The 144,179-nt window shown below is 41.5% G+C and overlaps 4 protein-coding genes across 11 annotated transcripts in view; all 4 read left to right on the forward strand.

The window, feature by feature from the left end:
* Positions 1-17,564, forward strand: part of kiaa0753 (KIAA0753 ortholog) — a 27,625-nt gene extending 10,061 nt beyond the window's left edge. The window contains exons 7-19 of one of the 2 annotated variants that reach the window (XM_061782317.1): positions 433-654; positions 723-876; positions 3,219-3,340; positions 3,417-3,550; positions 4,260-4,412; positions 5,458-5,547; positions 5,667-5,754; positions 7,427-7,498; positions 7,598-7,720; positions 7,796-7,871; positions 8,788-8,908; positions 13,961-14,182; positions 17,269-17,564. In XM_061782317.1, coding sequence (XP_061638301.1) covers positions 433-654; positions 723-876; positions 3,219-3,340; positions 3,417-3,550; positions 4,260-4,412; positions 5,458-5,547; positions 5,667-5,754; positions 7,427-7,498; positions 7,598-7,720; positions 7,796-7,871; positions 8,788-8,908; positions 13,961-14,182; positions 17,269-17,428 — 1,737 coding nt within the window. In that variant the 3' untranslated portion in view covers positions 17,429-17,564. The remainder of the gene's footprint in view (positions 1-432; positions 655-722; positions 877-3,218; positions 3,341-3,416; positions 3,551-4,259; positions 4,413-5,457; positions 5,548-5,666; positions 5,755-7,426; positions 7,499-7,597; positions 7,721-7,795; positions 7,872-8,787; positions 8,909-13,960; positions 14,183-17,268) is intronic. The other variant, XM_061782318.1, reaches the window with a different exon arrangement.
* Positions 17,565-26,235: 8,671 nt separating this feature from the next.
* On the forward strand, positions 26,236-115,737 carry pitpnm3 (PITPNM family member 3). Of its 4 annotated transcripts, none has more exons than XM_061782767.1 (20): positions 26,236-26,716; positions 36,263-36,358; positions 51,622-51,729; positions 62,424-62,494; positions 62,608-62,831; positions 74,022-74,211; positions 76,408-76,542; positions 77,696-77,883; positions 84,821-84,984; positions 85,962-86,132; positions 96,779-96,946; positions 97,032-97,180; positions 104,519-104,635; positions 107,614-107,730; positions 107,806-107,954; positions 108,676-108,825; positions 108,903-109,086; positions 109,182-109,310; positions 110,612-110,982; positions 111,844-115,737. In XM_061782767.1, the coding sequence occupies exons 1-19, from the start codon at positions 26,692-26,694 to the stop codon at positions 110,924-110,926; spliced, it is 2,850 nt and encodes a 949-aa protein (XP_061638751.1). In that variant the 5' UTR covers positions 26,236-26,691; the 3' UTR covers positions 110,927-110,982; positions 111,844-115,737. The 4 variants fall into 4 exon arrangements, with proteins under 4 accessions (XP_061638751.1, XP_061638752.1, XP_061638753.1 ...); XM_061782768.1 differs by having other exon boundaries at positions 51,625-51,729; XM_061782769.1 differs by lacking the exon at positions 36,263-36,358 and having other exon boundaries at positions 26,237-26,716.
* Positions 115,738-122,905: 7,168 nt separating this feature from the next.
* On the forward strand, positions 122,906-136,418 carry LOC133482650 (multidrug and toxin extrusion protein 1-like). Of its 2 annotated transcripts, none has more exons than XM_061783011.1 (16): positions 122,906-123,747; positions 125,446-125,514; positions 125,696-125,844; positions 125,920-125,962; positions 126,868-126,912; positions 129,306-129,403; positions 129,500-129,597; positions 129,843-129,956; positions 130,255-130,322; positions 130,412-130,520; positions 130,598-130,673; positions 134,540-134,609; positions 134,702-134,834; positions 134,912-135,006; positions 135,093-135,191; positions 135,653-136,418. In XM_061783011.1, the coding sequence occupies exons 1-16, from the start codon at positions 123,691-123,693 to the stop codon at positions 135,926-135,928; spliced, it is 1,599 nt and encodes a 532-aa protein (XP_061638995.1). In that variant the 5' UTR covers positions 122,906-123,690; the 3' UTR covers positions 135,929-136,418. The 2 variants fall into 2 exon arrangements, with proteins under 2 accessions (XP_061638995.1, XP_061638996.1); XM_061783012.1 differs by having other exon boundaries at positions 123,722-123,747; positions 125,682-125,844.
* A 1,323-nt stretch (positions 136,419-137,741) lies between these two features.
* The window catches only part of LOC133482305 (multidrug and toxin extrusion protein 1-like), a 23,828-nt gene continuing 17,390 nt past the window's right edge, over positions 137,742-144,179 (forward strand). For 2 of the 3 annotated variants that reach the window (XR_009789751.1, XR_009789752.1), the window contains exons 1-6: positions 137,742-138,500; positions 139,681-139,782; positions 141,313-141,381; positions 141,469-141,617; positions 141,725-141,767; positions 141,845-141,889. Coding sequence is in view for 1 of the 3 variants with exons in the window: in XM_061782314.1 (XP_061638298.1) it covers positions 138,399-138,500; positions 139,681-139,782; positions 141,313-141,381; positions 141,469-141,617; positions 141,725-141,767; positions 141,845-141,889 (510 nt within the window). In the remaining 2 variants the exon portion in view is untranslated. The remainder of the gene's footprint in view (positions 138,501-139,680; positions 139,783-141,312; positions 141,382-141,468; positions 141,618-141,724; positions 141,768-141,844; positions 141,890-144,179) is intronic. The other variant, XM_061782314.1, reaches the window with a different exon arrangement.

The raw sequence follows: 144,179 nt of genomic DNA on the forward strand, positions 1-144,179 counted from the left end.
CGAACCTGCAGTTGCGTTTCGTGAATAGGTGTTAGTTTTGTGTCTAAATGTGATTGCATGAATGAGCCGGCATAGCGATTTGACAGGTGAAATAGAATATCAGTGACGTCATCGATTAATCGATCGTTCAGCGCCTATTATATGATAATATTGAGTAATTTTTTTATTTGTTTTATTATTTATAAATTGCTATATTCTTGTTTTTATGGAGTGTTTATTGCAAACATGCAGTGCAACCCCCCCAAAGAAATACACATTTTCTGTTATGTTATTTTAGAATTTCAGTTTGACGGCTTGTTTGTTGTTGATGGTGGATTTAATGTTAGGGTTACTGTCCCATTAGTGTCTCGGCATATCATTTTTGAACAAAAGTATTGATAAAAAGATGATTCCCAAGAGTTACGGATTGGCTTTCTGTTCTTAATTCCATAGTCCACAGCCATCCAGCGTCTTGGAGGTGTCCATCGTGGCATGCTGAAGACCTTGCAGGTGGTCACCCACCAGCTGGCCGATCAGTATAACAGCAAGCTCCCGTCGTATTGTGGAGAACTGAGCCGGCTCATTTGCCAGCTCTCTCTGTGCTCAGCCAGGTTACAGGTGGAGCCAGGCTCGCCTTTGCCCGAGACAGCTGCAGACATCCTGAGCAAGTTAGAGGTGAGGGGAAAGATGGACTTATGAAATGATGGTGTCACATAATACCTGATGTTTGTCTCTCCCCTTAGATTTTGGACTATGCCATCAGCAAACACAAGACACTGCAAGCCATGCAAGACCGAGCTTGTCATCAGCAAAGGAAGCAGTCCACGAGAGCACCTAAGGGAAGCGGCGGGGCTCGCAGACTCCCTAAAGGCACCAATCCACTGAGAAGTAGCCATGGTGAGAACTTAAAGAATATATGCACATGCAGCTGTGTGCCAAAATTAAATAAATATAAGGGCTAATTTAATTCAATAAATTAAATCTAATATAAAATAATTAATAAAACACTAAAATCATTATTATTGTTAATTATTAAATGTACTATGTAACAATTATATTCAGCATTAATCCTTTGTCATGACCTAATTTCAAATTCTTTCATTGCATTTTTATTCATTTAATAGCATTTTAAATTGTGCAATATAATTTGTATTTGTTTTATCACGTAGTTTATTTAATGCCCATTTACTTATTTTAATAATGTTATGGCATTTATTTATGTTGGATTTATCTTACCCAACATTATAAAAAATAGACACAAAAGGAATGAAGACACTGGTTTCTTTTTCTCATGAGGAGAGCGTATGGGAGATTGTTCAGATCACAGCCTCTCAACACGCTCTAAACAATCCCCCCCCCCTCGCTCCTGCATTTATTTGAAATAGGAGGGATTTACAAATCATAATGTTCTAAGCAATAAGAAAATATTTGATAATAAGAGGGTTTTTCCCAGACATAGTATTCTAAACAATAAGACACGACACAAAATATTGGACCAACACCTGTCACGACCCGACCACATCCGATCACGTCCTTGGTCCAGGCGCCCTTCCATCGGATGATGCTGAGTCTTCTTTTTGAAGGCGAGACATCTAAAATCGTCCATTATACTAATGCAAGCTAAGCAAATAAATGATAACTTCTACAATTTATTTAACAATTTACTAACATTTTTAGTTATTTTATGATTAAATGGCATTTTTATTTATTTAATGGCGTTTTAAAATATTTAATGTAGTTTTTAATAACTTAATGGATTGAAATTTCTTTACTGACATCTGTATTATTTAAAGACCCAGAGTCATTTTTGTGTTTTTTTTTCTAAGTACATTAAATATGTTTTAAGGTAAGTGCTGAAAACATGCAAAATCTTAGAACAATTTAGTACTGAATTGCTGAGATATTGCATTAAAAACATTTTAAGCTTCTCAGTTGACAGGATTTTTTGGATGGGGCTAACTAAAATGAGGCCAAATGACACAACCAGGCCTCTCGCATGAGTCACCCCTCCCCCACTATTTAAGTACCAAGCACCTTCATTCCATGCAGTGGCTATTTGGTGCAACTGCTACATCCTTATTAATATTGAATAACTTGGCCTATTTCTACCACTACAGTGTGCAGTTGGCCATCAAGCTATGCTTACAACCTGAAAAAAAACATCTTCCCTGAAGTGTGTTGTGTTCCTTGGGCTACTGCGTCTCTGCCTTATACACCCACGCACGGCGATCGGAGCAAGGCCGTGGCGACCCGACCGTTCCGCCGTCCTACGCCATTGGCTAGTTAGTTAGCCGCCCGCAGTCCACTACACTGCTGTTAAGGTCCGTCCAACTCACCACAGCCGCGTCCCGTGTGGGCCCTCACAACGGAGACATTTCAGGGAAAGAATAACTGTTTGTTATGTCTGCTAGCTCGTGAGCTATTGATCTAACTGGCAGTGCAGCGAGCTCGCCAGTACGTTGTCTGCTTGTCCAATAAGTCGCCGCCTCACTTGGTTTTGTGTCGTGTGTGTTCACATAACAGCGACACATCAGAGTATGTTAACTGCGTAATAGACAGAGCGACCGTCGGTTTGTGGCTGCGTGAGCCACACAGAGCCACAGACGTGTTTTTGATTAACAGCTGAAGGTTCCTCGGAGCGCATTCAATGGACATTCTCACACAGTCCTGCAGCGAGAGGGCGGGCTGTATTTTTCATGACTTGGGAGCCTCATTTTATAAACTTGGCAATTTTATTTGTAATTTAAAAAAAAATTTATTTTTATTTTTTATAATTCATTCAAATTTGGCAGACTTGTTGACAACACTCTTGTCTGTGGTGTGTCAAAATTGGTCACATGGCTGGGGCTTTAATAGCGTTTTTAAATGTAATTGAATTTATGACTACTTTTGGTGACATTTTTGTTTGGTGGAGTGCTGTAAGATTTGTCTAGGGAAATGTGTACCTTGCCTCAGTAAAGGTTGGGAAACACTGCTTTAGATCCTCACGGAGCTGAAGTCTCACATAATTTGCTGACTTGTTGAATGGTTTGACTTTTGAGGCCACATTTCCCAGAATATTTTGGTCGAACTTCAAATTGTACTACTTTTGAAAAATTATTTATTTATTATTATTTTTTTTTAAGTTTCAACTTTTGCTATCCCCAGCAGTTCTTTAAAAGGTCCTCCTGCTGTTACTTAATTTAGGTCCCCAAATTTATGTAGGCACCCCGTTGATTGTTAACCCTTTATGTTGGCAGCTCGGAGGATGGCGATGCAGAAGCGGCAAGGACCAGACAGGCTGGGTAACCTGCAGAGGGTGCCACAGCAGCACAAGAGAAACTCCCCTGGCAAAAAAGAGCACCAGGCTACAAATGTGAAGGTATTTGTTGGAATTGTAAACACTACAATTATCCCACGCTGACACGCTGGGTATGAAATGGTTTATGTGCTGGTAGGGCAATCTTGGAGAGCAGGATGCACATTTCAAGGAGCCCACAGTGTCCTCTCGCCTCAGAGTCAATCAGCTTCCTCACAGGGAGTCGACGGTGCCGTGGATACCGGCGTCGTCACACTCTCTTTCTCCGCCACGGTGAGCCCCTTTTCTTCTCTTATGTGACAATTATGGAGTCTGTGTAGTGTTGAAGTTATACTTACGCTCTCAGGGGGTTATTGAAGTGATCTATAGGGCAGCTTTTCCTTTTTGTCTATATTCAGCATATGCACATTATTGTATTTTTTGGGGAGAACTATGTAGGAGGGTGCAAAAATATCTTTTAGTTAACGTGGGTGTTCAAAATAGACCCCACCAGTACATAATTTCTCCCTGTCAAGTGAGGAACAGAAATAATTGTAATGAAATATTGTAGTGGACCTTTGATTACATTTAGGTCAATTAGTAGAATTAATGACGAATCTGTACTTTTAAAATATTTTTTATTAATTTGGGCTCTAGCATGTGGTGCAAATGCCAAATAGATCTCCAGAAAAGCCTCAAGAAGCCATGCATTAAAACACACAGGAAGTCTGCAGTTTTAGTTTGAAGCGGATGTTTTAGGGTCATGTTGGCCATTTTCAGAGGTCCTTTAGAAATGAACTCCTACTAGGGATTTTGTACAAATGCTACCAAATTTGAACCACAGTACTAGACAGATGAACTATGCTTAAATGCGAAGAATTGTGGTTTGTAGTGGCGATTTTCGGGTTATTTTATATGAGCTGATGTAATGGTCTTGTTTTGACAGCATTTTGGCTCAGTTGCTTCAAGATGGGATTAATAAACATTGCTGTGGTCTCCACAGCTCTTGTCACAAGACGACATCAGAGCCCAGGTGCCTCTCATCTCCCGCCAAGCCGTCCTCATCCTTGAGCCCTCCAAAAGTGTCCGTGGGATTCAGCAACGACGCCCACCTAAACTCTGAAAAGATGCGACAAGCTCAGAATGAGGCATTAAGGTAACGTCAATCTTAGTCATCTCTTTCATGCTTAACGGAAACTGAAACAGTATGTCTGTATTGACTATATACACAGGTTTGAGTCGGGTTTTTAAAGCAGAAGTCGGGGCAAAAGAGAACAAATCTGGAATAAACGCGCCTCATTTGTATTCGCCGAGGTATTTCCAACCCATGTCAGATTTGTCTTACTGAGAAGTCCCAAGCATCGCTCTCAAATCAAAGTTATTTTTCTAGCCTCCACTATAAATTAATCTCACCATTCTCCCAGTTCTAAATCGAGGTCATTTGTTTTTGTGGGGGATTAATTCGCAGCCGGCTTTTCTGCTCCACATATGTTTATTTAATCAAAACCTCATTACCACAATTGAGCCTCCCAAAGAATAGTTAGTCTATGAAAATCTGTGCAGTGTTTTAAATTATATTTCAACAGTCAACTATAAAGAGAAGCTAACCAATATATGTATATCAAAGTAAAATACAGTAAAACAACTCACACCCGACAGACAGAAAGGGAAAGTTTTTTTAGAGCTGTAAAAATGTGCTATTTATTGGCATGCATCTCTGGTCATCCTACATGCAAATTATGTTGGCATCTTCTTCGTCAAATTAATTGGTGTTGGTTGTATTGAGCAACCAAAGGCTTTCCTGTGTGAGTGCTATATCGTGTTCTGTGGTTATCGTCACACTTTCTGATGACATTACAAAACATTTGTAGAAAGGAAAATGTAAAAACAAACTGTAAAAACATAAATAAAGTAAAACTATTCAGCTGTTTTATGATGAAAATAATGAAGTAAAAATGTGCTCTCGGAATTTTCACACTTGTCATTAGCCATTATGCTACATGCTACTTGGTCAAATGTGTGTAATTGATATTTAATAGCGCTAATAAAATTTCCCACATTTTAATGAGCAGCCAGATCCTTTCCAATGTTAGTTTCATTTCCTGTTCTGTGGATCCATGGTCACACTTTTCCTGATGCAGTCACTGATACCCTGAATGGGATTTGTCAATATTATTAATGTGAAATATTATTCACCGTAGAGGCGCCTGGTTGGACAAGACGACCGCGCAGCGACTAGAAGACCTTAACCAGCTGACTCGAGAGGAGGCTGAACACGTTCAACGACTGAGGTACGGTTGAAGGCAGCGGGAGGATGCATGGAGATCCGTCCTAATTGCGTCCTTGGTGCGAGAAAGCATTCGTTCGCAACCGGATACAAATGAAACTAATGAGCTGTTTTGGTCGACAGGGCCGAGGTTGTCTCGCCGACTCAATGGGCTGAGAGAGCTGAGCAGCAGGCCCGAGACAAAATCCGTCCGCTTCTTGATGAGGCCAAGGTTGGGACAGTTCCCAGGTGTCTTAATAACACATCTGGGGCATGTGTTCATCACAACAGCCCAAGGATTATGGATTGTAGCTATATTTTTACAGTATATTTCATGCACTGGTGAAATTTAGGAGTGGATCTGTCATGTATTGAGCCAGCCATCATCACGCCACACATACTGCTGGGCCAATGGCAAGCCCGCCTTTCGTTAGATTGACCACGAGTGGGCTGGGTTGTTGCTGCCGGCATGTGCCCGTGTTCGCAGAGCTAATTATGGAAAACAAGCAAGCGTCCAAGACAACGAAAGCATTTTTGTAGAACATGGACACATTGGCAAGCAGTTTCCCCAGCCTAGGTCATGTCATGGGCAGTGAAACTTCGTTTGAGTGGTTATTATGTAAATTAGCCCCATTGGTTTATTGGTAAATTTATTTTGAAAATGCGTAAAATAAAAGTACAATACTTTGAAAGAATAATACAATACAGTAAAAAAAAATAACCTAGAGTATCAGCAAATACAAAAAAACCCAATGTAGTTTAAAAAAAAAAAAAAAAAAAAGAAATAATCAACACAAACAGGAAATAGGTTGCCTACTTCCACATATCTGACCATTCACATGCAGCCGTGGCCCAATAGTTAAGATCATCACCTGCCACCATGGGGGACCTAGGTTCAAGACCCCGACTGGACCATCCGCCAACCTCCCCCAGACTTACAGCTGTGGTGTCTTTGAGCAAGAAACTGATACCCCGAAATGCTCCCCGGGCGCTTCAGCTGCCCCCTGCTCCAGTGTGTTCCACTAACGTGTACGTGTTCACTGTGATGGGTTAAATGCAGAGAACAAATTTCGTGTGCATGCATGCATGTTCATGACAATAAAAGGTGATTCTTCTTCTTCTTCAAAAAGGAATAGGAGGAAGTATCAACTTAACTGTTGAAGAACAGTTTCAGAAGCAAGAAGAGTTACTTGGTTCTTTAATTTCACACTTGATAGGGGGACAGGCACTCCAAAGAACTGTTTTGTAATCAACCTATCAAAAGTAATTTTTTAATGATATATCCCCTTTTATTCGTATAATACACAAAGCGAGCATATCTATATTCAAGAGGTGGTGGCAGCAACATCGATCTTGATTTAACGGCTGACTTGTCTGCTTTTATGCGTGAATAAATTGGCTGTGTGATTGAAGAGCAGGAGTTGCACTAATGTTCTCCTGCAGCAACAAAAAAAAAAACACGACACAAAATATTTGAATCGCGCGTAATACCGTCGCTATTTTTCAACCAAATCAAATGCATGTAAAGCAAAAAGTATGCATGGGGTTCACGGCAGATGCTCTATTTTATTAACAAACAAACTAACATTCCAATAACCAAACTTTTTCCTTGCAAGTCAAAAACGTGCCCGTAAACTGCAGCTGAACCTCAAAGGCAGTCGGATGGAAAACGACAAAAAACATGGCTGACGACTGAATTTGACAGCAGTATGTGTCGGATTTGGTCTGACATCCTCTCCCCTTTCTGCCTACAGCTCCTCAGGGGGCATATTAGCCAGTATCTGCGGCTTGCTGTGACTCATTCTGATTCATAATTTAGTGGTACGGCATCTCTAGGTGCCTTTTTGGGGCTTTAGTGACAACGTTTCAAGTGCCGTTTATCTTCATTTGTGTGTTTACCTCAGCATCTCGGCGAGTCCTGGAGCAGGAGCATCTTGTCGCTGAGGAATAAGCTGTCGGGGCAGGCTGCAATGAGGGTGAACTCCAAAGACTATTCTTAGCTGGACAATTAAACAAGCCTGTGACACACTTAAATTCAATTCCCTTAAGGTGCCCTAATGATTTACGTTCCTTAGGTTCCTGAGAGAGCTGAACAGGCGGGCGAGGCCCTTCCGGAAGACCTCTTGGAGGAGGCAGCGCAGCGAGTTCTGCAAGCCCCCACCCTGGAGGGAATGCTAGAGCGCATGGAGGAGATACAGGTGACAATCGCTGTGGAAACGCTGCAATGCTTGTGGCGGAGAGTTTCAGCATGTTACCGAGTGTGTTCCGAGCAGAGGGACCAGGAGCAAGTGAGGAGACGGGTTGCCTCGATCGCATACTCAGACGGTCTTCAGTGGGATCAGTTAGCAGGTACTCTTCATCTCATCACACACAAGCATATTAATGCTCCATTAACTGCAAGCTGAGGCAATTAGCGTTAGCTCAACCTGGACTATTTGGGCTGCGGTTAGGACCACTTGACACCTAAAGTCAAGTTGGCTAGTTTGATTTGCTCTGATGCGTGCTCAAGATCGGTACACTTCCCCTCCTCCGGGAAGTGTGCCATGGGCCGACACGGTTTGGCAATGGAGCCATGTCATACAATTACTGTAATATATTTGTTCCTTGCCAGTTATCAGAATCAGAATCATCTTTATTCATGATAACTGCCACTGTGCACAATATAAATAAACAAAATGACGAGAAATAATCCACAGAGTGAAGTTCACATCAGTCACGCACAAGCACATGTGCATGTGTAACATACATGTCATGTGATTAATGCGTCTCACCAGTTTTCATGAGAACCACCAGTTGCACCATAGAAATAAACAGAATGACTAGGAATAATCCAGTCAAAAAAAGTGATTGATATTTGAACTTTGGCAACAATACAATGTACTTGTCATTTGATTAATGAAATGGATTCTTCTGTCAGTTAACCATGATAACCACCACCTTTCACATTAGAAATAAACATAACCACTTGAAATAACTACAGTCAAAAAGGTCCATGGCAAGGTCGGTCACCTGGACAGGTGGAATGTATGTGTAATGTGATCACTCCTCTCACCAGTTATTGAAGATAATCGCCACTTGGCACAATATACTGTAAATAAACAAAGTACCTCAAAAGTCATCCATGGAGTTTGGCCTAGTGTGAGTACACCCTTAATTTTCCTCACATCTCCTCTAGGTGGCGCTCATGCCATGGTGGTAATTCAATCCAATTCATTCCTCATTCTCACCTCCTCCATCACCTCCGCCCTCTCTATGTGCTTCCCAGACTCTCGGGTCCAGGTTCCGGGCTCGGGGCCAAGCTCTCCACAGCCCATTAGACTGACCAGGCCGGTCCTGAGGCAGGCTCCGGCTGCTGATATTGTTCTGGAGGAACCTGTTGAGACCGGGTGGGTTTTTTCTGACCTTATCCTTTTCTATATTCTGCAGCCATTTGTATTTTCTTTACATTTATTTCGACCATGCAGCAATTTTAGAATCCAAGAAGATTTATGTGCTGAGTACAGAAAGCACAAATACAACAATAAGCTCTCTAGGGTACAGTACAGTAATGTAGATTTACCTTGGGGGACAGACATGGACTTGTGTGCAAATGACCACAGGAGGTCTCTGGCTATTTTCCATAAGTAGGCCTCTAGACTTAATGAAATGTGTTTATTTTATTTTATTATTAATTTTTTTCTGCAGCGCTCTGTTTTGTTCCTGGTGAAGTGTCACTGTAAGTGGTCTCCTATGAGGAGGCCTCGTTTCTTCCGTAGAGAGGAAAAAAAAATTGCTTTGCGCATACCTTCCCTGTCGCCTCAAAAGAAAAATCCTTGACTGCCTTGGGCTTTTCCGAGAGAGAGAGAGAGAGAGAGAGATAAAGAGAGAGAGAAAGAGAGAGAGAAAGAGAGAGAGAGAGATCTTTGTTATCACCATCGCTCTGACTAACAAGGAATCTTTACAGTAGTTAAATACTATATAGTCCTGGTATCAATGGAATACTACTACAGTACAACTACAGTGGTAGGAAAAAGTATGTGAACCCTTTGGAATTTCTTACACTACTGCATTTACTGCAAAAATAGTCATACAATGTAGTTTGATCTTCATCTAATTTACAAGAATAAACTGAATCTGTTTAAACTAATACACAATTACGTTTTCATATTTTTATTGAGCATGACGTAATAGTTTTGTAGAGGAATGGTTCACAATGCACTAGAAAATGTATCAGATTTCAAGTGTTAGAAGCGTACAAAATAAACCCAAAAAGTAAAAAACAAAAGATTTTTCTGGCCACAGAATGCATAAATACATACATAATATATATTGGCTTATTATAAGGAATGTTTAAAATGCAGCTACAAAGTATTTGATATTTAACGTTCCCTTCTATGTACCACCACTTGTCAGTACACTCCTAAGTGCTCCTACATTAACATTAGCAGTAACACCAACCCATTCAGAGGTCTGACAAGGACTGACTGAAATAGATGACACTTGTTTTGACTAGAGAACAGGAGCAGACGTTCTCTCAAGTCATGTGAAGTGCATCAAGTGACTTCGCGCTTACCAAGTGAAGTGCGTGCCAGGCTCCCTTGAAGGCAAATAAGTTGAACACGGGGAATCATTAGGAGTGCGATGGATGGACAAAGTGTTCAGTTGTTGACTTTTGGAGGTTCCAAGTTGCTTTAAAGGGGACATATTTTGCCAAACCAACTTTTTGTAGTATTTGGGATATAATATTGTCTCTGTAGTGCCCCAGTAAACATGTGAAATATGAATTAAAAATTGTACATGCATTCCTGCGTTATAGACGTTTTTCTGCCGAGAGGCCTGTAATCAGGTCATTCGAATTTCTCACCACCTTCCCTTTCCACTCCCGAGCTAGCGCTGTCAACATAACACATGTGCTATCACAATTGGGTCTTCTCCACAGAGGCAACCAATCAGAGGAAAGGCGGCGGTCTTACCCAAATATGGACAAAGCGGATACAAAACTGGGTCAAACAGAAGTAGCTGTCAGAGGGGCCTTTCCTGGACACTCGTATGACAAAACCAATGTGTTTTTTTTTTTTAAATTATATTGAGACTTTTATTCTACGTCCATGTTAGAGAGTCACTCTATGCAGGTCCAAATAGCAAAAATACGTAATAATTTAAGATTAGCACATTAGTGGTCAAATATAAACTGGATTAGACGTTTGGCAAACAGTGGACACCAGCATCTTTGTGGTCTGTGGGCGAATTCACCTATTTGCGTATTTTTTTCGACAAATGTTTTGCCAAATTTTGTATTTTATTTTATTTTTATGAGGGTAACAAACCCCGAAAACACTTATTGAAAAAGTATTGGCCCCCTTCTCAAATTCTCTTATTTTGATATAATTTCCCCACTTTGTTTAAGGTCATCAAACAAATATAAATATCAGACAAATATAATGCAAGTGAACTTAAAATGCGGTTTTTAAATGATGATGTCATTTATTAAAGAAAAAAAAACTAAACTATTCAGTTACCTGGCCCTGTGTGGAAAAAGTAATGGCCCCCAAACCTAGTAACTGGCTGGGTCACCCTCAGCACCAACAACTGAAATCAAGCATTTTCTATAACTGGCAATGAGTCTTTCACATCTCTGTGGAGATATTTTGGCCGACTTTTCTTTGCAGAATTGTTTGAATTCATCACAAATTTCGAGTTTTTGAGCATGAACGGCCTTTTTAAGGTTATGCCACTGCATTTCAATTGGATTCAAGTCTAGACTTTGACTAAACCACTCCAAAACCTTCATTATTATTATTATTTATTATTATTATTTTTTTTAAGCCATTCAGTAGTTGACTTGCTGGTGTGTTTTGGATTGTTATTGTGCTGCAGAACCCGAGTGCGCTTCAGCTTGAGGTCACAAACCGATGGCTGAACATTCTCCTTCAAGTTAGGTTTTATGAATATGTCCAATTAAAGAAGAATATAAATTTTTTGTTGCATTATAAATGGACATAAGATCCAGTGAACTGAACAACCAACCAAAGTTTTTATCAACCGACAAACCAACCAACCGACCGACCGACCAACACCCTTTCAACTGAACTACCAACCGAACAACCAACAAATGTTGGTACAAACCAAACAACCAACCAACAAACGGTATCAACCAACCAAAGTTTGTACAAACTAAAAAAATAAACTTTTTTTTATTTTTTTTTTTACTAACCACCTGAAAATCCAACCAAACATTCAAACCAACTGAACATTCAAAACACCTGAACAATGAGAAATGAGATGATACATCTCAAGGGGCTATCCTTGAAGTAAATGAATAAAAAAACAAAAAACAGACCACCAACAAAACCAGTAGCCAATGTTCGTACCAACCAGGCAACCAAAGTTTGAATCAACCAACATCCGAGCAAACAACTAACCAACGAACCAATGTCTGTACCAACCAACCAACCAACCAACTAACTAACATATCCATCTCTACTCAATTTCTAGAGCACTTTAACGACAGCCACAACTATAACAAAGTGCTGTATAAACAACATAACCACTCAACGTTCGTACCCATCAACCAACCAATATTCATCCCCACCAACCAACCTTCATATCTATCAACCAAACAACCCACCCACCAACCAACTAACCAACCAATTTGAACAGGCAACGTGATCTTTAGACAGGGTGTAACAGGTTGTTTGTCTGAGGTAATTTTTGTGCACCCTGTTCCGACTCACTGTGTTTATGATCACAAGGTGGCACATTGTTTAGTGTGTCAGCTGCTGCCGTATTAGTCAGATGACTTTGTATACTGCGTTCCATGTGTCTAGTTTGTCCAATCTGTCCTTTTTCTCGCGTGCAGTATGCTACAAAGACGACTCCACATGGCCGCTGATACAATCGTGAGAGATTTCATGTGCAAATAAGATTAATCTATCCATGGTGAAGAGTCCAGACACGGATGCCGGTCAGGCCGCCTTCTTGGCTGACCCTATGCGTCTTCCATTAAAATCGATAGAAAGATGAAATACCCACTCAGTAATATTCCAAACCTTTCATGTGTTTTTTCTTCCTTTTTTATAATTCCGTCACCTCCCTTGTTTGAGGGGCTCCAGTTCCAGACAATGTGCTCTCTACTTCCTCACGATCACTTTAGGACATCATTGATTGCCATCCATTAAAGTGTTTGTCAGTGTCAAGACTGCCAGCGAGTGCCAAGCTGAAACGATCACACCTTATTTTTTTAACATCCACATTGATTTTTTTTTTCTACTCTTCAAAGCTCAACAGGCCTTCGTGAGCTATCCTGTCTCAAAGCTATCTTTGTCTTCATGCTGGCTGAGTCTTCTTCTTTCTTTGACATACTGGAGTCAACTTTGAGACTTCTCTCTGGTGGAACTACACCCCCTCTGTAATGAATGTCTATCATTGAAAATATCGTCCAAAACTTGCTGAAATAGTTTTTGTATTACTGGAAAGACACCAGTCTTTCTAGTCTATTCTAGGATAGTGGTTCTCAACTTCTGTCACCCTGGGACCTGCATTTTCCTATTGTTGCTTAAGGAAAGTGAAGATTTTTTTATTTTATTTTTTAGAAATAGCCTCTGTCAAAACATCTACCGTATATTATATTTTGAAACTCGGTTTCAAATGAGTTTGACTGCCAAAAGCATACTGCTAGCCATGATGTGGGAACATGGTACACCTCTGTACTCTACCCCAAAAAATCTGAATATGAATTGACTGATCAGTCTCTGCAGTTTTGGCGACGTCTCCACCAGTGAGATGGGTATAACTACTAACGGGCCTAATATATTAGCTTGCATACTGCATACTGTGAATCTACGCCATGCACTCCCTGCAGGCTCCCACTCTTTCTTAAGTGAAAATACAACCAGCAAAAGTCCCCTGCCATTTTGTGGGTGGAAAATGTATGTGATGTCACCGTTGAAGAATGTTCCGGTATGTTTTGAGCCACAAGTCAGTTTTTTGAGAGTACAAGTGGTACTCAAGAAAGGCGTGTGTGTGGGAACTGCCGCAACACTAAATATAGCTCAGAGAGCACAAGAAGCAGGCGGATCCTTTCGAATACGGGAGGATTAGAAAGCGCTCAGCTATGCCCAGCTGAGCCCTCAGGAAACCATCGCTTTCCAAATTTGTCATCGTGACCTGAGACCTTATATTAGTCAAATAAAACATTGCTAATTTTTGTATTAATTTGAATTCAATTAATTACTAATAATTCAATTTAGATGAGCATGAATTATTATTCTATTAAAAAATTAGATTTTTACATTTTTATAAATATATATATTTTTGATATACCTTAGCTAAAAATGACCTGGCCCATCTGTTAGTTTTCAAAATCTAAAGTGGCACTTAAACATAAAAGCTTACCCATCCCTGGTCTAAACATTCAAGGTGATGACACACAAGCGTCTTCTTGTTTCCTCTCACTAAAGAGTCCTCTCCGAGAGCAGCCTGATGGAGGAGGCATCTCGTGAAGTCGGCCCGCCAATATTTCCTGGTCCCAAGGAGAGTGGTGCGGCGAGGATGGTCCTAAGCGTGTCGGGCGGCATGCTGAGAAGCATTCGACACTACCGGGAAGACTACGAGGCATACTTGCGCCACGCGGCTCATGAGGGCGGCAGCGCTGATGTCAACTTCTGGTCCATTGCAGACAGGTAACAAGACTCCCAATTGCCTTTGTAGCAAGCCTCTGAGTCGAAAGCGTTAGGCATCGGTCAGAGGTAAGTGTTTATTAGAAGGGCAGGCTTTTATGTTTACAAATGCATAGTTAATAATACAGTGAACCCCCCTGATACGTTCCAGACCCACCCGCTATAGGTAAGCATTCACACCAATATAATTTTTTTGTTTGTTTGTTTCACCTCTTCCACTCACTTTTTCATTACATTGTAACTTATTTGAGCACCCAAAAAATGAAACATTTAGAAAAAAGTACTTTTTGTAGTGTCTGTGTTTTATGTGTTGTGTGAGGCAGGCTCTTGCAGGGGGGCGTGTGATGATATATTTATCAGTTCTAAAGCTTCTTGTTTTCGCCACTGACTGTTTTCTGCTGCTTTGTCCGCCTTTGCTGTTTTGTGGTGTGTCTGGTTTGTCGAACAATTGTGACGTTTTTTGCCTTTTGATGACGTGTAGGTCGGATATGCGCACCGTTGCGGGTCCATACTGAACATATCCGATTTATATACACACATGAAAGAGGCCTGGGTCTGATATGAAAAAATCTGAACTGTGCTGTTCACATTGACGTGAAAAAATCAGATGCATGTCACATCGGGCAAAAAAATCTGAATTGACCTGCAGTGTGAACATAGCCATAGAAATCAAATAACGACTCTTGGGTGGAAACCTCATATGTCCAAATGTGGTGAATTTCATACTTTTTCGCAAAAAACGATAAGATTGGGCTGTGCCCTCGCCGTCTGTTATTTTTACCTCATTATTAACTATTTAAAGTCTTGAATATTGCTTGAGAACAAATATGTTTAAGGTCCCCTTTATCACTTTGTTCATTTTATTTTTATAGTCTCTGATGAGAGCTTTGCTCTGAGTGGATCGCTCATCTTCCCCAATTTAAATATGGAAAACAGGTTGGCTCCAAGTGGTCTGTGTCCCGGTGTCTGTGCGTGTCTCTGTATAATCTTGGGTTGGCCAAGCATTTATAGCGACGTCTCGTCCTTCGATGCTACATGCAGACGGGTCGACGTGAGCGCAGAGTTTGACGTGGATGGCTGGCAACATGCTGGCGATGTTTCGTACCATTTTAATAAATGACAGCGTAATAAATTAGCAACTTTTTAGGGTATTAAATTGGATATCAAACATGATTTTGGGGTGGTGATGTGTTGATGTTGGTAGTCAATGGTATATGATAGCAATATATGGTATTATACCAACTTGAATGATGCAGTGTTTGGTAACTTGAGCAAGGTGCAATGATTTGAATTTCTGAAAATGTCTGATTTTGGAGATGTGAGGATTCTGCTCGACATCCACAATATTATGTAAAGGGTACATTAGAGGTATATAGACATCAAATGTGATGTTAATTGTACATTAGAGGTTTATGGACATTTAATAAAAAAAAGTCAGCCCAGGCCAATGAAATGTTTAAAATGTTTATTATTCATTTATTATGGTTTATTCTGTGTTGTCACTGTCCGGTGTTGATGCTTGTGGTAGTACGAACGTGTAATTTGGATATAGAGAGTCCAAAAAATGGGGCAAAAGCATGAAGTCAGAATTAGACACTTGGCCCTGCAGTGTAAATCCAACCTAAGACTCATATTTGCATATTTTCTCTCAGACTTTCCCTCCCCACTCATAGTGAAAATGCTGTGTGCGGTACTTCTAATTAGACGCGCGCTAAACTGCACTGCCAGGTGTATTTGTTGATGACACTGCGTTCTCATACCCAGGGAGGATGCCACAGATTTTTTTTATGGTTCTCTCTCTCTCTCTCTCTCTCTCTCTTAGTCTCTCGCTCTCCTATTTACATACTCAACAGAAACATTTTCAGTTGCTGCAGTGCAGACGAATACTCCCACCCCGACTCCCTTTTTTCTAATACACAAATGCCCTCAGAGATTCTTCATTTTGTTTTATCGTGTGTTTGCGTTGGAGTGCAAACAGACCAGTGAGGCCTTATTACGAGCTCCGCGCTAATGTTTGGAGAGACACATCTGTGTTTAATATGCAGAAGCACTTCAATGTCAGCATATCACATCTGCCCTCTGCTCTTGTACATAAAACACTCGTTTCCATGCTTATTTCTTTGATGCTATGAATATTCACAAACACCCACCTCGGCGTGGGGCCCAGGCAAACAAGGGTGTTGCATAAACTCAGTGAAAGCTCATTTTAGGCGTGCTATTTTACACACATGAAGCTTGAAGGCAAATCCATTGTTGATTTGTCTTTAATAATTATATATTACAATACATACACTTTTATTAGGTCTGGTTTTACAGCAGCAAAGTAATAAATGAAAACTGTAAGCAGTGATGAGCAAGTATAAGCAGTATCTAAAGACCTATGAGTTCTAAATGGTCCATAATTCAGTTGATTTTTATGACAAATGAAAAAAATGAAACTAGCAGTCATTTCCATTAATATCAATCTGTTTTCAAGCAATTGGTAAGTAAGTAATTGCCTTTGGAATGCCCCTTTTTCATTGCAAAAATCGTTCCTTGATGTGATGTCAGTGGCAGTGGCGGTGACTAAATTTACTGCATAGCGTTGTGGAAAAAGAATGTACTATACTATAAAATGGCAGTATTTAGACATATTTTATATATCATCACTGTTGTGCGAAATCTCCCCACCTCCAAAATGACAATTCAGGAAAAACAACAAACCGCATCTTGCTTTAGTTTTCAAACACTGCTTTGTTGAAGTTGGTATTATACCTTATATTGCTATCATATACCGTTGCACTTTCACATGAACACAACAGCTAGCACCCCAAACTTATGTTCAATTGCTAATTTAATATGAAATATGAATATGTATATGAAAATTTCAAATTAGTGTGTCATCGGTTAACAACGTGACGCCACCACACAACAGAACAGAAAAGCCTTTAAAAGCAAACAATTGTCACGTCATCCATCTAAAATCCTTTCAAAGATCTTAGCGATGTTAGTGATACAATCAATCCAACACTGAGTTGATGAAATCCATGTATATTACCTCATGTGGGATGATGTGGTTGTTTGCCATCTTCTCCTTTATTTTGCTGCAGCCTGGCGGAAGAACTACTGTGGGATGCGGCAGCAGACGTTGCGGCTGAGTTCCAGGACGTGATGGAGGAGTGCGCTGAGGCCGTCTTTACCGCTGAGTTCCTGCAGCTGATCCACTCTCCTCGCGTTACCTCCTCTTCCTCATCCTTAGTCAACCAATAGGTGGCACATGGCACATACGATTGTCTTTTTAATTTATTTTGTACAGAGGGAATTGAGTTAATTGGGAGTGTATGTCTGTTTTTTTTTATTTTATTTTTTTTAATAAAGCTCCAGCAAGGAAGATTGCTGCACTGCATTTGATGTGAGAGCTATTTCTCTTCCTGCTCCATCGGTTATGTGAGATTGTATGCCACCGGGAAAATTAGTTTAGATAAGCTTGGAGAGACCATTACTACATTATGGTGGAGGGATTATAAAATTACTGGATCTCTCGCAGTGATTACGCACACTTCCTATTTCCAGCTGGGAATAACAGGAGTGTGTGATTGCGTCGTGACGTCGCTTGTTAAATGACTTTTGTCTCTTTGGTACAAGATGCAGGGTACTTTTATTGTCAATTCTACAAAATGCTTAGCACATACAGAGGATTGAAATTATGGTACACAAGGACCCCTGGTGCTACAAAAAAATATTTGAAAAAGTATAAATAATAACCATCAGTATAAAGAAGTTAAATAAAACTATGGTATATACAGTATAACAAAAGTATAAATTAAATGTGAAAATATCCATTAGGAGATGTGCAACATAGTCAAAGTCTGAGTATCAAGGCACATAAGACATTTACAAATTGGAAGGCAGTATGCACGTGTGCGTGGGGGTTCAGAATTCAGGTGGGCAGAGGACAAGAGAGGTAGAGGGGGTAGAGCGGGCAGAGAGTTCAGCTTCTTGACAGCCTGATGTATAAAACTGTCTTTAAGTCGGCTGGTCCTGGCCCGCAGACTCCGCTGTCTCCTCCCTGATTGCAGCAGACTGAAGAGGCTGTGAGATGGATGGGTGTCATCCCCCGCTATGCGGAGGACTTTGTGGGTGAGGCGGGTGCTGGAAATGTCCTGCAGGGAGGGAAGAGAGGTTCCAATGATCTTCTCTTTGTCCACCTTAGCTATGTTCACACTCGTAGAAACCATGTACTACTGCTACAAAGTGGTGCTGAAGGTTCTACAATGTCTCAACAACCACACAAAACATTGGGAAAGAATTGTGTATATTTAGACGGTCTATCAGAACAATATCTAACGAGCACTCGTTATTTGAATGTGTCCTGAAACAGGGCAAAACATCCAAGACAATTCAGTCTTTGATGATAACTTACTTGCTTCAGAAACATCTAAGATAATTTAGTCTTTGATGAGCCTATAATACACGATATTGCCAAAAGTATTCGCTCATCTGCCTTCACTCACATATGATTTTAACTGATATCCAATTCTAAATGTGCCCTGCGATTGGCTGGTGACCAGTTCAGGGTGTACCCCTCCTCCCGCCCGCCTGTGACACTAGTGAGGTTAAGCGGTTTAGAAAATGGATGGATGGATCCCATTCTAAATCCATATGGTTTAATATTTTGTTGGTCTACCCTCCGCAGCTGTAACAGCTTCAACTGTTGCGGGAAGGCTTTCAACAAGGTTTCGGAGTGAGTTTATGGGATGTTTTGCCCATTCTTCCAGGACCATATTTGTGAGGTCACACAATGATGTTAGAAGAGAAGGCCTGGCTCACTGTTCACTTGAAATCAACCCAAAGGTGTTCTATCGGATTGAAGGCTGGACTATGTGCAGGTCAGTCAAGTTCATCCATAGAACATTCTCTTATCCACGTCTTTATGGACCTTGCTTTGTGCACCGGTGCACAGACATGTTGGAACAGGAAAGCGTGATCCCCATACTGTTTGACTGTCCAAAATCTCTTTGTATGCTGAAGCATTGAGACTTTTTTTCACTCGAGCTAATATTTTGGAGATTTACAACTTTGTGGGAACATCTAAAAAAGCTGCAACAAAATGACATGATCCAAAGAAATTCCAGAACAGTTGAGAAATAAAACACCGGTAATTGACATCGATTAGTTACGAAAGCCATTTGTAAAGCTTTAGGATTCCGGCGAACCATAGGGAGAGCCATTATCCTGACATGGAGAAAATGTGGAACATTGCTGAACCTGCCCAGTAGCGGCTGGCCTACAAAGATTACCCCAAGAGAACAGCAATGACTTATCCAGGAGGCCACAAAGGAACTCAGGGCAACTAAAGAACCGCAGGCCTCCCTTCCCTCAGTTAAGGTCAGTGTTCATGACACAACAATAAGGAAGAGACTGGGCAAAAATGGCATCCATGGCAGAGTTCCAAGGCAAAAACCACTACTGAGCAAAAAGAACATAAAGACTGGTCTTACAGTACTTTGGCAAAAAAAAATCTGAATGATTCCCAAGATTTGGGAGAATATTATTATGGACTGACGAGATGAAAGTTGAGCTTTTTGGAAGGTGTCTGTCTCGTTACATCTGGTGTAAATGTAGCACAGCATTTCAGAAAAAGAATATCATACCAACAGACAAACATGGGGGTGGTAGTGTGATGGTTTTGTGCTGCTTTGCTCCTTCAGGACCTGGACAACTTGTTGTGATTGATGGAACCATGAATTCTGCTCCATGAAACAGAAAATCCTGAAGGAGAATTTTCAGCCATCAATTTGTGACCTCAAGCTGAAGCGCACTTGGGTTCTGCAGCAAGATTACGATCCAAAACACACCAGCAAGGCAACTTCTGAATCGCTGAAAAAAACAAAATGGCTTTGGAGTGGCCTTTTCAAAGTCCAGACTCGAATCTGATTGAAATGGAGTGGCCTTAGTGACCTTAAAAAGGCTGTTCATGCTCGAAAACCTTCAATTTTTGCTGAATTTAAACAATTCTGAAAGGAAGAGTGGGCCAAACTATCTCCACAGAGATGTGAAGGACTCATTGCCAGTTGTAGAAAACGCTTGATTTCAGTTGTTGCTGCTGAGGCTGGCCCAACCGGTTATTGGGTTTAGGGGGGCATTACTTTTTCACACAGGGCCAGGTAACTGAATATTTTTCCTTTCTAAATGAAATCACCATTTACAAAACTGCATTTTAAGTTCACTTGCGTTGTGCATCTGTCTAGTAAACACGATTCAAATTTGGTATCAATTGGATATTTTGTCTAAAGTGCAGTTTGTTCAACTACCACCCTTCTACGTTACAAGGTTGGTCCAATGTGTCATTAACTAGGTGTAGCACTATCATCTCTGCTCTCCCTTAATCTGTGATGATTGTCTGTTACTAGAAATTGTATGTGTGGTCCTTGCGCAATAAAAAAAACAGAAAGGACGGGAGATTCGGCAGGAACAGGAAGTCAAGGAAAGCACTCGAAACATGGCATGAATATGGTAAGTCATGGACAGTAAATTGACAACGCTGTCAAGCTATTTTCACCCAAGTCCCATCTGCTGCACCTGGTGGGGCACTACTCCACTTGCCCTTCATGCCTGGAAGAATGGCCTGGTTTGAGAGGTGAGACAGACCTCAGCAAATCTTTATTTCATTCTCCCTTTATCTCAGCTGAATGGTGAGCGTGACCGTGTGAGACTGTTGAGTGTTGTTGCATGTTTTTCAGTACCCTTACACTATTAGACACTTCATAGGATTTATAAACTTTAATTACAGTACTTTACTGACAACAGTGTACGCAATATGTTTTTTTCACTGTGATTCTGGTAAGGTACACAAGATAACCAACAGCTCTACTAACTTCCAGACGAAGCAGACCAGGTACTGGTTATCTGAACTAACAGCGCAACTGACCGAAACCCACAGTCAGGGTTTTGTGAGGAAAAAAAGTGCAACATACATGTAACGTGAGAGTTAAAAAGGACACACATTCAACGAATTACGCGTAACAAACACACATGTTCAATGTTACATTAATCATGATCGTTCATGAACATTAAGGATTATTGTCTTTATTAAAGCAACAGTTCAACATTCTATGGCGCAATGCATACTGCGAGCAGGCGGCTTCACAGTTCTGCTGCATGCAAAATACAGTAACTCTGTGTGACGTCAGCCAAAATCCCATGATGCAGTGGAAACTGGAGTTAATTACTGTAAAATCACTTTAACAACTTTGACAAATGGTCTAAGGCTAGACCAGTGGTGCGCAAACCTTTTACACCAAGTACTACCTCAAAAGGTCCTGAGCTCTCCAAGTGCCACCATCATGATTTAAACTGAACATTGCAACTTAAATATAGCAAACATTTAAAACGTACAGTACTTAGATAATGGTTCAATTAAGATGTATTTTGCATAAAAGTAAAATAAAACCTAAAAAAGTGTAAAAACGAACTGTTCTAGGTAGTAATTCTTTTGTGTACCACTAGAGGGGACCCACGTTCCACTAGTGGTACTCGTACCACACTGAAAATCACTGGTCTCGGTGGAGTTTATTTTAGTACCAAGCGTGATTTTGTAAAAAGGTCCAATGTACTGCATCCCCTAAAAAAACAACAATATTTCACTATGTGGCTCTATCATTGTAAATTTAGGGATCATGGTTCAGCCTGCCGACACGGTGACTGACTGGTTAGGACATCTGCCTCACAGTTCTGGGGACTGGGCTTCAAATCCCGGCCCCGCCTGTGTGGAGTTTGCATGTTCTCCCCTTGCCTGCGTGGGTTTTCTCCCACATCCCCAAAACATGCATGGTAGGTTAATTGAAAACTCCAAATTGTCCGTAGGTGTGAATGTGAGTTCAAATGGTTGTTTGTTTCTATGTGCCCTGTGATTGGCTGGCGACCGGTTCAGGGTGTACCCCGCCTCCCGCCTGAAGATAGCTGGAAGAGGCTTCGGCGGCCCACGACCCTAGTGAGGAGAAGCGGTAAAGTAAATGGATGGATCGTTCAGCCTGTTGTAAAGCCTACCAGCCTTAATTTAAATATGATGAATTGTCTGTAAAATTGCCTATTTTATGGTGAGTCATCAAACTTTGCGGCCATGCTCCCCCCACAAATAATGATTTAACTCATATCCTTCGCTATGTAGCGTGGTCGAAATGTCTGACATACACTACGTGCTTCAAATTTAGGAGCAAATGGAGAAAAACTCAAGGACGTTTGCATTTGAAGGACCCCTAGACATGGTCAAAAGGACCCTAAAATGTCTGCTTCTAACCAAAATGCTAAATTTCTGTCTTTTCGTGCAAGGCTTTTTGAGACTTTTTTATGTCTACGTGTGTCAGACACAACGACCAAAGTTCAAGTTTCTAAGTGCAACTGGCTTTGGGGGATGAATAATTTTAAAAAAATTACAAAGTGACTTACATGAGTCATTAAACTTTGCTGCCATACTCTGTCCACATGCAACGACCAAAACTTAAATCCTTTGCAGTTTTGTGTTACTCATCTGTCTAGTATAGATGGTTAAAATTTGTTTCTTAATTAGACAACTTGGCTGCAAGGAGTTTGTCTTTGGACGACCCCTGGAAATGCCCAGAATGATCCCTAAAATGGCTGCTTCAAACTAAAATGGCTGACATCCTGCATAGTTTGGGCATGGCTTTTTGAGACTTTTCAATGTCTACAGTACTCATGATAGACACACCTACCAGATTGCGTGCCACTAAGCGAAACATGCTTCGACGGGCTGAACTTTCAAGAATGCACGAGCAATTATACAAGTGTCATGTTATCAAACTTTGCTACCATGCTCCACTCACACGCAATGACAAAAACTCAAATGCTTCGCAATTTAGCGTTTTCTATCTATCTCGTATAGGTGGGTCAACTTTGGTAATAATTGGACAAATCGTCTAAGAAGGCCACCCCACTGGCCACCCAACTCGACCGTCATTCACATCGATCCTAGCGTCAGTTATATTAAACGGCAGAAATGTTTTGTTTGGTGGCAGAAAAACTCGATCAAACACCCCCCCACCCGGTGACGATTGATTACGACCACCACACCACCCATCGACGAATGCCTTCGGCTACCCCACCAAAAAGATTCTGGAGGTGCCCCTGTTTAAAGGACACCTGAAAATGCTCTTCGTGTGTTTTCCCAGCCCTGGGTTGTAAATATGGTTGTCTGTAATAGAATACTTCTTTTGTCACACATTTTCCTTCATGACTTCTCCATCCTGGTGTGCTGGTGAGGCGAGACTGGTTATAAAAAAAAAAAAAAGGTGACATAAGCGCACTGTGGGGTATGGTGGTGGTGGTATTGAGGTGAGGGACTCTTATTTTACTGCCCATGTGGGTGAAATGTGGCAGCGCCATAAAGCATCTTGTCAGATGAGAGCAGATATAAAATAACACCAAACATGCTGGTGTTATTTTAAGACCTTCCTACTTACTGATCACTACAGTAGACTGCTAGTCAAGAACTGTTTTCTTCTATATGCATCAGTCACTACAGTTGACCGCTATTCTAAAGCTCTTCTACATGCATCAGTCACTACAGTAAAAAGATATTCAAAAGCTCCTTTCTTTTATATGCATCAGTCACTATAGTAGACAGCTGTGAGTCTTAATGCCAAAGTTGTGCATCAGTCACTACAATGGATGGTTATTCAAAAACATTTTTCTTCTATGTGCATCAATCACTACAGTGGACAGCTATGAGACTTGATATCAAGGTTAGGCATCAGTCACTACAGTACACAGTTATTCAAAAACGTTTCTTCTATATGCATGAGTCTTGATTCAAAAGTTATGCATCAGTCACTACAGTGGACAGCTATTTAGAGCTGTGTTTTTCTGTATGAATGAGTCTTAATGTCAACGTGCAGGAGTCACTACAGTGGAGATGGCTATTCAAAAGCTACTTTTTTCTGTATGCATAAATCTTGGTATGAAAGTTAGGCATCAGTCCCTGGCGCTGCATTGGACAGCTACTGTATGCGAAACCTATTTTCTTCTAGATGCATGTCTTGATACCAAAGTTGCTCATCAGTCACTACATTGAACACGTTCCTCTGTTCAGGTTCCTCCAGCTCAGGTGCATCTGATTTCCACTGATCATCTTTGAGATGCTTCTAAAACTTGAATGGAGTCCACCTGTGGTAAATTCAGTTGATTGAACATCATTTGGAATGGAACACACCTGTCTACATAAGATCTCATAGTTGGCAGTGCATATCAGAGCAGAAACCAAGCAATGAAGTCTAAGGAATTGTCTGCAGACCTCAGAGACCGGCTTGTGTCAAGGCACAAATCTGGGGAAGGATACAAAAGAATTTCAGGAGCATTGAAGTTCCTGAAAAGCACTGTGTTCTCGAGTATTCTGAAATGGAAGAAGTTTGGAACCATCGGGGACCCTTCCTAGATCTGGCCGTCCGACCAAGCTGAGTAACCGGGGAAGAAGGGCCTTGGTCAGAGAGGTGAACAAGAACCCTTTGGTCACTAAGGCGGAGCTCCAGTGTTCCCTTGCGGAGATAGGAGAATTATCCAGAAGGTGAACCATTGCTAATGCACTCCACCAATCAGGCCTTTATGGTAGAGTGGGCAGACGGAAGCCACTTTTCACTAAAAGGCGCATGGCAGCCCGCTTGGAGTTTGCCAAAAGGCAACTTAAGGATTCTCAGACCTGCAGAAATAAAATTCTCTGGTCTGATGACACCAAAATAGAACTTTTTGGCCTGAATTGCAAGTGTCATACCTGGAGAAGAAGAAGCACTGCTCATCACCTGGCTAACACCATACCTACTGTGAAACATGGTGGAGGGAGCATCATGCTGTGTTTTTTTTTTTTTTTCTTCTGGAACTGCAGGAACTGGGCGACTTGTCCGCATAGAGAGTAAGATGTCAGCTGCCAAATATAGAGAAATTCTTCAAGAGAACTTGCTCCAGAGTGCTCTGGAACTCGGACTAGGGTGTCGATTCACCTACCAACACGTCAATGACTCAAAGCTCACGGCCAAGATAACAAAGGAGTGACCACAGAAGCAGCCTGTGAATGTCCTTGAGTGGCCCAGCCAGAGGCCGGACGTGAATTATATCGAAAATCTCCGGAAAGACCTAAAAACGGCTGTGCACCGACGGTGCCCATCCAACCTGACTGACCATGAGAGGATCTGCAGAGAAGAATGGGGGGAAAAAAATGCCCCAAAACAGTGCCAAGCTCATAGAGACATACCCAAGAAGACTTGAGGCTGTGATTCCTGCCAAAGGTGCTTCAGCAAAATATTAAGCCAAGGGTGTGAATACTTATCTACCTATTATGTTTTAAATGTTTACATTGTCAATAAATTTGCACAATTGTCTGAAAATAAGTTTTTACTTTGTCATTATGGGATATTTTGTGTAGATTTTCTTTGGAAAAAGAAAACTATACTCAAATCAGCTTTAAAATAAGTCTGTAACAGCAAAATGTGGAAAAGGTGAAGAGGTGTTAATACTTTCTGGTGGCACTGTGTATTGTAGAAGATTTTTAATAATAATAATCCATTATAGTAACTTTGACAAGGCTCATTCATATAGGAGAAAATAACCAATCCACTATAGTGAGTGATGTGCAACTTGAATGACATCAAGACTTACAGCTGTCCACTGTAGTGACTCGTGCATGCATATAGAAGAATACAGCTATTGAATAGCTGTCCACTGTAGTTACTAATGTCCAACTTTAACAGCATGTATATAACTGTACAATGTAGTGATGTGCAACGTTGCCATCAAGACTATATGAAAGAAAACTGCATTTCGAAAAGCCGTCCACTGTGGTGACTGATGCACAACATTGAAGGACGAAAACAGCTGAATAACAAACATATTTTGACATATCAGTACTGTTCAGTGGGTTGCGACACACGCACAATCGCACGCCCTAATGATCTCTGATGTAGATCAACGCACGTGAGACTGCACTTGATTGACGTTAATTGGCAACACGCTTTGCTGCTTTCAGGGACCTTTGAGACAAAACGGTCATTTATGGATGGCTGTTTGGGGTGGTGGTGACCGCCGAGGGGACGGATGCCCTTCAGTCGCTTCTGACGTGCGCACCGCTGGAGGCAGTGGCGCTGCAGACCGGTGGTACTCTGCTCCTCTTCTCTGGATTAACTAGCGAGGGGGGAAAAAGGAGGAGGAGGGAGGAAGAGCTGCTGGGTGGCCATGTGAGCAAAGTCTGCACAGAGACAACAAACCCTCCCCAAAGTATGCGCGGCGGCTACGGTGTTGCTGGTGCGGGCGGGGGCTGGTGGACGTCCGCTTGACACAGGTGGACGCGTAGCGAGGAGCGCGGCAGCTGATCGCCGCGAGAGGAGGCGCACCAGGCGACTGCGGTGCCAAGCTCACGTCGGCGTGCTCCCAGAGCGTTTTGGATGCGCTGCTCATCCCGCTTACCTCTTCATCATTTTGGTGATCAACTAGTCGATTGAGGAAGAGGAGCTCTCTGTGCAGAGGACAGCATGTCTAAGGAGGCGAGAGGAAGAGGTAAGCGAACATCTGCATGCATGCCCGCCCTGTGTGGTGTTAACAGGTACCTCCGTGTGCCTCCATCTGCTGGAATGTGAACACCTCGCTGTTTGTTTCTATTGGATCCTTCTCAGATGTGAGAGAAGGTTAGGTTAAAAGGTCAAACAAGGAGAAGGGGCCAAGAAAATACAGTATATGCATTTTTTTCCTTTTGATGTGGTTATGAGTGTTATGCCTTTAAGGTCAGTGCTTCAAGCCAGGGTTATGGTTTTGAAGCAGCGTTAGTATTTTAAATCAGGGTTTCAAGGCAAGGTTAGGGTTTCAAATTAGGCTTTCAAGACATGATTATGATGTCAAGCCCGGGTTAGGGTTTCCAATTAGGGTTCAAGAGAGTGTTAGGTTTTGAAGACAAGGTTCCATCCATCCATCCATCCATTTTCTGTACCGCTTTTGTCCTCACTAGGGTCGCGGGCGTGCTGGAGCCTATCCCAGCTATCTTCGGGCGAGAGGCTGGGTACACCCTGAACTGGTCGCCAGCCAATCGCAGGGCACATATAAACAAACAACCATTCACACCTAAGGGCAATTTAGAGTTTCCAATCAACCTACCATGCATGTTTTTGGGATGTGGGAGGAAACCGGAGTGCCCGGAAAAAACCCACGCAGGCACGGGGAGAACATGCAAACTCCACACAGGCAGGGCTGGGACTTGAACCCCGGTCCTCAGAGCTGTGAGGCAGATGTGCTAACCAGTCGGCCAAGACAAGGTTAGGGTTTCAAATTAAGATGTGTTTATGGTGTAAACCCTGGGTTAGAGTCTCCAATTTGGGGTTAAATTTCAGTTTGAAGGCAAAGTTAGGGTTTGAAATTAAGTTTTCAAGGCAAGGTTAGGCTTTGAAATTAGGGTTTGATGGCAAGGTTAGGGTTTCTATTAAAGTCTGAAGGCAAGGCTAGGGTTTCAAATTAGACTTTCAAGATGTGAGTCAAATCTGAGTTTGGGTTTGAAGGCAACGTTGGGGCTTCAAGACAGAGCTAGGGTTTCAAATCAGGCTTTGAAGAAAATGTTGGGGCTTTAAAACAAGGTTAGGGTATCAAATTAGTGTTATTAATTCCTAATCACTGGGCTGCAGAAAATTATCCAATTTCTCTTAATTGGGCCAAAAAATATGATCTTTGACAAAAGTGTCTTTGTTCACCTATGGCAGCGATGTAAAGTGACAGGCGGAACAATTAAATGTTCTTCCATTAGATGGCAGAAACCTGTGTATTCACCAATTTCAATTTATTCAACAGTATAATTAATCACTTTGTGTTCAATTCCTCACTGTGACATTGATCAAATCTATTTAATCTAACCGGGCCCAGCTTTCACAGTAAATTCATTATTTATTAGTAAAGTAGGACCAATTCATCATTATTTGAATATACTGATTGTACTTTTTGTGTCATTTTTGTTTTGGTTTGCCGTGAGCTTTAGCTCATTAAAATGATATGCCTTCTCTCAATAATGGTTGGGAAACACTGCTTGCTGGTATTCTTCTCGTGATGCTCATTGTTGTCACTGCACCAAACATATAGTTGATTGGTGCTTCAGTGTCATGGGGCAAGGCTATATCCTTCCAGCCTGTTCGACTTACCTTTTCCCCCCTGCCTGACATTTGCGCTCCTTTTCCACGAGGTGAGCGCGGAGGAAGGAATCTTCCACGGGGGGTCCGTATAATACCTCCACCTTATTACTCACTGCTGGGATAGGCAGCCTTAGCACGCACACACATTTTCTTCATTAGTATTTCCAAACATTTCATTGGGCCAAAGCTAGGTTTTACACGATCAGGATTTTTGGTGCCGATCAGCGAGTTAAAAAAAAAATATATATAACCGCTCACCGAGCCGATCACATGATGGAGCAATGTGTCTATTTAAATAACACGGGGAGAACATGCAAACTCCACACAGGGGAGGCCGGATTTGAACCCGGGCCCTCAGAACTGTGAGGCAGATGCAAAGCACGTATTTTACACTAGTAAATTACCATTGCACACCACCAAGCAAAAAAGTCACACAAAGTATAAATACCACTGAAATAATGATGATTTCGTCTCCATTTACTCACAAATTAACTTAGTGTGAAATCTGGGCCAGTAAAACACAGTTATTATTCTGTTGTATGAATGGAACTGGTGTATACACAGGTTAAATGTACCTTCTTCCATTTATTTTATTTAATTGTTTCGCCTGTCGTTATGTCACTGCCATAAATAAATAGATAGATGCTCAAAGATACATTATTTGTAGTCAATAAATAATAATTTTCTCAAAAATACCTGTTAGTGTGGGCTGGCTAATATTAGCATAATTTTAGCTTGAAGGGGACACAAGCTTGACTTTTTGTTGACTACAGCATGCTGAAAATGAAAAAAAAAAAAAAACAAGCTTGCGTGGTCTGGTTAATGTTAGCAGAATTTTGCAGCAAAGAACTGCAAGCTTGACTTTGTGTTAACCAATACACATGTTAGCATGGTATGGCTAATCCTAGCCTAAGGTTCGCATAAAAGAACTCCAAGCCTGCCTTTTTGTTGATTAACATATTTACATGAACTCTTCTAGAAGAGTAGCATAATGTTAGCATCAAAGAACTGCAAGCCTGACTTTTTGTTGACCAAATTAGAAGCTTGTTGACTTTAACACACAGACAGTATAAAAATGACCTGTTAGCGTGAACAGGCTAATGTTATCATTAATGAACTAACGGTTTGCTTATTCTTTCCCTTTCTTTGATAATGTGCCCCAAATTGTCTCACTGCGTGAACAGAAATGACCTGTTTTAATGAGCCAAATTTTAAAAGATAATTATATCATGCCAGTGCAACTTTATGTAAAACGAAATGATGAGAATGAAGATGATGGTGTAATGGCAACCAGCTCATTATTAGGAATTACAGTCTTACCAAGTCATGCTCAAGAACATTTGTGCACGTTCTCTGTATAAACCTTCCAATTTGTCGACTGCCTGAAATCATTTGGAGTGGGGGTTTACACACACTTAAAAACTCACAAAATTATGCACTTTTATTTTTGTTGCCTGAAACATACAGAAAGTGCAGAAAATACCTTTTAGCACAGGCTGGCTAATGTTAGCATTGAAGAACCACAAACTTACCTGTTGCCTTTGGCTGGTTCTACAGTATAGAGCTAAAAGCTGTCTGTAAAACACAAGCTTTACTTTTTGTTAACTAAAAAATGCAGGATGTAAATACTGAATACCTGTTAGCCTGGGCTGCTAAATGTTAGCATCACCGATCTGCAATTTTGACTTTTTGTTGAATAAAACATGCCAAAAGTGCAACAAATACTGTATATACCTGTAAGCAGGGGCTCATATGTTAGCGTCAAGGAACAACAAGTTTGACATTTTGTTGACTAATACATGCAGCAAGTACTCAAAAATTATACTACAGAGCAGACGTTTTGTTGACATGCGTTAAATGAAAAACTTTTTGTTGACTAAAAAAATGCTAAAAGTGCAAGAATACGTTAGCCGACCACAAGCGTGATGCGTTGTTGATGTAAATGAACAAAGGATCGTGAGGATAGTGTGAAAGAAACACACACCTGTGAGCATGGGCTGCCTAATATTAGCATCAGATTACTTGAAGGTTGACTTTTTGTCGACAAAAGTGAGTAGAGTGCAAAAATACATGTAAACTTGACTTTTTGTTGAGTAAAACATGCTTTGGGTGGGTTTGTCATTATGTGAAGACAAAGTAGACATTCATATCCTTTTTAGTGACCAATGAGCACTACGTAGCTTTTCCTAAGGCTACATTTCCCTTGTTTAGTCATTATGTCTGCCAACAACAAACAATTTTACTTTTTCTTTCTAATTAGCTCACAGTCATCTCTGTCATCTGTGCAGCTCACTTCCACTTAATAGTGTGACTTATAGCCCCCCTGAGCCGTTTATATTCCTCGTATTAAATGAAAGGCCATCAGTCTGGAACTTTTCCTTTTTATTTGCCTCCCAATTGAATAAATGGGCATGGACTTGTTGTTCTGTTATGCGGCTGGCTAAAAATAGCAACACCTATACACCTCCGTCTGTGTTCTGAATGTTAACGCACCACTTCCACAAGACACTGCTTATTATTAGTTGTATATGCAGGTATGCTGCATCGTATGGTATGGTATTGTCCTATTTAACAGGCAGTCGCCATTTAGCTAACGCATTCTGCCTGTGTTCTTTCATGCATTGTATTTGAGCGCACAAAACGGCCTTAATAGAAATGTAATGGATGTTTGCCATGGTGGCGACGGCAGGGAAGCGGCTCACTGCCGCTGTCTGTTTTATTGATGGTTGGATGATGAGTGGGCGGATGAGTGATGGTATGGATGGATTAAGATGGATGGATTGGTGTATTTGTGGTGGGAAGGATTGATGAGTCAGTGGGTGAACAGATGGATTTAGATGGGTTGACGGATAGATGCATGATGAAGTGATGAATGGGTGTCAGTTGATAGATAGATTGGTTGGATGGATGGTTAAATGGATTGATGAATCCACTGGTGAATGGGTGGATGGATGTATTTGAATTGGTGGATGGTGTGATGGACGGGTGGGTCCGTGGATACAGTAGAGGCATTGGTTGGATGGACGAGTAGATTTATGATTGGATCCAATGAATTGGCTGGTGATTGGGTGGATGGATGGGTGGACATGTAGATGGTGGGATGGGTGGATATGTGGTTTGATGGATGGATTGATGGTGGGTCAGTGGCTAGATGAATTGGTTGGTTGAATAGATGGATGAAGATTTGGATGGCGGGCTGATTGATGGATGGGTAGGTTGGGAGAAAGCTCGACGCCAGGACGATGTAGGGATAGGTTGGTGGGATGGATCCGTTGAATGGGTGGATGGATGGTTAGCTGGATTCATGAATGAGCGGGTCAGTAGGTGAATGGTGAGGTAAAAAAAGCTCTGAGGCTTTGCGGTGAGAGGCTTTTAACCACCTTCCTGCTGACTGATGGGAAGCCACTCTGCCAGTCTCAGGTGGAGAACAAAGTAGTGGAAACATTGTTTTCCATTCCCCATTAATTGGATCAGAGAGCTCAGGATTCTTTTTTTCCTCATTGTTGTTACAATTCCGAATAAGCAGCCTCATGTGGCAAGATGATGATGATTATTATATTTCACCCCTTCTGCTCAGCTGCTTAGTCACGCAGTACGAGTGGTCTTTATACCTTAATGGGAGTCATAGATAGACAGTATATGGTTTAAGAGGGGATGGTCAGAGAGAAAAGAGAGAACAAAATGACCAAAGACTGAAACTGCAACAGGTCCTCCTATTTGGACTTAATTGGGGGACGAGGAAATAAAGAAGGAGAAACAGAGTAAAAAGAAGTAACAAAAGACACCCGTTGGGGAACGTAAGAATCAACATGGAGAAAATAGCAAAAAGCAACAATAGCAACAACAACAGCAATTAAGGGACAAGGTGATGAATAATGAGAAGAGAGAAGGGAGCTGCTCCAACATAAAAAGCTATACAGAGCCCCCATTTCGCATGACCGAGCAGGACAGGGTTTAAAAAGAAAAGGACAGAAGAGAGCAAAGGGCAACAACAAGAATACCTGTTGGAACCTGGTTCGGGAATTTTGGAATGGACAAGGTTGAAAAAGAGCAAAAAGCAACAACACCACCTGTTGGAACTTGGTTGGGGATCTTTAAATAAACAAGGAGAGATGAGAAAGCAAAAAGCAACAACAATAACAACAACAGGTTTGGGGAGCTTGGGGATAAACAAGGACAAAGAGAGTGGAAAATGCAAAAAATAACACTGGTTGGAACCTGGCTGGGGAATCTGTGGAGAAACAAGGGGAAAAAAACAAGGAGAAATGAAAGAGCAACAACAAGAATATAAATGGTAGTAAAATAGCTATTAAAAGTGGGAAAGGACAAGGAGAGAGCCAAAAACAACACCACCCCCTGGGGATGAGTGAGGAGAAATGAGACTGCAAAAACCAGACAAAAAGACAACAACAAAATCTGTTAGAACCTGTTTGTGGAACCTGGAGCTAAACAAGGAGGGAAGATAGCGCGACAACCACAATAACAACTGTTGTAATCTGGTTGAGAAATTGGGGATTAGCAAGGGCAAAAAGAAAAGCAGAAAGTAACAAAAAAACACACGTTAGAACCTGGTTGGCCATCCTTTGACATATAAGGAGAGAAAAGAGAACAAAAAGCAAGAACAATAAGACCTGCTGGAACATGGCTGTGAGATCTAGGGGATAAACAAGGAGAAAAGAGAGCAAAAAGGAACAACAGCAGCAACAAGTAAAGCTGTGACCTTCACAGTGTTGCTTTTAGTGTAGTGTCTGAGTGCAACACAACTAACACAGTTGTTTGTGCGAATTGGCTGGATGAGCACGTAGCACGAGGATGTCCATCACTGCAGTAGTGAGGACGGATGGTGTCCAGTGGAACTGGGTTACAGTGTGTCAGTGTGTGATTGTGTTAGAGCGTGTGTGATTGTGTGATAATGTACACCACTCATTTGACATTTTTGGAGGGCAGATTAATGCAGTGTCCGCCTCTCATCGACTGCAGCAATTGATTGCGCCGCAATGAGTTTTGATTGAATTGTAGGGCGAGATATTAATAGCAAGTTCTGGCCACTCACCAGTGTGGGTATCATCGTCATCCAGTCAGCGCCGTCCATCCTCAGCGCATCTTTAACAAAGGTCGGTTGGATTTCTACGTTCGCCTCGTTGACTTGAACGCGCCTGCGTTTTGTTTGGAGGCCTCCGGTCTTTTCAAGTTAAAAAGGATCTCCTTTAGGAATAAAATGGAAACATTCCCACATGTAATCATGCTGACTCATGGTCCAGCCCAGAAATGACTATTCTGGAATTCACTGTTTTCAAAGAAAACAAGTTCTCTTAAGGTCACACTTGAATTTTGTTTGTAATATCACTGTGGGAAAAATATTTTGGGGAATAAAGTTGTGATGTTATGAGAAACAAAATTAGAATTTTAAGAAAAAGTTGGAATAATACAAGGAAAAAAACCACCATTTTACATGGATAACGTAACACTATTTCACGGAAAATGTTGGAATTTTAACATTAAAAAACTTTACATTTTTAATAATACCAGAAAAAGTTGACGTGAAAGAAATTAACAGCGCCTCGGGCTGGGCTATCGGACGCCTCCTTCCGCAGAGATCATCGTCTCAGTGGAGAGCTGAGGCTATTTGCAACCCTGAGCCATGAATCCGCCCAAGAACCAACTACAACTGCGCATATGTGCAGAAATTAGGCACAATCAGTCAAAATTGGGCACGGTGGGGACTGGTTAGAGCGTCAGCCTCACAGTTCTGAGGACCTGGGTTCAATCCCTGGCCCCGCCTGTGTGGCGTTTGCATGTTCTCCCCGTGCCTGCGTGGGTTTTCTCCGGGCACTCCGGTTTCCTCCCACATCCCAAAAACATGCATTAATTGGAGACTCTAAATTGCCCGTAGGCATGACTGTGGGTGCAAACGGTTGTTTGTTTCTATGTGCCCTGCGATTGGCTGGCAACCAGTTCAGGGTGTACGCCGCCTCCTGCCCGATGACAGCTGGGATAGGCGCCAGCACGACTGCGACCCTAGTGAGGAGAAAGCGGCTCAGAAAATGGATGGATGGAAGTCAAAATTGTCTCAGCCATAAGCACAGGTTAAAAATCGTGAAATATTTACGGTAGAATTCTTTTAAAAGTAAATGCGCCGTGGCAGCAGTCGTAGCTCTTGTCAGAATAAAGTAAGTAGTATGATATTGTAAGATTGGTTCTGATTCGGATCTGAAAATTCAGATTTGTTGATCACGTTTTTAAGGCCCACTCGAATCCCAGTTCGAGTCACCACCGATTTGTGCACAGCCATAATATTTCCATAATGCATTACATTACATCATAGCATATGATGAGTAAAAGTTGGACAAAAGGCTCAAATCAGGTAGAGCGATCAGCGTGCAGTATCCCTCACTAACTTTTTAAAACGATGATCTTGCAATGAATGAGGTGACTTTTCGTGTTCCAGTCATTTGAAAGCCGAATGAATTCTAGGCGTCTATTGAAGTGTTTTCATGTATCCAGCACATGGACATGCTGCAGGCAATCAATAAAATAACACCCACTGTGTGTTATTTTTGTGCCATTGTGACCATAACCATAACAAATGATGTCACGTGTTGCTCAGCATTTGTTTCTGTCGAGCTTTTCTATCCGTAAGTATACACACATGGATGGTAATAAAAAAAAAACATCACGAAAGCTAGTGCTGAATATTGATTTGATTTCATCCATTTCCATCCCAAACACTGTTTATTGATCTCACTTGTTCACCTTCTTCACAGACATCCCATTCTGATATTATTTTAAGCAAGCACTTAGCCAGTTTTTTGAAGAATTGTTCACTTTATGCACTATTTGCTACCACTATTTAATGCTCGTAACGTACATTTTTGCCAGCATTTCAAAACAAAAAATTGTCCAAGGTACAGTTCATACATCAAATAACTTATAAGTCAGGTGCTGTAACTCGTAAGTCGAGGTACCTCTGTATTTGGGATATTGGAAATGTTTAGCCTGACTTTGTACTTATTTAGCTAATCCATACACAATGTAATGTAGGATTTCCTCAATTTAGTTTTTTTCTCTTCAATCGTCTCTTTTTGAACTGCATTTTATTCTTTTTTTTTTTAGCATTTGAACAATAAAAATAATACTTGCAGTTGTTTTGCTGTGCATGTAGTTATGTATGTAATATCCTCAATTTCTAATTTAATTTATTTCTAATGTTGTCTTTTATAGTATTTTATTGATTTAAAAAAATATATCCAATTATTATTTTCATGTATTTGAAAATAGTACTTAGAATTGATGAGCTTAGTTTTGTACTTATTTTGTCGTTAATGCTATCGGTTATGTATATATTTCTTTCTTATTTAATTTATTATTTTTATTTATGAAATTATTTTTAATGCATTTATTTTAATAACACTTAAGAGAACTGATGTTGTTTTATTGTACTTTTTTTGCTGTATTCGCTAATTTATGTAATATCTGTAAATCTAATTTTTAAAAAATCTTTTAAATGAATAACATTTGAAAACAAGAATTTAAGTTAATTAATAATCATATACAGAATGGAAATACTGTATTTAGGTGTATGATTTGATAGCTGATAGCTGAAGCTGATACCTGAGAGTTAAAAAAAAAAAAAAAAAAAAAAAGTGAATTGCTACAAAAATGATCACCGATTGTATACTGGCTGCACATATTTCACAATTAATATTTTTTCAATTAATTTTGGAGAAAGTCTTAGGATTGTCTGACCTGCAAGTGCTGGAAAGCGTATCTTGCAAGACCTCAGTTCAGTGAGCTTCAAAGTGTAAACTGTGGATGTAGTTTTGATTTTTCTTTGGCTTTTTGCATATGATGCATATTCCAGTTAAGAGAACTCACAATCAAGGCAAACTAACACAGCGTGTTTGTGTGCCCCCCCAACCCCCCGCCCCCCACAAAGGTTCGTCACGCAAGCACAGCGCCACCCACTGGTGTCTGCAGAACATTGCGCAAGAATCTGTGGACACCTCTGATGAGGAGTTTTTCGATGCGCGAGGTTGGTGTTTTGCTCATATAATATACTGTATATTACTATGCTTATAAAAACAACAAATAATGCATAGCAGGAAGCAATCAAGCAGGAAGAATGTATTTTTTCTTGGGAAAAAAATTGGGGGAGGTGAAATTTATCTGGTAGCCTAAGGAAGTTTTGTCATCGTATGTGTATTTTATTTTATTTATTAGCTGGATAGGCTCCAGCATGCCCGCGACCCTAGTGAGGAGAAGCGGCTCAGAAAATGGATGGATGGATGCTTTTAACATAATGCAGCCCTATGGGGGGCACAAGCCAATGCAAATTGTAGGCCGGTCCCAAGCCCGGATAAATGCAGAGCGTTGCGTCAGGAAGGGCATCCGTCTTAAAACTTTGCCAAACAAATATGAGCATTCATCCAAAGAATTCTATAATGGATCGATCGTGGCCCGGGTTAACAACATCCGCCACCGGCGATGTCAACCTGTAGTGCGCCGGTGGAAATTCAGCTACTGTGGGTCGAATTCGAAGAAGAAGAGGTGGAAAGGGGGTTCTTCGGCAGAAAGAGAACAGGAAAGCACAGAGCCTAAAACTGAATGTGGGGACTTTGAATGTTGGGACTATGACAGGAAAATCTCGGGAGTCGGTTGACATGATGATTAGGAGAAAGGTTGATATATTGTGTGTCCAGGAAACCAGGTGGAAAGGCAGTAAGGCTAGAAGTTTAGGGGCAGGGTTTAAATTATTTTACCATGGTGTAGATGGGAAGAGAAATGGAGTCGGGGTTATTTTAAAAGAAGAGTTGGCTAAGAATGTCTTGGAGGTGAAAAGAGTATCAGATCGAGTGATGAGGCTGAAACTTGAAATTGAGGGTGTTATGTGTAATGTGATTAGTGGCTATGCCCCACAGGTAGGATGTGACCTAGAGGTGAAAGAGAAATCCTGGAAGGAGCTAGACGAAGTAGTTCTGAGCATCCCAGACAGAGAGAGAGTCGTGATTGGTGCAGATTGTAATGGACATGTTGGTGAAGGAAATAGGGGTGATGAAGAAGTGATGGGTAAGTACGGCATCCAGGAAAGGAACTCGGAGGGACAGATGGTGGTAGACTTTGCAACTGGCTTTGCAACTTTTATTGATAAAAGTAAAAAAACATTTAATTTTACTGTGTTTTCTTATAAATACATTTTGAAAATGTAATGTAAATTTACAGGTGGTAAATGGTAGTATTATAATCATGATGCTAATAATAATAGGAACGTTTCTGGGATTTAAAATGAATTCAGACACAATAATAATAATAATAATAATTAATTATTAATAGTAATAGTAATTTAATCTACTACTACTACTAATAATAATTTCTGAGGTTAAGGCAATAGCAAAAAAATATTAAACCTTTTTTAAGACGTGTGTCTGCAACACCTGGAGTACATGCCAATTTTTTAAATGTAAGAATAGAAATGTGTTTCCCTTGTGAATAAAAAATAAAAATCCATTATACATGAAATATGTTGGCAGTAAAAGTAATTTTGACTAATGCAACACAGACTAAGACTTTTTCTCATATAGTACTTATCAGAAAAAAACACTTGGAACTTTAGTCTTGTGATTACCTTTTTATCCTTGGAAAAAGACCATCGGATGGATCTATCCATTTTCTGTACCACTTGTCCTCACTAGGGTCGCGGGCATGCTGGCGCCTATGTCAGCTGACTCTTGGCGAGAGGCAAGGTACACCCTGAAATGGTCGCCAGCCAATTGCAGGGCACATATAGACAAACAATCATTCACGCTCACATTCACACCTATGTATCTTTTCTAGTTGACGCAGAATATAAATGTACTGAATATACATGGAGACAGAGAGGAGTTTTTTATTACCATCCATGTGTGTATACTTACGGATGGAAAAGCTCGACAGAAACAAATGCTGAGCAACACGCGACATCATTTGTTATGATTATGGTCACAATGGCACAAAAATAACACACAGTGGGTGTTATTTTATTGATTGCCTACAGCATGTCCATGTGCTGGATACATGAAAACACTTCAATAGACGCCTAGAATTCATTCGGCTTTCAAATGACTGGAACACGAAAAGTCACCTCATTCATTGCAAGATCATCGTTTTAAAAAGTTAGTGAGGTATACTGCACGCTGATCGCTCTACCTGATTTGAGCCTTTTGTCCAACTTTTACTCATCATATGCTATGATGTAATGTAATGCATTATGGAAATATTATGGCTGTGCACAAATCGGTGGTGACTCGAACTGGGATTCGAGCGGGCCTTAAAAACGTGATCAACAAATCTGAATTTTCAGATTTCCCTAGAGCCAACTTCCGTAGCCGGGGATCGGATCGCCAAGGTCCCCGCCTTCGGCCACCGCCCAGCTCACACTGCACCCGACCCCTATGGCCCCTCCCATAGGTGGTGAGCCCATGGGAAGGGGGACCCACGTTACCCTTTCGGGCTGTGCCCAGCCGGACCCCATGGGTGCAGGCCCGGCCACCAGGCGCTCGCCTTCGAGGCCCACCACCAGGCCTGGCTCCAGTGGGGGGCTCCGGTGACCCGCGTCCGGGCAAGGGAAAACGAAGTCCATTGTTTGTCGTCATCATTAGGGGTCTTTGAGCCATGCTTTGTCTGGTCCCTCACCTAGGACCTGTTTGTCATGAGTGACCCTGCCAGGGGCATAAAGCCCCAGACAACTTAGCTCCTAGGATCACTGGGACACACAAACCCCTCCACCACGACAAGGTGACGGCTCAAGGAGGGGAGAATTATGACGTGGTCCTTGGAAAAATGTACATAATAATGCAAAGAGAATGAAATAAATAAACAAACCTGCTCTTATAGCACAAACGTGAGCCTGAAACTGTGACCAGTAGTTGACGTTGTCGCGGGTTCTCCTCTTGTTCGCCTGAGTAGTTTTCCCCTCCTCGGACTCTGCTATCGTTGTTAGAGGCTAGCGAGCTAAGCTAAGCTAACCAAAGCTTCAAAGTGCACGGTGAGTTGCCACATGTCGCACAGACGCATCCTTAATGAGAATTTCTTGTTAGCCTCTTTCTCTTCTGTTATCCACCAGACAGACCGATGTTTTAAACATCAATAAAAGTCCTTAAACAGAAACACACACGCACACATACTGGTGTGTCTCATCCAACCTCTAGGGGCACTACCCAAAAGAGTGACTAGATGTGGGGCCTATATTAGGACATGAGGAAGAGAAATTATGATGATGATGATGATGATGATGATGAAGAAGAATAAAAAAGGAGTGTTGTGGTAACTGCTGTGTGCTAACTGAAAAATCAAGCTAAGTAAAAGGAATTACAAGTTTTTCTTGGAAATAAAAGCATACATATACACCTCCATATGAAGCCTGTCATGCTTAAATCCAAGCCATTATTACCTAGTTTCGATACAATTGATTGATTACCTTTTAAAATGAATTAAATCGATATATTTACATCCGGAAGGCTAACTGGCAGAGCACACATTGGTCCAGTTGGATCGTAGGAATAGAAATTGATAGATCGATATGATGAATGAAACGTTACACCACTACTGCAAAGGGAAAGTGGCCACGGGGGATCAAATTAATGTATTTTAAAGAAATTGCCAATATGACTCTAAAATGGCTGCTTAAAACCAAACTGTCAGACGTACTGTGTGTTGTTGGGCATGGTTTCTTGGTACTTTTGTTGGTTTACTCATGATGATAGACATTCCTTTCAAATGTCATGTTGCTAGGTCAAACTGGCTTCAGGAGTAAATTTAATTCGTTTTTAAAGGACACCAGGAAATTGCCCACACTTGAAATGAATACTTAAAACCAAAATTGCTGACTTACTGTCTTTTCTGGCATGGGCATGGTCCAACCCCAATTCCAATGAACTTGTGGGACGTTGTGTTAAACATAAATAAAAACAGAATACAATGATTTGCAAATCATGTTCAACCTATATTTAATTGAATACACTACAAAGACAAGATATTTAATGTTTCAACTGATAAACTTGATTTTATGGCACGTTCCAAAAAAGCTGGGACAAGTGGCAAAAAAGACTTAGAAAGTTGAGGAATGCTCATCAAAAACCTGTTTGGAACATCGCACAGGTGAACAGGCTCATTGGGAACAGGTGCGTGCCATGATAGGGTATATAAGGAGCTTCCCTGAATTGCTCAGTCATTCACAAGCAAAGATGGGGCAAGGTTCACCTCTTTGTGAACGGGTGCGTGAGAAAATAGTTGAACAGTTCAAAGTCAATGTTCCCCGACGTACAATTGCAAGGAATTTCATCATCTACGTTCCATAATATCATCAAAAGGTTCAGATAATCTGGAGAAATCACTGCATGTAAGCGTCAAGGCCGAAAACAAACATTGAATGCCCGTGACCTTCGTTCCCTCAGGCGGCACTGCATCAAGAACCAACATCAATGTGTAAAGGATATCCCCACATGGGCTCAGGAACACTTCAGAAAACCAATGCCAGTAAATACAGTTCGGCGCTACATCCGTAAGTGCAACTTGAAACTCTACTATGCAAGGCAAAAGCCATTTATCACCAACACCCAGAAACGCCGCCAGCTTCTCTCATCCCGAGTTCATCTAAGATGGACTGATGCAAAGTGGAAAAGTGTTCTGTGATCCGACGAGTCCACATTTCAAATTGTTTTTAGAAATTGTGGACGTCGTGTCCTCCGTCCGGGCCAAAGAGGAAAAGAACCATCCGGACAGTTATGAACGCAAAGTTCAAAAGCCAGCATCTGTGATGGTATGGGGCTGTGTTAGTGTCAATGGCATGGGTAACTTACACATCTGTGAAGGCACCATTAATGCTGAAAGGTACATACAGGTTTTGGAGAAACATATGTTGCCATCCAAGCAACGTCTTTTTCATGGACGCCCCTGCTTATTTCAGCAAGACAATGCCAAACCACATTCTGCACGTGTTCCAACAGTGTGGCTTCGTAGTAAAAGAGTGCGGGTACTAGACTGGCCTGCCTGCAGTCCAGACCTGTCTCCCATTGAAAATGTGTGGCGCATTATGAAGCGTAAAATACGACAACGGAGACCCCGGACAGTTGAACAGCTGAAGTTTTACATCAAGCAAGAATGGGAAATAATTCCTCCTACAAAGCTTCAACAATTAGTGTCCTCAGTTCCCAAACGTTTATTGAATGTTGTTAAAAGAAAAGGTGATGTAACACAGTGGCAAACATGACCCTGTCCCAGCTTTTTTGGAACGTCTTGCAGCCATAAAATTCTAAGTTAATGATTATATGCTAAAAACAATAACGTTTATCAATTTAAACATTAAATATCTTGTCTTTGTAGTGTATTCAATTAAATATAAATCGAACATGATTTGCAAATCATTGTATTCTCTTTTTATTTATGTTTAACACAATGTCCCAACTTCATTGAAATTTGGGTTGTACATTTAACACTGCACAATGTTAACACCACATTGTACATTTACTTTTCTGCGGCAAATACATACTCCCATACAACCATAATTTCTGTGCAACGGATTTCCTTTCATCCTCTGTCAATTCGTCTCATTATGCAAATGGCTGCCATCAAATTCGGATTAACAACGCAGAAAATTTGTCAAGCGCTCGCGCTGCGAGACAATGCGGCGATTGAATCGGCAGCCTCGGGGGCCCTGCGGCAGCAGCCTGTCAAGATCAAATATTAGCACAACTCAGCAGTATAAATATGTAAGAACAAACTGGCTGTTGAGTTCCGCACTAATGAAACACCTTTCAACTGATTCTATAATGTGCAGAAACAGGCGCAATAGACTACACTGCCAAATCCATCGGAGCACACCACAGGAATGAGATGACACCTCGTTGTGTTAGGACAACTACTGAAAATTGTGTCTCACTGAGCAGCTGATGAAGATAAGATGCTGCTGGTAGCTGTGTGAAGCTGTGAAAGAGGAATACAATACACAGCAGAGCCAGACAAATGAATGCATGTAACCAATCTGAAATTGCTTCGTGTCTTCGTCATTATTATACGAAGGCCAAATAAATCACCTACGCACCTACTACTTTTTGGTAGATTCAGCACCCGAAGCCAGTTTCACATAGCAACAGGAACTTTGGTAGACATGTCTATCATCAGTAGACCCAAAAATAAAAGTCTCAAAATGCCATGCTTGAAAATATTCAGGAGGTTTGCCGCTTTGGTTTGAAGCGGCCATTTGACTGTCTCTCTTGCCATTTCCAGGGGTCGTCCGAGAGATTGTGTTTGATCGCTACCAAATTTGAACCACATCTAGTAATCAAGTGACTCGCCATGAAACATAACTACTCATGATTCAGTTCACTTTTTGTTTTTAAACTCTTAACAACTTAGCTTCACAAGGTTATATCTTGACTAAACGTCGTGTGTGTAATGGAGGTCCTGCCCAAAAGAGATTCCTCAGTGCTCCGTACTGGCAGATGATACCCCAATTTCTTTCAAACTCCTTATACTCTCATCATGTCCTGTGTTGGGCACATCTCCCAACTTTAAATTTGGACTCAAGTGGCAAAGCAAATTTGGTCGTTTGAAGGCCACATGGTTCAGTTATAACAAGTATTTCTTTAATATTCAGCTTTTACTGAACATGATAAAGCACAAAGGGATGGAAGATGGCATAATTTTGTGTTTTCATGTCCTTTCTATTACATCTTTCATCTTGTTCTTGTGTGTGATTACAGCATCCGAGCTAGAAATCAGTCACTGGTGTTGTCTGTGTGTTTCCTTGCATGTAACACTTAATACTGATAGTGAAGGTTAGCCGAAAGTCTTTTCCTCCAGGCGTTTGCCAACAACACGTTAGTACAGCGTGTACCTTCTTCAATATAAATACTGAAAGAGAGCTTGAGGGACAGTCATCAAAAAAATAATTGTTCCAGGCCTTGGAGAAATAGTGTTTGTCAAGAGACTTTTGATCACATCCAAGCTGTTGTCACTCTTCTTTTGCTTCACTCCTCTAAGGACGTCACATTGTAAGACATTCTTGGCTCACACTTGTCTATTCTACTTTATGATAAGGTTCTAAAGCTGTGAAAACATTTGGATGATCTATCTATTGTGACCTTATTTCTGAGCTGCAGCAAACTTCAACTCCTGCAGGATTTATCTACAGCTGATGGTGTCATTGTTTGTTCTTTAGGGAAGAGGGGTTTTGAATGAAAGGAGGATTTTCCTGATTTGACTGAATTGAGAAAAGTGACACATCAAGTTTGATCAAGATATGACCTTGAAGAGGCGTGTTTCCTTTCCCTGGTGAAGGCCCAAAGGGCTTCACAATTCAGTTGTGCATCAGGTTCCAATCCACTTTGGTGAATTCCTTAGTAGGCTTTCTTTATAACACGAGCCCTGGAATTAGCCCAAAACAGCTACGTATTTCAAACCAAAATGTCCGACTTCATCTGCGTTTCCAGAAAATGGTTTTTGACGTGTTTGTGCCCCCTTTTATAATGGACGTGTCCGTCGGTGGAACTGGTGTTGGGGGGCCAATTCTTTGAGTCAAGCTCTGACCTTGTAGAGCTGAGTAATTGGAAATATATGTTTTATGATGAGTCATCAAACTTCTGCTATGCTGTACCCACATGTAATGATGAAAACTATACACAGTATTTTCAAAATTTAGCATTGTTCATTTGTCTAATACAGTACATGTGATTTAAATTTGGTATAAATCTGACAAAATCTCAGGTTCTTCTTTATGGACCCCTGGAAGTGGATAAAATGGCAGATTTGTGTATTTTAATGTGTAGCTTGAGATTTTTTCTGTGAATCTAGTCATGATAGACATGCCTATCAAATTCTATGTTGCAATGTTGAACTGGCTTTGGGGGCGGAATTTTCAGATAATATGGGAGGCACTATCAAAAGTCATTCAACTTTGCTGTCACGCTCAGCTCACATACTGATTAAAACTAAACGTTTTTACAATGTAGCATCATCCATCTATCTAGTATAAGTGGTTTAAATTGGGTCGCAATGCAACAAAATTTCTAGCGCAGGGGTCGGCAACCTTAAATACTCAAATACACAGTCTCCCCCCCCAAAAAAAAAAAAAAAAAAAAACGGCAGCCACAAAACCAATTTGACATTTAAAGTGATAACACTGCATATATTGTTGTTGTAGTTGTTTTTTTACTTGTATGTATAAAATACTGTAGTGTGTTGCATTTGCTGGAGAGAACACAGCATTTTATTTTTGCATTTAAAAAAAAAAAAAAAAAACCTGAAACATTTCTTTTTGAGTCCTTCTCATATTCAGGAAATTTAAGCAACATTTAAATTATGCGCCTGTGGCGAATCAAAAATGCAAACCAAAAATGTCACTTGCTTTGGTGTTCCGTCATAATTTTATCGCATGTGTAGTGTGCAGTCAGCTGTCAACTTGAATTCAAAATGATCATTTCACTTAACAATGTAAGATAATAAACAATTAAAATATACATTTTACCTGATTAATGTGATTTTGGTCCTGACCCTCCGTGTACAACAATTGTAAGCTCTCATCTGTGAGGTGTGTTTTTAATATCATTCATGTAGCATTAAACGCATTACCTACTGGGGGTCGAATAGTTTAATAAATCTTGACGATTGGTGTTGCATATCGGCAGTTGTGACGTATATTTGGAGCAACACAAAAAGTTTTATTTTAATGTAATGTGAATTACATTTGAAAAATGAATGAAGTAATTTAAATGTAAATGAAATATTCATTTATTTTCCAGTCACAGAGAGCCACAGCAGGATGAAAGAGCTTTGAAGGATCCCTGGAAATGGCAAAAATCATAATAGAATTTGGCGGCACGGTGGCCGACTGGTTAGGGCGTCTGCCTCACAGTTCTGAGGTCCGGGGTTCAATCCTTGGCCTCGCCTGTGTGGAGTTTGCATGTTCTCCCCGTGCCTGCTTGGGTTTTCTCCGAAACTAAAGAGTTTCACAATTTAGCATCATCCATCAGCCTGTTATACAACATTACAACTTGGTTGCAATCGAACAACATTTCCAAGGCAAGTTCGCCTTTGAAAGACCCCTGGAAATAGCCAAAATGATAATAACATTTCCGCTTTGAACCAAAATGGCGGCCTTTCCGTGTCTTTTCAGGCACAGCTTATGGAGACTTTTTTTGTGAGTCTACTCATGAGAGCTGTAAAAAAAAAATTATTTACAGTATGTAGAGTGTGTTGTGCTTTGTGGAAATATGGTTATAATGTAAAGGTAATTAACAGCTCCAAAGTGCACGACTCAACCGGAGAATCATTGAGGCAACCAAGGCCTTTATTTTTGAGGACACGCGCTAGCTGCTGTTGTGCTGGGAGCCCAGCAAAGCCATTGGAATACTTTTTTATGGCCCCTATAAGCATCACAGAGAGACCCAAAGCACCGCTTTATCTGCTGCGGCGGCAGCATAATGACAGTTAGTCTACATCATGGCTACCACGCCTCCGTCAGTTACATCATTGAAACGTTACATCATTGAAATGACCCTCCCCAGGGGCTCACTAAAGACAATGTAGACAGACGCAAGTGTACTGTGAAATAACACTACAATGAAGAGAGACTGTGTTAGGCCAGCATTGGATGCTATAATGACAATGTACAATGTATTGATTGCTCAGTCTCTTAATTAAGAACAATACGATGAACCCCTGCATATTCGTGGTTCAGTAATTTGCCTATTTGTGGATTTTTCGCCATCTTGTAGTAACGTGGTGTTGTATTAGGTTCAATTCATTGATGGTATTTTTTCATCTCGCTTGAGATGTCCTATTGTTGACAGTCCGTGAATGCAACTCGTGCGATGGAAACGTCAAAGTGAAAGCAAAAATTTGTGCTAACATGTAAATGGGCTAGTATGCGAGCTAATACTATTGATGAGCCTCATGTGAAGATGGTTTATTTGTGTTGAATACTGTATGTAACATGGGTTTATGATTGTGTACATTCTAGATGCATGGTGTTGATGCTTGCCTGATTATTCTTTGTGTTGTTACAGACCACCGAAAAAGAATGATCCTACAACTTCTTTGTTACAATCCACTCTGTTTTAAGTGCTTAGTTGCCACTTTGTGGCGTTTATAGGTAATTACACCCCACTTACCCACGGATTTTCGCTATTTGTGGCAGGGCTCGGTCCTGATCCTCCACGAATAGCGGAGGTTCACTGTACACTACACTGGTAGGCTCACAGTTATATTTGTCTTGAATGAGTTCAAATGTACAGTTAAGCCCAAAGTGAAACATACCCTGGCCAAATGTTGTGTTACAGTACATTTTCATTTGTTGAATTTTTTTTTTTTTTTTTTTTTTTTTTAAGCTGGAAATGACACAAAGACATTGACAGAGTTGAGAAAGAGATATTAATGATATTGAAAATGACTAAAATGTATTTATACCTCTGATCTAAGCTTATAATTTTCAGGATTTTTTTTCCAAATTCATTTGATTAATGTGATTTGGTAATAATGCTTTTGATCTAGGTGTAGCAGCCTGTGGTTCATTGTCTATCGTTCCTTCCAGCTCATCTGATTGTGCGTCATCGGGTGTCGAATGAGGCTAAAACAAAAGCCGTCACATAATTACAACTCATGCCCTTTGAAGAAATCAAGGATCCAGGACTTTTTCCTGGTCGTTTAACAATCGTGCCATGGCTCCTGCCTCATGTCCACTCACAATGAGCTGACAGCTTGAAGGATGACCCGAAAATGTTTCCCCCCCCCATCCCTGGAGGCAGTATGCTACTAGCGTGCAGGCCAGTCTCTCACCTTCCTCGCTCCTTACTGCCACTTCAAAGCACTTTGCCATACTGACTTTCATTCCGAGGCTGTTGTCGGCGTCCCTGGAATAAAAAAAAATTAAAAAACGAGCCCGTAGCACCAGCTTCATTGATCAATGCTAAATTTGTTGGGGTTGTCTTTCATGAGAGGAAGGATGAAAAAGTCTGAAGGGTGTATTCTGGGAAATGAACACGCTTGGTACTCCGCTCACTCCAATGAGATTGTTAATATGGCAGGGCGCATGAAAAAAAGTCTCAAGTATCTGTTCCCCAAAATGAAAAAGAAGTCAGCCCTTTTTGTTAAAAGCAACTTTATTTTATTTTCTGGGGTGCTCCAAGGGGTCCTACAGGTCCCATGTTGTGGCTATTTAGACCTGCATAGAGTGAATCTCTAACGTGGACTTAATATAAAAGTGTCAATTTCATTAACAAAAAAACCCCACCTTGGTTTAGTAATACTTGTGTCCAGAAAAGGCCCCTTGGACCGCTACTTCTATTTGACCCAGATTTGTATCTGCTTTGTCCATATTTGGCTAAGACCGCCCCCTTTGCTGTGATTGTTTCCCTCCGTCTCGAAGACCCAACCGTCATTATTTGTGAGAGTACGTGTTTGTTATGTTGACGGCGCTTTCTTGGGGGCGGAGAGGTAGGCAGAGATCTTCACTAGTGACATATATGAGCTTGAGAAATTTGAATGTGCTGATTTCAGGCCTCTCGCCAAAATAACTCAGGAATGCGTGGATGATTTTAATTCATATTTCACGTTTAATGAGGCACAATAGAACCAATATTACTAGAAAATATTAAAATATGGCACCATTAAACCATCTCCTTGAAGGCATGGCTCAGTGTTGTAGTCATCTCCCAGCCTGAAGGTTGTGAGTTTGATTCTCAGCCCCTGTGTATCAAAATGTCTTTGAGCAAGATATTGAACCCGTTATGTTCCCGATGCTGCATCATCAACAGGTGACTGAGCAGACAGTGTTAAAGTGCTTTGAACGTCGAAAAGCGCTATACAAGTGAAAGCATGGCATTTGAGCCAAATGAGCCCAAGTTGGAATCAGTGATTCTATACAGACGGACGGGTGACATGAAATTAAGAATTTCAGCCTACAGGATGTGGGTGGAGACTTTGACAGGCAACAAGATATTGAAATAACTCAAGAACCTTTAGCGTCATTTCAAACTTGCACAGAGTCGGTGGTTGAGCGCCCCTCGATGTAATTGTCTATCAGGAAAAACTCTCAAGGACCCATGTCATGAAATGAACAGAAAGTTGTCCATTTTGGTTAAAAGAGGCAATTTTTTATTTCGGCTAATTCCAAGAGGTCCAAGTTGAACTAACTTCTCCAAGATAACTTAGTCAAATGAACCCAAATTAGAATTGGGGATACAAGACCAATGGGCTGTGACATCTTTTTTCGGCCACAACGTATGATATAGGTGGAGCCTTTGATGAGTTGCCGTGGAAAACGTCCCAAAATAAAGTCCAATAAACTGAAGAGCTTATCAGATAAAGAAAAATAGCACTGTATTGTATAAAACCCCAATACAGCAATAAAAGAAATAAACTGGTTTTATAAAGTGCAATGACTGTTTATACTGTAGTATTTGTCTTGATGTGTGCCTAATGATTGACGCAGGGATGTAGCACCAGAATCTGGGACCCCAGATTTTTCCACTTTACTCGAGCAGCAGTGTATCTGAAACTTGCTCGTAACTCCAACTTTGGCTTGTAACACAAAGCAGAAAATCGACCAAGCGACGGCTCCTACCTCAAAAAACCCATGTCAGTGCACTCATAAGTCAGGATAGCAATGTACTCATAGCTAAGCTTTATTATTCTTAGTTGAAAACTTGGCTCGCGTTCCGTTTGCTTTCTCTCTCTGCATTTCCACAGCAGCTGTCTCAGCGGAAAACTCCTCAGGTCTGAATTAATTGCGGTCACTGCCAAGTTGTCCATCCATCAGGCCTCCAGAGACTACACAAACAAGTTTATATCGATCAAAGTCTACAGAATGAGCAAAAATAGATAATTTAATCCATCATATCGATCCCAAAGTCTGTTGGCAGCCTGACTGAGTCACCGTCCCTTCCTCAGCAGGAGTGCATATTGCGGGGTGCACTCCAATTTTGCTCCTCCCGAAGATTGAGTGAAGTGCATTCACTTTGCATTCTCCCACTGTCCACAGTGATCTGATCGCCAGTGACAAACGGCGACCATTTGAGCCTCCGCCGCGTGATCCAAACGGGCAGTACGTTGGCGTATGTGGGAGGAAGAGTGAGAGATGAGAGAATCTGTCATTTTTCTGCCCCCTTTCCTCCCCCCACCACCATTGCATGACTCATCCAGAATGAGCCGACACAAACCCTTGACCACTCTAACTGGCTCTGCTCGTCCTTGTGTTGAAAGCCTCACAAGTGTCCAATAGAATCTCGGCTATCATTGACCGTGACAGTCTGACACCTTGGAGCGCAGCTGTTTGTTTTTACCCGCCGCTGCAGGGGTTGCGCGCCATTTAAGCTGCACTGCCAACACAATGGGACTAGCTAAAAACAATTAATATACAGTAGCTTTGACATGGTCAAACATTCTCAGGAGCTGTTAACAAAGAAATAGCCCCTACCACCCACTTCTTTTGATCAATGGAAAATTTGGTGGGCTTGTCTTTTATGACAGGATGCAAGAAAACATCACAAGGACCTGTACTCTAAAATGGACAGGAAATCAGCTGTTTTTGTTTAAAGCGGCAATTTTCAGCCAGATCCTGGGCGTTCTACTTCCACCAACTCCTCATATGTAATCCAGCCAAATAAGGTCAAATTGGTGTAAAAGAAAATAACCTTTATTATCCCACAATGGGGAAGTTTAGGATTGCCTATCATGACAGGATGTGTTAAAAAGTCTCAAGGTCCCATGCTGTGAAATTGAGAGGAAGTCAGCTATTATGTTTACTAATTCCAAGGTGTACTACATTAACCAATTCCTACAAGGCAATTCAGCCAAATGAGCCCAAACTGGAATCAAGGTGCTGATGAGTTACACAAGGTAAACTGGAGCTTTTTTTGCTGGCAGAAGAAGTAGGCCAGGTAACGCTTATCTTGGCTTCACTTAGCATACAGCAGAACTGACTGGGATGTCACTCAACGCACACAACCCACAGTCAGTGTTTCATGAAAACAAATTGCTAAATAATTGTAATGCGGGAGTTAAATAAGTCACACATTCAACGAACTACGGGTAACATAAACGCACACAATCAATGTCGTTCATGCACATTAAGGATGAACGTCTTCGTTATGGCAACAGTTCAACATTTTATGACGCATTGCATGCTGGGAGCACATGGCTTCACAATTCTGCTGCGTGCAAAATACAGCAACGCTGTGTGATGTCAACCAAAATCAGTGGATGCAGTGGAAACTGGAGTTAATTACCGTAAAATCACAGGTATGTGGTGAATAACTGCAGAATTTACAGGAATTATCTAAGTGTAAGTACTTAAAAATAATTTTGCTCTCCTGTGAATCACGGAACTAAAATTTTGTTGCATAAAGACCGTTTCTGTGATGTGCTTCACATCTGTGTTGCACGCGGTCCACCATCTACGGGCAACCGAGGACCATTGGACTAAATTCTCCAGTTTTGATGGGCTACTTTTTTTAAACAGACTTATTATTCTCAACAAAACTGCACAGAGTTGATCCATATCGATATCACAATTTATCATGTCACGATGCTATAACAATACTCACAGGCATATATGCTTCCTACTCTGCGAAAAATAGTAATGTGGTTTACTTGTGTCTTTGTGTTGTTGTTGCTGTTATCTGCATGGATGCATCACACTCCCCCTAAGAGGCCAAGGTGTGCACAGCAGGAACAGCGCACTCAACAAAGTACGCACACAACAGCCACAGGTCGTGTGTTAATCGAGCGTTTAAAAAGTGAGCGTCGTTAAAGGGAATTTGCGTTAATGTGTTGTTAATGCGTCATTTTCAACAGCCCTAATTATAACATGTCAGGCATATCTCCAAAACCTTCAATTTTCAGGAAACAAAAAAAAAAAAGCCACGATTGTTGAGTCATTAGCATTGCATTGTCAAAGAGAGCAAACCCTTTTCAACACTTTATGTTCATCAGTAATAACATAAAACATAAAAAAATCACATACCCACGTGGGAACTGACCAGTCGCATCGATTTGTGAAAAAATAGGAAATTGACCAAATTTAGACATAGGAGGCTTCACCCCGACGCCGCTGATATGCACTCTCACAAACTGAAATGAAAATGAAATTCTTACTTGCACACGCTGAGAAAAAAAAAAGCGACTATTTTGTCATAGTTTCGTTCCCTGCACAAGGTTCAGTTGTCAGAGAAAGTCAGTTTGTTGTCTGATATTTAATGTCCTTATTTTTATGTATGTTTAACGTTGATTTGTGTGTGTGTGTGTGGTTGTGCGTATGCGCCCCAGCAGATGTGATGGAGGGGAAAAGTGCCATGCTGCTGGGCATGAGTCAGTGGAACTCCAACGACCTGGTGGAGCAGATTGAGACACTGGGACACATGGACCCGTCTCATGGTACGCATGCGCACACACACACTGAATATACAGTGGATTTCATCTCGTAACACCTGAACACCAAGAGTGAGGATGGAGCGGTACGCAAAATGGATGGAGTTCTCTTTCTAGTTAATTCCTTGCAAAAAAAGCAGAGATTGTACAGAACAAACACACAATGAAGTAGAGAAGGTGTTCCAAGACTCCAGCTGCGGTTACACTTAAACTTGACATGCAGTAGCCTCCTGATATCAAACATACAATTGTTTGCAGCTACTTGTAACAGAGCGAATGAGAATAACCTTGGACAGTGAGCCACGTGCTGCTTCACCATGTCTAAAGACAAATACATTACCCGATCACATGTAGCAGTCTGCTCTTGTGAATTTCTATTTTCATCTCGTGCGCGCTCTTCTAAGTAATGGTAAACAATTCTAGGTTTGTGACCAAGAGGCAGCTCCACGTTCAGTTGCATTATCAGCAGCCGAGTTAGTCAGAAGACTTGTGGACTGCATTGTGCACGTCTGCTCAGCAACCTCCCTTCTAGAAGGATGTGGCTTATTACCCCAATTGTTTTTTAAATATCTGTTTCAATTAACTCAATTATACTTTTGGCTCCACGTTTTGTGATAGCAGCTGCTGTGTTAATCATAAGCTCTCGTACAATGCATTCCATGCATCTGCTCTGTACAATCTCTCCTCTTTCTGGTATGGAATTAACTAGAAGGACAACTCGTGGTGTTTCCCAGTACAAATAATGTATGTCTGTGTTTATGAGGTGGCTCCATGTATACTGTAAGTGTGAGAGCTGCTGCCGTGTTAATCAGAAGACCTTGTACAGTACACTGCATTCCCTGTATCTGTTCTTAAAAAAAAGAACAAAAATCACTTCTCCTCTTTCTTGCAATGAATAAACTAGAAAGACGACTCACTCTTTGTGTTACCCAGTAAGCAATTGTGTGTTTGTGATTATGTGACTCCATGTTTAGGAAATTTTGACAGCAGCTGCCGTTTTAGTCAGAAGATCTTATATACTGTATTCCTGTGTATCTGCTCTGTACAAGTTATCTCTTACTTGCTAGGAATAAACTAGAAAGACAACATCTTGGGGTTATCCAGGGTTTATTACAGGTATATAGAACATTGCCACAATGAGATATTAAAGATTTACAGATAATAACACTGTTTTCCATCTTTAATGTTGTCACGTATGGGGAGTAGCTGGATCCAAGAGCAGGCGGAGGCAGATGTAAAATGATGAACAGTTTATTGAGGAAAGGAAATGGTGGTGGTCCTAGGTGGATTGGCAGGCGGTGGCTTGGACAGGTGGCAGGCTGTGGTGAGGACAGGCGGCTGGTTTGGCGGCAGGAATGACGTGGATCAGGAACATTGAGAACAAGGAGCTTACGTGAGGTAAACGGGCTGCGGTACCGCTGGAAGTAACTGCAATACTTTGGTGAGGATTTCCTGGAACAGCCAGGCTTATATACCGGTGGTGATGAGGCTGATTGGAGACAGGTGCTGAAAACAGAGAGGGGAGGGGGGAGAGAGATAATGGAACTGCAGGGCAGTATATGACAAATGTGCTTGAATTGATTTAGCTTTTTCTCCGTGGTTTGTTGCTGAAAATGCCAAAATGTCACGACCCCCCCCCCACACACACACCGCTTCATTTAAATACCATAAGCAATGTTCCAAATGTCACTGGCCTCATATCAACAAGCAGCCCGGCGGTGGAAACAAAAACTAGGTAAAAAAACAAAATGAGAATAGGGAGCATACAGTCTGATGCTCTGAGCTGATGTTTTGGTGCATTAAAATAAAAGGATCCTGAGCATCGTGAGCCCAAGATGAACATAGGGGGGTGCTGGGGGAGGGTGGGGGCTGATGATGACATGCAAAATATGCAATCTGTTTGAACCTTACAGCACTCTCTCTCTAGTTCTCATCGTCTGTGGGCTTCAATTGCTGCTGCTAGTGGAATAACACTCATAGCAAGCAGCTATCTGAAAATGATAAAAACTATGGTCTTCTGACAAATACGAATCGCTTCGTGACCACAAACATAACATTGTTTACTGGGAAACACCGCCAGGTGTCTTTTTAGTTCATTCCTTACAAGACTGAGGAGAAATTGCATAGAGTGGATGTTGTGAATGCGCAATTTAAGGTCTTCTGACTGACACAACAGCTGCTGTCACACCGAAACTAAACATGGAGCCGTGTCGTGATCACAAGAGTACAATTGTTTGTAGTCACTTGGGCAATGAACTACATTCCATATTACTGTAATAAATACTGAAAAACCTGGTGAAGCAGCATGTAATTGTCCAGGATTATTCTCGTATGTACTGTTTAAAGTTAAACAATTGTATGTTTGTAATCGCCAGGCAGCTCCATGTTTAATATAAGCGTGACTGCAGTTGCTGTGTAAGTCAGAAGACCTTGCGTACTGCATTTCCTACATATTCTTTGTGCAATTTCTTCTCTATCTTGCACGGAATAAACGAGAAAGACAACTCTTGGTGTAAAATGCTTGCAAGGTATTAATCCTCGACATGACGTCCTAATGAAGAATCCTAACAGGATCCAGTCAACCAAATCTCCGGCGTGATTAGCCATCCTGAGTGCTGCTGACACAAAGGGAAACTTTCATTAGTACTCTCGGTGCTCATAAATCAGCTCAGGGTTTTATGTAGATTTATGCAGATTGTTTTTGATTTTTAATAGAATACTTGAGCTCTCACTGCAGCCACTGTGGGATTTGTTCATTGCTGTGAGGGATGCATTGCTATTCATAATAACCATAATTATATTCATACATAAGCATTTTGTCTCTTTCCATTCATGCCTGTCAAGGGTCGCTTGCAGTAACGTAGCATTGTAAATGTAAATACACTCTGCAGCTCTTATTCTAATCAATGGCGATAACCAGCTTCAGATCAGTTTGCATCTAAGGGAATAGCGCCATCCACCAAGTGCGTTTTGCTTTTTGCTTTTGTTTGGTCATTTATGATTGTATAATTATTATTATTATTATTTTTGTGTATAGCTGCGACTGTTGTGAAAGCGTATTATTATTTTAAAAATCTTTTTTGTGTGTGTACAGCTGCGGCTATGTTGCGCTATGTTGAGTTGAGTGTGATGCCACCACAGAAGGTTGTGCCAGTGATGGTATAAGAGGGCAAAGTCCAAAATTTCAAACAGTATTAGGATTTGAAAATAGAGTTACGGTTTCAAATTAGGATTTAATGCCGAGATAAGGTTTTCAAAAACGGTCTCAAGCCAGGGTGAGGGTTTCAAATAAAGCTTTAATGCCTGGGTTGTGGTCTCAAAGTAGGATTTGAAGCCTAGGTTAGGGTCTCATATTAGGGTTTAGAGTTTGGGTTAGAGTTGTGATTTAGGGTTTCAAACAAGGGTTAGTCTTTCAAACCAAGGTAAGGTTGCAAGCCAGGTTTTGGGTTTTAAATTAGCATTTCAAGCCAAGGTTTAGTCATGGTGCTTGGTTAGAAAAATATAATTAATTGCAGGCTTTGGAATTATTTAATCTCAATCAATCACAGTTTGATCGTCATAAAATTGTGCTTCCAATTATCATGATGGCAAAAGTTTGAGCCTAGACCCTTTCCATTCTTTCCACTGGGAAAATAGTTTCAAAAGACAAAAACCGGTTAGCTGGATTAAGGCCTCTTTGTGAAGCTTCCAAACTGAAAAGTAAGCGGATACTCTCAAAGACTGAACTTCAGTGAGAAACGTTTCAATTAACTAAGACGACTCACTCTTTGTCTTACCCAGTAAGCAATTGTGTGTTTGTGATTATGTCACTCCATGTTTAGGAAATTTTGACAGCAGCTGCTGTTAAGTCAGAAGACTTTATATACTGTATTCCTGTGTATCTGCTCTGTACAAGTTATCTCTTTCTTGCTAGGAATAAACTAGAAAGACAACATCTTGGGGTTATCCAGGGTTTATTACAGGTATATAGAACATTGCCACAACGAGATATTAAAGATTTACAGATAATAACAGTGTTTTCCATCTTTAATGTTGTCACGTATGGGGAGTAGCTGGATCCAAGAGCAGGGTTTCAAGCTTCCAAACTGAAAAGTAAGCGGATACTCTCAAAGACTGAACTTCAGTGAGAAACGTCAGTGGGCTCCCACGGAGATCAAAGAAATCTCTCCTGCAGAGATGCATTTCTCACTCACACACGCACACACACACACCAATAGCAGGTCCACTCACAAAAGCATCAAGGACCTATGAAGTGCTCCACTGTCACACAAGTGCCGGGCTCTTTTGTGCATTTAGTGCACGTATGTGGCCGTGCATGACCGATTATGCAGTGGACTTTTTTTTTGGCTCTGTGGATTATTTCAGGTTATTTATTTCCATTGTGCAAGGTAGAAGTTATCATTAACAACTGTCAAGGAACAATCGTATTAAAGTAATTGCTTGATGTTTGACGCATATGTTGAAATCAAGGATTCTTAAAACTATATATTTTAAAAACACATTAATATGTTCAAACATTTATACGAGAGACAAAAGGATGTGAGACACATCTTCAAACAACAAAAGATTAACAAAGCAGGAGGCCCAGACCATGTGTCCCCATGCTGTCCCCAAAGCCTACATGGACCAGCTCGCTCCAGTCTTCACACAGATCTTCAATAGATCTCTGGAACTGTGTGAAGTACCATCCTGTTTCAAACGCTCCACCATCATTCCAGTTCCCAAGAAATCTACAATCTCGGGTCTAAATGACTACAGGCCTGTCGCCTTGACATCTGTGGTCATGAAGTCCTTTGAACGTCTCGTGCTGGACCCTCTGCAGTTTGCCTACCGAGCGAACAGGTCTGCGGATGATGTAGTCAACATGGGACTGCAGTTCATCAAAGAACACCTCGACAGTGCAGGAGCCTACGAGAGGATCCTGTTCGTGGACTTAAGCTCAGGGTTCAACAACATCATCCCTGAACTCCTTTCCTCCAAGCTTCTCCAACTCAACGTCTCGCCTGCCATCTGCCAGTGGATTTCCAGCTTCCTGACGGGCAGGACACAGCAGGTCAGGCTGGGGGAGATCACCTCATCCACACACAGCATCAGCACTGGGGCACCCCAAGGTTGTGTCCTCTCTCCGCTGCTCTTCTCTCTCGACACGAACGACTGCACCCGGCTGTCAAACTCCTGAAGTTTGCAGACGACACCACAGTCATCGGCCTCATCAAAGACGGTGACGAGTCGGCATATCGACAGGAAACGGAGCGGCTGGAGCTGTGGTGCGGCCGACACAACCTGGAGCTGAACACGCTCAAGAGTGTAGAGATCATCGTGAACTTCAGGAGGCATCCTTCGCCACAGCTGCCCCTCACGCTGTCCAGCTGCCTTGGGTCAACCGTCGAGACCTTCAAGTTCCTGGGAATTACAGTCTCCCAGGACTTGAAGTGGGCGACCAACATCAACTCCGTTCTCAAAAAGGCCCAGCAGAGGATGTACTTCCTTCGGCTTCTGAGAAAGCACGGCCTGCCACGGGAGCTGTTGAGGCAGTTCTACACAGCGGTCATCGAATCAGTCCTGTGTTCTTCTTCCATCACAGTCTGGTTTGGTGCTGCTACAAAAAAGGACAAACTCCGACTGCAACGGACAATCAAAACTGCTGAAAAGATTGTCGGTAACCCCCTACCCACCCTTGAGGACTTGCATGCTGCCAGAACTCAGACAAGAGCGTGCAAAATCCTCTCGGACGCTCCACATCACCACCGTTCACCAGCTCTTCCGGCTCCTTCCCTCAGGTAGGCGCTTCCGAACAATGCAAACTTGAACTAGCATACATTCCAACAGCTTCTTCCTTCTGGCAATCAACTTCTTAAACAGCTAACCTACAATTCCATTGCAAAATGCTGCCAATTTTTTTGTCTTGAGTTTGTTGTCACATTTCTGTCGGGCCAATTATACATTACTCGTGCACTCACTGTAGTAGTCTCACCATGCTGCACTATTTGCATATCTGTTGTTGACCAATACTGGCCACTCATGCCAGAGTAGCATCTGCCCAATTTGCACACTGACTGAGGAGTATCTGCAACATTTGCACTATTGACATTGTCCCAGATTCTCGTGCTACTAGTCACTTTAAACTGCATACATTCCTTGAAGTCTCGGCGCCCTTTGCACAATGGCCATTGCACCGGACTATTGCGAGATGAGTCATTCAAACTGCTCTAAGTGCTAGAGGACTCTGGATCTTTTTGCACAATTGTCCCCCCCAAAAATAAATAAATAAATAAATAAATAAATTGTGCCGGCATGACCAGATAACTAGCAACCCTTTATTTCTCAGTGACTGTTCTTTGTCAATGTCTTTATGTCGCAAAAGTGTCCTCTGTCAATTGACTGTCTGTTGTCGTACTAGAGCGGCTCCAACTACCGGAGACAAATTCCTTGTGTGTTTTTTGGACATACTTGGCAAATAAAGATGATTCTGATTCTGAAAGACTAATAACATGAAAAAGCAAAAAGACCACATGCTCCTGCTTGGACTTTTTATATATCGTTGTTCTATTTAAGTGGTGGTTATGATCAATAACTTGCAAGGAACAACTGCATTACAGAAACAGGACTCGTGCATGAGAATGGACATTTTATTTATTTTTTTACTCTGGATTATTTCTAGTAATTGCATTTATTTGTATTCTGCAAGGTGCCCGTTATCATGAATAATTGGCAAGAGGAGTTATTGCATTAACAGCTCCTAGCTGTCCATATTTAGTCCCATCATCATTTGTGCGTGTGTAATAAGCGCTGACATTAGCGCGGGTCACATCGGGGTACGGTTGCGGGTCGGCGTCGTAACTTTAAGGGGAAATCTACCTGCAATTAACGCCTCTCATTGTCGGAAAGCCTGAAAAGTGCAGCCGGCTCGTCTCAGTCAGCGCCACCTATTAAATCTCCGTCTATTTGTCGCTTCCCTTGAAGCCTTTATGGCTTCCTAACCTCGCCAATTATTCCTTCATCTTCATTTTTTCCAGTTGTCCTCGGCCTGTGTGCTCCATTTATTCACCCACTTTGCCCTTTTCGCACCTCACCTCGATTCCCATTGTCTCCTTCTCTGACGTCTGTCTGCACACATTTGCCACTCCACTAATCTAAACACCTTCACTCAAAGCAGAGCAAAAAGAGATGGAAACTCTCACGGTAAAGCGGGATAATCTTTTTTAGTTTTTGAAGGCGTTGTAGTGGGTTTCAAATTTAGGGTTTATAGTCTGGGTTAGAGGTTGAAGTTAGGATTTAAATTTAGAGTTTGAAGACAAGATTAGGGGTTCTAGTTCTCGCTCTAGGAGCTAGGCTTACATGGAAAAGGATGACCTGCTGTGGCGACCCCTAAAGGGGACAAGCCGAAAGGAACGGAAGAAGTAAGCCTTAAGAGTTTACAGTTCGGGTTTCAAATGAAGGTTTCAAGCCGAGGTTGGTTTTTCAAAGTTTCAAGTTAGGGATACAGCGAAGGTTTGTGGTTCAGATTAGAGTGTCAAATTAAGAATTCAAATGTGTTACGTGAGTCAGGCTCAACGGTGTATCAAATTAGGGTTTCAACATAAGATTTAAAACCTGGGTTAGGGTTTCAAGTTAGGGTTTCAAATTTGGTACATGGCCTGAGTTAAGATTTCAAATTGTGGTTTCAAACCAGGAATAGGTTTCAAAATGACAGTTAGGGCTTCAAATTAAGGTTACAAGTAAAAATTTCAAACCTGGGTTGGTGTTTCAAGTTAGTTATCTTTCAGATGAAGAACAGCGCTCACTTGCTGGCTTGCTGGCTTTCCTCACGTCGCAATCCTCCTGCGGCGCCCCAACCATCTGCTCGGCTCCACATGATTAATGTGACACCGCGTTGTCGGCGCGAGAGACCTGAGGGGAAACGAGAGCAAACGGGAAAGATGCACGCAAGAAACATCACGTTTCAGGAGGCCGTTCTGAACGTGTTTGCCATTTGTACCGAGAGGGCTCCAAACGGGGGGTTCAATAATTCACACCTCTTCAGTCCTTCCATCTCTGATCCCGCATTTAGACCCAAACCATCCAGTTTGTCTCCTTGACTGGCTAAAAAAAGGAGACTAATTTGGGACATTTTCCCATCACTGTGCCTGTTTTGCTGTTGTGTTGTTTTTAGCATTAGCGTTCTTAGCGCACTATAGGCCAGCGGCACTCTCTACAGGTGTTTGGAGCAAGTTAGCAAATTTTATTATCAAGAATGGAGGAGTACTTGTACACTTCCAACTGTCAATTTGACTTAAAAGCAAGGCACGGGACTGATCTGTGTATTTTTATTTTGAAAGAGATTATGGATTACTATCATTCATGCTTACAAATTCTTACAACAGTCCCATGTTTATCTGTTTTATGGATGCTTCCAAAGCATTTGACAGTGTTAAATATTATTAAATATTCCAAAAGTGAATAGATCATTGGGTCTGTCCAGTAATGGTAAGACTTATTGTATATTGGTATAGATTCCAGAGTTTACGAATCAAGTGTTGTTCAACTGTATCCTCACTGTTCACGATGTCCAGTGGAGTAAGACAAGGAGGGATATTGTCACCACTGTTTAATGCTGACTAATTGAGAGACCAACTTTTAATTTGAATACTGGATGTAAAGTTGGAGGCACCGTAATAAATCATTTGCCGTATGTTGACAATCTATTTGTCTTCTCATCAAAGTTCTGGAGGTCCTCGTTGAATGATGTGTTATATATGGTCATGAATATGAGATTCAGGATAATATGCAGGGGACTCTATGTACAGGTACATCCATCCATCCATTCATCCATTTTCTGTACCACTTAACCTCACAAGGGTCGTGGGCGTGCTGGAGCCTATCCCACCTATCTTCGGGCGAGAGGCGGGGTACACCCTGAACTGGTCGCCAGCCAATCGCAGGACACATACAAACAAAGAAACATTCACACCTACGGGCAATTTAGAGTCTTCAATCAACCTCCCATGCATGTTTTTGGGATGTGGGAGGAAACCGGAGTACCTGGAGAAAACCCACACAGCCACGGGGAGAACATGCAAACTCCACACAGGTGGGGCCGGGATTTGAACCCCACTCCCCAGAACTGTGAGGCAGATGTGCTAACCAGTTTTTTCCACCGTGCTGCATGGACAGGTACAGCTCCATAAAATAGAATAGTGTCATAAGCTTAATTTAGTGAAAAAAGTTCAATTATAAATATTACAGAGAGGCACGACACACCCGATTTTTTTTAAAGAAATGTATATATATATATATATATATATATATATATATGTATATATTTGATGACTATACAGTAGTTTGTAGAAACCAAAAACCCCAAATTCTAATCTCTGGAAACTAGAATATTATGTAACAAACAAACAAGAAACAATGACAATTATTTTTAATGTAGAATTTAGGGAGGGATTTGCCCTCTGAAAAGTATTTTCCCAAGTGTTTAATGAATCGCTATAATGTAGGAGTACAGAAATAAATAAACCTTTCTACCATATTCTAATTTATGGAGTTGTACCTGTGTGGTCTGTGATACAGGCCTTGAATTTAGTTGGCATCAGATTGATACCAAATCTTGCAGTATCAAATCAAAAATGTTGCAGCCACCTTTATTGTATTGGTATCTGTATAGGCGATACAGGGCCTGTATTCACTTGGTATTGGATAGATACTAAAATATTGCAATATGGGATCACTTGATTCATCTGCCTTTATGATCAAAAATCGAAACTCGCCGTGTTTGCTTGGTTTACGGATCGATACCACATTTTACAGCATTGGATCAATTTAAAATTACACCCATCTTAATTATTGAAACGTAACCGGTATCCATATCTGTATAGGCAATATTGGCTCTGTACTGACCTATTATTTGATATCGATGCCAAATATTGCAATAAAGGATCAATTTAATCACACACAAGCCTTGCTTATTAAAACGTCTCAGTATCGGTGATACTGTCTCCTTATTGACCTATTATTGGATATCAATACCAAGTGTTGCTGTGTTGGATCAATTTGATCATGCACCATCCTTCATTATCAAAAAGTATCCATATTAGTATGGGTATCTTTATCGGCAGTAGTGGCCTTTTATTGTATCTATATCCAAATCGTGCTGTATCGCACACCACAGTGATTTTGGAATAAATGCTGAAATCCATTAATCACGCTAATGTGGACAGATGGCTGCGTTATTAGTAGCAGCCATTAAACTCGGCTTATTACTCCAAGCATGTAAAGACCTCTCGTCTTGAAATAGTCCTTGTGTGAGACCCGACAATGTTTTGCCTCCCGGGAATGCCGGAACTTTCCGCCTTCCCCCCACGCTCCCTCCTTCTTTCCCTCTCCTTTTTGTACAAGAAAGGAAACCTCCCTCCATCGATTTTCTGTTGCTCTGTGACCAAAAACTAGTGTCACCGAGTAGCAATCTCCCTTGTGTGTGCCATGCTGGGAATAGAGAAAAGAATAAAACCGAATAAACAAGCAATAAGCGAGGAAAAGGAATGAGATCTTCCAGAGCTTGGCCAGTTTCTTATAGGGAAAGAAAATACAGTCAAAAAAATACAGTACGCATATCAGTTGACCACTTGCAGGTGCAATGAAAAGAAAGCAAGATTAGTGCATTCGTGAAATATCGACCACATCGAACCCTCTACTTCTTTTTTTATTTCCCCTTACAGAGGTCCTCTACCAGCTGGGCGATCCACGCTGTGCCCCCCAAAGCAGCATCGAAGGACTGGAGGACGGAGAGGTAGGATGCTTACAACTCTTATATGAAACACGGAACCCCATCAAACAATAACCTTGGTTAACGAGGCACATGCTGATACATCTCATGGAGTGATTGTGTCCCGTCTTTTGTAGAACACTAAATGTCGGACGCACGTGCTGCTGCTTGTGGTACACGGGGGCAACATCTTGGACACAGTGGGGGGCGACCCTAGCGCCAAGGCGGGCGACGTGGCCACCCTGGCCTCCGTGCTGGACAAGGTGACGCGCGCGCACTTCCAGGCTGCCGCCGAGCACGTGATGATCAAGCTGGTGCCGTGCCCGGCTGTGTGCGCCGAAGCCTTCTCGCTGGTGTCCAAGTGAGTGTCTTATTATTCTGACTAGCACTTGTCACTCCACATGAATCCACCTTTTTTTTTTAAATCACTTTAATCACTAAAATAATTCCCTGCTTCTATAATAGAGTGCAGTATTTTTTTTTTAGCAGCACCCCTATTGTTATGTCTGCTTTTTTTTTTTTTTTTAACTGGTGCCTTCTTTTCATCTTTGGCCATTTTTAAGCAGAGGATGTGAATTAATGCTCCCTGGCAGAGGTACAATAGCTCTGTGGATCCAGTGCTAATTGATGTTTGATTTGCATTCATAGTTCATTGGTGGCATTCTTTTCTTAATGGATGTGGATGGCTGGTGTCATCTCGGCCCTCGTCATGAATTATACAGCGTTGTGTCCAATAAAACACTTTTTTTGAATTTATTAATTTTTTTCTAGCACGCAGAGCTCCTTTGTCGAATATATGAGGAGAAATAAAGCCTTTCACGACTTTAGGTGTTTTGTTTTTTTAGGCGTTAACGATGTCGTTTCACATTTGGACCGCGTCGTTTGGTTTTAAGGCTTTGGTTGAATGCTTGCAGAAAAAATGCGTTCGGCGGTGCAGAAGGAACAGAGGAGTCCTTTGGGTGCCGTACCACCGTGTCGGCTTGACGTACGTGTCATGGCCTTCAGTTGTCCACGCGTGAAACATTTAAAACATGGTCCGGTCGGCGTTGAGAAGTAATGAATTATTTTGACGTGATTCCCAGGACTGCTTTGCATGCAGCCAAATTTCATCACTCATGTCTGTTTTCTGATGTTGTTTCAAGCATTGTTTCAAGTCAGGGTTTCAAGTAAGTGTTTCAAGCCAACGTTAAGGTTTGGAAGTAGAGTTTCGAGCCTGTAACAGCGTTCCAAGCAAGGGTTTAAGTTTGGTACAACGGTTAGGGCTTCAAATTGGGGTTTGGGGATAGGATGAGGGTCTTAAATTTTAATTTTCAGGGCTGGATTAGGGTCCTAAATTAGGGTTTTAAAATAGGGGTTCATAAGAAGGTTGAGGTTTCAAAGATGGGTTTGCTTTGAGATTAGGGTTTCAAGCTTTGGTTACCATTCTGAAATAGGGTTTCAAGCAACAGTTAGAGTTTAAAAGTAGGATTTCAAGCCATGATTGGGGTTGCAAACCAGGGTTCAGGTTTCAAAGTAGGGTATCAAGGCCTGGTTTAGGGTTTCAAAGTAGGGTTTTATGTCAAGATTAGACACAAGCATTAGGTTTTGAAAGTAGGGTTTCAACCCATGGTTAGGTTTTAAGACAACTCAACCTCACTCCATTTTATTTATAGAGGACTTCAAAAAACAACTGCAGCCGAAGCAAAATGCTGTGCTAAAAATAAATACAACAAAATGCAACATAAAACACAAAATAATTGAACATAACATAAAGTTAAAAACAAAAACACTAAAACGAGGTTAAGGTTTGAAAGTGTGACACTTTTCCAACCACCAAGTTACAGCTTGCGAACCCGTGCGTTTGCGTGTCTCTGAGAGCCACTGTTCTAAACAGGGTTAGCACTCATTGCAACGAATGACCTTACGGTGTTATAAAAGGAAACGTGTTAGCTGTAACGACAGTGTTTCTCAGGTGGATGCGTTACGTGACACAAACACAAACATTGCAAGAACAGGCGGGAAGCCGTCGCTGGCCAATTTCCACTCGTTGCGGCCAACAACTTGGCCGACAAAAAATAGCATGGAAGTGGCGCAGGCAAAAGGTCTCACACAAACACGTCGCTTTGGACGTGATTTCAAATGTGTTCTGTCGGGCATCCCGGTGGAGACTCTCCCGAGATTGTTCTGTTGTCGGGGACAGCCTGTCGCACTCCTGAGTGGCCCGCGCTTATTATCTTATTGGCCGCGGGAGCTGGTAAAGGTAACCTGTCAAAACAACAACTGTTGCCCATGAAGAAACACACACACTAAGGGAAGGATGAGGGAGAATTTTACAATATGCATTGCAATCATCTTCAAATTAGGGTTACAAGCCAAGATTAGGATGGGAAATTACTCTTTTAAACCTGGATTTGGGTTTCAAATTAGGTTTAGGGTGTTCAAATTGGGGCTGCAAAGGGTCAGGGTTTGAAGATGTTGTTTGGATTTCAAGTTAGGGTTAGGTTTTCAAGATTGGGTTGGCGGTTCAAATTAGTTAAGATTTAAAAATTCCATTACAGGGAAGGGTGAGGTTTGAAGTCACGTTGAGTTCCGGTTTTGGGTTTCAAACGTTTCAAATTCGGGTTATGACCCCATTTTTAGGTTGGAAATTAATGTTATCCAGAATTAGGGTTTCAAATTAGGGTCTAAAATTGGGGCTTCAAATTCATGTTTCAAGTTTTTGGTTTGAAATTAAGAGTTGAATTGAAAGGTTTCAAACCTTGGTTTCAATATCAGAATAGGGTTAGGGTTTACAAATATTGTTTCAAACAAAGGGTAGAGTTTCAAATTAGGATTTTAAACCTGGTTTTGCGTTTCAAACTCGGGGTTTAAGCCTGGTTAGGATTTTAAAATCAGTTTTAAGGGTTCGGGTGTCAAATTAGGGTTCAAACAAGGGTTGAGTTGTCAAATTTAGGTTTTAAGACAGTGTTAGGGTTTCAAGACAAGGTTAGGTCTTAAATTATGGTATCAAGGCAGAGTTTGGTTTTCCAAATTTGGGCCTAAAATGAGGGTTTTAAGTTAATGCTCGGGGTTTCAATTTAGGGTTTCAAATTAGGGGTAGGGTTCCAAAGCAGGATTCTGATTTCAAAGTAAGGATTAAAGCCAGGGTTAGGGTTTCAAAAAGGTTTGGGTTTTGATATTAGGGTTTCAAGACAGAATTGTTTTTTTAAATCAGGGTTTCAAATTAGGGTTTTAATCCATCATTAGGATTTCAAAGTAGGGTTAGGTTTTCAAATCAGGATTAGGATTTTAAAGTCATGTTTAATGCCAGGGTTAGGATTTTAAATTAGCGGTTCAAAGAAAGGTTGGGTTGTCAAATTAGGGTTACTAGCCAGTGTTAGGGTTTTAAATTAGGATTTGAAGACAGAGTTGGGTTTTTACATCGGGACTTCAAATTGGGGAGTCCGAGCAGGATTTGGATTTAAACGAGGTGAAATTAATTAAACCCAAATTAGTGTTTCAAATTCTCAGGCCAGCATACTGTACCTGACGCTGGCGTATGAGCCACATAGCGGGCAGGAAAAAGGATGCACAGTGGAAAATTAGGGATGGGAACGATAAACTGATGCGACCGGATAGCCGTTTGTAAAGGCGAGAGATACAACTGTAATGGTAGTGACAAGTATATCGATAGAAAATCTGCCACGAATCCTTAGATACATCGCTTGTTGGGCTGTGGACCGGATATCGCAAGACGAGGAATCGGTTGCCTGAAGCGCGAGAGGTCTGTGCTCTGTGCTGTGCTCCGCAGGTAACATTATGTTTACAACCAAACACAGCAGTGGTGGATACTAGCGATACTACTTGTTTAACATTTCTCCGTAGCGTCACTTTTTCAACATCAAATAGCTTTTCAGTAGTTAAACTACTTTCGTGGTCGCAGCGATAGCAAAGTAACGTTCCCCCAGGAGTTGTAAACATTGAATGCAACGTCACGTTACGCATCTTATCTCAAGTCCGCCGTCGACACCGGGGCCGGCGGCGAAATGTGCACTACAGATTTTAAACGCGCAGACAATATGGCAACGGTAGGTACATCTCGGCAATTTCTTTGGCCTGTAACTCAGCAAACTAATGCTTCTTCTCGAGTCCTCGCGGTCCACTTACACATTCGTGTTGGTACTGTGTGACTCTAAAAAGAATCTTCCGAGAGGACACACAGCCAGGGCTATCCTGAAGCTGACACAACAATCGCCAGTTGAGCTAAGCTTGTCGTCACGACTTAAAAGTTCAAAAAGTCAGTCAGTACTCAGCAAGCAGCAAAAAAAAAAAAAGCCATGAAAAAAGCGAGACCCCGCATGGCTCTTTAAATGCTGTTTGTGCAGAGTTTATGGAGAGAAAATTGTTGTGGTCTATTTAAATAAGTAATTTGATATTTAAAAAAAAAAAAAAAAAAAATGCCATAAAGCAACAATGCTCAGGGTTATGTAGTCTTTTACATGTTTGAAAATAAGGTTCGACAAATTTTCTTCATTTTATAGAATTGGGTTAAGTCAAGGTTGTTTATGATTAGCACTTGTGCAAATGTTAATTGTCACCAATATTTTTAATTTTTCATTTTCAACAATATCGAATGTAGAATCGTATTGAATCGTTCCACCTGTAAAGATATCGTTTTTGAGTGGAATCACTACCTGTATATCTAGATATGTATCGTATCGGCCTCATGCCATAGATTCCCAACCCTAGTAGAAATTGGTACACGGCCAATTGACGGCAAAAGGTTCCCACATTGATTTCCTTTCACGCCCACCAGACGCCACCTCTGCGCCACCTTGATGTGAAAGAAACACTTGGCCTTTTAAAAAGCTGAGCGGGAGCATGGAGAGAAGCCCTGCAGGATGGATTAAAAGTGAAGAGGAGGAAGAGAAGGCTCGGACTTTCATTATTCTGGCAGGTAGCGAGTAACGACTGCAACTATTTACGGTTTCACGCCGTTAATGAAGAGTCGCCGAGGAGCACATTACCTTGTATTTCTGCATCTTGAGTCCAATTAAGCCAGAAGCTGACAGTCAAAACAGTTTTTTCCCCATGTGTGAGACATTTTATCTTTTAACAGCAGTGAGGGTGTCCTGGTTTATTGGTAGTGTTATCTTCCGCTGTTAATAGAGCCCCTTCATCAGAGCCACTTCATCAGGACTCCTTCGGGCCAGTGACAGCATCGCCAAAGATGAGAATTAAGAGTATAGAATAGAAAATAAGATTGTGATCAAGAAGAGAGAGTTCATCACTGTGCACTGTGTATTGAATTGTTCACAATCTCCTGCCTGCTGTAAAGGTAGCTGCCACCATTTACCGTAGTACAAATTTTTGCTTGCGACTCAAAGCGAATAATCGTCCAAGCGACGGCTAGTTTCTCCAAAAATTCGTAAGTCGGGTCACTTGTGAGTCGAGGTATGTACGTCTGTCGGTATGGTGAAATACTTTCCAAAAAAAGACAGACGATAGAAAAATGTATGTTTGCGCCAGCAGGGGCATGGTAGGAAAAAAAAGCCATTGCGTCATGAGCAGTCAGCTGTACATGAAAGGTAAACAGCGTGCCGATTTGGTTTAAAATATCATTGGTTTTAATACATGTCTAATGCTCAGTGCTTAATAACCACAAATAGTACAAGTCCTTCACTGTGTCCTGTACATGCCGCACTGAAGCTGGTTTCAGCCTTGGTCGTATGCCTGTGCATCCAATAATTTCTGTTAAATGTTTCCGTAAACACGCCAGTTCGAAAGTTACTTATACTTGCTCAGCATCACCCACAGATGCGCAGCTTCCCGCACCTCCCGGCCGATTGACTGTTGAGGATCCATTCGTCTTGTATTGCTACTTTATTGCTTGGAAAGGTAAAGAAGCTTACGGTGGCCTGGAAGTGCAAAACAGTATAACAAATTGTTAAAACACTTTTACATTTCAAAAAACAAATTAACAAAAGCCAAAACACTTTTATATAAGACGAAACAAATTAAAATCGAGACATCCCGGAAAGGGAACGTCCGACATTATTAGGAATCCGGCGCATTTTCCTGGAAGGACGCGCCCTGCTCCAATATTAATGGCTGCTATATCCCGGTAGAACACGCTTTACCGCATGAAAGAGTAATAAGAAAAGATAAGATAATAAGAGTTGCCGAGCTATTGATCACGTGGAAGCCCTGAACAGCGAGCCTGTATAGGCGTTTGATGCTGTATATACAATATATTGTACTTGATCACATTTCTTAAACCATAAACAGATAGATTAAGAGTTAAGGAAGAAGCAAGTTGTTAAAGAGAGAGGAAGCTGAAAGGAAGCCATTCATTTGAACATACATTAGGGTCACAAAGTTCACTTTTTCGTGCACAGGCACATTATACATTATGAATATGGGTTAGTATTGATCTAAAACAACATTTGATGCTTTGCATGCTATTTATATGGCTTGAGCCGAGGCAATGCGGCAGGACAGCTAGCAAACGCGGAAATGTATTTTCACCGTAGGGGAACGCTTCTGTGCATTTTGATTAAATAGAATCTGGGACGTTAAAACGCCGTGCAACGGAGATTAGAATTTTGAATCGGGTCAAAACCAGCGGCTGACCGATCGGCCGCTCAAGGAAACGGTCCCAAACACGCACACCGTTTCGGCAGCGCTGCTCAGTGTGCGCCAGCCTTAACCACCATAATCCTAACCTTAACTCATCCTAAACTGCCTTAACCTTGTTTTGGCAAATCTTTTTCTGACAGAATAAGGAAGGAAGCAATCTTGTCTTTGTGGGTTTTTATTACAAGGAAAAAAGAAAAGTCTTTGCAAAGAGAGGATAAGTCTTACCCCTTACTGAAGTCCAAGCAAACAATCACATCTGTTATACAGAAGTGAGAGAGACAGAGAAGAAAAGGAAAGCAAAACAATTATCTTTGTCCAGCTGCACTCAACTTATCTTTATTGAAAAACAGCTAGTAGTCACAACATAGCTGGGAACAACTAGGACGCCACAGCATGGCCGGAAAACAGCTAGTAGTCACAACATGGAACAATTAAGCATGTGAAGGTTGTATAAACTAATAAGTAATATTTGGTATATATGAAACATAAGTTTTCCAACTCAGCTCCCCCCTTTTGATTATATCACACAATCTACTATTAATTACCGAAAAAAGGAAAATTACTTAACATTATTACATCCTAAGTACCTAAAAGTAAACAGGAAGTAATCAAAACAAATATTGCTAAACACTAAGGGATAAAAAAACATTAAAAGTTAATCAAAATGATATAACAGTATAATATGTATTAACAAAACAACCCTAGTCATCCAAAAATTCACACCTCGGGTTGACGAAAATCCTTCATAAGCAGGTTGTAAGTCAGTCATGCAACAAAGTTAGACTGAGGAACCCTAGTCCTAAACCTAACCATAATAAACTTCTTAGTTTTTTAAAATGATTATATTTGGGATGGACATCTCGTTACATCTGCGTAGCCTACCCTTCCCGTGATGCGGGAGCCAATCATGTTGAAGCGGGGCGGGTCTTGCCGAGAAAGGGCGTGAGTTTTCTTAGAATGTCTGAAATGGGACGTTCCCTTTCTGGGTTTTCTCAATTGCAATTTGTTTCGTCTTTTGTAAAAGTGTTTCTGCTTTCATTAATGTGTTTTCTGAAATGTAAAAGTGTTTCGGTTTTTGCTAATTTGTTTTCTGAAGTGTAAAAATATTTCGTTTTTTATTAATTTGTTTTCTGAAGTGTAAAAGTGTTTCTGCTTTTGTTTATTTGTTCTCTGAAATGTAAATGTGTTTCACAATTTGTTATATTGTTTTGTACTTCCAGGCCACCGTACAAGCTCTTATCACTGCTCACACCATTATTATAACTAGCTGCCATTGTAAACAGCAAACTAAGCAGCAGTAAATTGAGCAACAACGTGTGTGTGTGCGCTAACACGGCATGAACAGATGGTGTGCCAATTGTTACGTCACAGCCGAAAATAGCCGAAGGGGAGACACTACATTCAAAACACAGACGACACATTATGTGTTATGGTTATTGGTTAAACTGCTGTATGATCCCTAAATAATCACCTAAAAATTGCAGTTATTGGTTTGTTAAAGGGGTTCTAGAGGTATTAGTAAAAAAAAAAAAAAAAAGTTAATCTTTGCACTCTGACCTGGTTTAGTGTTTTAAAGCAGAGTTTCAAAATAGGCAGGGTTGATGCTTGAAGTTTGGGTTAGGGTTTCTAATTAGGATTTCAAGATAGGATCTGAGTTCAAAGGATGGTTCTCTTCAGGGTTTGGGTTCAAAAATAAGGTTGAGAGGCATGTTTAGGTTTTCAAATTTAGGTTTCCCAAAAGACTTTCCTTGTGGAAATTCTTGCCGTCTGCTTCACACCATCTTTCGTTATTGTTCTTGAGCACACAGACTGGAGTCACTTCTTGTGTATTCTAATTAAACCATTTCTTGCGATTCACTATTGACGGTGCAACCCTAAGTAAGTCCCCAAAGAAGGCCCAGGTACCGAATACATACAGGTCTACTTTGCATATTTACTTCCAATGATATACACATTGCCTTTAACACAGCATTTCCTCTTAAGTATTCCAGTCTATCACTTGTTCACTTGTAGCATTTATCTACAATCACATCACATTTTCCAAAGTGTATGCATGTTATCTTACAAGTGTGCCTGGGCTCTGCTTGGAAAAAAACAAAACAAAAAAGCAGCACAATCTCTCACAAAGCGGCCCCGAAGAGTGGCAGTCAAACGGCCTTTCCGGAGGCTTCGGATGCAAACTGCTTGCCAGACAGCTGCACATCACACAGTACACGCATGGTGAAACATCCTGGGCCGCTTCACAGATGCGTGTCGTTCGTAACACATTCACTGCCATTGATGGCTTTAGAAGTCAAATATCCATGTTAACTGGGAAGGCTGGCAGGGAATGAGTTAAAAACTGCTCCACTGGGACGCCAGGCAAAATTCTAATACAATTGCGAGTATTAACAAGTGGAAATTAGATTCGACAGAGAGCGACAACTGCTCTTTTCGCCCACATTTATTCGGTTGACGTGCTGTTAATAATTTTTGCAAGTGGATGTGCTCGTTCATGAAAAAAGAAAAGAGGTTGTCTAGCCACATGCAGTTGCACAGTACATCCAAAAGAACACATGACATTATTGTAAATCAGATTGAGGAGACCGTGATCTCATTTGGAAAATCTAGAACCGTGTTTCCCAACCTTATCAGGTGTGCCGTGGTAAATTATCCATTTTCAGTTAATTGGTTTGAAAATTATTATCTACCGTTTGCCTGCAACGTATGGTTAGTGAAACGACTGTCCTGAATACCAATAGGGTCGCTCTCTTGTCGGGCAATTGGTGAGCGTCTGTGACCCTCGTCGGCACGGTGTGTCCCGCACCGTCTGCACTAATCTTCTCTTGTCGGGCAGGCAGGCGAAAGGTGATACCTCAGTCATCCTCATCTATTTAGAGAGAACTTTTCCAGTTTGATGTAGATGTCGGGGATGTTAGGGTTAGTGGGATTCATTCATCCGCCACACTGAAGTCACACGCTTCTTTTTCCTTCTGGAAGCAGTAGGGCGTGTGCATCAGCCAATCACATTTGCAGCAGCGCGTGTCCTGCAGCTAATCATATTGCAGCAGGGTGTGTCCTTCCTAGAACGCGAGTGCGATACCTGATAACGCTCAGCGAACATGTCCACAGCGTTCACGAGCAGCAAGAAAGGCTTGATTTTTCATGATTTTGAAAACTCAATTTTGATACTTGATTTTTAATCACTCAAATTAGGTAGATGTGTTAAAGTTGTAGTTTGTAATTTACTTTAGGGCATTTTATGTTCACTTTATAATTTGGAAACTTTTGCGGCAACTTATTGACTTTTTACATGATCTGTGCTTTTTGGCATTCGACTAGAACAGCAAATTTGAATAATTCTGACTTCAAGGAGAGCATTTGCGCGCAAAAAGTGCGGGTCGGCCAACGGTGCAGTGGCCACGGGCGTCCGGGGGCATAAAATACATCTCTTTGCCCCAGGAAGCACAAAGTTGTGAGTGTGATCCAGAATATTGTGAACGATACTTTTTGAGTTCTTACTTAATTTAACTTATGTAGTTATATTTGTGTTATTGACGTGCCTGTCCCCATATGTATGCACTTTTTAATAACCCGATCCATATAATCTATTGCAAATTATTCAGCGGACGTCCAAGTTACAACTCCCAGACCCTCAGTTTTGAGAACCACTGATTGCTTGAATGTGGTCGTCTCTCGCCCGCTGATGCGTTGCAGCCTCGGCCAGGCTTCGCTGCCACTTCCTGTAATTCCAGCGACAGATGGATGGCGTTGACACTCAGTCGGTGCAAGGGGAGCGTCTCGGGTGATGCCATCTTTTCCCCCGCGTTGTCAATCCAACGCACACACATCCATTGAACTCAATTTAGCTCACATATGCAGGCGTTCACTGTTGCAAGGAGGTTTTATTCTTTGTGACACAACAAAGCTTTACCTTTGAATTAGCACCACAGAGACAGATCTCGATAGAGAGAGACTCAAATAGGAACATTTGGATTACATTAATAACATTTTTGACCAGGATATTTTCATGCTATATATATATATATATATATATATATATACACATACACACACACACACACACACACTGACTTTTAAAAGAATAATATTACCATTCATTCATTCATTATCCGTACCGCTTATCTTCACTAGGGTCTCGTGCTGGAGCCTATCCCAGCTATCTTCGGGCGAGAGGCGGGGTACACCCTGAACTGGTCGCCAGCCAATCGCAGGGCACATATAAACAAACAACTATTTGCACTCACACCCAGGCACGGGGAGAACATGCAAACTCCACCCAGGCGGGGCCGGGATTTGAACCCCGGTCCTCAGAGCTGTCAGGCAGATATGCTAAACAGTTGTCCACGTGTCGCCGAACATTACTATTCATTTGGTCAAATAAAAATAACTTTACTAAATTAAATATTTTTAATATTCATTCCCATGCTCTCTTATTATTGTTTAAATAAAATATTGGCATTATTATTTAATTAATTAGTACTTGAATAATAATAATAATAATAATAATACAAAATTTAAGGATAACACAAATTTTGATCAAATAAAAATATTAAATTTGATTAATAACTAATAGTCTTATTATTTTCAAAATGTAAAAATGTTTTCAAAATACATTAAATTCAATTCATAATTTAATAAGGATAATGTTAACTACAATCATTCGGTCAAAGTTGGGGGAAAAAATCCCGACTAAATTACATTAATAATTGAATAAGGATCATTCAAAATGTCCAAGTTTAGTTAAAAGTTTAAAAAATGACATAAGATAAATAATATTCCCATGCTATATCATGATAACTAAAATTGATAAAAATAAATGAAGTGTCACAAAAATAACTTTAAATATAATTAATATAAACATATAATTAAACAAACAAAATTATTACTTTCCTGTGCGCTCTATAAAAATGTAAGATCTTGAAGATGGTTTGTGCCTCCCTTGCTCCTCCAGTCTGAATCCGTACAGCTACGACGAGAGCTGCGTGTCGAGCAGCGTGGACCACCTGCCGCTGGCCGCCCTGCCGCTGCTCGCTATTGTCTCGCCGCGCTACCAGGACGCCATCGCCACTGTCATCGCCCGCGCCAATAAAGTCTACCGCCACTTCCTGCAGTCCGATGACGGGCAGGGCTTCTCGGGACAGGTGCGTGGAGTCCTTCTGGGCATATGTTATTGCTTTTTCCGCCTTTTTGTTGCAAATATACATGGCCCTGAAGTGCAAAACAATAGCAAATAACTAAACACAAATTCTAATTAAAAAACAACAGCAAATAAGTAAACACAACGGCAAATTAAAAACACAACAGCAAATTTAAAAACACAACAACAAATATCTAATCACAATAGCAAATGACTAAACACAACTGCAAATCAAAAAAACAACAGTAAATAATGAAACACAATGGTATTGGAGCTTGATTGTTGCTTCAGTTGAGTGGTTTTACTAACTTTTACGCTACAATTTCACCCAACCCTGTCTCCAAATTGTTTTGTAAGGGCGCTTGTTTTTTTTGAAAGAGTCATCGAAAGTTTGTTTCGCGGTAGTTGTTCATGAAAAGCCTCTTGCAGGTTTGATGAGTGCAGGGTCAATACAGTCTTGATTAGCCAGTTAGCCAAAACACAGAATCGAGAGCTGCAGGTTAAAAGGAGCTAAGATAATTTCAATAAATGTATAATTACAATCTCACCATTGGCCATTACTCTTGATGAGTTTAACACTTGGTCTCAGTGTTACATACTGTATTTTATGACTGCAAAGTGTTTACCCACAATGATTGGGTTTTGATGAAGAGAGTTGATAATTATTTTGTATTAAATATAAAGAACTTGTCCCCCTTATTAATCAGAGGAGCTCATTTCAAACCGAGTTGGAACCTTGACTTAATGTTTAAAGTCTCTGTTCAAAGTCAATGATACTGTACAGTTCGTTGTTATTTAAATAGTACAGTGGTGCCTTGAGATACGAATATACAGTATAGGACTACATTCTTGTGGGTGCTATTATATTGTCTGCATGTGTAACCTGGTTCACCGTTTGTGTTCAGATATCAGTTGCTTAAAGGATAAAACCACCACCACATAGATGCTAATTGTCAGAGGTGGGACCAAGTCATTGCTTTGCAAGTCTCAAGTCTTTACCCCAAGTCCCTAGTCAAGTCCCAAGTCAATACAGGCAAGTCCCGAGTCAAGTCACAAGTCCTAAACTTTGAGTTTACCCTGGAGAACTCCGAAGTCCGTCGGGCATGGGATGAATGAAGACTTCGAGAGACTTGGCGTTTGGGCTAATTCGATTTATTGAACATGCCAGAACTTACATTGCCAGAACAACGAAAAAGCCCCCGAAAACCCCTGGATCTCAGTTTATCAAGGTTTAATTCTCTGGGCGTGGAATTAGCCCCTCCCTGGGTGCACCCGGAAGATGGCCGTTCCTCATGACCATATTTGGAATCGCACCCGCCTGCTGGTGCCTCACCTTCTAGCTACGCCCACACCCGGTTCCCTCATCTTGTAAGATGCAAAACCATCCTCTTTGCAGACCGGGACGACTGTTGTGAACCCAAGACATGTTACTATCTGGGCGGAGAATGAAAACCCTAATAAACATACAAATGGTTGAAGGAAGTCCTTTGATGTAGAACTTAAAAAAAAAGATGGTTGGCTTGAATACAGATCTCCAAACATTTGGCCCTTGCAAAGGAACTCTGATTGTGGTACTACAGAAATATACTACAAGTTTCGAGTCATTTTAATATATATATATATATATATATATATATATATATATATATATATATATATATATATATATATTTGAATGACGTCGGTAACCCGCGTCTGCTGTCTTATCCAACACGCATTGGGCCAGTTTTACTTAAATTGTATTTTCTATTGTTTATTTATTTTAGTATATGTAATTTGTTAGTTTTAAGTCCATTTGTTTTTTTAATTTAAATTTTATCTAATGTTAATTGTTTCTTTTCAGTTTTTAATTTCCATTTAATCTTATCTGTTGTTAGCTATAATTTCAAGTATTTTTGAATATGGAAATCAGTTTTAATCGTATCTTTAGTTTCTTTAAATATAATTTTTATTTTTTTATTCATTGTTATTATTTTTATCAAAACATTTTTTTAAATTGTATTTAGAGACTACATATATTTTTATGGAATACTTGTTCAACCTTGGAGCGTTAAGCTCATCATAGGCTTCAAAACCGGATTGTTACCTTTATTTTGAAGCAATGAAAGAACATAACTCCAGGGTTATGAGACTGTTAAAATCCTTCTTTAAAAAATGCGGTGGAAACACATTAAGGCGTATGTATGCGTGTTGTATGCAGGTGTGCCTCGTGGGCGACTGCGTGGGCGGCGTGTTATGTTTTGATGCGTTGTGCTTCAGCAACCAGCAAAGACCTGGAAGCCCAAACAACAACAACACTAGCGGCAGCAGGAATAACAGCACTGAAAGTCTCAAGGTGAGTGTAAAGACTACTCAGATCGGCACAGCGCTAACAGTTGGATTGCATTCATATGGAAGGACAGCAACCTGAAAAACTCAAACCTACAAAAAACGCAACGGCAGATCAATAAGGATTCTATGTCATGTCCTATAGACAGATACTATTTCTAATATAAATTGAATAAATGCTAACATTCGGGATGCTTATATATAGTCTAGCAAGATAGCACCCTAAGTGCAAAAAGTGCTAACATGGATTGATACAGATTTTGCATCATGCCCTATGGTCAAGTACTACTTCAAATGCGCTTGCAAATAATTTAATATTTAATAATTTAATGAATAGTAGTAGGTTAATTGAAGACTCTAAATTGCCCGTAGGTGTGAATGTGAGTGCGAATGGTTGTTAGTTTCTATGTGCCCTGCGATTGGCTGGCGACCAGTTCAGGGTGTGCCCCGCCTTTCGCCCGAAGATAGCTGGGATAGGCTCCAGCACTCCCGCGACCCTAGTGAGGATAAGCGGAACGGAAGATGAATGAATAGTATAATTTAATACCCTGTCCTGCAGTTAGTTACTATTGCAAATAAGAACTGATAAGATTTAAACATACTGTACAAACAGCTAGTACGCTAACATATAGCAACATGGCAATCTGAGTCCAAAAAGCGCTGAGGTGGATCTATAAGATTATTAAATCCCGTCCTGTGGTCAGGTACTATTTCTAATAAGAAGTGATACAATTCTAACAGGCTAACATTTTGTATGCTCACAAATGGCAAGAGAGCAACCTAATTACAAAACATGCTTTGGCAGATCGATAAGGATTTGATGTCATGTCCCGTGGTCAGGTGCTATTTCTTATGGTAATTTATAAAATGCTAACAAGGTAACATTTTGCATAATAAACAGAGAAATAGCAACCTGAATACAAAAAAATGTTAAAGCAGATCTCTAAGGATTTTCAATCATGTCCTTTGGTCAGCAACAAATACAAATGACGATTAATTGAATGCTAAACTGCTAGCAGATATTATGCAAACAAAACAAAAACCGCTAAGGAAGATTGTGTAGCTTTAAGATCTTGCTCTGTAGTTGAGTACTAATACAAAATGAGAAATAACAAAATGCTAACATGCTAAAAGTGATTCCGTTCATGTTCCCCTCTCAGGAAATCTCGGGCCTGCTAGGAGAGTCCAGTCCTGGTCTGAGCTCCAGCAAAAGGCTCAGTAAGAGCAACATCGACATCTCGGCCCCCAACGAAGGCCGCTGCCAGGGGGCCCCACCCCTCAGCCGCAAGCAGAGTGACTCGTACGACGGCGACACGTCGTCTACTGGCCAGCACGTCTTCTTCTCCAGGTGATCCTCAACGCACCACTGGATTGTTACTGGAATCCAAGGGGTTAGGGTTAGTGTAATTATGTAACCCTAACCCCTAGTCATAAATCTTATCCCCCCCACCGCTCCAACCTGGAACTCTTAACCCTAACCACATAACCTTCTAACCCCCAACCATGATGTTACGGTTTATACAGTACAACACTAAACCTGATTCTAATCCTAATCCCATAACCTCTAACCCCATGATCACAACCCTAACCCTTAAACGTTAACATAACCATTAGGGTTTAGCCCCAAACACAAACCCTAACCCCTTAACCCAACACAACCCTCACCCTTAACCTCCTAACCCTTAACCCAAACGCCTAACTCCTTAACCTAACAGTAGCCCATAACCTTAACCCTAACATAATCCCCTAAACCCACCATCTAATCCTTCATGCCTAACTATAACCCTAAACTGAAACCCCCAACCTTGAACCAAACCGTAACCCCTGCCCAAAATGAACCTCTCTCCAGTGGACCAGTGCACCAATGACTGTAGTTGTCGCAGAAGAACACGTGGCTGCTTCATCATGCCAGCACGCCGGCCCACAATGCCCTGAGCATCTGACAGTTCCTGGCTTAGAAGAACATTGCCCTGCTGGAGCACCCACTATACTCACCTGACCTGGCTCCCTGTGATTTTCTTTCCCTCTTTACTTATCTCAAGTGGGTCTTCAAGAGGTCCCGTTTTGAAGATGTGGAGGACATCGGGGTGGCCGTGACGACGGAGCTTGACTTTCAAGAGTGCTTGAAGGCATGACAAAGAAAGCTGGGAACGTGCGTTACACTCCAGGGGGATTACTTCGAAGGGAAAAAGTGGTAGTTTGTTGTTTAATCTCGAAATATTATCTTTTATGAGACCAGTCCTGCAACTTTTTCGACACACTTTGTATCTTCCTCTCAGTATTGCAAACGTTTGCTCTGTCACTCTCCATCTCTCCGTGTGTTTGGTATTCACATTCCAACCACCGCGTTCTGCTCTCCTCCGAGTCTATCCGTACCGTCTGGCTTCTGCTTTTCATCAATATTTGCAGCCTGACTGGCTGTATCCCCACACCCCCATCACTCACCCACCCATCTGTCTGCGCTATAAATAGTCGGCTGGTGTCGTACACCCTCGGTCAAGAAACATAATGGCTGCAGATGTCATCCCATTAATTCACACAGAATGTCGCAGCGCTCACCTTTGGCTTGTGATTACGTCGAAAGGAGGGTAACCTCTGCTCTTTTTGTCCCAGTGGACACGACCGGTCGCACATTACTTATTCGTATGGGATGCTTCGCTCTGCCTTTTCCCAATCTTTTTTAAAGGTGGCATACTGTAGATGGAAAAGTGACTACAAGGAACCACTATCACTTTAAAGCAAAAATATTAAGCAGAGCGGCACTGTTGTAGGTTAGCGTTATCTATCTATCCATCCATCCATTTTCTGAGCCGCTTATCCTCACAAGGGTCGCGAGAGTGCCGGAGCCTATCCCAGCTATCTTCGGGCAGAGGCCGGGGTACACCCTGAACCGGTTGCCGGCCAATCGCAGGGCACACATAAACAGACAACCATTCGCACTCACATTCACACCTACGGGCAATTTAGAGTCGTCAATTAACCTCGCGTTATCTAGTTTCGGATAATAGGCACATACGTGAATGCCCATACAATGTGACATGGTAGCGGTCGCTAAAACAGCCACCTTTAGGTAGAAAAATAATTATGAACATAAGTAAATCACATGTTCAAGTCTCAATCAGAATTTATTTGCCAAGTATGTCCAAAAAACACACAAGGAATTTGTCTCCGGTAGTTGGAGCCGCTCTAGTACGACAGCAGACAGTCAATTGACAGAGGACACGTTTGAGACATAAAGACATTGACAACAAACAGTCACTGAGTAATAAAGGGTTGCTAGTTATCTGGTAATGCCGGTACATTTAAGTAGTAACCTTCAAGTTTCAAGCAAGTCCCAAGTGACTTTTACAGCTTAACTCAACTTTCTTTTCTAGAGCATTTTAAACAACAACCACAGATGTCACAAAGTGCTGTGTAGATCAAACACAAAACACAATAAATACAATCATCATCATCCTCATCGTCATTTTAATAAGATTCATAATAGTACTTGGGCAAAAAGCAAGTCGAGTCCCCACTTGGGTTTAGCAAGCGATAATTCAGGTCATACAATTTTGCTCAGTCACAACATACACAAACCCCAATTCGAATGAAGTGGTGATATTATGTAAAATGTAAATAAAAAACGATTACAACAATTCACTAATCCTTTTCAACCTATATTCAATTTATTACACTACAAAGCCAAGATATTTAATATTCAAACTGATGAATTGTATTGTTCTTTGCAAATATTCTCTCATTTTAAATTTGATGGGACAGAGGTAACGAAAGACTGGGAAAGTTGAGGAAAAACACTTGTTTGGAACATTCCACAGGCGAACAGGTTAATTAGAAACAAGTGAGTGTCATGATTGGGTATAAAAGGAGCATCTCTGAAAGGCTAAGTTGTTTCCAAGCAAGGATGGGACGAGGTTCAACACTTTGTGAACAACTATGTCAGCAAATAGTCCAACAATTTAAGAGCAACAATTTAAATTCCTATCAACATATAGTTGATAGGAATTTAGGGATTTCATCATTTACGGTCCATAATATCATCAAAAGATTCTGAGAATCCCGAGAAATCTCTGCACGTAAGCGGCAAGGCTGAAAACCAACATTGAATGCCTGTGACCTTCGATCCCTTAGGCGACACTGCAAAAAAAAAAACGGCATCATTGTGTAAAGCATGTTGCCCCATGAAATCAGAAACATTTCAGAAAACCATTGTCATTTAACGCAGTTTGTCGCTATCTACAAATGCAAGTTAAAATTCTACCATGCAAAGCGAAAGCCATATATCACCAACACCTGGAAACACCACCAGCTTCTTTGGGCCTGAGCTCATCTGAGATGGACTGATGAAAAAGTGGAAAAGTGTGCTGCTGTCTGACGAGTCCACATTTCAAATAGTTTTTGGAAATCATTGACCTTGTGGCTTCCGGGCCAAAGAGGAAAAGGACCATTTGGATTGTTATCAGCGTAAAGGTTTAAAAGCCAGGATCTTTGATGGTATGGGGTTGTGTTAGTGCCCATGGCATGGGTAACTTGCACATCTATGAAGGCACCATCAATGCTGAAAGGTGCGTACAGGTTTTGGAGCAACATATGCTGCCAACCAAGCAACGTCTTTTTCAGGGACATCCCATCTTATTTTAGCAAGACAATGCCAAGCCACATTCCGCATGTGTTACGACAGCGTGGCTTCATAATAAAAGAGTGCAAGTACTAGACTGGTCTGCCAACAGTACAGACCTGTCTCCCATTGAAAATGTCACACATTATGAGGCGCAAAATACGACAACCGAGACTCCGGACTGTTGAGGATTGTAAGTTTTAAATACAAATTCTAAAAGTTAAATGAACAACTACTGATCATTCATTCATTCATTTATCTTCCGTACCGTTGATCCTGAAATCTAATTTAATATATACTGTACTTACTTACTTACTTACTTACATACATACTTACTTTTCCCTGCAAAACAATGATGTCCAACTGTAAGCAGGAAAGACTTGTCAAGTTGTTTCAAACCACAGTCAAGTCGAGTCTGATGAATACCAAGTCAAAGTCAAGTCTTAAGTTTTAGCTTAACTTAGACTTTTGTAACGTTACTTGTGGTCAAATATCTGTGCCTAACTATTGTTCTGCTGTGGTCCTTACCCCTTGTCCGTTCTGTCTGTCCCCTAAAATCCTTTTCTGGCCGGCTGCATTTTCAATAAACATTAGAATAATTAAAAAATGTAAAAATAAGCAGAGGGAGTATTTTAAACTCCTCTGTTGCACAGCAAAACTGTTCCAGCACAAGAGGCATACAGATCCACCGTTCTGCTTGGCCATGTATCTGAACAGGACAGGTTAAATAAATAAATGAATAAATAGTTTTAGCCAAGCAAGACGCAAGTCCTAAAATTGGCGATCATGTGTCTGTAGTCCCCCATGTCTGCCTGTAGGCCAACATACAAATATAAGACATCTATGTATGTAATATGAACCTTACCTACGTGCTAACATACCAAAGAAAAAAGCTATGCATATGCAGTGTGTACAGTAGCGCGTCGGCTCGCTTTCCTAATGCTATGTGGTTGTTTTAAATACGGCAAGTAATTCTCTTTGTTTTATGTGTAGTTTTACATAAAACCTCAACTGGGAGTCACAAATGTTTGCCTTCAAGTCCAATAAAAAGTTAGGCCAAGTGATGGGTCATTTTGAAAAACTCACAAATTGTCACTCGTAAGTCAAAGTAGCACTCTAAGTAGTTTGAACATTACCTACTTGGCAACATACAAAACGAAGCTTCTCCCAGGAATCTCTCTCGGTAGTCATTGGTACTCAAAGCCGTACTCCCGTTGGCACACCCCGCAGTAGAAGGGGACAGTTCGATCAAATCTTAACGGCAAGTGACTTTACCTCTCTCTATTTACATTTTATTTTATTTTTACTTTATGTCATCATACGTGTAGGTTGAAAAAGGAACACGCCTATTTTGATAAAGTAAGATCAAAAGTAAAGTAAAGTACAGGTAAATGTTTTCAAATGTAGGTAGTTTTAGTAAAAAGTTGTCACAAAAACAAATAGTCAAGTAAAGTACAGATATCTGAAAAATCGACTTAATTACGGCAACAAAGTATTTGTACTTAGTTACTTCCTACCACTGCATTTAACAATGCACCTTTAAATCTGGCACCCTCTCTGGAACGCTGCATATTTTGCGTACCATTTTTAACACCGAGTTTTTAATTAGGCACATTGTCACTATGACTGTAATAAAAGGTCTTTATCGGGCATCTCAAACATCAAACTGAACCACTCAAAAGCCTCTCGATGAGAGAGGAAAGAGGAAAGAACGAGAAAACACTTTGCACAGGTGACATCACTTGCAATTAGTGCTCACAGACGTACTGTATGCGCATTACGAAAGAGGCCGTAAAGTCCATTTTCGACGTCCCAGTATTTTTGCTTCACTTAACTTGCACTGTAATATAATGTTTTTACAATTTATTCCATTATGTGTGACAGCCTGATTGCAAAATAGCTCATTCGGAAGTTGAGTCAACTGTGAACTAGGATTGGTTTTTACTGTTGCCATTTGTTTGTGCGTTAGCTTCAGACAGTCATTGACCAAACTTTGTGACGGGGTGTGTTATAGTTCTAACGCTTCCATTTTGAAACAAAAAGAGGCCTGCTATCATCAAACCAAAGGATATACAGATCTGGCGCACTAAACTGGCAATGGATCTGTTTCCCTCACCCCATGACATTAAATACATTTCTATGAGATGACAGGTACGATAAGCCTTCCATCCAAACCCTAACCTTACAACAGAATAAATCATGGCTTTCTGTGATTATATCAGGTTTGTGTTTTATTAAACAGGCCCAGATTTCACACTGAGAAAGTCATTTTTTGTGTAAATAGAGAAGAGATCAGCATTATTTCAGTATTTTTGTTCGGTCGAGTGTCGTGATTACTCTTACAGTATGTAAAATGGGTGTCTTGGCCTAATAGAGTTTGGGAGACACAGCGTTAGGCATGAACACCGTCACACTAGTTGGTTTTGCATCCGCATCTGGAAAATGAAACAAATCCTGGTGCGGTATTGACGTGAAGATGTTAGCAGACAGTTGGCTAATCTTTTATTCCTGCACAAGAGTCACTGTGGAAACAATGGCTTGCAAGAAACTGAACGTCAGCACGGGGTCAACGCGGAAGCTGAGCACAGGCCCTCAAACTGGGATGTGTTGTGTGTAGTGTGTGTGTAGTGCGAATGTGTGTGTGTGCGCGTATGTGTTTAAACTGAGTCATGAAGGTGAGACGCTGACGACTGCCTCAGAATACTAAAACAAGTCACCGGCATGAGGAGTGAGCCCCAGATGGTCATCTTCATAACTCCCGTGTGATCATTAGTCACATTTTTACATGATGATGCATTTATTTACAATACAACTCATTTACATTCAGTCATTGAAGACCTTTAGCTTTTAATAATAAAAAAAGCGGTTAGGGTTTCAAATTACAGTTTTTAATTAGGGGTTTTAAGCCTGGGTTAAAGATTCAAATTAGGATTATGGTATTAAATGAGGGTTTCAAAATAGGGTTAGGGTTTCAAATTTGGGTGCCACGCTTGGCTGCAGGTTTCAAACAAAGGGTCGGGTATCAATTTAGGATTTCAAGATTGGGTTAGGATTCAAAGAAGCAAGGATTAGGGTTTCAAGCCTGGTTTATAGTTTCAAAGAGAATTTAAAGTTTTAAATTATGGTTTCAAGCCTTTATTAAAGTTTCAAACAAAGTTTAAGGTTTCAAATTAGGTTTTCAAGCCTGGTTACAAACAAGGGTTACGGATTCAGGCCAGGGTTTGGGTTTCAAACAGGGTTCGGGTTTTAAATTAGGGTTCCAAGCCTGGGTTAGGCTTTCAAGCTTGAGTTGGGGTTTAGAATTAGGGTTTCAAACAAGCGTAAAGGTTTGAAGGCTGGATTAGGGTATCAAATTATGGATTTAAAACAGTGTTAGGCTTTCAAATGAGGGTTTCAAGCCTGGGTTAGGGTATCAAATATGGGTTTCAAGACATGTTGAGTATCAAATTAAGCTTTGAAGCAGGGGTTAGGGTTTTAAAATAATGTTAGATGCTTGGTTGAGGGTTGTAACAAGGATTATGGTTTCAAAGGGAAAGTGGCCCGTTTTTCATGTAAAAATATGTAAACGTCAGCTGGGATAGATTTCATTTTACCCACGTGCCCTTGAGCTGTAGAAGTGCTATAAAGATGGATGTCCTGATCTTCGCTGTTGTTTGCTTGTGTCCAGTCTGATGAAGGAGAGCGGGGAGGTGCGCGGCAGCAGTAACAGCAGCCCGAGTCTGCTGCTTAATCCTGGACGCTTGGACTTCGATGTGTCAGACTGCTTCCTGCTGGGCTGTCCTTTGGGTCTGGTGCTAGCCATGCGGCGCACCGTGCTGCCCGCTGTCCAGGGTGAGGGAGACCACCACACTCGTACTACATATCACGTACATGCATGAATGAATGGTAATTGAATGAATACTGTATCTGCTTTCAATTGTGTGTATACAGGACACAAGTGTTGGTGTCTGTTTTACTGGTCACGACATTGGAGCTGCATTAAAAGCTCTATATTTACCAAAATCATACATTTTGAATCTAGGTTTAGGATTTCAAATTTGGGTTTCAAGCCATGGTTAGGCTTTTTAGGTTACAAGCCTCAGTTAATGTTTAATGGCAGGGTTACAGTTTCAAATTAGGGTTTCAGGACAGGGTTAGGGGATCAAACAAGGGATAGGGATTAAAATCAGGCTTCAAAGCCAGGTTTGGGGTCTCAAATTAAGGTTTCAAATGACTGTAGTATTTCAAGCCTCTGGGTTAGGGTTGCAAATTAGGGTTTAAAGCGTGTAGGTTCTCAAATTTGCATTTAAAGTCTGGGTTATCGTTTCAAATCAGGGGTTCAATTGTGTGTTGGGTGTTAAACAAGGGATAGAGTTTTAAATGGGGGTTTAAAGCCAGGTTTTGTGTTTCAAATTTTGGTTTCAAGCTTGGGGTAGGGTTTCAAACAAGGTTTAGGGTTCTAAACAAAGTATAGGGTTTCAAACTAGACTTTTAAGTTAGGCTTATGGTTTCACGTTAGGGTTTGTACCTTTGTTGGGGTTTCAAACAAAGATTAGTGTTTGAACATAGGGTTACAAGTTAGGGTTTTAATATTATACAAAGTATATACATACAGTATATTTACGTTCTGCCTTTCCAAAGGTGTAAATACTATAAATATGACTCATTCAATGTTTGTGCTTGTAGGAATGCACTGGATCATGCTGAGAACTATCTCTAATATTAGTATTGCAACAACAACAACAACAACAACAAAAAAGCTCAACATAATGTAGATTGTGTCTCTTAGTGTTCATGACTGTCTTAATGGCCGCTTCACCGTCTCTCAGTGCATCAGCTCCATCCGGCCTGCTCTCAGATCTTCAACCTTTTCTTCCCGTCGGACCCTTCGGCCTCCAGGCTGGAGCCTCTGCTGCAGCCTCTCTTCCATAAGCTGCCCCCCTTCGCTGTGCCACGCTATCAACGCCACCCACTGGGCGACGGACGCTCTTTGGTCATAGGTGAGCCAGGACCAGCCATATGCTGGATTAGTTCTAGTCATTGTGTTTATCTCTGTTTGACATGTACCGTATATGCACAACTGCATGTATCTGAGTGTGCGGCGGACTTTAAAACAAAAATACAAATTTGACACTGTCGATAATTACAAGTTATTTTGTTTATTTCTATTTTGCAAAAGTGGAGTTTATGAATAACTGTCAAGTGGGGTAATTGCGTTCATCATATGAATTGTGTGGGTACTTTTGCCTGTGTGTCACTCTGTAGTATTTGTAGTTGTCGTGTTTATTTCTATTGTGCAAGGTGATGGTTATGATGAATAAGTGGAGTGAACACATTGATCATATGATGCACACATTGCACAATTACACGTATGATTGTGCAATGGACATTGTGTTTGACTTTGTGGATTATTTTTAGGTCTTCTTTCTATTATTGTATTTCTATTTTTTTGCAAGGGAGCAGTTATCATGAATAACTGGTGTGAGGAACCATTGCATTAAACATATGACACGTGCACTTCATATATGCATGTGATCATGCTTGACCGGGTGTGCAGTGGCCTTTTTTTAATGTTTTTTTTTTTTAACTCTGAATTATTAATAATCATTGTTTTTATTCCTATTGTGCTTAATGTGTAACTGGCAAGAGGGGTGGTTTCAAGCCTGGGCTAACAATAATTGCAAGGCATGTGTCTAAGATGGGCCAAACGCGCAATGGACTTTTTCTTTTTGATTGTGTGGATTAGTTCTAGCCTTTATGGTTATTTCTTTGGTGCATCGTGGTGTGTATCGTGAATAGCTGGCAAGAGGAGCAATCACATTAATCATAGGACACATACAATGTGACACACGTGCCCAAACAGCATAATTCCATGTTATGTAATATGTTATATAATTCCATATGCCTGTAAGTGACTGAGTGCGCATTGAACTTTTTTGACTGTAGATTCTTTCTAGTTGTTCTGTTGATTTCTATTGTGGGAGGTGGCAAGGAGTGATCGGATTACAGTAATAGAGTGACATGACCGTGTTACTTGTGTGGATGGGCCTGTGTGTTACCGAGTGTGTCGTGGACTTCTATTTTGACTAAGTGGATTATTTCTATTATTCTGTTCATTTTTATTGCCCATGGTGGCCACGATCCTCCTCTTCCAAGCATGTCAGTGGAGGGGAAGTGTGCCAATATTGAATACACACCAGATTACTCACACTAGCCAGGACTGTGTGCGTCAAGCGTGCCCAAGCACGATTCGAATAACCTGGTGTGACTTCAGCTGAATATTTGCACTGATCTTTTAGCTTTAGCACTCTGACAGAGAGGACTCAAGGCCCTAAATGACGTCATGCCCTCCTCCTCACTTGGATGGCCATACAAAGGATGAAAAGCCGGCAAAGCGACAACAGCTCGGCACTAAAATGTAATGTACGTGATGAACACGTTCAAGTGTAAAATTAATTAAAGGGATTAATTTTACAGCACAGCTCAAAGTAGTTTGACGGGCATCAACGCCCAATAACTTCATCTTGTCCTATTCTTTATCTTCTTTAGCACACAAGCACACACACACACACACACACACACTAATGCGTGCAACTGAATTTAGAAACACGCTGAGCAAATGATTCATTCAAAAATGTTATGAAACGTTGACTTTGTGTTTCCGGGTGGCCACTGGGTAATTTGATGTTCAAATGAAACTTTGCAAAAATGCTTTTGTAGTTTCACATAGAGGACTTTTTCCCAGCCAAACCAATTAACACCAATTTACAGACTTTGAATGATTGAATTTTATAACATTATATCAATACTGTACTGTATTATTGTATTATTATTATTATTATGTTACTGTACATGCGATACAATAAAAAGAGAAAACTACTTATAATTTTAAAAAATAATTATGGTGTATATATAACAATGTACTGTTTTTTAATAATGCAACATAGACATAACTAATTAAATTATCCATCTCACCCTGATTTTTGCTTGAACTCAAATAAAAGTAATGCTAATATTGGGTACCAATGATGGCATAGAGAAAATTGTATGATAACCACAGAACCAGAAACGGAGCCTAATGTAGAAACTGCATAGCATTTCTGTCCTGACTGCTCGATATAACATGGCAGACTACATCAAGAATGAAAAAAGACAAATGAAACATACACTGCTGTGTTTTAGTGTAAATGTGAAGTGACTCCCCTCCCTGGCATACAACGCCCAACTCATTGAATGTTAAACTGTTGGCTGGTTTTAAAGGTTTTATGTTGGAGACATTTTGACCGTTTTGGGCCTGCTGTTAAAACAGACGAATATGCAATATGTAAATGAGCTGTCGCAAAGGCTCAGCGGAGCTAATCAAGCGAGGGCTCCGACCCGCTTTGACACGCTCATCCATCCTCAGTGGAGGTTTGATGAAGATGAATGCCTGTAATAAGGCACAGAGTGAGCTCTTCTCTTGTTGATTCCAGCTGTGTACTAATGAGTTGTGTAAAATAAAAAAACATTTTAAAGAAAAGGAAGACATCAAATGACGTTAAATGATTACCATCACCTGGATAATGAGACTTTATTATAAAGTATACACCATGCATTTACTTTCTAATGGGATTAGACACAGAGCTGATATTTATTTTTGATTAGCGCTATCTATCTATCTATCTATCTATCTATCTATCTATCTATCTATCTATCTATCTATCTATCTATCTATCTATCTATCTATCTATCTATCTATCTATCTATCTATCTATCTATCCATCCATCCATCCATCCATCCATCCATCCATCCATCCATCCATCCATCCATCCATCCATCCATCCATCCATCCATCCATCCATCCATCTATCGGTAGGCGAATGGTTAGCACATCCACCTCACAGTTCTGAGGTTAGGGGTTTAGGTACGGGCTTAAGCATCTTTTTCACCGTTTGAATTTTCCGGATTTTGTGGGTGGGGCTAAAACACAGCCCCTGTGACATCATGGGACTGGGGCGTATACTTTCTAGCGCGAGTTCCCTCGCCCTCTATATAAGGACAGAGTGACGACATTTCGTTTGGCTATGCTGCTCAGTTGTGAGTTAGCTGTGCTTAGCATCCATAACAAGGCCCATTTACCACTCTAGCCTGCAGTTAGCAAGCTAATGATGGCTGCACGCCAAAAATGCGTCTTCACTGGATGCTTCATTTTACAGAACAGCTCGGTAACGTTTTTCGTGTCGACTGTCTAACTACCTGGGCTTCAGGCCTCTTTATACTCCTGCGCTCGCGTGACCGACAGCGCCCGCATTGCATCACGTGACCGACGCATTGGGCCGCACGGGCGAGTATAAAGAAGCCTTTCCTCCTACCGTCCCGCTGTCGTCAGGTGCCGTGTTCGGCTGTGACATTATGTCACCAACAACGAGGGTAAGTTGACTATGACAACAATCGGCGTGTAACGCTGGTCGCATCGAGCGTTCGAAGGCCCGCTGTGAGATCGCAACCATATCACGGTCCACTTGCCCCGGAACGTCGACTGCTGACGGACATTCGGACTCGGATTACAATGAGCCCGATCCGGATTCCTCCTTATCGGGGAGCAGCAGGGCGTCCTCCCATGAGGAAGTCCCCCCCTCCCCCAGAAAGTCACAGAAGAGGTAAGAACTTGCTAACTTCAAAGCTAACGTCCATAGCCTGAGCAATTACTCCGTTTACCATTTTTATCATGCAACGTGCACAAATAAGGATGACAGTTTGTCCTACGATACTACACATTTACAAATCATGCATCTTGGAGACAAAAACGTGGAGTATTGCTAGTTACATGAATTGGACATATTTTTTTCATTGTCGTTCTTTTATTTATCGACAGTAGTGCACAAAAATATAATTTTCAGACAATGTGATGTGTGTAATGTAGAAATTGTTTTACCTTTCCTTATCGCACTGTCACAACAACATAAATATTTTGTGGTAATTGTACATATTTCTATAAATTGCAGTTGGTGCATCCAGCAGCAGATGCGCTCCCACACCTGTCGACAAGAAAGGTGAAAAAAAGTATTTTTCTCCACTTCACACTGCAGCAATAATATGTTTCATTTGTGTCCTAATTTGTTTTATTATTTTTTTTTATCATTTACGGGAGGTGCATCAAGCAGCGGTGGGGCTGTTCATGGCTGGTTGTCTGCTGATGAGGAACCCACAAAGGTCCCACATGCGCGCGCACACACACACACACACACACACACACGCACCTGTACATATTTCAAAGTTCATGCATCATTAATTTGAAAATGCATGTGTATTGTGAATACATTGTAAATAAACTATTTTGCAATCAAAATACACTTTTTGTGTGTTTTATATAGTAGGAAAGCATTGTTTAGATAGTTGAGCTATCATCAAAGCAAAAAAAAATGAACACAAAGTGAAAGTTCTGCTTGAAATGCATCGTTTCACAAAAATCTCTTTTTTTCTTAGAAACAGGTATTTTCAAGAAACTTACCTAAGTTCAACTGCTGTTCACTAAAGAACGGTAAAAAGTAGAAATTTACTTTTTTTTCCTGATGAAGGAGGAGGGTTAAATCTTTCTTTTGGTAGGTTCCATGTTTCTATAGCTTTCGAACACAATTTTCTGTAGGCCTTCAAAAATCAGTCAAAATTGTCAAAAATGGCTGGCATCCACCTTTCACAACTCTGGAAGTCAAGATGTGGGAGTAAATCACATACAGTATGTGCAAATAACAAGCAAGTCTCAAGTCATAACCAAGTCTGAAGTCACTGTAGGAAAAGAATCAAGCGAGTCGAATCAAGTCATTACTTGATTTAAGCAAGTCGCAAGTCAAGTCATACAATCTTGCTCCAGTCGCAATATATATTGGAGTGGTAATAAAATATTTGTTCACAATTTTTTTCCCCCATAAATCATAACACTAAATATATTCACACCTTATTAAAGTTAAATGAACAACAACTGAGATTATGATTGATTGAATTTATTGCACTGAATTTTTTCAAGTCGTATTTCCAACTCAATTTAGCTCAATCTTATTTCTGAACAAACTATGCTGTGTACTTTGTGGGGACAGCCTTGAAACTCCTATGGTTCTTAAGAGAACACCATTAAAACAAATTTGTTGGTCAAATATAATTAGATGTGTACCTAATCCATTCATAATTAAGGGAACAATACATGGCATACGTAAAAATGTTGTCATCCTTCAAAAAACAGTTGTGTGAACAAAATCTGCATTCCTCCTGTGTCCTCTAATTAAATTACTCAGTCGGGTTTATTTACACACACTGACTCTGGACAATTGACAATTGTTGTTAGATTAAAGGTCATGTTTCATGCAATGGTTTCATGCAATTTTAAAACCATAGTTCAGACAGCTTTATCACAGAGCCGACACAACAGATGACATTTTAATGGTGACACTTCAATAAACATGTTTAGCAGTATGAACATTCACACGTAGCTAGTCACAATTTGTACTGTACCTACTAATGGCAGAACGGACTTTTGTCAACGACTTTTTTAATCGTCGTGATCGTAATGCAAAGGGATCCCATCCCATACAGCAGACATGTAACGCCGCTTCACTTCTTCTCCATTCAGCGGATGGCATGATCTGCTCTAGAGTGCACACCTCTTCGCCTCATTTGGAAATGAGTCCGAGAGGAAAAAGAGAGTTTCGCGTGCCTATAAAACGAAAGGTTTGGACAAATATCATAAACCGTCCCACCCCTAGTTACATTACTTAGCTGTACTAAAATGTTCCAAATCACATCATTTTTATTTTTAGAATCGTCCCAAACTCGTCTATGAAACTTCATGTTTGACCAGCTCGATTTTCTTTTCTTTCAACAAAAGGCAAACTGTCTTGATTAAAACGCAAAGTTTTCCAACTCTAAACGAGATTACTTGTCAAGTCTTGTAGTTCAAGTCAAAGTCAAGTCTCTTGGCTACCAAGTCAAAAGTCAAGTCTTTAAGTATTTGGCAAGCAAGTCGCAAGTCATAAAACTGGCAACTCGAGTCGACTCCAGTCGTCATTTGACTCGTGTCAAGTACAAGTAGGTGATATTTATGATCATAGTTTATTATGAAGCTTTTGTACATGTAATGCAATCGGATGCGTAGCTTGTCATTGCTGAATATTTACTAACTATGATTTTCTTTTCTTCAGTAAATAAAGCAGCCAGGAATTGGTGAACATAAAGCACATCACATTCTGTCCAATTCGCACTCTTGCAAGAGTGGAAAGACCTAAAAACGGTAGCCCCCATGAACGAGTAGATTGCATGTTTTAAAATTATTTATTAGAAAAAATAATAGATTTATAGGTCCCCTTCTATCATTTATTATTATTATTATTATTATTTTTAGAATCGCTCATATCATTTTATCAGGTTTGCGAGATCATTTGGGTTGGAAATGCCCACACTGCTACTCATCTATAAGAAACAAACATGAAACAAAACTAAATATAATCAAAACGAAAACATAGACCATGACAATAAACCCAGTAGGGCTCTGAGATCTAGAGGCTTAGGTCAGCTCATGGAGCCCAAAGTCCAAAACAAACATAGTGAAACAGCATTTAGCTGTTATGCTGCACCCAAATGGAAGAAGTGGAGTCAGTCAGCCCCAAGGGTAAATGTTTTTAAGTACAGGTTAAAAAAAAATCTTTACTCTAAAGCTTACGATTGAGCTTTTTAAAGCATTTTCAAACAATTTTGAAATCTTTTACTTAAGCTGTACTTTCTTTTCAAAATGTTTGTAATCTGTCTTTTATTTCTGTATTTTGTTTTTAAATGTCTTCTGCTCTTTGTTTTAAATGCTTTTTACTTTTCAGTCATGTGAATCACATTAAGTTCCTTTGTGTCTAAATAAAGCTGCCATGCCTTATTTATTTACTTTTTTTTAACATCAGGGTAATATTTCACATTACTTATTATATGTAAAATCTTTATAATTTTTTCAAAGATTTTAATGACTCATTTTATTTATTGCTTTAATGTATTTTTCATTGATTTGTGTTTTCAATTTATTTTATAAAGACCAATATAGTCAATAACTCATTTTATTTCTTTCTTTAATTTATGTATGTATTTACTTGTCTTTCTAATAACCAAGGTAATTATTAAAATGACTCATTCTGTGTACTGTATTACTTTTATTCATTCATTCATTTCTTCATTTCATTTACTTCTTTTTATTTAAAGATCAAGGTCGATTTAAACAAATCATGTATTTGTTTGTTTGTTTGTTTATTAAACGGGTAAATTATTTCGATGGTTCAAATGTTGTATATTAATTGGAGACTCTAAATTGCCCGTAGGTGTGAATGTGAGTGCAAATGGTTGTTTGTTTTTGTGTGCCCTGCGATTGGCTGACAACCAGTTCAGGGTGTACCCCGCCTCCTGCCCGATGATCGCTGGGATGGGCTCCAGCACGCCCGCGACCCTAGTGAGGAGAAGCGGCTCAGAAAATGGATGGATGGAAATGTTGTATAATTTATTTATATATCCCATTATTTGTGAAGACTGTTTGAAGGCCACAGCGCTCTCAATTCTGTAGTGAAGGCTTGGCTTTGTCCTTTCTTTTTACAACCGGTGCCGCAGCCTCTGCGTCACCCTCCAATAAAAAAATGAATTGGCAAGCTCAGTATTTCTCCCTCTGCCTCTGTTTTTTTATGCTCTTCTTCCTCTCTTTTTTTTGTTTTGTTTTTTATGTGTGTGCGTGGGAAGTGAGGCGCCGCGTAAGAGATGTCGCTCAGGAAGGAGAGTAACGCTCCCTCTCTTGACGGGTGTCCTCATTAGTTGGCGCGATGCATTCATGGTCACATGCGAGGTTGAGGGAAAAAAAAGAAAACTCAAGGAATCCGAGCGAGGTGTTAATTACTGGAACAAATCCACTTTGAATGGGGCCTGGACTGAGAGGATTTATTAATCACACCTGAGGCTCGGGATCATCTGTTTTCTCGGGGTCGTAACAAGCGAGCACATCTGCTGCTTTATTTAGAGAAGCTCCAGCTGTCAGCTTGTGTTGTTCCCAGCTTGTTACTGTGCTCCAGCACATTCATCTGTGACTGTGTTTCCCCAATAGTTGTCTTCCTAGTTTATTGCAAACAACATGGAGAGAGGGAAGGTTAGGGTTTCAAATTAGGATTTAAGGCCAAGGTTAGGGTTTCCATCCAGTGTTTCAAATTATGGCTGTGAGGCCTGATTTCGGGTTTCAAACAAGGATTCGGGTTTGGCCCAAAGTTCTTCTTTTATGTCAGGCATAGTGTTTCAAATTTGGATTTAAAGCCAAGGGCAGAGTTTCAAATTAGGGTTTCAAGCAGGGCTTATGTTGGGTCGGGGGTTTAGAAATCCAAATTAGAATTTCAAATTTAGGTTAGCCACTAGGGTTTGAGGCCAAAGTTCTCTCAGGCCAGGGATAGGCTTGTATAGTACGGTTTCAAGGCAGGGTTGGGGTTTTAAGTTAGGGTTTCAAGCACGAGTTAGAGTTTCAGATTTAGCTTTAAAGCCAAGTTTAGCATTTGAAATTAGGATTTTGAACATGTCTTAAGGTGTCACACTATGGTTAGTTGAAGTCTGTGTTAAGGTTTCAAACAGGGGTTATGGTTTGACAATTGGCTTTCAAGTCCGGTTTAGGTTTCAAAATAAGGGTAGGGTTCCATATGAGAGGTTAATGTCTGTGTTTTGGTTTCACACTAGGTTTAGGGTTTCAAAACGGTTTGAAGCCAAAGTTAGAATTTCAAATGACGGTTTCAAGCCCAGGGTTAGGGTTTCAAATTAAGGCCTGAAATTAGGTTGTCAAACTTAGGTTTAGGGTTTCGAATTGGAGTTTCAAGGCAAAGGTTATTTTTAAATTGGAGTTTCAAACCAGCATTAGTGTTTCAAATTAGGGTTTTAAGGCAGTGTTGGCTCTAGCTGCCACCTTATTGTTGTGCTCCAGCATAGACGTTATTCAGTATCCGCATGTTGAGGATCCCGCCGCTGTCTTTGGAATTTATTCCTCACAAGAGCAAGGAGAGCATGTAATGCAGTACATAAGGGTGTCCAACTAACTGCTGTCACGCTTACACTAAACATCGAGCCGCCTCATGATCACAGAGGGTTACGGTTTCAAACCAGGGTTAGGGTTTGAAATGATTGCATTGTCAAATTTATATTTAGACTTTGTAAGTAGTCAATTCTGACTGACATTAGAACTTTGTAAACGATTATGTGTTTATAATGTCAAGGTAGCTCAATGCTTCGTGGAAGTGTGACAGCAGCTGTCACGTAAATCAGATCATCTCGTGAACTGCGCAGCGCCTCCTCTTTCTTATGATTGATGAACTACAAAAGACAGCTCTTCCCAGCAAACAATTGTATGTTTGTGATCACGAGGTGGCTCCGTGTTTATGGTAAGCGTGACAAAAGCTGCAGTGTGAGTCAGAATACCCTACAGTATGTGGTGCTTTGTACATGAAATAACTAGAAAAACAACCAAATAAACAATTGTACTGTATGTTTGTCAAGGTGTGTTTAGTCAAAAGAGCGACATAGACGTGTTGCGTTCATCTTGATTCTGTTTGAGTCCTGTTCGTGTCTTTCTCTCCCTGCCCGTCGTCCTTTCAATCTTCTCCAAATGTCTCCCTGCTGTCCCCCCAGACCACAGGTCGGCTGCAAATGGCTCAGTGTGAACGACTGAACTTAAATAATTGTAGAGGTCAGGGTTGGTCCGTCGGTGCTTAGATGACTTGACCTTTCACACACGTGGCTCAATGGGTTAGGAAGTCAGTGGAGGAGCACACGAAGACTGAAAGGATGAAGAAAGGGTTTCGGATAAGGCTTCGAAAATAAGGCTAGAGTTCAAATGAGGGTTAGAAGCTAGAGTTAGGGTTTCAAGCCAGGGTTAGGCTTCCAAGTTATGGTTTCGAACCTGTTTTGAGAGTTTCAAATAAGGATTAGGCCGTTGGGGAATCACGTTAGGCTTTTAAGTCAACCTTAGGGTTTCAAGCCAAGGTTAGGCTTTGAAATTAGGGTGTCCAACCAGGTTTACCGTTTTACTTTAAGGTTCTGTTTTTTTTTTTGTTTTTTTTTTCAAGTTTCAAATGGCTTTAAATTAGGGTTTAAAGCCAGGGTTAGGGTAACCCTTTAAGTAGGGTTTCAAATTGGGGTCATATAGGGTATGGTTTCAAGTTAGGGTTTAAAGCAAGGTTTAGGGTTTAACTTGGGGTTCCTTTTTTCCCCCTCCAAATTAAGGAATCACACAAGGGTTTCAAGGCAAGTTTAGGGATTACATTTTGGGTTTGGGTTTTTTTCAAATTCTTGTTTTAAATTAGGTTTTCAAGGCAGGGTTTCAATCCAGGATGAAGGTTTCAGAAGAGGTTTAAAAACGAAGGCTGATGTTTTCAATTAGTGTTTGAAACAGAGATTAGTTTGTGAGTGTAAAATTGACATTGTTTGGGGGAGAAAGGAAGTACATTCTCATCATCAGCAGCAAGAAAAGTGTACTTTTATAAATCCTTCCAATCGATGCTGTTATGTCTTGACTTTCTTCAATAAAGCACAAAAGCATGCTCTTATACAACAAAATAACAGCATCCGTGTTGAAGATTGATTCATCAATACCTGAGTGATCAATTCCTTTTATCTTGTATGAAGGCGAGAGCATCCAGGGCCATCCGGACGTGTTTCTAGAGGGCGATCAGACCCCCGCGGCTCCTCAGTCTTCCTCTGGGGAAAGAGCTCGACGGGCCAGCGTGACGAGCTTGGAGAGCCAAATGTCCATCGGCTCCGTCGGCCATCAGCTGGGCGACGCCCTCGCAAACAGTGAGTGGGTGGGGTGGCGGCGTTAGGGGCAACCAGAGAGCTTGTCCTCTTGGCCGGTCATTCATGTCATCTTTGGTGTTTGAAGTTTCCAGTGGCTGGTGGGGCTCCAAGAGGCTGGACTATTCCCTCTACTGCCCCGACGTTTTGACCACCTTCCCCACGGTGGCACTGCCGCACCTTTTTCACGCCTCCTACTGGGAGTCCACCGACGTCGCTGCCTTTGTCCTCCGACAGGTAGGCCAGTGATCGCCACTTCGTAGCATATACAAGTCGTAAGTCTTAACCTTCTAGTCCAAATCATTTTGTCATTCGCGTGTCAAGTCAAGGCCTGTGATGCATTAAGTCAAGTAACCTTATTAATGCAGCCATATCTGTATCTGGTATTCTTGGAGACCGATCAATAAGGTCAAGTAATGATGTAATTGTTATAACAGGTGGATTTTAAGGGTTAGCCCTAACCTACTGCGTTAGTTTACGGCTGTGGCTACAGTGCGAGGCAGTTACACTTCTTGTCCTTTACCTAATGTTATTTGTGAGAGCCCTAAAAAAATAATTTGTCATCTTACATCTTTTCCCCTGCATTTGATTATTTTCATTTTTATGATGGATATCGATTTATTCTGTCCTTACTGAACATGTTGTGCTCAGTTCAGCAGTTATTAAACAGTTCTCCAAATGAGAGGCAATTAAGGGATAGGGTTTCAAATTAGGGTTTCAAGACAGGGTTAAGGTTTCAAGTTGGGGTTTAAAGTTCCAAAGCAGGGTTTCAAGTTTCAGTTTGACTGGGAATGAAGCCAAGGTAAGGGGTGGTCAAATTAGGGTTTCAAGATAAGGTTAGTGTATCAAATTTGGGTTGGGATTTCAAGACAGGGTTAGGGTTTCAAATTAAGCTATCAGATAAGGTCAGGGTAAATCAACAAGAACCTTATGCAGACATTGGGGTGGATAAAGGTTCCACTTGGCTAAAGCTGTTATCTGCGATTGGCTGGCGTCCAGTCCAGGGTGTACCCCGCCCACCTCTCGCCCGAAGTCAGCTGGGATAGACGTCAGCACACCCACGACCCTAATGAGGATAAGCACTATAGAAAATGGATGGATGGATGCATGGATACACCTGCTTTATTAATAAACAGTTACATTCAAGTAAAAGTGTTGGAGAACAAACACTGTGTGTTGACCCACATTGTAGGGCTAGATTTGTGGAACTCTTCATTTAATTCTTTCTGGTTTTGTTGAAGGTGGCTATGGAGATTGTGTTTCCTCTGGTGGCTCCAACAAGCTTTCAGCATGACCCGCATAGCACCTGTGTTTGTAACGCGTCACATCTCTTGTGTCCAAAGTATTTCCAAATAAGAGACGCGCTGCTCTTTTTAGCCACGTTCTTCTTCGTCTCCGTGTTTCTGTTGCTAGCATACATATGGGGAGAGGGTGATTGCATGGCACATGTGAAGTACAATTTATCCCAGTTCAAGCAGCCTTTTCCGTATATTTTGCATGTTGATATTACAATGAGGTTGGGACGGTGAACGACTGCCTCACAGTTCTCGGGACCGGTGTTCAACTCCGCCTGTGTGGAGTTTGCATGTTCTCCCCGCGCCTGTCAGGGTTTTCTCCGGGCACTCCTTTTTCCTCCCACATCCCAAAAACATGCATTTGAAGACTCTAAATTGCCCGTAGGTGTGATTGGTTGGTTGTTTCTATGTACCCTGGGATTGGCCGGCGACCGGTTCAGGGTGTACCCCGCCTCCCACCTGCAGGGATAGGCTCCAGTACGCCCGCGGCCCTTGTGAGGATAAGCGGTTAAGAAAATGGATGGATGGATGGATATTGCAATGAAGGAGAATGAAGTTCATTCACTGCCAGCCCTCCCAGTTAACATGGATATTTGACTTATAAAGCCGTCAATGGCAGTGAATCAGTTAGGGTTTCAAATGTTTTTCAAAGTGGGGTTGCAAATCTGAGTGAGGGTTTCAAGTTAACGTTTTAAACCTTTCAAATTAAATTATTATTATTTTTTTATATATTAGGGTTTAAAGTGGCACTAAGCCGAAATCAGTGTTTTGTTTCTAAAGACATTACATATGTTTGAAGGTAAGTGCCGAAAACATTTGCAAAGAATTATAACAATATAGTCCTGAATTTTTGCGATATAGCTGAAGCATCTTTTTCACTGTTTGAATTTTCCTGATTTTGTGGGTGTGGCTAAAACAGTCCCGTCAAGTCACGGGGTTGGGGCATATACTTTCTAGCGCTAGTTTCCTCCACCACTATATAAGGACAAAGTGACGTTGTTTCGTTTGGCTGCTCAGTTGTGAGTCAGCTGAGCTTAGCTACCACAACAAGCCCCATTTACCACTCCAGCGTGTAGTTAGCAAGCTAACGATGGCTGCACCCCGACAATGCCTGTTCGCTGGATGCCTCTGTTTACAGAACAGCTCGGTGATGTTTTTTTAAGCTCCCAAAAAATGAGCAAATAAAAAAGTGATAGATTGACTTTTTAAAGAAACACGCGGATGGGGAGCTGAACATCAATGCGACTGACTCTGCAGTGGGCATTTTACGACGGATAGTTTTGTAAACTTTCACTGGAGACAACATGGCTTCACGGGTAACTTGATACTAGTGAATGGGGCAGTGCCAACTGTTTAGCTACCTGAGCTTCCTCCTATCGTCCCACTGTTGCCGTGTTCGGCTGTATTTATATACTATAATTTTATTTTATTTTATTCATTCAAATTTGGCAGGCTTGTTAACATTTATCTGTGGTGTGTTGAACTTACGTGACGTTTTTTGGGCCTGTTTTGTGCCACTTTAAAATTAAATGCCATAAAATGGAGTGAACTCTGTTGTTGATGTGTGTCAGCCATCCTCATAAATGTATTAAACCCTCCTGAAATGTGTTAAATCATCTTTGAGGACTTTTACATCCATCAAGTGTGAAGGCTAATCAACAACATTAACAGCATAAAAGCCACCAAAAGCTTACAAGTTTAACGCCGCCTATCAATCCATCACCACCAACGTGCACGGAATCAATTATGTGCTTTTATTTGCTTACCTTAGGGCAAGTAACGTAATGTGCAAAAAGCTTGCCATGTTTACAGGCTTTAACACTGAGGGACATTTACATGATATATGAGAGAAGTTCCACTTTGACTGAAAATAAAAAGGAGTTAGCAGAACAAGGGAACAATCAAATAAACAGACGAGAACACGAGGAGCAAACACACAAGGGCACTACAAAGTTAAACAAGGGACGACAAGCTAACACAATGCAACAAACAAGGGAATAAATGGGAAAACAATGGAACAAATAACAGAACACGATGGGAACAAAAAGGGGGCTAAACAAGGAAACACGAGAACAAACAAAAGACGATGCGGGACACATTGAAAAAAAAAAAAAAAGTGAACAAAAAAATGTAACGCAGGTGTACCGTGAATGAGTGATTCAATAAATGGACGTAATTTGTCGTAAGATCACGAAAGGGACCACCAACTTTACCTCCCGCCACTACTAGTCAGATAAAGTGAAGCTAAGTGTTGATATGACCCAGTATACCAACACAAACACTGCACCGCGTTGCAGTGTTTGTTGTAAACGGGTCAGAACATCGGCAAAACCTCGATAAATCTGTTATTTCTGAAGGGTTGCTACACTAATGTAATTTGGGTGGTTCTCCGACTTTAGAGGTGCAAATTTTTGATTCAAGAAACACCAAGAGCAGAGTCCAAGTATTTTGTCAGGTTTAATTTCTAATTCGACAAGTGCAGAGTAAAATGCAATCATAGGGGAAAAGGAGGAAAATGTATATTCTACTTAAAGGGAAGGCAAATTTGACATGGCAGAGATGACACAGGGTGACTGTATCTGCCAAACGTGAACCGTTACAAAGTACTGGGCCAAGGGTGAGATTTGGGAGACTTTCCCGATTTTGATATTAATCCCAATATGTGATGCACCACTTTCTACTTCATTTGGTAAATAGCTAAGTTTGACTCACAGTTTGAAGCAGTGGCCAAGGATGCTGCATTCAATGAGCAGGAAGTTTGGCCTGAGCGCCGACTTGAAGGAAGAAAAAAGTTCAGCTTTGCCAAAAATCGAATTTCTGCGACCAATTGCACCGAGGTCTGGCTGGGTAGGCGGATCACAACGCTGTCACTCTGTTTGGGAGCAAGTGGCTCCTTTGCGGCAAAATCTCGCCACATGGGTAGCCAGTGGTTTGGCCATATGGCCAAAACCAGGGTTCCACTTTGGTCATTACGGCCAGGAATCCCTTGGTGATGACAGCACGTAACGCCACGGCACGGACCCAAAATGTGGCGAGGAAAAATAAAAGATGAATATAGAAAGAAAAGACAATGCCAGGAGGAGCTGGCTAGGTCAAAACCTAGCATCCCAAGAGGTCAGGAACCAGAGCAGGAACCCGAGCTTCACCAGAAGCGGGACGAGAGCTTCTCCTTTTAACCTCCTCGGAGGCAAACAAGAAGGGGAGGGGGCCCAACCAAGTTTCTGATGAGCAAGTTTCTGAGTGCTAATTTTCTTGAAAAAGAATTTGGAGCGACTAACCTTTAAAACTTTCTCTAGTATCTCGCGCTTGGCTCATAATGTTTTCCCCAGTCTTGAGGTACGGAAAATAACTTTGCCGTGAATTGTCGAATCTAAAAATTTTTATCTAAAAATGACTTATTGTGTAATTTTAAACTCACATCTTCATCGCCACCGTAATAGTATTCTACTGTATATTTGTTCATAACCGAGATAGGGAATGCCAGGGAACAAGTAGAACAGATTAACAGACAATCAGTAATAAAATCACATTTTGTCATCTGTAAAATAAGAAAACACACCAAAACACGAGCTTAAACTTTGCATCAACAGTTTGTCAGTTCCAAGATTCTCCTCTTGGGGATGCTGTTTCTTCACTGTTCAGTAACTCTGAGGAGACCCTTTATCCGGGGCTCACCACAGGAGTCTCTTGTTGTTGCTGATAACAGAACCTTCAAAAGGGACAAATTCTCTTTGATCCCCCAGTTTGTGGCTTTGCAGATCAGACTTCTCCAGCCATTGCTGTCTTTTGGTCATTGTACCCAGTAGCGCAGGGGTGTCAAACTCTTTTTTGTCTCGGGCTGCATTGTAGTTATGATTTCCCTCAGAGGGCCATTAGAACAGTGAAATCATATGAATGTTTAATCATCACCAAAACATATTATTACCATTACACAACAAATTGAGGGATAACTAGTTTTGAAATCAGAAGACACAGATATTAGTCTGTTCAAGTATTTCTTAAGTTACTGAAGAAGAAGGGTTTGGTAACAGAAAAATGCAATATCTCAACATTATTGTTTATTATTATGACAATTTGGAATTTGTGTACAGATTTTAGCAAAAATCACGGAAGTTGACGAGCATGATTTGCTTTTGCGGGCCACATAAAATGATGTGGTGGGCCGCATATGGCCCCCGGGCCTTGAGTTTGACACCGTGCAGTACGGGGTCCGGATTGTTGAGTTACTTCTCTTTGTCTTGAGAAGGGAGGATGAGGCGTGACGGTATTACTAAAGGCTGGTTTGGGCAGCCATTTATCCTTTGTTTTGGAGTGCTGTCTTTTTTTTAAGTCAGCCATATTCATTGCACAGTGAACAAACGAGAAAATTAGATAACCAACAGGGGAACACAAGAAAAAAACAGGGTAACACTATACAACACAAGGGGAATAATGTGGTAAAATGTGGAACTAACAGTGCAACACAAGGAAACAGAAAAATCAGGGAACAAACTACGTAACACGAGAAAATTACAAACAGGGAAACACATAGGGACAGAAGGGAAGAAACACTGTGGCACTAACAGGTAACCAAATGGAACAAAAAGGAAAATGGGGCCAAAAATTGAGGTTCATAAACGGAATACATTGGGTAACACAAGACAGCAAATACAGGAACGCAAGGTAATATGGGGGGAACGCAGCGGGACAAACAAATAGGTGACACAAAGGAAACAATAGAGTAACACAAGGGAATAAACAACTTGTCTTGTCAAAAGTCCGTGGCTTTCAAGCAGTCAAGAGAAATACAGAGAAATAAATGGGGAACACAAAGAAACAAATTCAGGCCAGCAGGTTTCTCACTGAAACATTTAGGACATTCTCTGACCATTAGAAGGCAAATAAGTCATTATTGACTGTGACAGAGTCCATGGTGTGTATGTTTTAGTGGAAATCGTGAGCGGAATAAGGAATCCGACTGCGACACAAAGATGTTATCTCCACTATTAGTGCACTAAAATAGCCGAATCCTAATGTGGCTCGCATCAAAAGGCTCGACATACAGTACGACTTGAGGACCGTGCGGAAGACAAGCCATCCATCCTTCCATCCATTTTCTGAGCCGCTTCTCCTCACTAGGGTCGCGGGCATGCTGGAGCCTATCCCAGCTATCATTGGGCAGGAGGCGGGGTACACCCTGAACTGGTTGCCAGCCAATCGCAGGGCACATACAAACAACCATTCGCACTCACAGTCACACCTACGGGCAATTTAGAGTTGTCAATTAACCTAGCATGCATGTTTTGGGGATGTGGGAGGAAACCCACACAGGCACGGGGAGAACATGCAAACTCCACACAGGCGGGGCTGAGGATTGAACACCGGTCCTCAGAACTGTGAGGCAGACGCTCTAACCAGTCGGCCACCGGAAGACAAGCTAATTTGTGGAAATCAAGGGGAAACGTGTCTTATTACTTGCCCCCATGTCTCTCGCCTCAAGGAAAGCATTACGGCCTGTGTTTCAAGTAGAGAATGGGAAATATTCATCAAGTATATTCAAATTGGTGCTTTCACTTGTAAATATGACTTTGCTTTTAAATAAAACTTTGAAGCAGTTTTCATGTCAAGTTTTCTCCAAATAAAAAACACTCAACCAACCAACAACATTACTTTTGTATTGAGTGATTAGATTTTTTCCGTGTGCGTGTGTGCAGAAGTGTGGGGGGTGCGCACATCTCTCGCCGGATGATAAAGTCCCTCTAAAAAGAATTCAAAGTTTTTTCTAAATACATTATACATGGCTCACACAAGACAACACATTGAGTAACACAAGGGATCAAACAGTGTAAGACAAGGGAAAAAACAGCATAATCCTTGGAGAAACGGCGTAACAAGGTAACAAATGGCGTAACAAGGGGGAAATGAAGGGACGTGTTAAACAAGGTAACAAACAGCATTACAAGTCAGCGAATTGGATAACACAAGGAAACGAGGAAAAATGAAGGAACAAAAGGCTAACAAATGGGGAAATGAGGAAACAAACAGGGTAAAACAAGGGAGCAAATAGGGTCAAGGGAAAAATACAGTATAGCGAAACAAGGGGACAATGTGTGTGATACAGGATAACAAATGGTATAACAATGAGGAAAATGGTGTTAGTTTATATACATAGATTTGGATTTTTTTCTTCCACACAGACACCATCTGTTGGATTTTTAATCCCGCTTCCCCTGTTTTAAAACACTGGCCTGAAGGTTTTGTCAGTGTTTGCATTGTGGCACGTCTGATTATTTGTTCGCAGCTCATGCGGTGTGACTTTGTGAAGACGCACGAAGCAGACAATCTGGACTCGGCCCCCTTCTCGCCCTCCAGCCCGCGAGAAAAGTGGCTGCGACGGAGGACGCACGTCAAGCTGAGGGTACGCAACACTGTGACTGTGTTTGTGTTCCATAAACATGTCCTCCATTTTTTTCTCCCTTTGTTTACATGCTGAACAGACTCCATTCAGACTAAAAATGCATGTAGTATTGACCGCTGCTGTCACAGTGAATACTCTGAAGGTCTTGAAATAATTCTGCACTTTGGCCTGGACGCACCGAAATTGGGCAACACTTGCGATTGTTTGCCCCCTCCGACGGTCCAGGAGTAGAACATTCAAGATCGCGTTGCCCTTCATCCCACGAACCTCGATTCTATCTGCCCATTTCAAAAGGCAGGAATTTACTTAGCCGCACTTTGTCCTCCTCACTCTTCTATAAATAGAATTGTGTGAGCGGAAAGCCATGGTAACTTGACTGCAGTGTGTGTCACTCCTTTCCATTTCATCCATCCATCCATTTTCAACACCGCTTATCCTGGTTAGGGTCGCGGGACGCTGGGGCCTATCCCAGCTGACTTCGGGCAAAAGGCGGACTACACCCTGAACTGGTCGCCAGTCAGTCGCAGGGCACATATAGACACGGACAACCATTCGCACTCACATTCACAACGTCACTGAGTGGGAACTGAACCCTCGTTGCCTGCACCAAAGTCAGGCGAGTGTACCACTGCACCATCAGTGACCCTTTACATTTCCCATGGGAAATTATGAAAAGAGACACTGTATAGTAAAAACTTTATAGACTATCGTTCAAACGCCAACATGAGTGCTGAGCCCCGTTCGCCTCTGTTGCTAACCAAAACAGCAGCACCTATCGATGCACATAAACAGTCACAGGTGACTTTACGATTTTCCGATGGACATTGACGAGAACAAGCTGCTGCATGTGATCAGAGGACAAAAATGCAAGGGAAAAAAATGGTGTTTCCCAGTCAGCAATTGTATGTGATTATTAGGACACAGCTTGCTTGATGTTTAGTATGTGTGACAGCAGCGGCCATGTTAGTAACATGACCTTATTTCATGCATGTCTTCTCTCTACCCGAACTTACAAGGAATAAACTTGAAAGACAGCTTTTGGTGTTTCCCAATGTGATCAGGAGGTGGCTTAATGCTTAGTGGAAGTGTGACAACAGCTTTCCATGTTAGTCGAAATACCTTTACCCCATGTTTCTGGACACTTGTTCCCCGCCCGAGTGTGAGGGTTTATAGTGACACGTATCTGACCATCAATTTGGTCGCTGCCAGCTCAGCGACACTATTTCGAGACGCTTGTTAAAAGGGTCCTCGTCCCAGCTTGTTTCGCAGTCAGGGGTCGGACTCACCCACTTATCCCTCCCTCACACACAATGCTGGTGAGAGGCTGCTGAGCGGTGGACCACCAGCTGCCGTGTCATACACGATGGCCGACAGCGTTGGACTCGAGTGGACCTAATGGAGGAGAACAGTTGGGAATGTTGGACTTAGCGGCAGTGGTGAAATGTGACACAGTAACTCACAATTGTAGAGCCCGTTTGGCTTTAGGGCCATGAAATTTGGAAGAATGGCTATCAGTAATCCCACCTAAAAAGTCTCAAGAAGCCCTGCTCGAAAAGACATATCTGTCATTTGGCTTCAAGCATTCTTTTGCTGTTGTGACTCCCCCAAAACTGGAATTCTTTTGAAAATTCAGCCTCCGAAGCCAGTTTCCCTTAGTAAGTTTCACTGACACATGAAATTTATACATCATGACTTAGACCCATAAAAAAAGTCTCAAGAAGCAATGCCTGAAAATGGAGAAGTTGGCCATTTTGTTTTGCAGCGCCCATTTTAGCGTCGTGTTGGTCATTTTCAGGGGTCCTTAAAAGAAGAACTTGTCCGAGAGACTTAGTCAGATGTTTTCCAAATTTGGCAACGTAATACAGTTACTCAGATCTTGAATTTTCTTGAAAATTTTGCCCACGAAGCATTTTGAACATGAAACTTGGTAGGCATGAGTAGACTCCCCCCAAAAAGTCACATGAAGTCATGTCCAAAAAGACAGGAAGTCTGCCATTTTGGTTTGATGCAGCCAATTTAAGATCAGGTTTGCTGTTTCCATGCTGGGTCCTTTAAAAATGAACGAGTCCTGAAGATTTTGTTAAATTGTAGTCATGTGTTCTAGACAGACAGGCAACACGAAAAAATTGCGAGGGATTTGAGTGTTTGTCATTGTGTGTCTGCGTAGCATGATCGCGAAGTAACTCGCCATGAAACACCTAACAAATAATAACTCAACTCATTAAAAAAAACATTTGGGTTGGGGGGAAATATAGTCCCTAAAGCCAAATTCACTTAAATTGGCATGCCCATCATGCACATACAAAAAAGTCTGATTAAGGCATGTTAAAAAAGACACTGGAAGTCTGCCATTTTGGCTTGAATCGGCCATTTTAACATAATTTTCAGTCTTTACATGTTGGGTCCTTTAAAAATAAATTTGCCCGAGAGTTTTTTCTGATTGCGACAGAATTTGAACAGCTTATACTAGACAAATGGGCAGTGCTAAATTGTGAATGAATTTTGAGTTTTTGGCATCGTGTGTGGACAGATCATGGTGGTGAAGTTTGGTGATCTGCTATAAAACATGATCTTTTTTGTTGAAAATTCTAGTTTCCCTTAGCAGGATGAAATTTGATAAGCATGTTGACAATAAGTATATGCACAAAAAGGTCTCAAGAAGTCATGCCTGCAAAGACACAGGAAGTCTGCTATTTTGGTTTCAAGTGGCAATTTTAGGGTTATTTTGTCTATTTCCAGCGGTCCTTCAAAGGCAGATTGCTCCTAGAGGTTTTGTTGAATTTCTACTAAATTTGAACCACTTCAAGTAGACGGGCAATCTAAAATTGAGAGTAATTTGAGTTTTGTGAGGACAAGCGGCTCAGAAAGTGGATGGATGGATGGATGGATAGTTGCCATAAAACAAGAAAAGTCTTAACTCAACCCCATATTGTGTTGTTTATGCACCCTGAGGCAACATGTCATTATCTTTTCGTTAGAACGTCACCGCCAACCACCGGGTGAACGACGTCATCGCCACAGAGGACGGACCACAGACGCTGGTCGGCCGCTTCATGTACGGGCCCTTGGACATGGTGACACTAACGGGAGAAAAGGTAACGACGCAGCCTCTCGGCGGGGCTCAGCCTGCCGTTGCTCGTCGCTGACTAGTGCGCGTTGTCGTCTGATAGGTGGACATCCTGCTGATGACGCAGCCCCAGTCGGGACGCTGGGTGCACTTTGACACGGAGGTGACCAACAGCAATGGCCGGGTGACGTACACCATACCCAGCGACAAGAAGCTCGGCCTCGGAGTCTATCCTGTTAAGATGGTGGTCAAGTAAGCCTGTCCTTCCTTGATTTAATGAGGCCAGCTCCACACAAATATGGCATTATTTTTTTAATTGACATTTTTTGTATTTTGATGATGCAATTTGGCCTTTTACCCCCACATAAACTAAAGGTTAGGTTATTACAAAGTTTTGTTTAAAACGCATTTATTAGGGTAGACAGGTAGACCATTTTCTTTGTCTTGGCTCCATTTCCCTTGTAAATGAGCTCATTACCTGAACATTTGTACTTTTTGTATGTATTGGTATGGTATGGTATTATATTTGTTTACTTTCTGTTTTTATTTTTCAAGGGTGGTGGGGTCTATATCTATATATATCTATCTATATATATATATATATATATATATATTTGTTTTTTCTATTTTTCCTTTTGTTAGTAAGATGTAGTACTTTAAAAAAAAAAACAGGTACTACTTTTCTGTATTCATGGTTATATTCTTTTTGCAATTTTTGCCTGGTACTTTTTTCCCCCCATATTATTGACATTACATGTCCTTTTTGTTATTTTTTTCATATGGTGGTGGAGTCACCATTTTCCTTTTTGGGGGGTATTTTTCAGTATTTATTTATATATTTATTTTTACTATTCAGGAATATCACGCCCCTTTAATATCAGTTTAAATGACCATTGTCCAGTATATATCGATGTCGTGTATATATGGTAGTATTGGAAAATTATGCAGCCATTCTTTGTTTTCGTCCTTGAAGGGGCGATCAAACGTCTGCCGAGGCCTACCTGACGGTCTTGCCCCGCGGCATGGAGTGCCTGGTCTTCAGCATCGACGGTTCTTTCGCCGCCAGCGTGTCTATCATGGGCAGTGATCCCAAGGTCCGCCCCGGAGCCGTGGACGTCGTAAGGTCCGGCTCCTCTTCCGCTTACTGGACACTTCTTTAGGGACACTCGCACCATCTTACTGAGACTTGGGTGTGTACAGGCACTGGCAAGACCTCGGCTACCTGATCATCTACATCACGGGTCGTCCTGACATGCAGAAGCAGCGCGTGGTGTCTTGGCTGTCGCAGCATAATTTTCCTCACGGCATGATCTTCTTCTCAGAGGGTCTAGTCCACGACCCACTGCGACAGAAGACCATCTTCCTCAGGAACCTCATACACGAGGTACACGAGACACTAAAACCCAAGACGACGTCGTGCATCACTCGCTGCACGGCAATGCGCCGCATGTCTCATTGGTTGTTTTCTTCCGTGGGTAGTGTCACATCAAGATCAACTCTGCTTATGGATCCATGAAAGACATCTCGGTTTACAACATGCTCGGCCTCGGACCGGCACAGATCCACATAGTGGGAAGACCTTCAAAGAAGTACCAGAACCAGTGCCAGGTAGGTCTTTTATCACATCTCACAACTTTATAATTGTATGGTATGGTTGATCGGTCATGAAATACAATGTTGCTGACTAGTCTTGCTGCTTTTGTTCACATTCACCTCCAGATACATTTTATTGTGTTCTGTCATACTGTATGAAGTATAGATGCATATAGTTTTTTGCAACTTTAACGCTGCTGGTTTTTCTTGCTACTTCTGTTCACGTTCACATCTGCATACATAGCATGTACAGTATTTTATTCTGTTGTTTGTAAGTAGGCACAGCTGCACCTGCAAGTATGGCATTGATACATTTTGCTACATACAACCTTGCTGAACATTGCTGCTTTTGTGCACATGCAAAGTATAATATATACTCTGTAGTATTTGTACATGTATAGTTTTTTGCTACATAATACAATACCGCTGATTATTCTCACTGCTTTTCTTCACATTCACCTCCAGATACAGTATATAGCGGGCATAGTATAGTTTCCTGTTATATAGAACTGTATACTTCATATTATTGATGCATTTAGTAGTTATTTTGTTTGTGACATTCAACACTACTATTCTTGCTACTTTTGTTCACATTCATTTTAAAATATATAACATGCATAGTAGTGGTTTAAAGACTGAAGATTTTTTTTGTAGGAAACTATAAATGTGATGAAGGTTGAGTCAAAGTTGATAAATCGATGATGTCGCTGATATATGTTCAGCACTGTACAGCGACCGTTTATTGTGCCATGGACCGGTTTTACGTAAAGACATTTCAATGGACCAGCATAAGAAAAAAATAAACCAAATGATTAAAAATACAACTCATTATTACACTGAATGTAATTGTTGTAACTAGGAGAGGGGTCTGCACATGTTTTTCACTTCAATGAGTCAGTCAGTCTCATCTTGTGTTCCATAGGATAGCCTGTTGTAAGATGGGACATAGTAACCACTTAAAAAAATAAAATAAAATCTAATTAGCGATAACTCGACTTCAAGCTTTAAATGTCAATGCGGAGTAGGAAGTGGACTAGTTGATTAATCTTTTCAACCCCTCATACATAGTGTAGTATTCTGTTATGTAAAGTATTTATGTATGTATTGTTGTTTTGTTTGCTACATGAAATGCTGCTGACTATTCTTGCTACTTTTGTTCACATTCAGAACTGCACAAATAGTATGCATCGTCCCAATATTCTGCCAAATATAGTGTCAATACATGTATAGTCTTTACATGCTGCTGACTTGTCTTTCTGCTCTTCACCTTCACATACAATATTTTTTTTAATTCCATCTCTGTGGGCTCGGTGTAGTTCTTGAGTGATGGCTACGCAGCGCACCTCTCCACCCTCCAGTTCGGCCACCGAGCCCGACCCAAGAAGTCGCCTTCGGTCCGCATGGTCCTCAGGAAAGGCTCCTTCGGGCTCACCGCCAAGCCGGACTTCCTGTGCAAACGCACCCACCTGCGCAGGACCATGTCGGTCCAGCAGCCCGACCCACCCTGCACGCCCAACCCCAAGCCCGAGCGGGCCCAGAGCCAGCCGGAGTCGGACAAGGACCACGGGGGAGGAGGCGGGCAAGGCGTGTGGGTGCGGGGCGTCATGCATCGTGGGGACACCACTCCTTGACGCTGGGCCAGCAGATGGATGGCTCGCTGGAGGACAGTGGAAGAGTTGAGGCTAAGGTTAGATCTGAAATTGTTATTCAAATCCTCATTATACATACACCTACACAATTTAATGAGATCAAAATGGACTTTCTCATAATGGATTTTTTTAAATTCAGCTCACCATGGCCATTTCCCTTGGCAACATGAAATTTGTTAGTCTCTCATGAGGAGACCATGAGCAAAGACAAAAAGACAAATAAAGTTTGCTATTTTGGGGTGGAACAGCCATTTGAGGACCATTTGGGAATCCAAGAGATTCTGTGTGTTTGTGACCAAATTTAAACTACATAGGGCGACACTAAATCAGAAAATATTTGTAATGAGGAATTTGACTTTTGCTCTTTGCGTGTGGGCAGAGCATGGAGAGACAGAGCCTTATATAAAGGGAAATAAAATTTTAAAAATACTTAAATAATGATTCAATAAAAATGTATTGCACATCAAAGTTAAATAAAAAATACCTAAAAACATGTTTGGAAACAAACAGTTCTTAAAGATTAAATGCAAATATATTGTACATAAGCGTTAAATAGAACTGAACTGCACTTGGGCAATGATTTTCTTTTTTCTTGTACCACTAGAGGGAGCTCCTGTAGCTCTAGTGCTAAACGTACCACACTTTGAGACTCATTGAATCACTTTTGGATTTCATTCGAAGTGTTCCTGATTATAGAGCAACCTTGGTCGCAGAATTTCCAGGAAAAGCGCGGATACGGTTGAATTTACTCGTCAGTTTGTGTGATGAAGCCGACTAAAAAGAACAAAGTCCTGTAGCAACATGAGCTCGAGATGCTATTATTAGCAGCGGCGCCTCCGGAAGGCGCCAGAATGTAAATGTGCTCATGATTATGTAAGAGCTGATCCACTTGTTTCCAGATCCGGGGATGACGACTGCGACGGCGGCGGCACAATCAGGGGTAATGGCGTCGTGGTGGCGAGAGCCTGCGGGAGCAAACAGCGCTGACGCGGCCACGCACATTAATCACAACTTTGCCGCCGATGTGACAGACTTCATTAATTCTCGCTCATATTTGCAGCTTCGTAGCTGCCCCCCTTTTTTTTTTTTTTTTTGTCAGATGAAGCCCCACTTTTGTCTTCTCGCCTCAATTTATTCAACACACGAGGATACAAGCTTGACAAAGAGATTCGTTTCGACCAATGTACACAGAAGCACTTTTTTGGCCCCCACATCTGCTGAACATTTTGCTTGGCTTTGCCCCAGAGCTTGCACTACGACAGTCTAATGCAGTCGTTGATGATTCGTCTATGCTAGACCAGCGGGTTATATGGGTTTGTATTTGTTCAATTTGAAGCAGCAAAGTGGCCCTGTGGTTACGTCTGCCTCACAGTTCTGAGATTAGAGGTTCGAGTCTCGGCTCTTGCCTTCCTCTGTGGAGTTTGCATGTTCTCACCGCACTTGTGTGGGATTTCTACGTGCACTCCAGCTTCCTCCCACATTCCAAAAACATGCATATTAGGTTGATTGAAGATTCTAAATTGTCCATTTGTCGATATGTGCCCTGTGATTGGTTGGCAACCAGTCCAGGGTGTACCACGCCTTCAAAGCCAGCTCCCCCAAAACACTACTGAGGAAAATGGATGCATGACATGGTTTGATATTACAGCATATATTTTTAGTTTTTTTGTGGGGAGGAGCTGTATTTTTCAGTATTTTTTTTGGATTGTTTGTTAGGTATTTTTTTTTTTTCTGTATTAGTGACATTACCTGAGCATTTAAAGAAATATATTAGTGGTGTTTTTATTTGTGTTTTAAAGAGGTAGTATTTTTCTGTATTAATTTTTTTATTTGCTATTTTCCAGCTTACCCATGGCCACTGTGAGAATAAGCGGCAAAGAAAATGAATGGATGGATATTTATTTGAATTCATAAATTACAACAAAACCGAAGATTATGTTTATCAGCTAATGATTGATGATTGATGCAAAACATGTTGCGACAAGAACGGACATGAGAGGCTATGTTAGCGTTGAATGTGATAGAAGCAAGGCTAGTTTGCCTCAGTAAATAGCTGAAAGAAAAGAACAAATGTGCTTGGTGGTGGTTTTTTTGGCACTTGCAAGAAGCACGTTGCTTTGTTGTTAGCCTTGTGTTTAACATTAGGATTCTTCGTCCACAGAGGGCAGAAATGTCTTCTCTTTTATTTGCGCTGAGTGTCCGTTTGAAGACAGGACTTCTGTGGATCAGCAACTGCTACACATGCAAACAGGAGCAAAAAGTGATGAAATAATATGTTAAAATGAAAAAAAAATCCAACTGAATTTATTTGTAACTGACTTTGATTGTTGTGTGAATGCTGAAAGACAAGCCGAGTTGAAAAATGTTTTCTATTGTTCTTGTTCAAGTGGAAATTCCAAAGCAAATTCTTAATTTGACAAATATTTTGGTGGGTAAACAATTAAAGGTTACTACATTTCATGTACTGTTTGACACTGAACGAGACTATTTTAGATCTGCAATTTCCTTCGAGCAAAATTGTTTGAGATTGGCTGGGGACGAGTTCAGGGTGTACCCTGCCTCATGCCCAGACTTGGCTGGGATAGGCTCCAGCACGCCCGCGACTCTACTGAGGATAAGCGGTACAGGAAATGAACGAATGAATTAGTTTGAAAAAACAAAAAGTAATTGATCAAGTATGCTGCTCATATCCACTAGGGGCCGTATTTGCATTTTATGTGGTGATTGCTATGGTATGCTGTGATGTATTAACCTGTGCACATTTCTGATTTTTGTTTTTTCTCTTTCAGCATTTACATGCAATTTCTGCTGCATTTCCCCACCAGTTCTTGCCGTAGCTTAGTAGCTATTCGCACACGTATGAGGAGTCAATCGGTGCGCTCGGGGTCCGATTGAGGCTGCCTGTGAACATGTGTGAGCACTCTGTACAAACCTATTTTTCTATGAGCAAATTTTGTAAATAGAAAAATATTTTAATTGTCCCTGGGGACCTACAGACAGGTCTCAACTTGTTGTTGTTGTTTTTTGCCTTAAGTTGTACTCGATGTTGTTTTTTGACCAAAGTACTCCTGTACATGTTGTTAGCTTAAGTAATTAGCTATTTAATTAGTGTATGTATATGACTCCCTGCAGTCTAATTGCATCAATTAGTGTTGCGTGTACAATAATGTATAACTGGTTGTAATTGAGTGTACACAATGTTGCTATAAGCAATTAACAAATAAAAAGGTGGCAAAATGTAACAACAGACATAACATTAAATGGTGCGTTTAATTTACTAGTGTCCAGTTTGCTGCCCGTCAGCTGGTTTGTGGTGAAAAATTCAAATGTTTTGAGTCAGAGTGCTTTCATTATTGCTAAAAGAAAAGAAAGAAAGTTATTGACAGTCAGTTGTCATCGTATGAGAATAAAGTTGTTGTTTTTTCATTTCATTACATTAGCTACACCTGCACAATCTAATGAGATAGATTAGTCATAATATTAAAGACAAAGTTTAAGAAGGGAAGAAAGGCCTAAAAAATATAACTTTATTCTCATAATTTTACACTTTTTATTCAGGAAAATATGCCGTTATTCAAGGTGTGCGTCACTATCATTTTTGTAAGTGATTTTGAGTAATTGATTTAGTAAGGTTGTTTTATTGGCGGAGTTTGCATGTTCTCCCCGTGCCTGCGTGGGTTTTCTCCGGGCACTCCGGTTTCCTCCCACATCCCAAAAACATGCATAAATTGGAGACTTTAAATTGCCCGTAGGTGTGACTGTGAGTGCGAATGGTTGTCTGTTTGTATGTGCCCTGCGATTGGCTGGCAACCAGTTCAGGGTGTACCCCGCCTCCTGCCCGATGACAGCTGGGATAGGCTCCAGCACGCCCGCGACCCTAGTGAGGAGAAGCGGCTCAGAAAATGGATGGATGGATGGATGTTTTATTGGCACACTGGTCCCCCATGTGTAGTTATGTATATTTTTTTATTGTAGAACCACATAATACGTCTCATGGATCCCCGGGGCTCCAGGACCCCAATTTGGTAAACACATAATGTATAATGTCAATGTCCCAAACGTGGGAAAATGTGTTACGGTCTGATGAAGCCAAGGTCGAACTTTATGGCATTGACTCTAAAAAGTATGTTTTCCAAAAGAACCCCAAAAAGCCTGACGGTGGCAGCTTCATGGTTTGGTGCTGTTTTTCTTCAGCTGGAACTGTGGCCTTGGTCAAGGTACAGAAGACCGAATTATGAACAGTTCCAAATACCCGCACAAAACCTTCAGGCTTGTGCTAGTAAGCACCTCAACTTTATTTTGGGTTAATCAGAGGCTCTTTTAATCATGCAGGTGTGTACTGACTCCCATTTAACACTAGTTTGAATGTGATTGGTTAATTCTGAACACAGCCACATCCCCAGTTATAAGAGGGTGTGCGCACTTGTGCAACCACGCTATCTCAGTTGTTTATTTTTACCTCCCCTCTCGTGAAGATTTTGGTTTTCAGTTGAGTTGGACAGGTTATAGGTCACATTTATGTTGGAAAAATATTTTTAATGATTTATCTTGGGGTTTATTTCTAGGTCAAAAACCTTGTGTTCGAAAAGAGGTGTGTAGACTTTTTCTATCCACTTTGTAAAGAATGCTATCTGCCTTTGGCTGTATAAAGTGCACTAGTGCTTAAATGTTCCCAGTAATGAGATCAATGATGGACCATCTCAACAAAGCATTAATATTTAACTACGTCATGTGACTTTTCCCCTGTCCTTTGTCTTCAAGATCCTTGTGTACATTAAATCACGTTTTGTCAACTGTGTCCACTTTCTTGGATTGTGTATTCCCCCCCCACCCCCGCCTTCACATTCAAAGCCAAAGTATGTTCTTTAAAGCTAGGCTGACCAGCTCAGTAGCTTGTTAACGTTTTTTGTTTTTTTTGTTTTTTTAAATAAATTATTATATGAGAACCCATAAACAACAACATCCCTGAAAATGTAAATGTGAGTCAAAGTTGAATGAAAGACTGATTGAGTGCTGTTTCACAGATAAGGAGCTTAAGAGGATGGTGTATAAAACCAGATGGTGGAACTGTTGGAAAGGCAGGATTTTCCACACTGCCTTGTGCAAGTGTACAAAATATATTATCTATCCCCTGCATCCATTTTGTCCTTGGTTCCTTTTCTTTGACGTTGACTGCACCATTGTCTGACTCTTGTTGAAGATTAAATTTAAGCACAATGTTTTTTTTTCTGATTGCGTCACCAAAAGAGTCTCAAAACAACATGCGCCAGACTCGCTACTAGTATTAATTGGTCAAAGTTATCTCAAAGGAAGCCTCATAAATGTAAAATAGCACAAAAACAGATAGCAGACACTAGTCACTTTTTTTTCTTCCCATTCTTGTGTTTTTTGTTTGTTAGCCTGTTAGCCGCTAACATAGGATTCAAAATAGCAGTCTGGAAAATGTCAAAACAAAAGGCCGGCATTGTGTGTTTTATATTTTATATTTTGCTAGACTTATTGCCTCGTTTTTGTGATGGTGCCAATTACAGAAACTGCACCTTTTTTTGGCTCTATACTCACTGATCTCATCTCAGTTCTAGACACAGTTGACTTTGGCCCCCATTTACTGCCATTATCTTTGTGATATGGATGACATTATGTGAACTCTTTAATGTTCACCATGGATCTTCCACCAGAAACATCCCAAGGCAGTAAGGAAGCAAAGTGTTTTTTTTCTGGGTTGAACGATCAAATGACAAGTGAAAGACCCAAATGGGTGGAGCTGCTCAGTGCACATGGCAGCCATGTGGCATTCTTTGGTTCCTGACGCTAGAAGGTCTTGTCACACATTTTGTATGTCAAAGGCAAAATGCCGTCAGTGGACATGATGTTGTTGTTGTGCGCTGAGAAAAGATGTCGGCTCCGCTCAGTCTGTCATGGTCTGTGTTTTGGGTTGTGTTTAGTTTTGTTCCATATTTTCATGTGTGGGTGGAACGGTGGACGACTGGTTAGAGCGTCAGCCTCACAGTTCTGAGGAGCTGGGTTCAATCCCCGGCCCCGCCTGTGTGGAGTTTGCATGTTCTTCCCGTGCCTGCGTGGGTTTTCTCCGGGCACTCCGGTTTTTCTCCGGGCACTCCGGTTTTCCTCCCACATCCCAGGCTCCCGTTCCGGCTCCTCGGCAGCCGCGCCAGGCTCCCGTTCCGGCTCCTCGGCAGCCGCGCCAGGCTCCCGTTCCGGCTCCTCGGCACCTGCACCAGGCTCCCGTTCCGGCTCCTCGGCAGCAGCGCCAGGCTCCTGTTCTGCCATCCACCCTCGCTCCGGCGGCGCTCGTCCAGCGGCCGCCACCCGTCCCAGCTCCGGCGCCGCTCGTCCAGCAGCCGCCACCCATTCCGGCTCCGGCGGCGCTTGTCCAGTGACCACCACCCGTCCCGGCTCCGGCGGCGCTCATCCAGCTGCCGTCTCCCGTCCTGGCTCCGGCGGCACTCGGCCAGCGGCCGCCACCCGACCCTATTGACTGGCCCCTGCTTACCATTGGGTTCGGCACCGTGGCCGTCCACCTGAATGGCCCTGTAAAGACCCTGGTGCTTGGCGTCCTGGACGACCTCCTGAACCGCAAAGCCAAGCACCTCACCTCGGGTGGCCAGGATGGCCACCAGACTGACCTGAGGGGTGGACTCTGTACCCTCCTCCAGGTCTCCTTCCGCCCACCCTGGGTTGGTGACTTTTTGGTTGTTGTTCGGGGAACGTCTGGGATCCGTTCCTTTAGAGGGGGGGTACTGTCATGGTCTGTGTTTTGGTTTGGGTTGTGTTCCATGTTTTCCTGTGTTCCATGTTTGTCATGTGCTCATTTGGTTGTTGTGTCCACCTGTTCTCGTCTACCTTGTGTTGAACAATCAGCTCTCTCCAGCCACTCGTGTCTTGTCCAGGTGTTCCTCGTCGTCTCGTCAATCTGTTTGTATTTAGTTCCCTGGTTTCTTTCAGTTCTTGTCGGTTCGTTGTCGTTGTCTTTGCAGTATGTCATTGTCAGGTGTCATTGTCCCTATCTGTTCTATGTCCTACTCACCAGTGATAGTTTGTTTCCAGTTTTAGGTATTTAAGTGTTTCTTTGTTACTTTGGTTTGGTTGTGGGACTTTTAGTTTTGCTTTATCTGCGTTCTTTCTTGGCCGTTTTTGAAGATTAAATATTCTTTTTTTGAGACTCCCGCACTCCTGCCTTGCCTCCCTGCTTCCCTGCACTTGGGTCCTCCATGTTCTTGCGTTGCGTTCCTCGCCTTCGACCAAACCCCAAACGTGACACATTCACTCACTTCGCTTGAATGATTGAATGTCAAAGTTCTTGTTTTTATTATTGCTATAAGGGCTGTCAGTATTGCTGTTGTTCTTAGACAATAATTTGAAGGTTTTTTATTTTATTATTTACATTTACTATGAGATCTTAGTTACTTACTCAATTAGTTGCCTCTGCTCAAGTATGGTAGATGCCATTCCACAACTCAAACAAGTGCCACACCTTAGACCGACTCCTCCAAGTACTAGTGTCACTCGGTGATTGTTAATAGCCTGATTACTCTGTGCTGTTGAGTAAATAAATGTAAACATAAATAAATCCTCTACCTTGTTTCGTCATCTTAAATGTTGCTATTTCAAATAAATGCCACACCTCACATAGATGTCTCTTAATAGGGCACTGTAGTTGCTTAGTAAATGTTATGGTTTTTACCATGACATCTGACACCAACATGTGTCACCTTACCCTTAACAATATTCTGGTTCTTTCTGCAGTCGGTGAACTAGTTAATTAGCATATTTCCTCAAACTGTTGGCCTCGACTTCAATGGATGGCGTGCCCCAGTTTGTCAGCCCAAATGTTGCCTGCTTTTGCTGTATGTATCTTATGTAGGCAATTTCCTCAAAAATTGGCCCCAACTCGAAAATATGGCGTGCCCCAATTTGTTGCCAGATGTGTTGCCCACTTCAACTAAGTGCCGAACCTCACATAGTTGCACCTTTAAATTAGTGATTTAGTTAGTCTCAGAATTTCTTCAAATAGCGACCCCCGCTCAAATGGATGCCGTATCCCAATTTGTGGTCAAATGTCTTACCCAATTCAAATAAGTCCTGCACCTCCTATAGAAGTCGCTTGTGGTGCCACTAGGTGGTTGTTACTACCGTTTACTAGGACATCTGATACCATCATGTTTTGGTCTTTGGGATTTTTGCACCGAGATGTTGCTTGATCACATGACTTCTATGCCTCTTCTCCCGAGAATTACAAACCAGTGGGGCTGATGGATGCACAAATCATCACCTGACTGTAAACTTTAAAAAAATGTTTTTTTTTAGTTAGGGTGTCAACACTACACATTACGCCCTCCACCTTGTGGTGTTCCTGTTGCCATGGAAACAGCAGGGCTCCATATTTGGACCCTTGTTATGACTTGATATTGTGCTGACGGCTAAAAGGACGTCCTCCATCACACGCTGCTACACATTTGCGTTCATCGAGTGAAAATGAAATTTCCCCAGAGGAGGGCACCAGGCCCTTTGGAGCGCATCTCAACAAGAGCCAATCAGACGAGGCGGGAGACAGCACTCGGTCACGCATGGAAATTATTTTGTCCATTTTACAGCCACCTGTAAGGAAAATAATGATCCCCAAAGAAGATCGCATATGCGGCAGCAAAGCCAGACGGCAATTGGCGAGAAGTGGAGTGCATCATCATCCTCAATGCGCCAGATGTGGAAATGATGTTTTGGTATCTGGGAGCTGGCAGGTGGTGATGGGTCGCTGTCACTCGCCAGTGACCTCTTCACCTTTGCCGCATGCATTTATCCATTTGTACATAACTCAGGTTTCATTTTAGAGTGGGAAAAAAGGAAACCTCAATGTGATTAACAAAGGATGTGTGTATAAAGAGTAGTAAGAGGTTCACAGAGGCAAGCTGTTTAAGCCTGTTTAACGTATTCCTCAAATAGTGGCTGCCCCGCTAATAAACACCATGCCGCAATTAGCCGCTGCATCCACTAATAAAAAAAAATGTAATCAGAATCAGAATCATCTTTATTTGCCAAGTATGTCCAAAACACACAAGGAATTTGTCTCCAGTATTTCGTTGACTTGATCGGCGAGCGTTAGCAATGCGGCGTTCGTGTTAGCTTGAGGCGTTATATAGACTGCAGCCAGTATGAATGATGCGAACTCACATGGCGAGTAGAATGGTTTACAGTTTAAGAATAGCGACTCCAAATGCGGGCTGCAGTGTGTGCTGAGCCCCGTGACGTCCGTACACGATTTTTCGTTGATTTAGAGGCATATCCCGCCGCCCTTTGTTTTCCCCGATGATTCCATGTCGCAGTCCGCTCGATGAATGTGGAAGCCGGGGAGCATGACGCCGCCATCGGGTACAGCGTCGCAAAGCCAGGTCTCCGTGAAGCACATGGCCGCGGAACGTCCGAAGTCTTTCCTGGTCTTTAACAGAAGATGAAGCTCGTCCATTTTGTTGGGTAGGGAGCATACATTCGCGAGGTGGATCGACGGGAACGCCAATCTGTGTCCTCTCTTGCGGAGTTTCACCTGAATGCCGGCTCGCTTCCCTCTGTGGCGCCGCTTCCGTCTCCATGCGCCGAAAACCGCGGACGCCGCTCCGGTGAGTAACTCGAGGAAAAAACTGAGCGGATATTCGAAAGTTGGTGACAGAAAGTCCGGAGTAGACTCCTTGATGGTTAGCAGGTCTCCCCTTGTGTAAGTGAGTCGTGTAAGGTCTCCAAAGACGGACAAAAAACACAAAAACAAAGACAATACTAGAGAGCGCGTTAACAAGGCGACCACACTGGTAGGCGCCATCTTTGTTATTAAGATAAATAAATGGCTCCCTCAGGTAGACGCATCATTTTTCCAGTCAGAAAAATGAAGTTGTAATTCATAGATTCTATCAATAAAAAAAGGTTAACTGCTGAGCCATCCCCTCCTTGAGCTGTCACCTTATCGTGGTGGAGGGGTTTGTGTGTCCCAATAATCCTAGGAGCTAAATTGTCTATGGCTTTATGCCCCTGGCAGGGTCACCCATGGCAAACAGGTCCTAGGTGAGGGACCAGACAAAGCACAGCTCCAAAAACTCCTATGATGACAAACGAAGACGTTTTCCCTTGCCCGGACGCGGGTCACCGGGCCCCCCCCTGGAGCCAGGCCTGGAGGTGGGGCTCGAAGGCGAGCGCCTGGTGGCCTGGCCTGCACAGATGGGGCGCGGCCAGGCACAGCCCGAAAGGGTAACGTGGGTCCCCTTTCCCATGGGCTCACCACCTGTCGGGTGCAGTGTGAGCTGGGCGGTGGCCGAAGGCAGGGACCTTGGCGATCCGATCCCCGGCTACAGAAGCTGGCTCTAGGTACGTGGAATGTATCCTCTCTGGCAGGGAAGGAGCCCGAGCTGGTGTGTGACGTCGAGAAGTTCCGACGAGATAGAGTCGGGCTTGCCTCCACACACAGGTTGGGCTCTGGTACCAGTCCTCTCGAGAGGGGTTGGACTCTCTTCCACTCTGGAGTTGCCCACGGTGAGAGCTGGACTTGGCACCAGGACACCCTAGGTTGCAGTTCGATGATCAACTTTGTGGTCGTGTCATCGGACTTGCGGCCACATGTCTTGGACATTTGGGAGAAGAGAGGGGCGGAGCGGTCAACTGATCACCACCTGGTGGTGAGTTGGCTCCGATGGTGGTGGAAGATGCCGGTCTGACCTGGTATTGTAACGTCTGGCAGAATCCCTCGGTAGAAGGAGTTTCAACTCAGAACGCAGAACTTCACCCACATCTCGGGAGAAGCGGCGGACATTGAGTCCGAGTGGACCATGTTCCGCGCCTCTATTGCCGAGGCGGCCGACCGGAGCTGTGGCCGTAAGGTAGTCGGTGCCTGTCGTGGCAGCAATCCCCGAATCCGTTGGTGGACACCAACAATTAGGGATGCCGTCAAGCTGAAGAAGGAGTCCTATCAGGCCTTTTTGGACTGTGGGACTCCTGAGGCAGCTGATGGGTACCGGCTGGCCAAGTGGAATACAGCTTTGGTGGTCGCTGAAGCAAAAACTCGGGCATGGGAGGAGTTCGATGAGGCCATGGAAAAAGACTTTCGGACGGCTTCGAGGAAATTCTGGTCCACCATCCGGCGTCTCAGGAGGGAAAAGCAGTGCACCACCAACACTGTGTATAGTGGGGATGGGGGGCTGCTGACCTCTACTCGGGACGTTGTGAGTCGTTGGGGAGAATACTTCGAAGACCTCCTCAACTCCACTTACACGCCTTCCCATGAGGAAGCAGAGTCTGGGTTCTCTGAGGCGGGCTCTCCTATCTCTGGGGTTGAGGTCACCGAGATGGTTAAAAAGCTCCGTGGTGGCAAGGCCCCGGCGATGGATGAGATTCGACCGGAGTTCCTAAAGGCTCTGGATGTTGTGGGGCTGTCCTGGTTGACACGCCTCTGCAACATCGTGTGGACATCGGGGACAGTGCCTCTGGATTGGCAGACTGGGGTGGTGGTCCCCCTTTTAAAGAAGGAGATAACCCTGTCTCTTATTACCCGGAGTTACCACACGTTTCGCTTCCTTATTGAAGCAGTTTTGCGCATGTTTGCTTCCTCTTTCTTGTTGTACCGGACTGTAGATTAATTCACGCCATAATGGCGTGCCACAGATGCATAACTTTTTCCCTCTTTGATCATATCTAAAAGTTTCACTTTTTCGCTGATGGTCATCATCTTCTTCTTCCTCTTGGGCGCCCTGGAGGAAGCTTTCGCAGGGGCACAGCGCTTAGGCGGCATTGTAAGGGCTTAACTAATCAAAAAAAGTTATCGCTTAAACAAAAAAAGTTATCACAAACACAACACTAAGATACAGTGTGCGAGACAGTCAACAGCGTGGACGAGACTGGAGAGACACAACAAGGGAAGATGCTGGGTGAGGCTGCGATGATGCGCAGCCAATCAGCTCATGGGATAAATCCAGTCGTGCTCTCATTGGTCGATGTCGCGCCGGGAACCAATCACGCGCCTTGTATGAGTGCCCGTGGCATGTACAGTACAGTACAGGCATGTACAAAGCCTCTGAGTCAACTCATCTCTTTGTTTGGCATGCAGGGAAACCTTCTCTCTCGTGCATCAACATGAAACAACGCGTCTTTCCACAATATGCCTGCTGATATGGCTGTATTTTTTCATTTTTATGTTTTGATGAATTTTTTTTTTTTTATGAATATTTTGGCAAAACCTGCGAAGCACTGAAGCCGGAAAACGTGAAGCGCGAAGTCTCGAGGGAACACTGTATTTCATTTTATTAAGTTGGAGCTATTAACGGAATTGCCAACAGCCACAGAATACAATGACCGTTTGAGTGTGTCAAAGTCAAGATTGGCCGACCGCTTGCTGGGTTGGCGCGGCGGCTAACTGCCTGGCCTCCAGGGGATTAATTAGTAACCTTTAAAGTTTGCATAGGAAGATGTGGACACAGTGACAGAGTGACAAACGGCGGCGCTTGAAAGAGAAAGAAACACTTGCTCTCCACACAAACATGGACAAGGCCACCAGTGACAAGATATTCTGCTGCAGCTGGATGCGCCGCAAACTCCCCCTGGCCATCAGGGAAGAGGTGTACCACCTCTTGAGGATGATGGGGCCCCTGGTAATCCCCTAATGCTTTGCTTTGCAATGTATTAGGGGATTGCTTATCCTCGGTTCTTCCTAGTTGGTGGCTCGAATCTTTGGTTATCTCCTTCCGTTTGTGGTGACCATGTTCTGCGGACGCCTGTCCAACGAGGTGATGGCCGGTTACGGATTAGCATTTGCTGTAAGTTGCCCCCAGTGACTGTGCAAGATGATTACATACACAGTCTTTTTTTTTTTGCAGGGTTGCTTTCATAGGTTTTCTAGCAATTGTGATTATTGGCATTTTCCAATGAAAAATGTTGATCTCCATTTGTTTTAAAAAACACAAATAATTTAGACCTACCGTATATGCTTTTAATTGGAGATTGTTTTTTTTGGTTTGTTTGTTTTTGTCCAAAACAATGTAAAAATAGCTTGGCCATACATTTGTTTCTGTGCAGATTGTTTTACCTACTTACGCAAAAAAAAAATTATAATTACTTGGACATATAGTACACCACCAGTAAAATGTTTGGCCACACCTTCTCATACTATGGGATGAGAAACAGTGTCCAAACATCTGACGATAGTGTACATGCTTTTCATTGTACAACATTGTTTTTGTTCTTTTGTTTTTGTTTTTTTAAATCTGAAGAAATGGATTTCCCCTTGTTTTTTGGATATATTTGGAGTTACTTGTTTTTCTTTGGATAACATTGTTTTTTTTGGGTTTTTTTTTAATCTCAAACAAAATAACAATTTCTTATCTCCAAAAATGTTTTTGTTTGTTGGATATACTTACAGATACATGCATTTTACTGGAGATATATGCGTTGCATTGAATGATTGGAAGTGGTCGGAGGGGCTGTAGGCGCAGAAGGGCAGTCACTCTTCCGTCATACAGCCCTCGGGCAGCTGTGGCTACACAAGTAGTTTGCCACCACCTGGGTGTGACTGTGGAGTGAATGAATAATGCATGCAATTGTTCAGTGTCTTTGAGTTCCTTGAGAAGCTCTATATAAGTCTAATGCATTCAAATTATTGCATTGAATGATATTTTTGTTTTTATTTTTATTTTTTAACTTTTTTTTCTGGATATATTTGGAGATACATGCGTGTCTTTGTACTATAACAAACACATTTTATTCATCAAAGAGTATATGCTTTTCTTTGGACAACAACGAAAATATGTTGTCCTTCATTGTTATACATTTCTATTTAAAACTGAAAAAGTATATATAATTTTCTTTGTTTTTGAGAGATGAATGGTAATTATTGGTAGTGTCAATACTTACACAAAACTACTGAAATAACTTGAACATAGAAGCTGTTTATTGGAACGTGTGTTTTGTTTTTGTTTTTTTTTTATAAAAAAAAAATTACTTGGGCAAACATACTTTTCATTCAGAGATACATGCATTTCATTGGAGATACATGTTTTCAAGTGAACAAAATACAGCTTTGTTTTTTTCTTTGTACCCCCCCAAAAATAAATAAATAAATACTTGGGCATAAAGGCCTTTATTTAGAGATACAGTACATGCTTTTGATTGGACAACATCAGTGTTGTTCTTTTTGTTTAAATAAAAGTGTATATATTTGAAAATGCATGATTTTCTTTTGACATCAACAAAAAAAACAACTTCTTTTTGGGACAGATTTACGTTTCATCAGAGATACATGCTTTTCTTTGAGAAAAAACATAAAACACTTTGTCCTTTCTTGTTATTATTGTTATTATTTGTTTCACTGAAATGCTTTTCACTATGTGCTTTTCATTGAAGATACATTCTTTCTGTTGGATAAAATTGTAATGTATGCATTGTGTGACTTTAGTAACCATCATTTGTCTTTACAGTGTGACTCTCATCAAACTTAATCAGCTGTCTTTCTTTCATAGACCATCAATGTGACCACAGCAGCAACAGGCCTGGGTTTAGGGATCACGCTTGATACTTTGGTGGCTCAGGTCTGGGAAAACTCACTTATCCTGTTGTCTGTTATCTGTTATCTGTTGTCATACTCGAGCAACTCCAATTACCGGAGACAAATTCCTTGTGCTTTTATTGGACATGGCAAATTCTGATTCTGATTCCACTGACACCCCTCATTCCCAACCTTGAATGCTAAATAAAGACAACATGCAACAGACATTCGGTGGTAGGAACCTGCTGCGCGTGGGCGTGATCCTGCAGCGAGGCATCATCATCCTGCTGTTGTTCTGTCTGCCCTGCTGTGGTCTGCTTCTCAATGCCCAGACCCTCCTGCTGCTCATGGGCCAGGACCCTGAGGTCACCCGGTAACGAATGCAACCAATGTGACCGACTCGATCATCAAAGCATCTTTGTCCTCACGCTGAACTTTGTAATTTCAGAATCGCACAGTTGTATATCACAGCGTTCATCCCAGCAATACCTGTAAGTTGTTTTCAGTGGTGGGCCATTAGGGCTGGGTTCTATAACTAATGCCTATATCAGACTACAGGACTTTGGGCCGATATCGGCCCAATTTTTTGGGTCAGAAACGACAAAAAATTATTGTAGTGTGACATAATCCACGACCAACAATTTGGCCCAATAGCCCTACGACGACAAAATGAAAAGTCTAGCATGTTAGATTTATTTGGGTATCTTGACTGTTTGGCAGAAGGTTTCTCTGGCCTTGGGTGTTATCACAACATGGGGAGTCATATCGAAACCACCATACCTCAGTAACCGAAACTCCTCCATAATTTCATGGATAACAAAACTTAATCATGTATTACCCTAGTGTTTTGGAAATGAAACTTAATTGTCAGATAATGGAACATAGCTTCATGAGTATGAAATATAACAATCCAACACAACTAATAGGATTGCGTGCTGTGGACCGGCGCATTGCCTCCTGTGCTTGCCGATGTTAACATACTTGTACGCCGTTGTCAACATTTATTCATGCGCACGAATCAGTGTTTACCGAAACTTTAGAGCACAATTCGACAGAACACCGGCATGTTTACGTACAACCGTGCAAGCCCAGTGATCGTAAAAGACGGGATGCGGTGGTAACGGAATGTATGTTGTGTCGTGTTGCCACTGTCTGATTGAGATACAGAAATATTTTATGCCAGTAATCTGACACAGTGCAATCGTGAAAGACCAAATTTGTCTTGTAGTCTGAGCCAGGCATAAGATGTTAAGAGGTGGCTTAAGCTAGGTAAGTACCCACTGAGACCTTGGCACCAAAGGCCCTACCCGCCACAGACTGTTTTGTATGCAAGTTTGACCTTTTTAGTGTTTTACTGTCTTCTGATTTGACGAATAAATGTGTATCCGTTCTTTAGGCAGTGTTTCTATATCAACTCCAAGTGTCCTACCTTCAGAATCAGGTATACAAACACACATGCTCCCATCCTATTATTAGTTCCTTTATCATTGTTACTTTACCACGTAAGATGATATTTTGAGGGCTTTACCACACTCAAACACCACATTTTGCAGAATCGTTCATCCTGGTGAAAAATCCAGCACCCGAAGCCTGTTTCACTTCGGAATATGAAATTTGATAGGCATGATTATCGTGAGTAGACCTACAAAAAAGTCTCATGAAGCCATGACTGAAATGGCAAAAAAGGTCATTTTGATCTGAAGAGACCATTTTAGGGTAATTTTATCCATTTCCGGGGTTCCTTCAAAGACAGTAGCCCAAGGCTGATACCAAATTTGAAACACATAGACTGTACTTGCTAGACAAATGGACAACGTAAAATTAAAATGACTGAGGTTTTGTCATTGTGTGTGGCCAGATCATGACAGCAAAATTGAATGACTTGGTAGTTTTGAAACTTCAAGCTCCAAAGCCAGTTTCCCTTAGTAACATGAAATTTGGTAGTCATGTATATCACAAGGCAGCATGGTGGACGACTGGTTAGAGCGTCAGCCTCACAGTTCTGAGGAGCGGGTTTCAATCCCCGGCCCCGCCTGTGTGTTCTCCCCGTGCCTGCGTGGGTTTTCTCCCGGTACTCCGGTTTCCTCCCACATCCCAAAAACATGCATGAATTGGAGACTCTAAATTGCCCGTAGGTGTGCATGTGAGTGTGAATGGTTGTTTGTTTCTATGTGCCCTGCGATTGGCTGGCAACCAGTTCAGGGCGTACACCGCCTCCTGCCCGATGATAGCTGGGATTGGCTCCAGCACGCCCGCGACCCAAATGAGGAGAAGCGGCTCAGAAAATGGATGGATGGATGGATGTATATCACAAGTAGACTCACAAAAAAGTCTGGAGAAACCATACCTGAAAAGACGTGAAATATTTGAATTGGTTTTGACGTAGCCATTTTAGGGTGATTTTGGTCATTTTTCTAGGGCTCCTTTAAAGAGGAACTCCTTCCAGAAAGTTTGTCAGATGGCTACGAAATTTGAACCGCACATACTAGACAGATGGGTGACACTAAATTGTGAAACATTTTGGTTTTCGTCATTAAGAGTGGGCAGAGTGTGGCGTTGTGGAGTTGACGGAGATGACTGACCATGAATCATGAAACTTTAATAACTACAAGGTCCAAGATTTCCTGTTTGCTTGCTAGCCAGAGTTCACGGGGCTCAAAGCTAACAGCCCCATGGACCAATGAAAAAATGTTAAAAATTCGCCAACCTGCTAGGCTCATGAGACAAGTTTATTAATAGTGTGTACATTCATTTTCCTGTTTTGTATTGCATATACTGTAAAATACATACAGTGGTGTCTGCTCTTGGTGCAGACGGCTCCCCGAGATGACGTTTCCCACTTGTTTTTTTCTCTACACCCAGCTGTAGGTGATTGTGTTATTCTTTCCTTATTTTGAACTGTGTGTGTGGGTGTGCGCATGTATGTATCTGTATGGATGAATGGTCGGAGGGGATTGATTTTAACTATGCAATGCACTTTGAGTTGCATATTATTGTATGAAAAGTGATCTATAAATAAAGTTCCATTGATTGATTGATTAAAATATGGGTTTAATTCGTTCCATGACCACATAAGTCAAAACACTCATATCTCAATCTTTCCCCATCAACGTGAATCGAAATGCCATTAATTCGTTCCTTTTTTTAGCACTCTATAATATTGTACTTTATAAAAACATTAATGAGATAATTAAATAGAATGTAGAGAATTAAACAGTCACATATTTTGCTTCAGTTCAGTGGACATTGTGCTGCTTTTTCTGGTGTGCGTACTTTGGTCACCTGGGGGCAGTAGAATGATCACATACTTATATACATGGAGCCAGTTAAAAAACTTGTCAGCGAGTGGCAACAATATTAGATAATAAAGAATATACGCCATGAGTATTGTTATATCACCTGTGTACTGGTGTTGCTCCAGAGTTAATGTTCAATTAGCCGTTACTTAAGAAGTTGTAACACTGTGACACAGATGGTTTTTGTTAGCTCATCTATGGCATTTTGCATTGTTGGTTATCATTAGTTTTGGGGAGTGACTAATTACATGTAACCAAATTATATAATTTAATTACAAAATGTTTTTACAGCTTGAAGGCTCCTTTTTAAAGATTTGTTCACTATCTGCCAAACTGCTGAGTTGAGTTCACTGCAACAACACGGCACTCGTATCTCAATTTTTTGCTCGCTAGTCAAAGAGAAAAAATCGTCTGAACGCCCACTTGTATAAAAAAAAAAAAAAAACTCGTAAATCGGGTCACTCGTATATCAAGGCACCACTGTACTGTATTATAAATAATGAATTCTCGTTGTACTAGTGTTTTGTCGTCGTTTCAGGGTATTATACTACCACAGATGTATGCTGGCGCCCTGGCAAATGTGGCAAACTTGCTGACAAACTACATCTTTATTAACGTGCTCGATCTCGGGGTGAAGTGAGTTTACACACACACCCGCACACACACACACGCACATACACACGGGCGCGACTGAAATGTGTCATGGTAAAGACGTTTTTGATATTTTCTCAGGGGATCTGCAGCAGCCAGCACTCTGTCGGAGATTTACATATGTGCCTTCCTGTTTGCGTACATCTGGTGGAAGAAGCTGCATAAAGCGACATGGGGAGGTGATCTAACTTTTGTATTATTATTTTTTTAATCTTCCAGATACAAAAATCAATAAATCTGCCTTTACAATAATAATAATGCAGATTTGCTGTTAAATAATGCTCACAGAAAACATATCTGAATGCCGTAGAGATATTAAGGTTTTGGTTAATACATCGCAGCATATCATAGCAATCTCCAGATACTGGCCAAATATGATGGCGAACGACTGTCTCCATAAGTGCTTGTCTTGCTCCCCCTGCAGGCTGGTCTGTGGAGTCGCTGCAGGAGTGGGGCTCCTTCATGAAACTGGCCATCCCCAGCACACTCATGACGTGTTTTGAATGGTGGATTCATGACTTTGGGGGCTTTTTTGCAGGTTAGAATGTCATTCATAATTTTTATTCTATGCTTTTCAATTGATGTTATGCTTTCTAATGTATTCTTTGCTGTCTAATGTATTTTATTTCATTTTAGCTGTCCAATTTATTTTATTTTATGCTTTCCAATTTATTTTATGATGTCCATTTATTTTATTTTTATCTTTTTCAATTAATTTTAATATGCTGTACAATTATTTGTTTATGCTTTCCATTTTATTTTCATCTTTCCAATTCATTTTATGCTGTCCAATTTTAATTGTAAATATTGACGATGTTGTGTATGGTGTGTGGCAGGGATGCTGGGTAAATACGAACTGGCGGTCCATCATGCCTTGATAACAGTGGTAAACTTCAACTATATGGTATTGTGAGGAAATCTCTTGCCGTTCGGTGGCCATTTTGTGTCTCCATACAGTAAACGTGCCTGTATACATTTCATACAAAATGGCAGGTGACGCTCAGCATCCAGGGGGCGGCGTGCGCTCGAGTGGGCAACGCCCTAGGTGCAGGCTACACAGCCGGAGCACTCCTTACCTGTAAGGTGGCACTGTCGTTTTCAGGTGAGACGCTGGTTTGTTGCAGGTGGAGCTTGCCACTCTGCGTTCAGCGTCAGCCATGTTTTCTTTGTTGTTTGCAGTCGTCTTTGCCGTTGTTCAAGCCACCGTTCTCGGATCTACTAAATCCGTCATCGGCTTCCTCTTCACCTCTGATACGTGAGCCTCTCAGCTAATTTCACACCAATCTAAATATTACAAGGTTAAATTGTGATTTTATGAGGAAAAAGATTAAATAAAACTTATTTTCTAAAGAAAACACCCCATTCATAGAACTAAAATAAAATAAAACACAAAAACACTATCTCATTGAGATTCTATTTACAATTCTAAGAAAATCAAGTAATATTACACCAATTTAAAAAATATATTTTTCTGAAAAAGTTGTAAATTTACAAGAATAAATTAGCAACTAATGAGAATAAAGGTATAGTAAAAAAAATAATTTCATGTTTCAATGTCCCCACTTGGAGCTGTCACCTTATCGTGGTTGGAGGGGTTTGTGTGTCATAGTAATCTTAGGAGCGAAGTTGTGTGGGGCTTTATGCCCCTGGCAGGTCCCCCATGCCAAACAGGTCCTAGGTGGGAGACCAGACAAAGAGCAGCGAAAAGATCCTCTACCAAGAAAAAAAGAATCTCGTTCTCCCTTGCCCGAACATGGGTCACTGGTGCCCCAGCCCGCACCCACGGGGGCCGACTGGCCACAGCCCGAAAAGGCAACGTGGGTTCCCCTTCCCATGGACTCACCACCTGTGGGAGGGGACAAGGGGGTTGGGTGCTCTGTGAGCCGAACAGCAGCAAAAGACGGTGATCTTTGCGGTCCGATTCCTGGCTACAGAAGCTGGCGCTGGCACGTGGATCGTCACCTTCCCGGCATGGAAAGAGCCTGAGCTGGTGTGTGAAGTCAAGAAATTCCAACTGGATATAGTTGGGCTCACCTCAACACACAGCTTGGGCTCTGGAACCAGTCTTCTCGAGAGGAGTGGGCTCTCTTCCACTCTGGAGTTGCCCACGGTGAGAGGCACCGAGCAGGTGTGGGTATACTGAAGGCCCCACGTCTTGCTGCCTGTAAATATTTGGGGGGACAGGTCCTGAATGTTGTTTGTGCCTATACATCAAACAGCAGATCAGAGTACCCACCGTTTTTGGAGTCCTTGGAGGGGCGCTCCAGCAGGGGACTCCCTCGTTCTGCTGGGGGACTTCAATGCTCACATGGGCAATGACAGTGAGACCTGGAAGGGCATGATTGGAAAGAACAGTCACCCCTGATCAGAACCTAAGTGGTTCTGTTATTAGAGTTCTGTGCTTGTCATGGATTCTCCATAACGAACACCATGTTCAGACATAACGGTGTCCACATGTGCACTTGGCACCAGGACACTCTGGCTTGCAGTTCGATGATCGACTTTGTAGTCATGTCATCAGACTTGCGGCTGCATGTCTTGGATACTTGGGTGAAGAGAGGGGCGCCGTTGTCAACCGATCACCACCTGGTTCTGATGGCGGGGGAAGATGCCGGTCTGACCTGGCAGACCCAAATATATTGTGAGGGGACTGCTTGGAACGTCTGGCAGAGTCCCTGTAGAAGTTCGCCCACATCCCGGGGGAGGGAGGGAACATTGAGTCTGAGTGGACCATGTTCCACAGCTCCATTGTTGAGGCGGCCGACCGGAGCTGTGGCTGTGGTTGGTGCCTGTCATGGCGGCAATCCCCAAACCCGTTGGTGGACACCAGCAGTAAGGGATGCCGTCAAGCTGAAGAAGGAGCCTTTTTGGCTTGGTGAAATCCGGAGGAAGCTGAAGGCTACTGTCTGGCCAAGTGGAATGCAGCTTTGGTGGTCGCTGAGGCAAAAACCCGGGCGTTGGAGGAGTTCGGTGAGGCCATGTAAAACAAATTCCAGACGACTTTGAGGAAATTCTGGTCCACCATCCGGCGCCTCAGGAGGGGGAAGTCACTGCAACAACAACACTGTGTATAGTGGGATGTTGTGAGTCGGTGAGCAGAATACTTCTAAGACCTCCTCAATTCTACCGACATGCCTTCCCAGGAGGAAGCAGAGTCTGGGAGCTCTGAGGTGGGTTCCCCTATCTCTGGGGATGAAGTTACTGAGTTGGTTAAAAAGCTCCGCGGTGGCAGGGCCCCAGGGGTGGATGAGAGCCGCTCGCAGTTCCTAAAGGCTCTGCATGTTGGAGGGCTGTCCTGGTTGACACACCTCTGCAACATCGCATGGACATCGGGGACAGTCCCTCTGGATTGGCAGACCGGGGTGGTGGTCCCCCTTTTGAAGAAGATGGACCGAAGGGTGTGTTCCAATTATAGGGGGATCACACTCCTCAGCCTCCCTGGTAAGGTTTATTCAAGGTTTCTGGAGAGGAGGGTCTATCAAGAAGTCAAATCTTGGTTTTAGGAGAAGCAAAGTGGTTTTCGTCCTGGTCATGGAACAGGGGACCAGCTCTATACCCTCAGCAGGCTCCTCGAGGGTGCATAGGAGTTCGCCCAACCAGTCTACATGTGTTTTATGGACTTGGGGAAGGCGTTTGACCGTGTCCTTCAGGGAGTCCTGTGGGGGGTGCTCTGGGAGTATGGGGTACCATACTGTTTGGTCCCTGTATGACCAGTGTCAGAGTTGGGTCCGCATTTCCGGCAATAAGTAGAATAAGTTTCCACTGAGGCTTGGACTTCGCCAAGGCTGCCCTTTGTCACCGATTCTGTTCATTACCTTCATGGACAGAATTTGTAGGCGCAGCCGAGGCTTTGAGGGGGTCCCGTTTGGCGACATCAGTATTATGCCTGTGCTTTGTGCAGATGATGTGTTTCTTGTGGCTGTATCAAGCCATGATCTTCAGCTCTCACTGGAGAGGTTCTCAGCCGAGTGTGAAGCGGCTGGGATGAAAATCCATCCATCCATTTTCTGAGCCGCTTCTCCTCACTAGGGTCGCAGGCGTGCTGGAGCCTATCCCAGCTGTCATCGGGCAGGAGGCGGGGTACACCCTGAACTGGTTGCCAGCCAATCGCAGGGCACATACAAACAACCATTCACACTCACATTCACACCTACGGGCAATTTAGAGCCTCCAATTAATGCATTGTTTTGGCATGTGGGAGGAAACCGGAGTGCCCGGAGAAAACCCACACAGGCACCGGGAGAACATGCAAACTCCACACAGGCGGGGGCGGGGATCGAACCCCACACCTCAGAACTGTGAGGCTGACGCTCTAACCAGTCGTCCACCATGCCGCGGGATCAAAATCAGCACCTCAAAATCTAAAACCATGGTCCTTAGTCAGAAAACGGTGGTGTGCCTTCTCCTGGTCGAGGAGGAGATCCTGTCCCAAGTGGAGGACTTCAAGTATCAAGAGCTGGATGAAGAATATTTTCTTAGATTTGACAAAAGTTGAAATATTAGAAATGTAACTTTACGAGAATTCATTCTGAATTTTTCAAAACCAAAGTTGGAATTTACGTGAAGAATCGTAGTTTTTCAACAAAAAATTGAATAGTTAGAGGGAAAAGACATAATTTTGTAAGAATAATATAACTTTATGAGAATGAAGTCGTAATATGAGGGAAAAAAGGTGGAAACTTATAAGAATAAATTAAAAAAATTATGACCGTTTAATCAAAATAATAACAGAGAAAAAAACTGTCATCTTTCAAGAATAAAGTATTAATATTACAAGGATAAAATCTGAATTTTATGAGGGAAAAATTTTTAATATTACGGGAAAACCTTTTTTCTAAGAAAAAGTGGGAATTTTACATGAAACACTTCCAAGATTACATTCATAATATTATGAGAACAAAGTCATAATGTTGTCAGACAATTGACATGAATTTCTGAGACAAAAACATAATAAAGTCAATAAATTCCTAATATTTTATAGAGTTACAGCACATACTGCAAGAGCATTTCAATGTGGATTGAATTATATTTCTTTTTTGAATGGATTGTTTTGACCCCAGTGTGGGGAAATAAAAAATATACAGTATTTAAAAAGAATTTTGCTAACATGAGCTCTTTCAGGAAGATCATCAGTCTACTCTCGCGCTTGATAAGTATTTACTGCTTCCAACAGTTATTTGATGGCATTGTGGTATGTAACAAATACTTTGAATCCATCCAGAAATGTATTTAAAAAAGTGCACCAAGCTATAAAATACACTTCATTTATTTGCCCTCGTCCAGGGTGTGTCCGCAGGCATCTTTATAGGAACGGGGAAGCAAAAGATTGCGGCGGTGGCTAACTTCATCGGCTACTACTGCATTGGCCTCTCCATTGGTATTGTGCTGATGTTTGTCGCCAAACTCAACATTTTAGGTATTGACTTGAAGAGTTGTTTTGAGACAAACAAGATGTGTTCACCGCTCAGTGTTTTGGTTGTTTTCATTCTACAGGTTTCTGGCTGGGGCTTCTCATTTGCGTGGGTCTACAATCCACCTTCTACATCGTGGTCATATTCAGACTCAACTGGAAGAGCATCACAGAGGAGGTGCGAGTGTTGAGGTGCAATGACTTCTGAATAATATGGCATTATAATAAGTTGGCTATCTTTGTTGTGTGCTTGTTTCTTTGCAGGTGCTGAAACGAGCGCAGACGAAGACAACTGTCCCATTACTGAACACAAGTGCTGCAACAAATAACCACAGTGGAGAGCAGACACAACTCCAGCACAATGTAAGATCAACACTTTTTTCCCCCACACGTTACCACTACTTTACCACTAACTGTAAGTAATGCATTTACTGGCTAACTCACTGACTGACTAAGTAACTGACCAACTGCCTGACTAACTCGGTGAGTAACTACAGTAGCTAACTGAGTCTTACAGAATGACCAACTCACCAACTAACTGACAGAATTACTACCTAATGACTAACTGCCTGACTTGCTAACCGACTAACTACAACTGACTAATAACTGACTGACTGAATGACCAATTCACCAACCAACAGACTAACTTACTGACGGACTGTTAGACGGAGGGACTGACTTGCGGATTGACGGACTGACTGACTGACCTGAGTAAATAACCGACAAAGTGATGTCAGATCGAGAATGGAGCGTTGAGCCTAATAAATTGTGTTGTGTGCGTATTCTAATAATAGTATAAAGTCATGTTTCAACCTTCTCCCAAGTCAGCGGAAGGCTTCACGCACGTGAGCTGCGAGTGTCCTGACGGCAGCGCAAAGACTCCACCCGGTGACAAGGAGGATGCCGTGCATCTCTCTGTTTCCCAATTTGTTCTCCGTCGAGGCATCACCGTGGTTACGGTGCTGGGGCTCCTTGTGGTAGGCGCTTGCGTACACTTCCTGGTGCCGCCACCCGAGAACACGCTGCTGCTTAAGGCCAACCTTACGAGCATCAACGCCACACACAGTCCTCTACAAACTGTCAATATGTTGGACTGGTGAAGACAAGATGAAACTTCAGCAATCCACACCCTTTCTTGTCAGTCATACATAATATAAGACTCTGAATGTTGATCTTTTTCTTATCTTAGAGCTGTATTGTGTGGAGTGACAAGGTCAATTTTAATACATTTTTACTTATTTGATTTTAGTTTACTTTTTCTTTTTTTATTAAATACATGTTATATTGATTGGCTGGCGACCAGTTCAGGGTGTACCCCACCTCTCGCCTGAAGTCAGCTAAGATAGGCACCAGCACACCCACATAAGTGGTCTGGAAAATGAATGGATATGTTGTACTGAGCTTTAAAAAAAAAAAGAATAAAAAATAAAAAAAATATGGGATTGAATCTTTTCTACGTAATGAAACAAGGCTTGTTTTTTGCCGTTACAAAATGTGAATATGAAAACAGTGACAACAACGTCACCACCACTTCATGTCAATGGTGTGAACCATCCCCCACAAAAATGAGAAAATGAAGTACAAGGGGGAAAAAATGTGAAAAAATACATGATGCACATGTAGTACTGTGGGAAACCCTGAAGGGACAAGCTGAAAGTCAAAACAACAACAACATATTTTTGTAAACTGGGATCACAGTTTTCTTTTTAGCATATATCCTAATTTTATTTTTGCGACAAATAGCACAATTGAAGCTGGTAGAATACAAATAAAATGTGATCTAGGGTAGACCCTTAGGGTGAACCTAAATAGAAAAATCATTCATTTAAAAAAAAATAAAAACGCTAATGACTAAATATGTAAATAAAATAAGTAAAAATGTATGTTTTAAAGAACATTATGGACAATATACATATATTAAAAATCTTATAAATACAATAAAACAAACATCACTCCATCCATCCATTTTCTTGCATGGAATCTAAAACCATACCCGCACACAAAAATTAGCACTATTTTGTACAACCAACACAATAATAGATCATTAAATGAACATAAATATCCATATACTATATATGAAACTATAAAAGTGAATAAACAAAAGGCTCCCAAAAAAAGCTAAAAACTGACCTATATATATATATAATAATTTATTTTATCCTCAAATAGCACAGTTGAAACTTAAGGATGACGCGCTGTGGCGACCCCTAAAGGGACCAGCCGAAAGGAAAGGAAGAAGAAGCACAGTTGAAACTTCCCTCCATCCATTTTCTGAGCCGCTTCTCCTCACTAGGTTCGCGGGCGTGCTGGAGCCTATCCCAGCTATCATCGGGCAGGAGGCGGGGTACACCCTGAACTGGTTGCCAGCCAATCGCAGGGCACACAAAAACAAACAACCATTTGCACTCACATTCACACCAACGGGGCAATTTAGAGACTTCAATTAACCTACCATGCATGTTTTTGGGATGTGAGAGGAAACCAGAGACCCTGGAGAAAATCCACACAGGCACACGGAGAACATGCAAATTCCACACAGGCGGGGCCGGAGATTGAACCCCGGTCCTCAGAAGTGTGAGGCAGACACTCTAACCAGTCTTCCACCATGCCGCCACAGTTGAAACTTGGACAATACAAATATCTTGTGTTAAACCTTGGAGAATACCTAAACAGGTAAAAAAAAAAATCCTAAATTAAAGAGGTTCAAAGTAAACTAAACATTAGCCTTTTTAGTCGACATGGTGACCAAATGTTTAGCACATCCGCCGTACAGTTCTTAGGTCCTGGGTGCAGATCTAGGCTTCCTGTGTGGAGTTTGCATCCTCTCCCTGTGCCTGTGTGGGTTTTCTCTGGGTTCTCCAGTTGAAGACTAAATTTTCCTTAGGTGTGAATGTGAGTGTGAATGGTTGTTTGTTTATACTGTATCTGCCCTACATTTGGCTATACACCAGCTCCTGGTGTACCTTGCCTTTCACTCAAAGTCTGTTGGGATATGTTCAGCACACCTGCTACCCTAGTGAGGATAAGTGGTACAGAGAATGGATGGATGGATGGATAACCATTTTATTTTGTGGGGTGTGAAAAAAAGCATACTAATATTGTATCTCCATATAGCACAGTTAAATCCTAGACACTGGGAATTACACTAAGTGGGGTCAAGGACAAAGCCTTGGGTGCACCTGAAGAGCAAAGAATCTGGTTTATAGAAGATTAAATGTACAAAGACAGCTAAACCTAAATGCACTACTATACAAAAATACTATACAGTACAACAAAAATGAGCAGACTTGAAGGTTGATAAATGTTAATAAATGTTAAAGAGGACTATTACAAACAGTGCTCAAGATGAGCTCTTGTGAGCTATTGTTTTGTTTGCAGCATGTGCTCTTTCTTGTTTTTTGTTTTCAACAATCTGAGTTGTTTCAGCTGCACTTGGCGGGGCTCCAAAGGAAGCAAGCAAGCGCTCCATCTTCTCCGACATCCTCGAAGTGGCTTTTGAAGTGACAACAAGAGACGGGAAAAGTTGTACAACACTGTACATGCGCTACAGTGTGTGCTGTAGAAGAAGACATGGCGCGCGACAAGATGTTCTTCTGTAGGTGGCTCTGTCTCAAGATGCCCCTGAGCCACAGAGAAGAACTGTACCACATCTTGAGGATGACTGGTCCTCTGGTAAGGTGGCACGTTTGTTTATTCACGCTTTATTCTGCATGCAAACATAGACCAGCTGTACAATAACGCTCTGTTCTTGATTGACGCCATCAGAGAGCTATTTAGAGGACAATATGTTTATCATTGTGTTTGTATTTTGCAGTCTGTTTATTATCTATTTGGAACCCCCACATGGCCACAATGCAATGTCAACACGTCTCAGGGTCCATAACATCAAAGAAACAAAGACTTTAGAGGGTCCAAATACTTAAATAACAAAAAATTAAAAAAGGACAAATTATTAACATATAATAATAATAATAATAATACATCACAGATATGTTACATAATAAAATATAATATTAAATACAGTACAACTATAAAGCACAACACAATCCATGTATTTAATAAATCATGAAACGAACACAAGGCAAAAAAAATACTAAATATGTTTAAAGAAAGAAAAAGCTCAGTACAACATATCCATCCATTTACCAGTAAATAAACAGATTTATCAAATCATTAAATGAAAACAAAGCAAAGAACATTTTTAAAAATAAATAAAAATGGAAAATAACTATTTGTAGAACATACATACAGTACATGAAGAAGAAGAATATAATACTCATTAAATGTAATACAAATAGGAACAAAGCATACAGTAGGGGCACATTTAGAATTACTATGTCCAACCAATACATTGAATAAATATTTTTTTTTTAAATAAGCTTAAAATCTATGCAACCAATATTCTGTAATATTGTAATAACAAATAATAATAACATTTTTGAAGCTTTTACAGTAAAAATAGCATGTGATCTAGGACAGAGCCTTGGGGTACATCTACTGTAAATCGTGAAAATCAACTGCAAATTGCACAACTATCAACACAAAAGAAAATGGATGGAATATTTTTAGCATTATTTTTAACATTTTAGGCATTCTTCAAATATGATTAAAACCTGACAAAATGATAATTTATCAAGTGGCCATATAATGACAAGTAGTTCATTATGGAACGAAAATTCGACACAAAGCATTCTAAGGATCCAAATTACTGAAACAATACAAATATAGATTATATATAGATATAAAATAAAAAAAATTATAAAATATAGATATTTTGTCACCTTATTTGGAGACATGAGATCATGATCTCATTAGTTTGTCCCCAATGTTTTGTCCTGTGCTGTTGTTGTAGTTGTTCTCTCGGGTCCTCAATTACCTGCTTCCCTTCGTGGTCACCATGTTCTCTGGACGTCTGGGCAACAAGGTGATGGCTGGCTACGGATTAGCATCTGCTGTAAGTGCTTGTCCCTTCTGAACGACTTGCCTCCCCCCAGGAAATGTTCTTAGCTTTTTTGTATTTTGTAAAGAAATCACACTAAGACACTAAATAAATGTCCAAGTTTTGTATCAAACCACCTTTACACTTTTAATGTCACGGTACCCCCCTCGAGGGCACTTGTACACCTCCATACTTTGTGAAGCCCGACTATAGTATACAGTAAATAACATTTTCTCTTCTCTAACTCGGCCATCTGCGATTGGCTGGCCTACCAGTTCAGGGTGTCCACCGCTTCTCGCCCGAAGTCAGCTGCGATAAGCGCCAGCACATCCATGACCCTAGTGAGGATAAGTGATATGGAAAATGGATATATGGATAATTCAGCCATTCCTAAATTTTTTAAACCATGCACCCCCTTCAGCATCCCCACAGAGCTGGCGCATTCCCTGAGGAAATGCTCAGATTTAACAACTACAAAAATCACACTCGTGGCAAAGAAAAAACAATGTAATTATTATACCAATCCACCATTATATTTTTAATGTGGCGCACCACCTAGAGGCCTCTTGCACACTTCTACAGTTTAGGAATCACTGATAAAATGTAAATATTTATGATGTTACTATTCTGTAATTTAGCTTTTCTCCACCTTTTTTGATTTGTCGGGGCAAAAATACACACACAAATTGGAAAAAAAAAAAAAAAAAGTTTGAATGTGCAATTATTATCCCAGACTGTCATTACACTGTCAATCAGGCACACCTTGGAGCGGGCTCTTGTGCGCCCCTTGGGGTTTATCCACCAGTTTGTGGATCCCTGATATAGTGTAAATAAAATCACATTTAATGGGGGAAAATTTTGCATGCACTTTTGTGCACCCTCAACGGTGCATCCACTTGTCTGGGATTCACTTGTATACATCCATCCATCCATTTTCTGAGCCGCTTCTCCTCACTCAGGTCGCGGGCATGCTGGAGCCTATCCCAGCTGTCATCGGGCAGGAGGCGGGGTACACCCTGAACTGGTTGCCAGCCAATCGCAGGGCGCATACAGAAAAACAACCATTCGCACTCACGGGCAATTTAGAGTGTTCAATTAACGTGCATGTTTTTGGGATGTGGGAGGAAACTGGAGTACCCGGAGTGCCCGGAGAAAACCCACGCAGGCACGGGGAGAACATGCAAACTCCACACAGGCGGGGCCGGGGATTGAACCCCGCTCCTCAGAACTGAGAGGCTGACGCTCTAACCAGTCGCCACCGTGCCGCCCACTTGTATACAGCTAGTGTAAATATCTGTTACTATTCTCTAATTCAGCCTTTCCCCAAACCTTTTAAGAACCCCTCCCCCTAACATCACAGAGTTGGCCCACCCCCTCGCCTCATATTTAAGAAATGAAAGAAAAAACACACTTGGTGGAGTGGGGAAGATGCAAATATTGTTATTATACAAGTCTGTCATTGCACTTTTAATCTTGCGCAATCCCTTGAGGTCTCTTGTGCACCGACAGGGGTTCTAACACTCATTTGTTTGAGTTTCATTTCAGACCATCAATGTCACCACAGCGGCAACAGGATATGGTCTTAGTCTTGCTTGTGATACACTGGTCTCTCAGGTATTGAAAAGCCATCGTGTGTGATCATATAATGCACTTATATATCAGCATACTATCCAAATATCCACAAAACTGTATCCACAACAGACCTTCGGTGGTAAGAATCTGCTGCGCGTGGGCGTGATCCTGCAGCGAGGCATCGTCATCCTTCTGTTTTTCTGTCTGCCCTGTTGGGGTCTACTCCTCAACGCCCAGAGCCTCCTGCTGCTCATGGGCCAGCACCCCGAGGTGACCCGGTAAAGAATGTATAAACTAGCAACCCACTCATCACAGAGCTGCAATGGAACTTAAATATACCATAAGCATATGTATTGGAATGTGTAAGCCATCCTCTTTATTTCAGAATAGCACATCTGTACATCGTAGCCTCCCTTCCAGCTGTGCCAGTGAGTTGTAACTTTACTGTGCAAAATTAGCATGCTCTGCCATTATGATTGTGTCATATTGTATTCTTGTCTTTTAGGCAATGTTTCTACACAATCTTCAAGTGTCTTACTTGCAGAACCAGGTGAGCTCATAGACAATAACTGTACATTTATTAAAAGGTTTACGATGGCCTGCAATAGATTAATTCTAGAGGTTCCACTGTGCTTTGTCATGTAGGATTCTCTCTTTTGTTTACTGGGAGGCGATGCATGTGCGTAGAGCATGAAGTAGTATTAAAGCCACTCTTAGAAGAAAAAAGAATGACGTTATATTTTTCCGAGAAAGATATTATCGATAACAAAAGTAATATTCTCAAGAATAAATTTTTAGATTTTCAAAATTAAAAGCAGTAATATTACAAGAATAAAGTCATGTTTCTTTAAGAATAAAGTCATGTTTCTAAGAATAAAGTTGTATTTTTTTAAGAATACATTCATGTTTTCAAGAAATAAAGTTGTTTTTTCATGACAAGGTATTTTTTTCAAAAAGTCAGTATCTAACAGGAAGGAAGTTGTATTTTTTTCTAAAATGTTGTAATGTTCGTAATTATAATCTTCATTATAATTATCTTCAGAAAGTATGTTTTAATGAATGTATGTATTTCCCCAAAAAAGTAGTATGTAATGATTTTTTTCTACATGGATAAAAAGTCATAATCTTAGAAAAATAAAGAAAAATGTTTATATGAATTATTATGCCTTGCCAAATATTAGCAGGACTTTTCTTGAAAACCTCCACCTTTTTCTATATATACTTTTTTTTTTTTTTTTAAGTATCAGACTGCTATCAATTGGTCAAAATCAACAATACTCCCTATAATACAATACTCATGGAATCCTGCGGCGCAAAACCCAAATTATCCTATTCTGACAGGGAACATCACATATCAAGGCATTAATATTTCAGCAAAATTTACAGAGTTAAATAATGTAAATCACGTTTCTCTACTGGGGAAAAAAATGTGACAACTTAAAGCGTTGGAACAGCCTACCTATCTCACTTCTAAAGCGTATAGCTATGGTAAAAATGAAAACGTTACCTCAAATGAACCCTCAAATTAACTATTTATTTTCAATGATCTCATTCAAACCCAAAATTCAAACGCAAGACTCTGCCATTGTAAATTTTTACTCTAAAAATAAGAAAAATAGAATTAGTCTATCCACTGTTCAGAAAAGGGGACTTGACGCACCCAACTTCAAACATTATTACTTAGCTATCCAAATACAATACCTCATAAAGTGGTTAGATCCTAATGTTGAACAACAATCTTGGCTGAATCTAGAACAGGTAAGACTGCAATAGCACCAAACTTTCAGACCTCGCATTTATCAGCACAAGTCTCAAACGCCACAATTGTTTAAAGAAGCCGATTATTGCAGCCACTTTATCAGCTTGCTGGATAAATCTGGAAACCACACAATCTCAATCAGCACCATATAATTTCTTCTCAATCTGTCATAATCCCAATTTTGAGACAAACAAATTACCCCTTCACCTCAGCACATGGGAACAAAGTGGAATTGAGCGTCTACATCACTTATTAAAAAATAATGCATTCATGCCATGTGAAAGCGTATTCCAAGAGTTTCAAACTAGAGGTGGTAACTTCCTTCAATATTAGAAAGAACGGCAATCCTAAAAAGATTCCCAACACACGTGAATACTTTAGAACTACCCGTTTTTGTTAAGAAAATAGTGGAGCTACTCCCACAAAACAAAAAAAAACACCTCTCAAAAGTATACAAATTAATCTCAACTACTAATACAATACACTTACCAATCGCAAAATGGGAAAAAGACCTCCTAGTGTCTGTTGACAATCAATACTGGGCACAGATCTGTAGAAATACATTCTCAATGACAAAAAAAAAAAAAGTAATTTACAGCTAATCCAGTTTAAAGTTCTTCATAGATCCCACACTACGCAATATAGGATGCATAAAATGGGCTATTCAAAATCGAACATATGCACTCATTGTACTGAAAACACTCCAGACACTTACTTTCACTCTCTTTGGCATTGTACACCTCTACAGCGCTTCTGGTCACTAGTTACACAGAGACGTTCCTCAGCTTTTAACTGTAGGGTCCCAATTTCTCCTAATCTTTATCTATTGGGTGATCTAAAAGGTAAAGACCTCCCAAATAAACATGCCCAACCAATACCTGTAATTTTGGCAATTACTAAAAATTGTTAAACTGGAACGATAAACAAGCCACCAACATCAACCAACGGCAAAACCTTGTCATAGAGTATATAACACTAGTAAAGATCAGCTCTCCATCCCTGGGTGCCGGGGAGGCGCCCGCTGGCCTCATGCCCATTCCGTGGGCCTCGTCTTGGTCTCCAGGTGGGGGCCTGGGGGGCC

This window comes from Phyllopteryx taeniolatus, chromosome 8 (assembly GCF_024500385.1).
Source record: "Phyllopteryx taeniolatus isolate TA_2022b chromosome 8, UOR_Ptae_1.2, whole genome shotgun sequence".
NCBI classification, from domain to species: domain Eukaryota; kingdom Metazoa; phylum Chordata; class Actinopteri; order Syngnathiformes; family Syngnathidae; genus Phyllopteryx; species Phyllopteryx taeniolatus.

Coding starts and splice junctions, on each gene's coding strand:
- pitpnm3 (XM_061782767.1), top strand. CDS start 26,692: ATGTCTAAGGAGGCGAGAGGAAGAG. Junction 62,495..62,607: donor AAGGACTGGAGGACGGAGAG/GTAGGATGCTTA, acceptor CGTCTTTTGTAG/AACACTAAATGTCGGACGCA. Junction 77,884..84,820: donor CAGCACGTCTTCTTCTCCAG/GTGATCCTCAAC, acceptor GCTTGTGTCCAG/TCTGATGAAGGAGAGCGGGG.
- LOC133482650 (XM_061783011.1), top strand. CDS start 123,691: ATGTTCTGCGGACGCCTGTCCAACGAGGTGATGGCCGGTTACGGATTA. Junction 125,963..126,867: donor CGTTCATCCCAGCAATACCT/GTAAGTTGTTTT, acceptor TCCGTTCTTTAG/GCAGTGTTTCTATATCAACT. Junction 134,610..134,701: donor AGTTATTTGATGGCATTGTG/GTATGTAACAAA, acceptor GCCCTCGTCCAG/GGTGTGTCCGCAGGCATCTT.